The sequence below is a fragment of the Alligator mississippiensis genome, chromosome 5, assembly GCF_030867095.1.
Source record: "Alligator mississippiensis isolate rAllMis1 chromosome 5, rAllMis1, whole genome shotgun sequence".
Taxonomy (NCBI): Eukaryota; Metazoa; Chordata; order Crocodylia; family Alligatoridae; genus Alligator; species Alligator mississippiensis.
In genome coordinates this window covers 218005414-218142390 of record NC_081828.1, presented here as the reverse complement: position 1 = coordinate 218142390, position 136977 = coordinate 218005414, and the positions used below count along the sequence as shown (strand labels likewise).

The following is a 136977-nucleotide window of genomic DNA, read 5'->3' as shown; positions in this document are numbered from 1 at the left end:
TTATTTTGGTAACTGTGCTATATTTTATTAGACCAACTGAGCCCTTCTTGAGTTTGTCTTCTTCTTCTTCACGCTGGGCGGTGAATATCAAGGGCTCTAGGCTGCACAGGAGGGACAGGACAGGGAGGAGAGGTGAGGTGAGGTGTGGCGCTCTGCCTCACGTCCTCAGCTAGCAGCACGGGGTCAGAGGAGGGGCAGGCTGAAGTGCTCTGGGTTAGAGTCCAAGAAGGCCAAGGGGAAAGGGACTTAACGGTGGGGGTCTACTGCAGAGCACCCATCCAGGGGGAAGAGCTGGATGGGGATTTCTTAAGTCAGCTCGCGGAGGTAGTTAGGTCAAAGGATGTGGTCATCGTGGGTGACCTGAACTTTCCTGACATCTGCTGGGAGGAGCAGTCAGCCAGGTCTGACCGCTCACGCAGGTTCCTAGCCGAGATACAGGACCTCCATCTAACCCAGGAGGTGCACAGCCCCACCAGGGGAGATGCCTTGTTGGACCTGGTCCTGGCTGTGGGAGATGACCTGGTGAGGGGTCTGCGGGTGCTCGACCACCTAGGCGACAGGGATCATTGCCTGCTGGGATTTACCATCCAGCGCAGGGTGGCAAAGGCCTGCAGCAAGGCAGCAGGCCTGGATTTAAGGAGGGCGGACTTCAGTGAGGTAAGGAGACTAGTCGGGGAAGCACTGAGGTCCTGGAGGGGAGGGGAGTCGGGTGTCCAAGAAGAGTGGTCATTCCTGAAGGAGACGATCCTCCAAGCCCAAAGGGAGGTAATCCCAACACGGATGAAAGGGGGCAAGAGGGCGCCAAAGCCCCCATGGCTCACCAAAAGCATACAGGAATGTCTCCTAGCCAAAAGGGAGGCGTACACCCCACGGAAGGGAGGGGCCATGTGATGTCAGAGGTGTTATGGCTAGCGCCTCCCGTCGGTTAGGTAGCCCCTCCCCTCGTCCCGCCTGCCACGACTTTGCTGGTATATTCCTGCGAGAGGGTTCCAGTGGAGTTCTTATTAGAGGGGTTCCCCAACACGGGTGTACTCACAGCTGTTGCCCACGATGTTCCGCGGGGCTCCGCCACCCCTACACCCCATCCACTCGCCAACCAATCACGTGCTGGTGGGATGGTGACCTTCAGTCCTCTGCGGGCTTTCCCGCCTTCGGCTTCACCAATGCGGTGACTGGGACTTAGCTGTACAGCTCTGCCAGCCCAACCTCTTGTCTGTCTGACTCTTCTGATATCGCTTAGCGTCCTTCCTTCCTAACTTGCCTAGAAATAATCTTCCCCTTGGGTAGGGCTGCTCCCAGAGCTGCCTTCCCTTATGCAGTGGATTCCAGGGGATTCTGCACCTGTCCCCAGCTCTATTTCTCCTAGGGGCAGTGCTGGCAAACGCAGCATGCCCTGTCGTTTCCCTTGCTTTCCTCCTCTCAAGGGGAGTACTGGCCTCTCCCTGCTCGCTATCCATTGCAAGGCAGGAGGTTTCCCCTTGCTTTCTTCAGCTCATGGTTTAGAGGCTTCTCCTGCCTCTTGTGCTGGTGGGGCACAGCCAAGCTGGTGCCTTTCCCCAGCAGGAGCCTCAGCACGCCAGACGTGCTATCTGCGTGCTCTCTCTCTCTCTGTCTCTCTCTGGCTCCCCCTCCCCTCGGGTGCTGCTGGGGATTTTAAACTTTCCCACAGCAACCATATTGCCCGCCGCAATTGGCCCAGCTGTTTCCCTTACTTGGAACAGCTGCTTAAATAGCTGGCGTAATGCTGGCTCGCGCAGCTGTAGCTGCGGCTTCAGCTGCCGCCGTGGTCTCGGCTCCGGCACCACCGGGTCTCCCGGAGGTAAGTTACCCGCTCCGGGGTTCTGTTCCGGGGTGTTGTCTGCCCCTCAGCCTCTCCTCACCTCTCCTTGTGCCCATGATGGCAGCGCCCCGCCGTCACAGGCCATCCCCAGGGAGGACTATACCTCGGGTGCTCGGGGCTGCAGGGGAGGCTGTAGGTCAGGAAGGCCAAAGCGGAGATGGGACTGGGACTAGCGACCCGGATCAAGGACAACAAGAAGTCCTTTTGTAAATATGTAGGGGGTAAAAAGAAGGTACCGGGTAACGTGGGGCCTCTGTAGGACACGCTAGGAAATCTGGTCGTTGCACCAGACAACAAGGCTAACCTATTTAACAATTTCTGTGCCTCGATTTTCCTGAGCAGGGACCAGGTCACCCCCCGCCACCGGGACCCCCTCAGACCCCAGGGGAGGCACACCCAGGCCTAGGGTCAGCGAGGATCTAGTCAGGGAGCTTCTGGAGGGACTGGACAAATTTAAATCAGCTGGTCCTGACGATCTCCACCCCCGAGCGCTGAGGGAATTAGCAGAGGTCATTGCGGGATCCCTGGCACGGCTTTACGAGCGCTCATGGTGCTCTGGTGTGGTGCCGGAGGACTGGAAAAGGGCCAATGTGTTCCCCATCTTCAAAAAAGGGAGGAAGGAGGACCCAGGAAACTATAGGCGTTAGTCTTCCCTCGTCCTGGGTAAGGTTTTTGAGAGAGTTATTCTAGCGCATGTCCACGAGGGGCCGACAGGGCAGATCATGCTTAGGGGCAACCAACATGGGTTCATTCGAGGCAGGTGCTGTCAGACCAACCTGGTGGCCTTCTACGACCAGGTCTCAAAATCCTTAGATGCAGGGGTAGCAGTGGACGTAGTCTTTCTGGACTCTAGGAAGGCCTTCGACACTGTGTCTCGCCCCATTCTCGTTAAAAAACTAGGGGGCTGTGGCGTCGACACCTCCACAGTTAGATAGGTCACTAACTGGCTGGAGGGCCGCACCCAGAGAGCGGTGGTGGACGGGTCATTTTCGACCTGGAGGGATGTGGGCAGTGGGGTCCCCCAGGGCTCAGTCCTCGGGCCAACGTCTTCATCAGTGACTTGGATGAAGGCGTAAAAAGCACCTGTTCAAATTTGCAAACGATACTAAGATGTGGGGGGATGTGGGCACGCTAGAAGGGAGGAATAGTCTGCAATCGGACCTAGACAGGTTACAGGGGTGGGCGGGTGAGAACAGGATGGGATTCAACCCTGAAAAGCACAAGGTGCTGCACCTGGGGGGGAAGAACCAGCAGCAGACCTACAGTCTGGGGAACTCCCTTCTCGTCAGTGCAGAGGCAGAAAAGGATCTTGGAGTCATTATTGATGCCAAAATGAGCATGGGCCGGCAGTGTGGAGACGCGGTCAGGAAGGGCAACCACACCTTGTCGTGCATCCACAGATGCATCTCGAGCAGGTCCAAGAAGGTGATCCTCCCCCTCTACGCGGCACTGGTCAGGCCGCAGCTGGAGTACTGCGTCCAGTTCTGGGCATCGCACTTCAGGAGGGATGTGGACAGCATGGAGAGGGTTCAGAGGAGGCCACTCACATGGTCAGGGGGCAGCAGAGCAGGCCCTACGAGGAGAGGTGATGGGACCTGAACCTGTTCAGCCTCCACAAGAGAAGGCTGAGGGGGGATCTAGTGACCTGTTACAAACTAGTCAGGGGGGACCAGCAGGCATTGGGGGAGTCCCTGTTCCCCCGAGCACTACCAGGAGTGACTAGAAATAACGGCATGATCTGGCAGAGGGTAGATTCAGACTAGACATCAGGAGGCGCTACTTCACTGTCAGGGCGGCTAGGATCTGGAACCAACTTCCAAGAGAAGTGGTGCTGGCTCCTGCCCTGGGGGTCTTTATGAGAGGCTGGATGAACACCTTGCCGGGGTTGTTTGACCCCAGCGCTCTTTCCTGCCATGGCAGGGGGTCAGACGTGATGATCTGTTCAGGTCCCTTCCGACCTGACCAACTATGAAACTATGTCGTGAAGTTTCCACTTCAAATGAAAAAATTGAGTATCTTCCATGTTTCAGGGGTGTTGGTTGTAACCGTGTTGGCCCAAGGATATAGGCAGACCAGGGTAGTGGGGGAAATGTGATGTCTTTATTAGACCAGCTGAGGAGTCTTGATCTTAGCCCATGAATGAATCCCAAAGCACCGCTGCGTTCAGAAGTGATGCTTTGACCCTGGAAAAGTGGAGACCCCCTGAGCTGGACTCAGGATAAAGTCCTGTGAAACTACCTGCCGTCAAATTCATAGATTCATAGATTCATAGATGTTAGGGTCGGAAGGGACCTCAATAGATCATCGAGTCTGACCCCTGCATAGGCAGGAAAGAGTGCTGGGTCTAGATGACCCCAGCTAGATGCTCATCTAACCTCCTCTTGAAGACCCCCAGGGCAGGGGAGAGCACCACCTCCCTTGGGAGCCCGTTCCAGACCTTGGCCACTCGAACTGTGAAGAAGTTCTTCCTAATGTCCAATCTAAATCTGCTCTCTGCTAGCTTGTGGCCATTGTTTCTTGTAACCCCCGGGGGCACCTTGGTGAATAAATACTCACTAATTCCCTTCTGTGCCCCCGTGATGAACTTATAGGCAGCCACAAGGTCGCCTCTCAACCTTCTCTTGCGGAGGCTGAAAAGGTCCAGGTTCTCTAGTCTCTCCTCGTAGGGCTTGGTCTGCAGGCCCTTGACCATACGAGTGGCCCTTCTCTGGACCCTCTCCAGGTTATCCACATCCTTCTTGAAGTGTGGCGCCCAGAATTGCACGCAGTACTCCAACTGTGGTCTGACCAGCGCCCGACAGAGGGGAAGTATCACCTCCTTGGACCTATTCGTCATGCATCTGCTGATGCACGATAAAGTGCCATTGGCTTTTCTGATGGCTTCGTCACACTGCCGGCTCATGTTCATCTTGGAGTCCACTAGGACTCCAACATCCCTTTCCACTTCCGTGCCACCCAGCAGGTCATTCCCTAGGCTGTAGGTGTGCTGGACATTTTTCCTCCCTAGGTGCAGCACTTTGCATTTCTCCTTGTTGAACTGCATCCTGTTGTTTTCTGCCCACTTGTCCAACCTATCCAGGTCTGCCTGCAGCTGTTCCCTGCCCTCCGGCGTGTCCACTTCTCCCCACAGTTTTGTGTCATCCGCAAACTTGGACAGAGTACATTTCACTCCCTCGTCCAAGTCACTGATGAAGACATTAAAGAGTATCGGTCCAAGGACCGAACCCTGCGGGACCCCACTGCCCACACCCTTCCAGGTCGAGACCGACCCATCCACCACGACTCTCTGGGTGCGACCCTCTAGCCAATTCGCCACCCACCGGACTGTGCTGTCATCCACGTCACAGCCTCTTAACTTGTTCACCAGTATGGGGTGGGATACCGTATCGAAGGCCTTCCTGAAGTCTAAGTATACGACATCCACCCCTCCTCCTGTGTCCAGGCGTTTCGTAACCTGGTCATAGAAAGAGACTAGATTGGTCAGGCACGATCTGCCTGCTATGAACCCGTGCTGGTTTCCCCTCAGCATAATTTGTCCTGCCGGGCTCTCGCAAATGTGAGCCTTGATAATTTTTTCAAAGACTTTGCCAAGGATGGAGGTGAGACTGACTGGCCTATAGTTGCCCGGGTCCTCCTTCCTCCCCTTCTTGAAAATGGGGACCACATTGGCCCTTTTCCAGTCCTCCGGGACTTGGCCCGTGCGCCACGAGTGTTCGAATATTCCCACCAGTGGCTCTGCAATGATGTTGGCCAGTGCCTTCAGCACCCTCGGATGGAGCCCATCCGGGCCTGCCGACTTAAAGGCATCCAGTTCTTCCAAATGACTCTGCACCACCTCAGGGTCTACGCATGGCAGTCTGGCGCCTTGCTGCTGCCTCTCTACAACCCCCGTGAGAGACTTGTCGTGCCCCTCGCTTAGGGACACTGAGGCAAAGAACTCGTTGAGGAGTTCAGCCTTGTCCCCCCTATCTGTCACCAATTGTTTCTGCCCATTTAGCAGGGGTCCTATTCCTCCCTGGGCCTTCCTTTTACTCCCTATATATCTAAAAAACAATTTTTTGTTATCTTTAACTTGGGATGCCATCCTCAGCTCCACGGTAGCTTTGGCCCGTCTAACTGCCTCCCTACAAGCACGAGCAGAGCGGGTATACTCCTCTTTGGTGATCTCACCCTGTTTCCACTTTTTATGTTCCCTCCCTTTTGGCCCTTAGGCTGCCCTGGATTTCTCTGTCAGCCAAGGAAGCCTCCTGGCCCCTTTCCCTCTTTTGCCTCACATCAGGATCATCTCCCTCTGTTCCCGAAGGATCATTTTCTTAAGGCACAGCCACCCTTCCTGGGCTCCCAGCTCTTCAAAACTCCTACTCTGCAGTGCGTCCTTGACTAGTCGCCTGAGTTCACTGAGATCAGCTTTCCTAAAGTCCAGCACTTTCACCCCACTAGTTACCTTACCCACTCGACGTCTTATGAAGAATTCTGTTATTAGGTGATCGCTGTCCCCCAGGTGACCACCGATCTGGAGGTCCCCTACCATGTCATCCCCCATTGCCAATACCAGGTCCAGTATGGCATTCCCCCTAGTGGGACCGTGTACCTCCTGTGTCAGGTGGAGGTCCTGTACACAGGATAGGAACCTGCGTGAATGGTGAGACTTTGCTGTCTGTGTCCCTGAGCAGATGTCTGGGTAGTTTAGGTCCCCCATGACTACCACCTCCTTAGCTTTTATGGTCTCCGAGAGCTGCCTCAGGATCCCCGAATCTAGTTCTTCCCCTTGGTGTGGGGGTCTGTAGCAGGATGTCTGAGTCTGGTGGTGATGTGTCAGAGCGCTGCTCAGTTCAGAAAAGTGCTGGAGGGTGCGCGGGACATAACAAGGTGGAGACCCGCTGAACCGAACCGGTGGCTCACACGGAGCAGAGCCGCTCGCTGCTGAGAGACCAGGGCTGAGATCCTTGCAGCAGCCCCTTCCACTGCCGAGGCACAGAGATTCCCACCCGGGCTCAGGGCAGCATTGCTGCACGGGGCGCCTGGGCAGCCCGGCTCAGGGGCAGCATCTGGGATGCTTTGCTCCCCACCCCCACCTACCCAGGGAGTCTGCACCCGGGGCTGCTGCCCTGGCCCCCTGCTCTGCTGGGGCTGAACCCCCCCTCCCTGGGGGCAGTGCAGGACCAGGGCCCAGCAGGAACCGCCCCACAGCCCTGGCCTGGGGAGAGCGTGGGGGACACCCACGGCTGGACTTGGGTGGGCAGGGCGATGCTGATGACGAAGGCAGAGGGGGCGGTCGTATGCAGATCTGGAAGGGAAGGGGTGGGACAGGGAGGGCGCGCAGGGCCTTTTGGGAACAGGGCACTGAGCACCGTTGTGGGGGGCCTGGCACAGGGTGGGGGCATAGGGGAGGTGGAGGGAGGAGCCCTGCGCGGTGGGGAAGGAGCAGGCCTCGGTGTGGGCAGGGTTGCATGCAGTGGCCCAAACTTGTGTGTGGGTTGGCCGGGGGGCGGTGCTGGGGCCCGGCCTGGATCAAGCATACTTACCTGGCAGGGGAGACACCATGATCACTCAGGTGGTTTTCCCAGGGTGAGGCTCGCCCCTTGCACTCCGGGCGTGCTGACCCCTGCGATTTCCCCAAATGCGGGAAACTCGACTGCATAATTTGTGGTAGTGGGGGACTGCGTTCGCGCTCTCCCCTGGCAATGTGGTGCAAAGACAGACTGGAGAGAAGGACTGCAAGGTGTGGCCAGATCTGCACCCCTTACACTTGCCCTTCAGCAGTGGGTTGGAGTGGGGGGCTCACACTGGAGAGTCCAGTGAGCAGCTCAATAGGTCACTGCACTGTGGGGTTCTGCAAGACAGTGTAGATACCAGGCTGCTTGTTACTTCCTGCAAGGTGTGGATTTGAGGGGTTAACTGCAGTTTTCATCAGTGTAAGTGTTTAGTCCTAGTCCCAGCTCTGTGGGGGCAGGAAACTGCAAGACAACTCAGAGAAAAAACGAACAACAAATGAGCCTGAACTGCGTCCAGTGCCAACCACGCTGGTGGGTCAGGACACGGCACCACAAAAGCAACATGTGCCAGGCCCAAAACATGCCAGACCCAGACATAGAGCAAACAAATGTTCAGTGGAGCTCAGCAATATGGCTCTGCTGAGACACAGGAGCTGTAAAGTAGTAACGGGGGTGGGGGGGGGGCTGAGGCATGTCCTGCAGCCGGGTCTGAACATACAATAAAAAAGCGGCAGGCCTACTAGGCTGTGGCCTGGACACGGCATCTCAGCTGCACTACTAGACTGCTTTGAAACAACAAAAGAAGACCCAGGGTCTTTTTGCTAGGCCTGGATTGGGCAGCAAAAACTGGCCAGGCCTATCCTACACCAAGGGCTGGACAAACAACAAGTGCCCAGGCTTTACCCGGGCCCAAATGTGCCAGCTGACATGTGGCCGGGCTTCAGCCTCACACCGATGGGCTGAAATTCAACAGCTGTGAGAGAGCAAAAGGGTGCAGCATTATGGCCTCCAGATGAGACATCCTGTCTCAGCTACACCCCGCCCACTGAGACACGGCAATCCCCAGCGCAGGGGCGGTGGGTGCCAGAACCCTGCTCTGCTGGGGCTGAACCCCCCTCCCTGGGGGCAGTGCAGGATCAGGGCCCGGCAGGAACCTCCCCACAGCCCTGGCCTGGGGAGAGCGTGGGGGACACCCACGGCTGGAGTTGGGTGGGCAGGGCGATGCTGATGACGAAGGCAGAGGGGGCGGTCGTATGCAGATCTGGAAGGGAAGGGGTGGGACAGGGAGGGCGCGCAGGGCCTTTCGGGAACAGGGCACTGAGCACCGTTGTGGGGGGCCTGGCACAGGGTGGGGGCATAGGGGAGGTGGAGGGAGGAGCCCTGCGCGGTGGGGAAGGAGCAGTCCGCAGTGTGGGGAGGGTTGCATGCAGTGGCCCAAACTTGTGCGTGGGTTGGCCGGGGGGCGGTGCTGGGGCCCGGCCTGGATCAAGCATACTTACCTGGCAGGGGAGACACCATGATCACTCAGGTGGTTTTCCCAGGGTGAGGCTCGCCCCTTGCACTCCGGGCGTGCTGACCCCTGCGATTTCCCCAAATGCGGGAAACTCGACTGCATAATTTGTGGTAGTGGGGGACTGCGTTCGCGCTCTCCCCTGGCAATGTGGTGCAAAGACAGACTGGAGAGAGGGACTGGGAGCTGTGGCCAGACCTGCACCCCTTACACCTGCCCTTCTGGAGTGGGGGGCCCAGATTGGAGAGTCCAATGAGCGGCTCGGTAGGTCAGGATCTGCAAGACAGCGTAGGTCCAAGGCCGCTTGTTACTCCCTGCAAGGTGTGGATTTGAGGGGTCAACTGCAGTTTTCATCAGTGTAAGTGTTTAGTCCTAATCCCAGCTCTGTGGGGGCAGGAAACTGCAAGACAACTCAGAGAAAAAACAAACAGCAAATGAGCCTGAACTGCATGCAGTGCCAACCACGCTGCCGGGTCAGGACACGGCACCACAAAAGCAACATGTGCCAGGCCCAAAACATGCCAGACCCAGACATAGAGCAAACAAATGTTCAGTGGAGCTCAGCAATATGGCTCTGCTGAGACACAGGAGCTGTAAAGTAGTAACGGGGGGGGGGGCTGAGGCATGTCCTCTAGCCGGGTCTGAACATACAATAAAAAAGCGGCAGGCCTACGGGGCTGTGGCCTGGACACGGCATCTCAGCTGCACTACTAGACTGCTTTGAAACAACAAAAGAAGACCCAGGGTCTTTTTGCTAGGCCTGGATTGGGCAGCAAAAACTGGCCAGACCTATCCAACACCAAGGGCTGGACAAACAACAAGTGCCCGGGCTTCAACCAGGCCCAAATCTGCCAGCCGACATGTGGCCGGGCTTCAGCCTCACACCGATGGGCTGAAATTCAACAGCCGTGAAAGAGCAAAAGGGTGCAGCATTATGGCCTCCAGATGAGACATCCTGTCTCAGCTACACCCCGCCCACTGAGACACGGCAATCCCCAGCGCAGGGGCAGTGGGTGACAGGACCCCGCTCCTGGGCAGCCTGAACTAGGGAGGATACACTCGTGGCATCGCCCTGCTAGAGGCCTGTGTGGCCAAAACTGCCAGCAAGACACACAGCGGGGCTCAGCGACACAGCTGTGCTGAACCCAAAAGAAGATACAACAACAACTAAAACACGGCCGGCTCTCAGCCCTGCCCAGAGTGTCCCTGCAAGACTGCCAGGCTCCAACCTTGGCCAGTTTGCTGCAGGGGTTGATGCCCACCCCCCGCATCATCCATCCCACTCCAAACCCAGACAACAAAAGGGGGAAGAAGTGGGAGAGAGCAGAGGTCTCAAGCCCTGAGACAGTCTTTCACTCGCTGTATCTGAAGTTTTCCCTTCTCATCACTTCAGTTTGCTTCTCCAGTGACGAGGGGGGACCCCATGGGGAGCAGGCTTTTCTGGCTCCCAATTCAGGATTCAAGCAGCCCTGGGAGGAAAAACAGAGCCTGCTCAGATGGCCTGACCTTTAAATAAGTTTTCAGGGACATCACTACAGAGTCCTAATGAGAAGCAGCATCACTTGAACACTGCAATCGCACACTGTGCACCTTGTCCTGTGCGCCAAGAAATGAACCCGAATCACCCTCCAAGAGCTCCGTTAGTACCACTACCCTTGGTGGAAGTTCCCTTCGCGCGTGTGGCAGTGGATATTGTGGGGCCACTGCCAAGAAGCAATGCTGGACATCAATATCTTTTGGTCCTCCTGGACTATGCAACGAGGTATCTGGAGGCTGTGCCTATGCGGACAGTGTCCACCTCAAAGGTAGCAGAGGAGTTATTGAAGATATTCTTCCATGTGGGACTCCCTAAAGAAGTGCTGACCAATCAAGGAATGAACTGTACATCTCGCGTGTTTGAGGGAGTGAGTAAAACACTGGGAATTAAACACCTAAAGACCACAGTATACCATCTCCAAACTGATGGGCTAGTGGAACAGTTTAACCAGACTTTGAAACAGATGTTGAAGTTCATGGTAGAGAGCCCACAGAAGTGGGATCAAATGTTAGCACCCTTGCTTTTGCAGTAAGAGAGCCAGCCTTGTTGGTTACAAATGTCCAACTCGGGATCCTTAAAATTCAGGTTTATTAGGCAGATTGAAACACTGTAATGAAGTCAAATCATAAACCTTGGGGCTGGTCCCCACACACACGCGCACACATGCACGCACACAGTAGCGAGCTACAAGAGTCAGGTATACCTATCCCACAGGCGCTGGAGTCTGCTGTCGATGGCCAGTCAAGGCTTCTTCCAGCGTGGTGTTATCCTCCAGAAGGGGGTCGCTGGCTGGTCCTTCTGTCTGGACAGGTCGGGTGCTGGTCGAGTTGGAGATCAAGAGGGTGTCGCTGAGGGTCACTTTTTACTGCTTTTTATCTGTCCTTGGCAGACTTTGGTGACTTCCCAGTTTTCAGGTTTGCCCAATCCCGGGGTCATTGACCCTTGTGGGACTTCCCCCCCTCGGTGGCTACTGCATGGCATCTGTCAGCCCCAGGGGTCATGCGCATGTACGTGCAGTTTTGGGAGTCCGTTGATGAATTTTGAATAGGGCTCTGGGAGCAGTCGATCTGGAGATATTCAGCCCAAGAGTTGGTCCCCGGCGTTGATTAACTCAGACCAGGGCTTCTAGCCCTTGAACAGTGATGTTTAGAGAATTCCCAGTTGCTACATTGTCTCCCATTGATTTCTTCCTTGGTTGACCTGTGGTTTCCCTAGGTGTTAATAGCCACCTGCTACTGTGTTACACATTCAATCACTGATTCACTCACTCTTTCAGGGGCCTGCCCGAGTGGTTTGATTCCTGCCCTTGTTAACATTGTTACAATGTATAACTTACTTCTGAAACCAAACACATTTAGTTAAAAGGTGAGGAGTTTAAAATATAAGCTACAAGAGTAATGCCAGGCACACAAATAGATACAAATACCAAAATACAAGGGGAGATACAATATGCACACATACAAACTTAAAACACAATTCCTTATCTTATAGTGCAAGAAAGAGGAAGGAAGAAAAGGTAGAAGAGGAGAAACATATCCAAAGAGGGGAGAGCAAATGCAGGCAAGAGGAAAAGGGGCTTCCTGCTACATTACTCCCCTTCTTGACATCGGCCTTACACAAGGGTGATGTCACTATACTGTTTGAACACCATTGTTCAGCTATATAGACAGGAGGTGTGTCATCTTCAGCTGGTTTGAAGTTAAAACAAAACTTAGGCAGTTCAAAGATATTGAAAGAGAAAAGCCTTGTGGGGTAGAAGAGAGAAAATAACATACCGAGGTTGATTTGAACAGTTACAATGGTACAGTTGTCTCTTTGCTTATTAAAATGTGACTTTGAATGCAGTTTTTTACACACATCTTGTTATACAGATATTCTAAATAGCATTTAAATCCTTAAGAGAAGTACAGAGAAAACAAAAACAAAAAAACCCAAAAACAAACCCAAAAACAAAACATTTTGACATCTTATCAAGGGGGGCGCCCACTGAGACACGGCAATCCCCAGCGCAGGGGCAGTGGGTGGCGGGAAACACATTTAGAGAAGGGGGGCGGGAAACACAAAAACAAACAAACAAACAAACCCCCAAAGAACAAAGTACATGTGACCTTTAATAAATATCCTTTTGCTAACGAAGTGGAATCTAAAACCTTTTGAGAATTGCTGCCCCTGTTTCAAATATCAGATCAACTTTCCAGTCCAACAGGACAGAAGTGTTCTGGTCCGGGATCCACAGACCGGTTCAGTTTTTAGAGGAGTTATTACCAATTACTCTTATTATATCTTTATGATATCATACGTATTTAAACTGTGACAAACCAGACAAACAAACACAAAACATATAACAAGACACCACAAACAGACGAGACAATTTTTGCCATGGCTGTGATGAAGATGCTGCTGGTGGTAGTGAGGCCTCATGGTGTGTCGGTCACCTTTGACTACACTGTGGCTTCTGCAACAGAAAACAAACACACACAAACCTGCCAAGGAGAACTCCTTGCATGGCTGATTATTCATATTTACAAAGTGCAATGCTGACGTGCAGTGGCAGTGCACACAGCATTTTCCATTCTTGGGGGGCTTTTCTTTTATACTGAAAAACTTCCACGCTCCTGACCGAATCCCGTTTTCCCCCTCTCTTTCCTTTGATCCCCTCAGGTTAACCCAGTGTGGGCTGGGGTGATAATTTGGACCCCCAGCACCCCTATCAGTTTTGGGGTATGCACTTTCATTAGAATAGGTAACCATATAATTTGGTGTGTCATTAAGCTTTTCTCTGAACTGGGTGGCTGCAATCGCCCCCCCTTGACGTCCAATTAACCTCTCTGCATCCTGAGCCCGCGCTAGGACTTCTCCCAGCACATATCTCCTGGTCTCTCGGAGCGGCCCCATCAGTCCAATTATGGGCTGATGCATGCCTTCCTGTACCTCCTTCCAAAACCCAGGAGGGTAATGTATACTTCTTATGTCTAACGTCCGTTTGTTCTCCTTGTCTAGGGACAGAACTGTCCCTGACAGCAATCCCAGCATAACACACCGGATCACATAGTCCCTAACAGGTTCCCCAGGTGTCTGGTGGCTAGCCCCGAACTGTCCCTTAAATGTCTTTCTTCCCAAACTGATCCCCAAAACCACTATGCTCCGGGGAATATTGTCTCCCCCAAAGCTGTCCTCCTGATCCATCGCTGCCTGAATCTCTGGGGTGGCGCAAGCCCTTCCCTGATACAGGGAAGCGGCAGTTTGACTCCTGCCCTTGTTAACATTGTTACTAAACACATTTAGTTGAAAGGTGAGGAGTATAAAATATAAGCTACAAATGCCATGGCACACAAATAGATAAAACTACCAACATACACAGGGAGATACAAAAGGCACACATACAAATTTTACAACACAATTCCTTATCTTAAAGTGAAAGAAAGAGGAAAGAAGAAAAGGTAGAAGAGGAAAAACATATCGAAGGAGGGGAGAGCAACTGCAGGCAAGAGGAAAAGGGGGCTTTCTGCTACACCGACAGCGCCGCTCGGGCAGGGGGTGCAGCGCCAAAGCTGGCATCACGCCATCATGTCGCAGTCCCCTGAGTTTGTCTCCAAGCACAAAGTCTTAGCCCCCCCCAATTCCTTTTCTGAATCTCATCGCCGTTCACAGCGGGCACGCCCACGGGCCAAGTGTGGCGGCCTGCCAGCAGGCACACTTCCCTCGTGCGCCAGGGAGAAGGGAAGTGCTAGCAAGTCTGCACTGTGCTGACCCCGGTGCGGCAGTCACAGCTGCCCCAGCCCGGCGCGGAGGAGATGGGGAGCACAGACACTGGGTAACTGGGGGTGCTGTAGCCCGAGGTTTGACTCGCATCAAAGCAGCGCGGGATGGCCCGTACACACACCCAGCGAGCTGCACCGAGCTGGGCTCTGGGAACGGGCCGCTGTCGGGTCCTTAGTGCGGGTGACCAGTGCGTGTGTGCGCAGGGCGGGCTAGTGCAGGAGGTGGGGCGGGGCTTATCTGCATACCCAGGATGCAGTGCGCCTGGAGCTGCAGGGTTTGGGGTGTTTCTTTGCTGTTTTGGGAAAAGAAAGGTGTGATCCCTGCTGCAGGGGCCAGGGGCTGGGCATGCAGAGCCGGGCAGGGCAGCGGGGCCGGGCCTGTTGCACCCTGCGCTGTGGGCCCCCCCGCCCTGGGCCGTCTGCCGAGCCGTTGCTGGTTATCACTCCGGTTTCTCTTCAGCACGCATAAATCTTTTGCCTTTTACTAACGATTTCCATGGAGAGGAGCAGTGATGAGTTTACACCCAATTTTTTGAGGCCCCGTTTTGGCGGAAGTACCCTGAGCGTGCAAAAGTATACGAGTTAAATTGTGCTTTGCTGCTGGTGAAAGGGCTCGTATTGTGCGCTTGGTGCTGCACGGCCCGGCCCGGCCCGGGGGGTTCAGGACGCCGGGGCCCCGTGCCGGTGCGGGGTGAGTGCTGCGCACGTGCGGGGCTTGGCTTGCGTCCTCGTGTTTCTTCGGCATCTCTGCTGGTCGGAGAGGGCCCTGGGCCCTGGGCTGCCGCCTTTGCCACGGCTTGGGCAGCACTCAAACACTGCTTCTTCTTACAACTACTACCATTACTTCTTCTCCTGCCGTCAGTCCTGCTGGCCCCCCCGAACACGAGCTGGAGAACACAAGATCCGCAAACACCAGAGCACAAGATAGGGATTTCCACAGACACTTGACTTAAAACCCTGACTCTCTGCACCGGGATCCAGCCGGCCTTGCAGCATTCACCCTCCCCTCCGCTGGGCACCCAGGGAGAGCCCCCAGCCCAGGTGCTCCCACCCCCACAGGCCCTCACTCCACCTGCTCCCCCCAAGTCTCCCTGATCCCAGGCCCTGTCCCACCAGCCCCAAACCTTCCCGCAGCGCCTTCATCTCCTGGATGCAGCAGCTGCGGGCAGGGCCTGGGTCGGGGCCACCTGGTCCAGCCGCACGGCCCACAGCACTTTGCCCAGGTCATGCAGTCATGACTTGTGACTGATGTGGACGTGGATGACGGGGTGGTCCATGCCCACTGCCAACACCTCCAGGCCGCTCACCTGCACCAGCAGTGGGCATCGTGCTTCTGCAGGAAGGGGCAAGGGGACAGCACCCCTGCCTGCCGTGGCACCCCGTGGGCCTGGGGCTCGGCCAGGGCACAAGGCTCGGAGGTCCTGGGACCTAGCCACACCAGGGAAGACCGCTCTCCTGGCACGGGGCGAGCACCTGCCAAGGTAATGCATTGCAAGCCTCCCACTTAGCTGCTGGAGTGGGAAGGTCTGGGCTTTAAGCCCACTTTATGAAAATGGGAGCCTCCTCCCTGGCTTGCCGCTGGGGCCCTACAGCTGAGGGCAAGCAAAACTTGGGGGCATCCGAACCCCAAGCCTCTGTGCTTGTGCACATAAGACGCCTGCCAAATGTTTTGGAAACATCTGGAAGCCCCAGACGGGTGGAGGATGTTTGCCGGGTGTAGGGCCACTTCTGGCTCTGGATTGGCTCTTGGAGTTGGAATTTGTTTGGGGGAGTTTGGCTTGGAATATGGAAAATTGAATTAAAAAAAAATCTGCAGCCCCACCAGGTCCAGGGACGTCCTGGTCAACCTGCCCCTGGCCCTTGCCCAGCTGGTAACACCCCTGCCCAGAAAGGAGGCTCTGGCCGGAGACCCCGGGGGACGGCGGAAGGGTTGTGTTCAAGTAAGAATCAGTCTCACTCAGCCGAGCTGGCTCGAGGATGTCTCAGCGCAGAGGAGCAGGAGAGGCTGCAGCTTCTCCTCATCTATAGGCGAGGAACCGCTGCGTCTTTATCCGGTGTGTGGGCTGAGGCCTTTGAGCCAGGCTCTGTGCTGGCCGTGCAGCACCTGGCAGGCCAAGGGGCGGTCGATGCTGAGCTGTGTGTGGAGCCGCTTGGTGCTGGAGGCTCCGGGGAGCATGGATCTGGCCAGGGGGACACGTCCTCGTGGGCTCTTACGGCCTCTGTTTTCCAGCAGTGCTTGCCTGGACTCTGCACACACTGTGCCCCTTGCCTGGGGCAGCTGCTGCTCCGGGCGGTGGTGCAGGGAGGGTCGCAGCCGGCTGCCGGCCTGACGCGTGCCCCAGACACACTTCTTGTGCCAGGAGACCGAGTGTGACCACAGTGCGGGTGCGATCTCTCTCGCAGGCTTCGGGGAGCCATGCATCTTGAAGTGCAGCTGGATGGAGCTGCACCTCCCCGGCAGCAAGTGCAAAGCCTGGGATTTTAGCAACGCTTTACTGTCCCCTTTGACTCTGTTGTCAGACCAGGCCTCTCTTGGTCTGCGCGGTGGTACGGTGTAACCCGGCACACCCTCCTCCACAGTCCGGTTGTTGGCAACTAAACCAGCACCATAACCTGGGCGAGCCTGGGTGAGGAGGTGTGTGGGTGCCACAAGACGTGGGAGGAGGCAGATGATCTCCCGGCAGCCCAGGGCCCGCTCCTACCCGGAGAGAAGATGGGCACCGCACCTGATTGCCCGCACAAACACGCAGGATGCCAAGCGAGGCACCGCAGCCCACACGCAGCAACAGCAGTGTTTAACCACGGCGCACAGTCACCGCTGCTGTCACTCCAAGCACACGGCCGACGAGGGCAACAGCACACACGGGGCGCTGTCCCTCTCATCAGCACTTTGCCACAAAACAAACGGGATCTACTTTTGCACACGGAAGGACAGCCCCGCCGGAACGGGGCCTCGAAAAATTGGGTGTAAACTCGTTACTGCTTCTCTCCACGGAAATCTTTAGTAAAAGGCGAAAGATTTATGCGTGTTGAAGAGAAACCAGAGTAATGCCTTACAACGGCTCAGCAGCGGCCCGGGGCAGGGGGGGGGCCCCGCAGCACAGGGTGGTCCGGCCCGGCCCCGCCACCCCCCGCCCCGCACAGCTCTGCCCGCACAGCCCCCAACCCCCACCTCACGGGCCCCACCTTTCTTTTCCCAAAACAGCAAAGAAACACCCCAAATCCCGCAGCTCCGGGAGCATTGCATCCTGGGTATGCAGATAAGCATCAAGCCCCGCCCCCAGAGTCGGCTGCACTAGCCCGCCCCGCAGACGCACGCGCCGGTCGCCCGCACTAGGGACCCCGCATCGTCCCGTCCCCGGAGCCCGGCTCAGCGCAGCTGGCTGTCGTGTGTACGGGCTATCCCGCGCTGCTTTGATGCGAATCCCCCAATTAGCCAAGTTCAGACTAGCCAGCACTTCGGCCAGCCGGCTGCGTCCCTCTCCTGCTCCCTGGTGCACGAGGGAAGTGTGCACCCCGGCGGGCTGCCACACTTGGCCCGTGCACACGCCCGATTTCATTCAGAAAATATGGGGAGAGGCGGGGGGGACAACGGACGGGGGACATGACACTAAGGCTTTGTGCTTGGAGACAAATTCACTGGACTGCGACATGACGGCGTGATGCCAGCTTCGGCGCTGCATCCCCTGCCCGAGCGGCGCTGTCGGGAGGGGGGTCTATTTATTTTAATTTAAATTGTCCATAATCCAGGCCAGATTAGCCAAAACGAAGCCAAATCCAAGAGTCAGTCCAGAGCCAGAAGCGGCCCTACTACGGGCACACGTCTTCCACCCCTGGCTGGGGCTTCCAGATGTTTCCAAACCCTGTGGCGGGCATCCTAGGTGCAGGCCCAAGCCTGGGGGAAGCCCCTGCCCCGGGACATGAGAGGAGTGAGATGGGTTCAGGCAGCTGTCCTGGGAGCCGGACCAGCCGGGCCAGAAATCAGGGTTTGTTAAGCAAAATGGGATCGGTTGGGCAGGCGTGTGGCTGGAGAGGCAGGACAGCTTAATGGTTCCAAAGAGATTTTACTTACGCCCTTAGACGGTTCTGGCGTAGGTGAATGACGCTTGCTTGTTACAGAAAACGAGGCGAACGTAGAATACAAATAACTCAACAGGTAACAGGAACGGCAATCGAACGGAGGAATGGATGAGTTCGCAACACAACGAGCTAGTAATCGGGACAGGGTATGTCAGATATTTTCGGCAACGGGGAGACGCTGAAAGAGGATCAGTCTCTCAACGAACCTCTTAAGGTGATCTCTCAGATCTCCGGGCAGCGAGCTCGGAGGTCGTCGCAGAGGTCTCCGCCTTGGGCGGAAACTGGGTAACCTTATATATGGCTAGCGGGCCAATAGCTAACCATCTTTTACAGAACAATTTACATCCAGCCAATAATGTTGCACATATTTACATAACAAGGCGGAACTTTCCTTACTATTATAAAGACCTAGCATTAGGTGCTAACTTCTAGAACCTTCCACCGAAGTACTCGGAAATATGACATAGGGTACGCCCATATCAGGTGGCCCAAACAAAAAAGTGGGGGGGGGGGGTAAAACAGCTCGCTCAGCCCATTGTGGCAGGAGCATCTAACTCTGTTGGGGATTTATTTATGACAGAAGGGATCCCAGGGGATCGCATCCAGGCCAGCCCCCTGCTCCAAGCAGGACCAGCCCCAGCTACGTCATCCCAGACAAGGCGTTGTCCAGGCAGGTCTTCAAAACCTCCAAGGATGGAGAGTCCACAACCCGTTCCAGTGCTCCACCACCCTCCTCACGAGAGAGTTCTTCCGAATCTCCAACCTCCACTTGCCTTGCTGCAGCTTGAGCCCATTGCTCCTTGTCCTGTATCTGCCCCCACTGAGACCAGTCCAGCTCCATCCTCTTTGCAGCCCCCCTGCAGGGAGGTGAAGGCTGCTATTCAATCCCCCTCGGTCTTCCCTTCTGCAGACTACATCAGCCCATTTCCCTCAGCCTCACCTCACAAGTCACGTGCCCCAGCCCCACAGCAATTTGCATTGCCCTTCATGGGACTCGCTCTGATGCGTCCACGTCCTTTCTGTACTAGGGATCCAAAACTGGACACAGGACTCCAGATGTGGCCTCCCCGGTGCGAGTAGATGGCTTGGTCCCTCTGTCCTCTCCCTATCAGCCCCCCGCCGGCTGGTGCGGCCCTAGGGCTCCATCAGAGCTGCTCCCCCCACATCTCCCCTGCCCTGTCTGAGAGCAGGACATCTGTGGGGCCCGTGCTGCTGTGCCCCCGAGCTGGCCAGATGCTTGCCTATCCTCTCCTGTGCTGGGAAGTGGGCCTGACCCCTGCGGGGATGTAGTGGGGACTAGGGTTTTATTATATACAGATGTTGCTGGATGTCCAGGTTGTGGCCATAATCTTGCGCCCTTTTTTGCTCTTTCACAGCTGGTGCATTGCAGCCCGCCGGCGTGGGGCTGAACCCCACCACGTGTTGGCTGGCAGATTTGGGCCAGGGTGAAGCCCTGGCACTTGTTGTTTGTCCAGACCTCAGTGCTATATAGGCCTGGCTTTGCCAGGCTGCAGCCAAGTGGGCCTGGCGCTCCTTTGTTGTACATTCAAGCCCGGGTGCAGGTCAGGCCTGAGTCCCCATTTTATTGCTGTGTCTCAGCAGAGCCATATTGCTGAGCCCCGCTGTACATTTGTTTGCCGTCTGTCTGGGCCTGGCACGTTTTGGGCCAGGCACACGTTGCTTTTGTGGCGCCGTGTCCTGGCCCAGCTGTTTGTCTGGCCTTTGAGTTCTGTTGCAGGTTCCTGCCCCAGCAGCGCTGGGATTAGGACTGAAAACTTTGGTGAACCCCTCAAAGACATCACATGGACGTGAGGATCAGCACTACAGTTCCCAGTAATGCCAGCTGTCATGAAACCATCGCGAGACTCGGGATTTCGAAGTCAAAATAACTCCAAGTCTCGATTTCCCGATTCAACCCTCAGATCTCTGGATTTTACCAACTGGTAGGTGGAGGGAAAGGGGTGGTGTGGGGGGGGGGAGTTTGAGGCCCCCACGGTGAAGGAGGGAGTGGGGCAGGAGCAGGCCCTGGGGCTGGGGCAAATTGTCCAGAGGCGTTGGGGAGGGGGCAGGTCAGAGGCGGGCTGCCTGCTGTGGGCTGGGGCTCTGCGCCCTGCTACCTTTGCCCCAGGACCCCAGCAGTGCGACCCCAGTGTGCGTCCTGCCACCGAGAAGGCAGGGGATGTGCGGGGTGGCCAATGTGCCGCACGTCCCCTGCCTGCCAGGTGGGCAGCAACCGTGTCGCGTGGCTGAGCTCTGGGGAAGGCAGCAGGGCGCAAAGCTCCAGCCTGCAGCGGGCAGCCCACCTCTGCCCCATGGGGGGGCATGTGCCCCCATGCCTCCCTCAGGGGGTGTGCACTGCTGAGGGGAAGTCACCCCCCCCCCCCGTGCCTCTGGATGACCTGGCCCAGCCCAGGGCCCTGCTCCTGCCCCTCTCCCTGCAGGGGCCTAAATCTGCCCCCCAGCCCCTTTCCCTCCATTTATGAGCTGGGCACTGCCTGTGTGTCTGCTCCTCACTCCCAAGACACAGCCCCCCACCCTGCTGCTGCTTCTCCCCCTGACACACAGCACCCCCATCCTACCAGGGTGCGGGGACCCTTCTCCCTCGGCTCTCTCCACTCCAGCCCGTGGTTGAGTGGCGGGTATGAGGAGAAAAGGCCCGGGATCCAGCTCCCAGGATCTCTTTCCAGTCTGTCTTTGCACGGTGTTGCCAGGGGAGAGCGCGAATGCAGTCCCCCACTACCACAAATTATGCAGTCGAGTTTCCCGCATTTGGGGAAATCGCAGGGGTCAGCACGCCCGGAGTGCAAGGGGCGAGCCTCACCCTGGGAAAACCTTTTTTTTTTATATACCTTTTATTAGAAAACCAGACTATAACAAAAGACTCAAAAGGACCCCAAACAGAGGCCTCACAACGAGTAATACAACATTTCAAATAACATAATACAAAACATTGGGATTGATATCATATTGCACGTCATCTCACTTGTACACAGTATAGACAACATCCCTGAGTATTGGCTATCTAACACATATTACACATATCCTTATCCCTATCCCATGTGCAACCCTCGCCAGCCTTTCCTACTCACAATGCTGACTCTTAGTTTAGCCTACACCTGTGCGGGGCTGAAACAACCCCCTGAAGTCCAGCTCTTCCCACAATTTTTCCTCCCCTCCTTCTTTCGTATTTCCTTCTCTATCTCTATAGAAGTGCAGCTCGTGCATTGCTAGCTGCAGACACTCTGTTGTGGAAAAGCACGACCCCTTTAGAGCCAACAAGGAGCGTACTTTCCATAGTGCTACTTTGGTGCAGGTGATTAAGACCCGCACCCCCCATGTCCCATCCGTCCCCTCTGATAAACCATAGAGAACATTTCTGGAAGTCACCCCCGTTCCCCTTCCCGTATCCTTCAAATAGGTGGTCACCTTCCCCCACACCCGTTGTGCATACGAGCAGTCCCACAGTACATGTGTCACCGACTTGGGCTCATCGCAGAGCTCCCTTGGGCACTTGGGGGACCGGGAGAGTCCCCAGCGATAGAGCACCTGTCGCACTGGCAGAGCATTTCGCACCGCCCTCCACGCCAGCTCCTCATGCTCCCCTTTCCAGTCCTTCCCCACCAGTCCTTTCCACACCCTACGGACTTGCTCCGGTCTCAACTCCCCGACATCCGACATCCTCTGCTTCCCTCTCAGGAAATTGAAGACCTTTTTGGCATCTCCCAGCCCCTCGATCCCTAACCCCTCCAATCCTTCTTGTGCAACAAAGGCTCCAAGTCGGGCGTAGGGCCGCGACATCTGCCAAGCCCACGCTCCCTGCCACGCACTCCCGAACAGGCCCAGCCTTCTCAGGAGCTTCCCCCCCAGAACCTGCAGAAATCGGTCACGGTGCCCGCTGCTCCCCTCGCTTCCCTCACCACCAGCTTCAAAAAGTGCACGTAAGCGAAGGTCTCTATGTTGGGGAAGCCCCATCCCCCCAATCCCTCTTCCTTATATATCTCTGTCCTAGCCACCTTCTCGGTCTTCCCCCCCCAAAAGAAAAGGCACAAGGCCCGCTGGACCCGCCGGGCCTGTCGCCAGGACGGGGGGTACACCATCGCCGTGTACAGGATTAGCGGCAGCAAGCACTGTTTGATCGCTTGCACCTTCCCCCTCGATGATAGCCCCCGTGTGCTCCACAACCCCACCGTCTGCTTCACTCTCCCCTCCAACACTTCCCACGCCCGTTTCCCTTTCCCCTGGGTATCCATCCAGACGCCAAGCACCTTCAGTTCCTCCCTTTCCACCTGTAGCCCAAGGTTTCTCAAGTCCCCCCAATTCCCTACCGCAAGCACTACGCTCTTGTCCACGTTCAGCCTCGCTCCGGATGCCTCCCCAAACTCGTCTACGTGCTTCAAGGCTCTTCCCAGGGACACCTCGTCCCTCACTACACGTCGCATCATCCATGTATAGGAGGATTTTCAATTCCCCTCCCCTCGGCACTCTCACCTCGCTAATCACCCTATCCCCCCGATCCGTTGTGCCAGGGGCTCGATGGCGCAGACAAAGAGCCCCGGCGACAGCGGGCATCCCTGTCTCACCCCCGAGTCCACTGCAAAGGCTTCCCCCAGGAAACCCCTTGCCAGCACCCTGCTTGTAGCCTTTCCATAAAGTGCCCGCACCCACCCCACGAATTCTCCCGGCATCCCCATCCCTTCCAGGACCCGAAACAGAAACTCATGCCCAATGCTGTGGTACGCCTTTTGCAGGTCCAGACTCGCCACTAGCGTGTTCCACTTCCGTTCCGTGACATACGACAGCGTGTCCCGAAGCACCCAGAGTGCTTGTGTCGTCCGCCGCCCCCCCACTGCGCACATCTGTTCCTCACCCAGCACCTGCGGTAACACCGCCCCCAACCTCGCCGCTAGGATCTTGGTGAATAATTTATAATCGGCATTCAACAAGGTGATTGGCCTCCAGTTCTTAATGTGCTCCCGTTCCCCTTTCTTGTAAATCAGGACCACGACACCCTGGGCAAAGCCCTCCCCTGCCTGACCCCGCGCCATGAATTCCTTAAAAAGGGCCAAGAGATCCCCCTTCACTAAGTCCCAAAACTTCCCGTAGAGCTCCACCGGGATCCCGTCTCCTCCCGGTGTCTTCTTTAGTGGCATCGATCTCAGGACGCCCAGCATTTCGCTTTCCGTCAATTCCTTTCTCACACTCTCCCTCCCTTCCTCCCCCACCTTTCTTTCCAGACTCCCCACCAGTCCCTCCACTTGTTCCTGCCGCACCGCTTTCCTATGAAACAAGTCCTTGTAATATCTCGTCACCTCCCGCAAGACCCCTTCTACATCCTCCACCCTTCCTCCGTCGGCCGTGCGGACCACCTCCATCACCCGCTTCTTGCTTTTCACTCGTAAAGTGAAAAACCTGCCCCATTCCTCCCCCTCGTCCACCCACTGCGCCTTGGCCAGGAGCATCCGTTCTTTCATCCTGGTGCGGAACCACTTTTTCACCCCCTCTCTCGCCCGTTCCCATTCTCTCTTCACTGCTTCCCCCTTCTTCAACTCTTCCCACAATCTCTGAACTTCTCCTTGCAAGCGTGCCAGCTCCTTCTTTTTCTGGCGTGCCTTTCTCCTCCCCGCACCATCGAACCACTCTCGCACGCGCCCCTTAATTTCAATCCACCAGTCCCACCGGGTTGGGAAAAAGGGTTGCAAGGTTTGCCACTGGCGATACGCACTTTCGAAGGCAACGCATTCCTGGGGGTCATCCAATAACGAGACATTTAGTTTCCAGACTCCTTTCCCCTGTTTGAGCCCCTGCCCGATGCCCACCTCTACCCACAGCATGCGATGATCTGAGAAAACCACGTCAATCAGTTGTTTCCTGCGGATCTCCAACCCCTCTGGCACCAGCACAAAATCGATCCTCGATTGCCCCCGTCCTCCTGGATCCACTCTAGTAAACACCCCTGACCCTTCCCAAGTGTCCTGGAGCCCCTCATCTTTAATCCACTCCCGTAGCCACTTCCCCGTACTACCCATCCCGACTCCCTGCCCTATCCCAATCCGCCCACCCTCCTCGACAATGCAATTAAAATCCCCCAGCACAATCCGCGGTCCTCCACCCCCCACACACATCCCCAATTTATGCAAAAAGGGCATCCTCTCCGTATCCTCGGCTGGGGCATAGACATTGTACACAGTCACATCCACGCCCTCCACCTCCACCACTGCTTTCTGTAGTCTGCCCTCTTCCAAGACCTGCTGGCCTTTGATTTTCCAGCCGCCTTTCCTTGCCAGGATCCCCACTCCCGCTGATTTGTTCTCATTTGAACCCCCCCACCATGACGGTCCAACCCCCCATCGCTCCTCCAAATATTTATAATTCCTCCCCCATGGGATCCCGCACTCTTGCAAGCACAACACTTGTGTGTGCAGGTCCCATAAGGTTTTGGACATTGTTTCCCATCTCTGCTTCCTGTATAAACTTCGTACATTTAAAGATGCCACGGTCAATGCCATCAGGGCTGTTTTCCAGAAGAGGAAACCCTGCATCAGATGTCGTCCGTGTCACTACTTAGGTCTGAGGTGTCTCCCCCACCTTTCTGCATCCCCGTGGTCCTGACCAGAAGGTCGATTGCAGAGGAGCTCAGGTAGCTATCACTATCCTCCCCTTCCCCTTCCTCAACCTTTTGTTCCTCCACAGGCAGCTCCCCGCTCTTCCCCACTGCTGTTTCCAGCTTTCCCCCTTCTGTCTCCTGGACCTTTCCCCCTTTCACCTCTAGCCGCTTTTTCTTTGGCTTTGCACTCCGTTTCTTCTTTCTTTTCACCAAAGAAGCCTCTTTCCCCTGATCCCCAGCCAGTTCCAGGTCCATGGCTGCTGGCTCAGATATTTGTGTCCCTTCTCCCGCTCCCTCGCTCTGCTCCTCTTCCATCTCTTGCCCTTCTTCGGACACGGTGAGCTGGCTGGCTGCCTCGATCCCGTCGTTTCTCCGCTCCACCTCCGGGGTTTCCTCAACTATGCGGGTGTCCGTGTCCAAAATGCCGGTCTTCTCATCTCCTGGATCTTCTCTGCTCCTCTCCCCTGCTGCGTGCAACTCTCGTGCCTTGTTGGCGTAGGACAGGGGGCATTGGCGCTGCAGGTGCCCCTCACCTCCACACAAGGTGCACTCCACTTTTTCCTTACAGGCTTTGGCCCGGTGCCCCATGCCGCCACACCTGTAGCAAACCGTCAGACTACAGAAGGCAGCTATGTGGCCCTGCACGCCGCACCTGCTACACAGCTTCGGCTGGCCGTGGTACGTCACGTACCCACGGTGGGCCCCTACGGACACTAGGGAGGGCAGGTGCCTCACCCCGCCGGGGTGTCTCAGATCTTCTTCTAGGACCACTCTGGCTTTCCATGCCCCGGTCCAGATCTGCCAGTGGTCCAGGACACGCTGGATATGCAGGATCTTTTCGACCCGCCCCTCCAGCCACCTTCTCATATCTTCGTGCTCTAGCTCATCTGAATACATCTTGAAATACAAAGCTCTCTCCTGGGACCTTTGACCCATTTCAAACCGCAGCCCCTGCAATTCCTCCTTGTCTGCCACCTCAGCGTACCGATCCCAGAAGGCAGAGTACGCCTCTCTCCTCCAGAAAGTAATGTTCCAGTGGCGGAAATTATCAAAAGCCACCATGCAACTTAAGTCTTTTGGGTTCACATGCAAGTCCTCGAACAGAATCTTGTTCATAAAGTCTGCTCTCAGCATAGTGGTCTGCCCCTTCACCCCCTCGGGAGTCAGGGTGGCTTTAACACGTAGTTTCACTGTTCTTCACGGGTCTCCTTCTCCCTATAAACAATAGGAAGGGTCCCAAAACTTCCGCACAAAGTCACTGTTCTCTGCATCGGGACCACCCCCTCTCTCCAGAAACTTCTAGCACCGCAGCATCACTACTCTTGCTCCTCTCCAAAGGCACCACTTTGCCTCTTGGGCCAATCGTGGCCCAATCCCAATCCTGTGCCAGGCCCCCCAAAACGGTGCTGACTGCCCCGTTCCCACAAGGCCCTGTGCGCCCTCCCTATCCTGCCCCTTCCCTTCCAGATCTGCATTGGACCGCCCCCTCTACAATCGTCATCAGCATCGCTCTGCCCACCAGGCTGCAGGCATGGGTGCCCCTGCAAGGTCCTGGTCCTGCATCCCTGGCCCCTGGGTTAGGAGCAGGCATGGCAAGGAGAGCGCTGTAGTCCAGTGTGCGAGAGCCAGTGAGGTGCATGTGGCCACTCGTATGGTTAAGGGCTTGCAGGCCAAGCCTTACGAGGTTGGGGGTCTTCAAGAGGATAGACGGGCATCAGGCTGGGGCTATCTGAACCCAGCACTCTTTCCTGCCTATGCAGGGGGTCGGACTCGATGATCCATTGAGGCCCCTTCCGACCCTAACATCTACGAATCCCTCCCAGCCCCACGTGGCAACCCGCACAGCCCAGAAGCCTGGGGAATACCCACAGCAGAGGAGAGGCAGCGCTACTCCTAGACCGTCCCAAACCCATGCTTGTTCAACCTCTTCTTGCGATGGAGAGTCCACGGCACAGCCAACAAGAGACGCCCTGAATCCTGACACTCGCTCCTGCTTTAGCCACAAAGCCAGCCTTCTTCTCAATTAAAACACAGCCTGTTATTCACCAAATACCTCTGGGACAATTTTTGTCCAGAAGACTCCTCTTCCTCTCAGCTGCAACGGGGACGACAAGCTCCTGTCCGCGGCCAGAGAGACATTTAGAGTCGGGACGGCCGTTTTGGTGAGAAGCAGCCACTTCCCAAACTCCAGTTTCTTCTGCGTCACGCTTGAGATGTCGAAACAGTCGTCTGTGAAGTGCGTGGAGCAGACGAGGGGCCGGTCGTGAATATTTCATTACACGGCGAGATCAGAGCCCCACAGATGTTCCTCATCACGTTCTTGTAGAGCTCTTTCTGCCGCTCGTCCAAATGCCCCGCTCCTGTCCGCTGAAGTCAGCCAAGATCTCACTGTACAGCACCCAACCACAGAGCGTAGTGACAACATACTGCAGAGTTCTTAGCTGCAGTGTGGGGGAAAGAAGAATGCACGTGGGCACTTGCAAGACAGACAACAGGCCCAAATCGATCCATTCATTAACACAAGCAGCAAAGCAGACTCTGCCAGAACCCGATGAAGCCGAGTAGCAGAAAGAATACAGTTGTGGAGACCAACTTTAAACCTGCCCACAGGAAAGAGGGCCTGTTGTCCACCTTCTTAAAGCTGGAGAGAAGGGGGAAGTATGGTGAAAAAAATAACTGTCAGGTTTTCAGACAATGCAGGGCTTCCATAAACCCCAGGGCCCCAGTGCAAAGTTGCTAGGAGCTGAAGACTGTTCTGTAGCCTACAAGACACGAACTTTGTAAACTTTCCGGCGTCTAAGTATCAACTCCCCACATCAAAAAAGTCACCAACGTACAACCTTCTTGGCCGTCTCAGTGGATGGGCAAGGGATTCAATGGGCACGGGGAATGGACTGTCTTCTTTTCTCAAGAAATCAGACTTCCAGGTGAGGGTTAAGGCCTGTTAGTAGTGCTTTGTAAGAAAACCTGTATTGCAGCAGGTCACAGCGTGTTGCCTCTATAGATAAACAAAGACGACCAGCAGTCAGGGCTATAAGTGTGGTACCTTCATCAGTATTAAATTCTCCCACAAATTTAAAATCATGTCAGTAGGCAGAAAGGGAAAAAAAAAAAAAAGACTGGAAAAGCAGATGCTCCAATCCTATAAATCAAAACAACATGATGCCTACAACACCTGTTTAAATGTTTCATCTCCGATTCTACTTCAAATAAGCCCCTTGTATCATAAAACAGAAAATCAGCTCAAGGCCTGCTTAAGTCCTTCTTTAAAAAATGAACATTATCTACCCCTCTGAATATGGCGAAGGGTAGAATGAAGTCACTGCAGTGCCTCCAGTGCGACTAGCCAGCGTCCAGACTCAGAAGACAAGGAAGGAACGTATAAAGAACTACAAGTTGGACCGGAGCTATCTTTCCATCTAAGGTACCTATAGGGCCCTTGTTGCCACAGTATACAAAAACTTATAAGCTAATGCATATATCCTCAACATCCGTTTGTAGTAGGAAAGCACTGCCCCATTTTGTAGAGAGGCCACAGACTAAGCATGTGATTTGCAATGTTTTGGAGCAAAAACCCAACCTGGGTCTTCAGAATAGTACCTTAATCCCCTTTCTTCTCTCCAGCAGTAACAAAAAGGAAGGTGTAGAATAGGCTTACCTGGCAAGCAGCTGTCCTATGAAAACCTTAAGGTATCAGATACAAACATACAAGACACAGCCAGCCAGCGGAACTAGCTGTAAGAGAGGTTCCTGATCTGACTGCTTTACTAAAGGAGCTACTTCAAGAGTTAAGTAGAACGTGAAGGATGATCCCTCTTTCTGGAAAGTGCTGCTACGAGAGATCAGCTGGAGAAGTCCACTTTTATATTTATTTATATATCAGTAGCACCCACGATGTACAACGCACTGTTCAAACACAAAAAGATCATCTCTGCCTGTAGAAATCAGTCACAACAGATACATTTGTACATATTATCATATCCTTTAGACAGACATCGTCATTTGCCAACATTAATCGTGAAATCTCAGATAGGACCTTCATCACAAACCAAGGTGACCAGAGTGACAGGACGTGTTTATTTATGGCTGCAAAAGAATAAAGAATAAATATCTTTTTTTTGAATCTTTTATGTTATTTCCAGACCCTACTCTGCTTGCTTAGCAGAAAACATGGGCAATTAAATGCTACATTTTTTTAATTCTATAATGTGTTTGCTTCACTATTACTCCAGGCAAAATTAATTGAAGTATCAAGGCAAAGTTTTGATTTTCAGGCTAACCATGGCCAGTGGCTTGATTCTGAGAGTCTATTTTTTGAAAGAGTTAGCTGATAGAGTCAGAGGTTTGACGAATATCTGGGTGGCTCTTTCATACTTTGAGGTCAAACTGTTTTCCCCAATTATACAAACATAATGTGATGCTTCTGTTTACCCACAAGCTTTAAACAAGAACATTATCGTTCTCGTTACCTGTGAACATTTCTTGTACATGCCATCTGCAAGTATTAGAGTTTAATTTCTACCATAGTGGGTTCAATTCTGCCACTGAAGGAAGAACTCAAAAGAAACCCCCACAAGGAAAGTCGCAGAACGGTGTGATCCCTGAACTGGTACCCAGATACAGAATTAGAAAATATATGGCCAGATTATGAACCCACAATGTCCTTTCTCTCCTACCCTCAAATTGCCCCCTATTTGTGCACTTAAGTGATCATCTAACAAATACTGGACAAAGTTTACTAAATTTGGTATCTTTATATTTGATATCTTTGATCCACTGCTTAGACTGAGTTCAGTCCTACTCTAATGTATCCCTAAACATGCCTCCCTTGGATGAGGACAACTGCTCATGTTCTGTTCTGCTTATGCTGCGAGCTGACCTGTGATGGCAACTGCATTATTTTAAATGTTTTTATTGACCGAATCTTATCTCTGAACAGTAGACTATACTTTGAATATTTATTTACTTGATTTCGGAGCCCCTCTCCCCCAAAAAAGGCTCAAAGTGGCTTACAGCTACACGTGGCAGGTTGTTGCAACGTAACATAACAGGTTACCATAAAAGAATGAACTGAAAATACAAATGTGCTTACAGGAAGGTGACATACAGTATACAGGGTAGCAGGCATACCGATTCCACTTGAAGACAAGATTTGCTCTACAACAACACTGTCCTTGTCTACATTAAGGATTGACAAAATTCTTGTTCAAATCATCAGTAGGTACTAGCAACAATTTCTCGTATTTATTAGTATTCAACACAAATCCATCGTTTTCAGTATCCCAAGTTGAAAGAACAGGCTGGTTCTTAGAAAGGGCAAAAGAACAAAATGTGTAAGTGAGATGTTATCAGTAGTCAGAAAAAATATCTTCAGAAACACTGGCAGAAATAACCATGATTAGCCTCAGATCTGAAATACTGACTTACTTTACACCATACAACATCTACACCTTAAAAAAGGGTTAGCCACCGTATACAAATGATTGGTTAATTCACTATTGGCCCAATCCTGCTCACAACTTCAAAAGGAATTAGGATTAGGCCCCGAATCTAAAAACAAAACAAATTCACTTTGTTAGCTCTGAAAAGCCCAATGAAGTTCCCTATTTTCCTTTCTGTTTGGAGTCCAGTAAGGTCTTTACCCTTTCCAGATCAGAAATAAAGACTCTGGTTCACCATCACAGCAGACTGTTAATGTATCAGATAACCTATTAAAGAAACTATCAGGATAATGATGACAAATGACAAAACATTTAGCAGAAAGCTGTAATGATAGGGATGGTTATTTTTATACTCTCTCAAGCTGAAGAGAATACGTATTTTGTGTCTTGAAAGACCATATTCAACATCCTTTTATTTTTCAGTAAATTAAAACAATTCCTATGAAGTCCCATATTGAAAAAACTCAGCTTTCGATGTTTTTCTGGCAATCTGGCTTGCTTCCAGCTAAGGATAACAACAATCTACTTCCACCCCAAAGTACATCTTGTATTAGGCTTCCTCTCCGGATTATAAACTATTTTTGCTCAAAAATTAATACAAGTTGTTCCATTATAATAATACTTCTCCAAAAAATCATGATTCCTCTCCAGCTATTTACTCTCATTATATTCCCTAGCAGCTCACTGGAATTGTCTAGTACTTTGTCACTCTGCTGCCAGGCAGGAAAGGAGTCTAATTTAACTGACAAGCTTCTTCAGTGTTTTCTGCTTAATTGGTCTTCTTCAACTGATATTTGGTATAGCACCTTGAACATCTAAAGTGCTAAAAAATGCAAAGTACAATCATGCATAGCAATGTTCCACAAAGCCGTATATGTGTTCAATAAATTAATGAAGCTTTGTAGCTACAGCAGTTATCACTTTTCATGTTGCTGAATGTCCTGTGTGTGTATCTTCCACCTGCCGTCAATATTGATGTATCAAATCTCTGGATCTGGGCTGCTGTTATTACCTGGTTCTTTCCCAGAACTGGGAACTACTTTAGTGCCTCTTGCAGTGCTCTGCACAAAATCCTCGGATCATATTCTGCTCTCAATTCCTCCTGAGTGATCAGTCACAGGGAGTGTCACTGGAGTGCCAGATTTCAGCCTTCTATTCCCAGGGTTTCTTGACCCGTGTCCTGGTCCAAACGCATTTAGGGGATCTGTATGTCCACTCGTTCACGACTGCAAAATACCTGCATTCCTGAGCACGTGATCCTTGTGTCCACTACTGAATTTGCTTATGTGGGAAGGCCATGTCATAAACTTATCCACTCAACTTTAAAAGCAGTTAAAGCTTCTTGCTCCCACTCCTCCTACTGGAAGGCTGAGTAAATCTGTTCTATTCAATGTGCACAGGACAAACACAGTTCTTTTAATTGCTAAGGAATATTCCCTTTTTTCAACTGTTAAACCTTGGTATTAGGTTAGAGCCATTAAAATCAGAAGCATCTCACCAGACAGCTTTCCCATTCTGCTAGTTACCAGATATCATCCACTGAAAACGGATGGTTACACGCTCCTGCACTGTGTAAAAGCAGAGCAAACTTTCTTTTTCCATTTAGCTCCTGTAAATTGCTTGTATTCAGGCACTGTTAAAAATCAGCGCCCGAAAGAACTTGGGGGAAATGTTCTAATCTCCCAAAGCAATAAAATCTGTATCACAGACATAAAGACAGCAAAAACCAAGGGATTAAAAAAATAAAATAAAAATTACAGTCCATAGAATCATAGAAAATTAGGGTTAGAAGGGACCTCGGGAGGTCACATCTAGTCCAACCCCCTGCTCAAAGCAGGACCAGCCCCACCTACATCATCCCAACCAAAGCTTTGTCTACCTGGGTCTTAAAAACCTCCAACGATGGAGTCTAAGTACAGATGTTTAACAAAATGCACAGGCTCTGACCCACTGTTCTCCTCCTCCTCCCATCCATCTGCTGATTTTTCCTGCACTTGGAGCCATTGGCCATTTTTTGGTTTAGAGAAAATTACATCCCATATAAAATATTGTCTTCTGTCTTTCACTGATGCACAGAAGGGATCATAGGGAGCACACTACCCTTTCTGTTCTCTCTTCCAGAAACAAAGTCCACATCTCATGCTTTCTACACCATGGAGGTTTCGACCATTCCATAAACTCAGGTCAGATTTACATCTGATGTTCCTTTCAGTGCTGGCACCACGGACTGCACTGGATGGACTTTACCACTAATTTCCCATTTATATGTCATGAGGCCCAACTTAGAGCTCCCAAAGACTCCATTTCCCACCAGTAATCATCTGCGAATGATCCTGCTGTTCTGCACGTTCTTGGGTGATCTATCAAAAGTTTCTTATATCTAAAATACCTCCCACACATGCTGCACTAATCTGGTCTGTTGCCAGGTTAGATTAGTAATTATTTTAGAAGAGGCCTTTTTTGCAATTAAACTTTCATATAAAATTGAGTAAATTTATATGTTCCCTCCCCGTACTTGAATCACCTGACAGCTAACGGAGAATAGGTTGCTGCTCAAGGGTGAGCAGACTTACAACAACGGGGTCCATCTCATGCTGCAGTTCAATGCAATGCTGTAGAAATGGCCTCGCTCTAAAGCTTTTCCTGCATTTGAGAGACACCCGAGGGCCATCTACTCTGGGCAGGGCTGTTGGTGACTGAGTGGAAATCTGTTCCAATTGAGCTTTGGCTTCACTGGTTACATGTATATGTTGTGAGTTCGTAAGTGATTAGTAAGTCTGGGTTTCTCAGTGAAGCTTTTCTCACACTCTGTACATTTATAAGGTCTCTCTCCAGTGTGAGTTCTGTGATGTCTAATGAGATCTGCATGGCGACCAAAGCTTTTACCACAGTCTGTACAGATGTATGACGAGACCTGATTCCTTTTGGTGTGAATTCGCTTGTGTTTTAGAAGTCCTCTCTTCAGCTTAAAGGTTTTGTTACATTCTGTACATATATAAAGTCTTTCGCCTACATGGGTTTCCTCGCAGAAAAGGATGTCTTTGAATTCACTGGACTCCCCTTCACCAAGTGAGAAGTTACCCATTCTGCTTTCCACAGGACTCCTCTGCTCCGATTCTGAACTCCAGTAGCTCTCATAAGCGACCCCCTTGTCAGGACTTTGGCACGCCAGGTCTTGTGATCCTCCTGAAAGCGATGCGTGCAGCTCCATGTTTTCTGGACCTTCATCATGATCCTGTACTTCAGTTTTTATCACAATCCCATAATCCACTGGAATGAAAAGAATCCAAGCATTCATTTCATCTGCTTGAGTTAAAGGAAACCTCCTAAGCATAACGTATCCCTAACTGATTGCGACTCTCATGGACAATGGGTAATGTCTTGGACCAGTGGTTCTCAACCTTTTTAGACTCAAGACTCCCCACAGAAAATACCAGCTCTTAGTTTTCACTTGACTGGAGAAAAATGCTAGAGCAATTCTTTTGTTGCCAAGAACTGAGAAAGACCACAACAGATCAGAATGATTTCAACACTCTGGATGCCTATCTGATTCCAATCATTTTGACCCTCTGGATCCTATCTGACTGTCGATATTTTTACTACATGAACTAGAAGTATGACTTCTCCACAAGACAAATCCCATCTTGCCTCCAGAATATTCTCTTGTTTCCCCCTACTCTTTCTGTTTTTCAGGCTTCTCTTTTCTCAACTTGCTACTTCCTTCCCCACCTTTTGGAAGCTTCCCCTCTCCTTTTCATCAAGCACCCTCTCACCTTCTTCAAGTCTTTGTTTACAATGCCTTCAGTAAATCCTCCCTACCTCCTGCTCATCACTAATAATTCTCCAGTCCCTCTTTTTCCTAAATTATTTGACGCGTCACCTAGACGCTAGCATAATGATGGTAATATAAGCAGATGTTTCATTTCACAGCACATTCCTCAGAGTGGGGAATATGTCACACCATTTGTTTAAGAACTGCTCTGTAAATATACAGCACCACGTGATTTTGCATAGTGAAAAAGCCATTAGTTATAATACAATATCTGAACAGTCACTCAAAACAGAATGCATGAAAGGGAAGAAACTGTCTCAGGGTATTGCCTACACTACAGTGCAGTTTAGAGGTACCCCAGTTAGCATTAAATGAGCTAGCCTGGATACCCAAAGCAGAATGAATCCCTATATGGGCTAATTTATTTGCTGAGCAATCATCTGCAAAGACACTGCTAGCCTAATGATGACTGGTAATTTACAGCTACTATAAAAGTAGGACAAGTTTGGTAATAAAGCAGGAATATATGAGAAGAGATTAAATTGTAGGTTATTGTGATGGTTTACTAGACTGCCAGCTTTAATGCAATTTTGTAGTTGTCTTAACTCATTACTCACCTGTATTAGGAGTCATAGGAATTTCTCTTTCATCGGAGTCCTGCCGATCCCTCACATGCAGCTCTTCTCGTGCCTGCATGTAATTTTTGGAAACGGAATAGTCTGAACAAAGAATATATTATGGGGATTTAATCATAGTTATTATGAAAGCAGAAAAAAATGCTACATAATTAGGTGGCGGGTACTCTGAGCAAGTGTTTAAGTTGGCCTTCTGTCAGTCTGTTCACTTTTCTGGCTGATAAGACCTGCAGTTTATTTCTGCCTTATCTCATGTTTTCAGGAATTTCTATTAAAAACCAGGGGCTCTGACATCCACAGGAAAAAGCAAGCGAGACCAATTTAAGCTTTGCCTTGGCTGACATAACTGCCCTCTGCAGGCCAAGCAGACACAAGTTTTCCTGTACTGTAATCTCTACCACACCTCTTACTACAAGTGATATACTTAGCAACAGTTATGCTTAAAGCTGCCTCACACTTTCCATTATAAGATCCTATTTCCAGGTGCTTATAATTTTGCCAAAATGTAATGGTTTGTGCTGAAATTTCCATGCCAAGTGTTGGCCCCATGCTGAATTTTACTGTAAAGTTTCAGTGAAAATGGTCTAGCCATTTCTCAGAAAAAAACGAGGTAAATAGACACTGTTTTGTTATATTCAAAAAAAAAAAAAATTCCTTGAAGCATTTCATTGAGAAGCTCTAACAATTCCATGTTATGCAACAAGAGACTCAACATTTCTACTGGTAAGTGGATACACTACGCTGCCCTCTTTAATTATGCTACACTATTTTTTCCATGCCACCCGTCCCTTATTGCACAGGATGGAAAGAGCTCTGGTGGCAAATCATGGCTGTGTAGTCAAGGAGTTGGTGGGCACATCTCCACATGCGCTTTAATGTGTATTAGCCTATGTTAATGTTCATTAAAGCATCACAAAAACCTGTAGGCACTTACACACGTGCGGGGAGCCTGCTCCAATGCGCTGGAAATCCAGCGTGTCAGAGTAGACTCAATCAAGTCTGCTGGAGCCTTGTGCATCACGTGTGTCAGCAGCACGATGCATCTCCACGCTGAGACAACGGCAGCAGTGCACTTTGAAATAAAACATATTTGATGTGCTTTAGTTCAAAGCGCACCACTGCCATTTTCTCAGGGCGGAGCCACGCATGACGTGCAGGTGCTTTTAATTAGCATGGCTCGCTAATTAGAAGTGCCTGGCACTGCATTGGAAATGCATGTAAAAATGTCCCATGCTCTTCAGCTAATGTACGTTACCTAAAGCACATTAATGAATGCGCAGACGCACCCTGTTGCCTGTTAAACCCCTGCCTCGTCTGCTGGTGACATTGGCAGGTATAAGAAATACAGCAGTGGATTACAAGAAATGCAAGTACAGCAGGGAAAAAAAAAATTAAACTAGGAGCAGCTCAAATTACAGCTGCCAGATTAACAAGCCACAGGGTTTTGACGTTACTGTTTCTCTGGAAACCCTGTGAACTACTGCAGATGTACCCAAAAGACAAACTGCAACGAGAAACAAACATGGTTTAAATTCTTATAAGGACTGAAAAACCCATGAAAGGGTTCAGAAAGACTCAAAGAACATGCAGGTCATATTTAGTAAAGATCTTCCACATAAATGTATGAGGACCAAAAAGGAACCAGTAAATTTAAAAAATAAAAATAAAAAAAACACACCACAGGCAAAGATTTAAACCCTTTATCCTTACAACACCCTTTAACTAGGGAGTGTTCCACCGAAATCACATGTGGAAATAACATTTGTATACACAGGGGTGGACATACACAAAATAAAGGTAATACCCAGAGCAGGAATCAGCAGAAAGGGAAGTATTAGAGACACAACTGTGTGCCTTTCAACCTTCTTTGACCGGGGTTTGACCTTTTTTTCACAAGGTACCTGAAGCACAGAAGAACTGATTAAAATTGGAGGATTTAGGAATAATGGTTGGATAAGAACCAGTACAGAAACGACACTGATCGCTCAGCTTCCGGTAAGTGAAGGAAAACTGACCTTTACCAAGTGAAATGATGGATTCATAATTATCCTTTATCACTTTCTTGTAAAGCTCTTTCTGCCACGCTTCTAAGTTCTTCCCCTCGTGGGCTGCAACATCATCAAATGCTCCCGGGACCTGGAATAAAGAGTGTTAAATACTCAGAATCACTTGCATCAGTTACATCCTGACAAGTGCAAGCTCCCTGTTGCTGAGTTTTCTAAATATACATATCTGGCAGGTGTTTCAGAGAAATCTTGACTGCTTTTTCTGTGCCTGTTTCAAAATAGCACTCCTCGCCTCTAAAACAACATCCTCCCACATTGAAAACCATCAGGAAAAAAAGCAGAAAAGACTTTAAAATCTTATTTGGTCCAAGTCAATGCACTTGTTCTGTTCAAGGGTTGCTGGTTGTAGCCATGTTGGTCTAAGGACATACTCTCCCTATGCCTAAAGATGGGTGTTTGTGCCCGAAAGCTCGCAAAGAACAATTGTTCCAACTATTTCGTTAGTCTAATAAAAGATATCTCATGTACCCAAAGAACCTTGTCTGCCTTGGTCTCCTCAATATGTTATTCAATGCTTTCTTGTCTACTCAAGCTAGTACACAATGGCAGCCTAATAGATCTCACTGCCAGGATTTCTCTCTCTAATAATCTACGTTTTTCTTTGTTCTTTTACAGTTGTGTACCCCTAGTTATACCCCCATGAATAGCTTCCTAACTCCTTAATGTTTCTCTCTTTAAAAATCAATAGACAGCTATAGCTTCACCCTTTAAAAAGACATGTTTCAGTTCTTTTACACCTTCCAAATTTTTAGTCTATTTTGTTGCTCTTCTCTGCATTCCCTCCAACTCATCTAGATCCTGCTGTCTTTGAGACAGCTAAAGCTGCATGTAGTGTGGTAGATGACATGCTCGTCAGCTGCCTCTTTCACTTTCCAGAGATGAAATGTTTCTCTGGCCTTAAATCTTGCTCAATTCCAACACACGTCCAACAGTTTAAGCAATTTCTGATGACACTGTTGTCAATGTTTTTGCTCCTGAAGTCACAAACATGGGATTTAGTCAATTAAGATACACATGTTAATTCAAGACTAGTATATCAAGGACTGCATTATTTACATTAAGTCTGTAAACACTTTTTTAACAATTAATTTAAAAGTTAAGGACACAATTGACATGAAGTTGCATCAATATTTGCCCAGCAAGTATTACTGTTCTCATGGTAACATTATGAATGGACACTCTGCCTTTCACCCAAATGTATTTAGCAGCTTCACAAACTTTGTCAACTGTACAACCCAGAGACCCAATTCTATAAACCTGTGGTCACTTGAATATTTCCTTTTACTCCTGTGAACAGACTTAGCAATGTATGCACCATTCCAGTTAGGGTTTGTAAGATCTGGCCCTAAAACAGACCATGGGCCCAAACCAATACGCAGGAAACAGAGCTGGACAGAAACTGGTAACAGAGCCCCCAGACATGGTGCAAAAGCCATCTCACCAACCAGCCATCTGACTGAAATCAAATGAAGTTAGATACACACAAGGAAAGGAGTGCTTTCTCACATGACTACAAGTTTGCAGGGTCAGGATTTATCTTAGAGCATGAAGGGAAGAAGAATACAGTGTCCAACTAACTCCAGACAGAAACTGAGACGCAGACAGAACACAATTCTCCAAGGTGGTACATGGTAAAGAGAGTACCAAAGCCATTTTTAATGTTAGCCAGATGTTTGCTACCATATGCTCCGTGCCACACGTCCATTCAGTACCACTCAGAAGGAAAAACAACATCCACTGCATTGCCAACATCCTTTTTATTTCCTACAACATCTAGGGTTTCCCTAAGTAAATCCTATCAAAGCACTTATTGTGCTTTCCTAATCTACAAGAAGCGAAGTAAAGTAGCAAACATTTAAATTACCTTCAAACTTTCAGGATTCCGGATTCGTTTTCGAGTTTTATTGCTTACTGCACCACAGAAACTTCGAGGTGTTCCAACTAACCAGTTTCCATCTTCATCCAAAATGAATTTTTTGGGGACGGCCTCTTTCAATAAGCGCCTATTTTTCCTAATTTTTAGGGGATCGATTTCGAAAGAACTGTCCTCAAAGTGTTTCGAACACAGTCGTTGATGCTTAGAAGGAGTTCCCATATCCCGACCCATGTTGTGAATCCATTGCTTCAAGAGAGGTTTGTTTTGTAAAGGAAAACCATAGAAGGTAACAGAACTGTTCTTATACACCCCGCTCGTTGCATTCTGACAGTTCAAAGCTGAGCAATACACCATTGTCAAAAGGAGCCGTGGAGGCAAATTTTAAAATAATATATTAAGAGGTGTGTTTCGAGAGTTTCTGATCAACTACTGCTTTCTACTAAGAGCAGCAGATACATGCATCTCTGTAAAAAAGGAAGAGATTCAATTCATCAAAAAGAAAATGCTAATCTTGGAGGAGCCAGACCTCGACACGGGCACAAAGGGATCTTAAAATAGTCGACATCTGAAAAACACAGAGAAAAATTAAACGAAATACATCTCCCAAACATATTCTTTTTAAACCAACCTAGCCATTATTACTATGTCGATCTTCCATGTTTTAACATGCTCGCTGCCTAAGCATGCACACAGAATCACAGACCATACACGCAAGAACTAGAAAGAAAGTCAAGAAGTTACCCAAATCAACCCTTTGCTGCTCAAGGCAGGACCATCCCTGTCCAAATATTATCATTTACATGTGATGAATCAGGGCGCGTGTTAATAGGTCTGTCGTTCTCCGAACAGGAATGAATTCCACATTAGAGTTACAGCGACGGCGGGAACATGATGTGAAACTGTGGAGCAGAGCACTGGTCAGCAAACGAAGAGGGGCTCGCTCAGTGGAGCATCATACTGGTTGGAAAACGAAGAGGGTCTCAGGGGACATCTGGGATATCCAGTGGCCGGGAGGAGGGGACCTTTGGAGGGTCACAAGCCTGTCCTAGCGGAAAGGGAGCTGTGGTGAATGCATCACGTTGGTTCCCGTTACGCAGGGGAGGGGGGTGCTGCGGTAAAAGGAACTGGGAAGAAAGCGTCCTAAGGTCTATTTTGGAAACAGATACCCTGCGCAGGTGGAACCAGAAGCGTTGCCAGCCCTGGTTCTGAGTTATACGCCTTTCTGGGAAGGACTCGCTTGGCCAGTCTCGATACCACATGCATGACCAGTGTTTTTCTCTCCATCTCGGCCTGGCGGCACAGAAGAGGAGAGCACCATCCCAGCGTTTTCTGGCACGGGGAGCACGTGGGCAGCCACCGCAGGGCGCTTCCCATTCGGGTTTATCCGGCCGTAGGGGTACGGGACCCAGCTCCAGCAACCCAACACGTTACGGGGGAGAAGCAAGCAAGCCCCGGGGCGCTACAGGCCAGCGCAGCCAGCCAGCGGCACCGCGCAGGGGGCGCACGGGGATGCCTGTGCACCCCTGAGAGCGCTGGGGCACCCAACAGCCAGCCCCCCCCCCCCCCTTACGGCACTGACTGCGGGGGGGCAAGTGCCCCCCCAACTCAGCAAGCACCAGTCGCCCCTGCAGCCAGCTCTGCCCCAGTGCATTCTGGGGGAACACGCACCAGCCCCAGCAATCCACCCCAGTGCACTGTGGGGGAAATGTGGCCCCCCCATCACCAGCACACACAATATTCCTGCCCCAGTGCATTGTGGGGGAGCAAAGCCCCCACTCCCCACACACCGCCCTACCTCTGACCCCAGGGCATTATGAGGGAATGTAGCCCCCCAACACACACCTCCTACCCCTGGCCCCAGTGCATTATGGGGGAATATACCCCACACACTCTACCCCCAGTGCATTATGGGGGAATATACCCCACACACTCTACCCCCAGTGCATTATGGGGGAATATACCCCACACACTCTACCCCCAGTACATTACGGGGCGGGGGTTACAGCCCCCCTCCTACCCCTGGCCCTAGTGCATTATGGGGAACCCCCAGCCCGGCGCCCCGGTGCATTATGGGGTCCCCCCAGTCGACACCCCCAGTGCATTGTGGGAAGAGGAGCCTCCTCCCTGGCAGCCCCTCGCGGAGGCGCTGCACGAGGCCCTCTCACCTCCTCCGGCCAGCGGCCATCTTCCTCCGCCCCGCCCCCTCCCGCAGCACCACCCACCAATGGGAGGAGGCCGAACTGGGTGAACGCAGGAGAGCGCGCGAGGCCGGCGGCCAATCAGAAGCGGCGCGCGCCGGCACTCTCCCTCGTATTCTGAAGTGCTTCCGTCTCCCCTCTGATTGGCCAACCTCTTGGCCGCCTCCGCTTTCGGATTGGCTCCCTCGCCCTATCAATCACTCATCTAACGGCCTCCCCCCGGAAGAAAGAGCGTAGCTCTGAAACGTCCCCTCCCATTGGCCGGTAGCAGGCAGGGCCTGTCTCTGATTGGACAATCGCATGGAGTTGAGAGAAGCGCGGGAACCCGGGAGGCGCGGGGCATGCTGGGGAATGTAGTCCTGAAGCCCTGGTGAGGCTCAGCGGTGCCCCTTCCTCCAGCCCCCTGCCCAGCACCGGCTTTGCACTTGCTGCCATCCCTGCTCTCTCTTTAGCTGTCCCCAAAATCAACATCGCAGGGATGTGGGCATCGAGACCGGGGTGGGAGGTCGGTTTAAAACTTCACAAATACTTTAACTCGCGGAACTCATTGCTGCAGGAGCGGGTGGAGGCAGGTTTCCAGCCACGGGACTGGGTACATGAACAGATGATAGATCTAATCGTGGTAATTCAACACAAAGGTTGAGACGTTTCTTTCAACCCAATCAAGAGAGACCCTATTCTCCGGCATCCACCCTACGGTGTGCGGTTCGATGCTCCCCGCGTCGCATCCGCCCCTGCCGCTGTGGTCCGACTACGCAAGGGGAAGGAAAGCTTCAAGTGTTTTGTGCAAAGCTTGTATTCAAACGGATGCAGAGCACACGGAAATCAATTTGGGGTCGCGGTCGTGTTAAATATTTCATTTCAAGCGAGCTTGTTATTTTGCTGTTATCATTTATTATAATAATATTGTCACTAGAGCATCTCCAGTACAGACAACAATTTAAATGCACTCAACGGTCCCTGAGCTCCGTCCAGCAGACGTGCGAAAGGCCCAGAAGAATATGCGTGAGGAAGGCAACAACAGGCACCAAGAAATGACGTGCTCCTCGGATAATATATCCAGACGTCAGTTTAGTATAAACTAATACAGTATAGTACACAGTTTAGTACTATACAGTATAGTATGCAGTTTAGTATAAATTAATACAGTATAGTACGCAGTTTAGTACTATACAGTATAGTATGCAGTTTAGTATAAATTAATACAGTATAGTACACAGTTTAGTACTATACAGTATAGTACACAGTTTAGTATAAATTAGTACAGTATAGTATGTATACAGTATAGTACGCAGTTTAGTATTATACAGTATAGTACGCAGTTTAGTATAAATTAGTACAGTATAGTATGTATACAGTATAGTACGCAGTTTAGTATTATACAGTATAGTATGCAGTTTAGTATAAATTAGTACAGTATAGTATGCAGTTTAGTATAAATTAATACAGTATAGTATGCAGTTTAGTACACAATTTAGTACAATACAGTATAGTATGCAGTTTAGTATAAATTAATACAGTATAGTATGCAGTTTAGTACACAGTTTATTATACAGTATAGTACACAGTTTAGTATAAATACAGTATAGTACACAGTTTAGTACTATACAGTATAGTATGCAGTTTAGTATAAATTAATACAGTATAGTATGCAGTTTAGTACACAGTTTATTATACAGTATAGTACACAGTTTAGTATAAATTAATACAGTATAGTACACAGTTTAGTACTATACAGTATAGTATGCAGTTTAGTATAAATTAATACAGTATAGTATGCAGTTTAGTACACAGTTTATTATACAGTATAGTACACAGTTTAGTACACAGTTTATTATACAGTATAGTACACAGTTTAGTATAAATTAATACAGTATAGTACACAGTTTAGTACTATACAGTATAGTATGCAGTTTAGTATAAATTAGTACAGTATAGTATGCAGTTTAGTATAAATTAATACAGTATAGTACACAGTTTAGTACTATACAGTATAGTATGCAGTTTAGTATAAATTAATACAGTATAGTATGCAGTTTAGTACACAGTTTAGTACTATACAGTATAGTATGCAGTTTAGTATAAATTAGTACAGTATAGTATGCAGTTTAGTACAAATTAGTACAGTATAGTATGCAGTTTAGTACACAGTTTATTATACAGTATAGTACACAGTTTAGTATAAATTAATACAGTATAGTACACAGTTTAGTACTATACATATAGTATGCAGTTTAGTATAAATTAATACAGCCGAGTCATCGCTAATAAGGCTTTCGCTATCACACACATGCAGCCTTCGGAGACTCGGTGGAGCGCTACCAAGAAGGTGAATTTCTTCTAATACTTGCACAGCAGGGCAAGGCCAACATTTGTGCATGTCAGAGCTCTGTGTCCCTCCCTGTCTGGGGCCCAGAAGGATTTAACTTGACTCAAGATCCCCGAGGGAAAAAAACCCTGCTAAACTAACCCCAATGCAGCACCTCCCTTTCAGGTCTGGGATTCACACGTGCTCGCACAGAACGCGTCCGAGCCGTGTCCTCAGGTACGTCCAGCGATCGCAGGATTAAGCTCGGTCACCTGTGGGAATGCATGCGATATGCCAGCACGTACATACGAAACACAAACTTCTTAGTATGAAAACTGCCGTAGAAAACGCTGGTTTACCAGGAGAGGAAATACTCTGTGAAGCAAGAGAAAAAAGTCTTTCAACTTTCCCTAGACAAGATGCTCCCAGGTGTCCTCTCTCTGCAAGGAGGCATATGGTAAAAAGCAACCTCACATGTTTTTATGGAAAAGAACACAGAAACCCCCGGGTTCACACTGAAAAGTGCCAGAGCCATTAGTGGAGTCTCCGCTGAGCTTCAAAGGTATATCGGGGAACCTGCACCATCTGTGCAAACTTCCCATGAGATAAATCAGACTGGCATCAAACCAAACAGACTGCAAGAACCACTCAGAGGCATTCAGAGGTTCATTGTGCCCTTTGCCTTACCTCCAACAACCCTGTCTTTCCCCTCATTCTTCCTCTAAAGCGTAGGGCAGATTAGACAGCACCCATTGCAGACATCCCTGCTCTTTGTTGAAGAGAAGGAGATGCTTAATGAAGCCAACATTTATTTTGCTCTAATAAGTTCTCAGCCCTATTTTGGATGCTCGAGACAATCATCTTGTCATATATGCAGTGCACTTCTATATTAACTGCCCTCCACTCATGCAAAAATGAATTGGATGCCAAGCCTAAATCCCCAATATTGCAGCTGGAGTGACATGAAATTAAACTTCTTAAGGTGGAGGGGTTTTAATCCACAAAGTACCCATTTCCCTTTTCCTTAACCAAAATGACAAACGTATTTGTGCAGATATTCTCATTACTGTAGCACAGGCATGAGAGAACAAAACAGTAACAGTGAAAGCTTTACAAGGGGCCTGGACCAATTTACAAATGCATGGCATTGCTTGACCCACACCTGAAGTTCAGCCAGCCCTCGGGCAGGCACCGAGAGTCATTCAGCAGCACCCAACACCATTAAACAACAGCAGGTTGGTCATTCCCTATTCTGGTCCCTCCTCACAGGGCTCAAAAATGAGGCTGCTGATGTACAAGACGCTGGGTGTTTCGGCTCCTTCTGCTTTGTCAGACGAGGACGGCCAGCTGCACACTCATTTCTGGCACCTTGCCTCATTGCCCTCTCCGACACAATTTACAGTCCGGTCACAGCAGAGCCGCCTTTAGCTTTCCAGTGTCATGGCAAGCAGGCAGCCTCTACCCTTTGCCAAAGGCTCTGGGAAACTGTGGGTGACTGCACCATGCTGTGCTTTCCCTGAATAAGGGAGCAACTGGAGTAGCAGAAGCTCCTTCCACACTCCCCACACTGGAAGGGGTCGTGTCTTGGTGTGCATATACTGGTGATGGAGTAGATGTGTCTTTCAACAGCAGCAGCTGTCACACCCACTGGCATTTACAGCGTGTCTCCCCTCTGCTACTCATCTGATGCCTCACCAGGCCAAGCTTACCCTGCACAGCACCCAGCAGCCTTACTCTTGGCGTGACTCCTCTCCAGGAGCAGGAAGCCAAGCTCCAGGCTGCAGCTGCACCCTGGCTGGGGCCTGCCAGCTGGTGTGGCTGCAGTGGTGGGTGGCGAGCTTTGCTTGCTGGGTGAGGCTCTGTCCACACTGCCCACACACGTAGGGTCACTCCCTGGTGTGGGTGCGGTAGTGGCTGGTGAGCTCAGACTGCTGAATGAAGCACTTGCCGCACTGCGGGCAGACGTAGGGGCGCTTGCCGGTGCGGTGGCGCCAGTGCAGCACATAGTACAACTTGCAGCTGACGTGCTTTCCGCAGTCAGGGCATGCACAGGGACGCTCACCTGTGTGCATGCACTGGTGCACCGTCAGGTTGAAGAACTGCTTGAAACTCTTCTCGCACACCGGGCACTTGTACGGCTTCTCCTCCAAGTGGATTTGCTGGTGCTGCACAAAGTACTTCCTGCAGCTGAAGCGCTGGCCGCAGTCGCCGCACACGTAGGGTCGCTCGCCCGTGTGTGTCAGGCGGTGCGTCACCAGGCTGGACTTCTGCGGGAAGCTCTTCCCACACTCTCCGCACTGGAACAGTTTCTCCCCCGAGTGACTCGGCAGGGGAACCAAGCTGCTCTGGATGTCAGGGGTGCCCCTATTCTGCAGGGACAACTGCCCTGATGCAGTCCCCTCCTGGCTCCTCCGCTGGCCCCGACTGCCACAACCCGTCCCCAGAACGGGGCTCCAAGGAACGTCCTCCTCCTCCCTCCTTGCCAACATCTGGGGCAGTTCCAGGTTTCCAAAAACAGGGCATGGACACAGCTCTTCCATTTTAATCTCAATCCCATTATGTGCTAGAACAGAAAAAGAGTCCAAATGATGCTTTCATATGCCTGGGCTATACTAAAACCCTGCAACAGCAAGATATTCCTACACGACAGGAAGCTCGATTTTGAAAAAGCAGATTACCTGCATTACAGTCAAGCTTAGAAACTTCAAGCAGGGATCGGGGCCCCTTTTGACCAGGTGCTACATGAACTGCCCCAAAGAATACCAATACTGGCTGGAAAGCTGCATACCAACAAACAACCTGGGTTCAGCCCGTGATCGGAGTATTTCAACCTCAGATAAAGGTGACTTTAACCAATCTCAGTGACTGCAGAGCCAAGATCCTCAGCTGCCTCCTCCGGTCTCCAGCATCTGTGCATATCAGTAAAGAGCCACCCTCCTCATTTCTACATGATCAAAATCAGTCCCCAGTATTACCCAATTTACAAATACCTTTTGGAAAGGAAGTGCCGATGATGAAAGCACAGGCAGATATGCAGTCTTGGTTAAGTCTAGTTAGCAGGAGAAAACAAGTTTGCAAAGAAATGAATTGTAGATCTGCTGCTTGAAAATTTTTCTGAACAGCTGATCCCATTCTCCAGATTCAAGCATTGTGAGATGGAGACCGTATGCAGTATACTGTAGGTTCTTAAGACCAATAAATCCAAGTAATGCCACACTATGACACAGTGTCGGCCTGGGAATGAGGGAGAGCTATCACACCTCATCTAGAGAACGCAGTGAGAACAATAAGTTACCTTTAAGCTGATGATCTTGGGGTCCTGTCTCCTCCCCAGCATGTGAAAAACCTATACCCCCGGTGCTTTCACCGGAGGGAAGAGGAGGAAAACAATTCTGCTTCTGGGGTCCATCTGAAGTTCAGAAAAGGAAGGAGTGAGGTGAGGGATACACGGCCCATAGTCAAAGTGACTGACACCTGCCATGGAGACAAGACAAGGGCTGGTTAGAGACAAGGGGACAGAACTGGTGGAGCTCAGTGATTCAGTTAGACAACCACAGCACGTGTACATGTGTGTGCATGTGCGCACACGCACGCACACACACTTCACTCACCATTTCTGCTTGGTTCTGACATATTATTGACATTCACCTGAAGTGGGACATGCAGGGATCGCTCTCTCTTCCAACTCCTGCAGTTCCCCAATGCACGGCTCTTCCTCTTGTTCAAGCTGGGCTAACACAGTAGGAGCGGGAATGGGAAGATCTGTTCTTGGGAGAAGGGAGTTCTGTTATCTATCTATTGAACATTTTAGAGAAACCCCAGGAGGTCACACTTAGTCCAGGCCCCTGCTTAAAGCAGGACCAGCCCCAACTACATCATCCCAGCCAAGGCTTTGTCTACCCAGGTCTTAAACATCTCCAAGGATGGAGATCCCACCACCTCTCTGGGTAACCTACTCCAGTGCTTCACCACACTCCTCGTGAGACAGTTCTTCCTAATATCCACCCTCAACTTCCCTTGCTGCAACTTGAGCCCATTGCTCCTTGTTCTGTTGTCTGCCCCCACTGAGAGCAGCCCAGCCCCATCCTCTTTGCAACCCCTCTGCAGGGAGATGAAGGCTGCTATTCAATCCCCCCTCAGTTTTCTGTTCTCCATATTAAATAAGCCCAGTGTTGAAGTTTCATCCTTGCAGGTTTTGTCTACTAGGAACAGAGCCACGGAGTCCACCCTCCTTTGATTCATTCAACTACCTCTCTTAGCTCAACCACTACGAACATTACCAGAGTCTCTCCTGCAAGCTCATCTTTATCAGAGATGCTGTACAGTCAACAAAGGAGTTCAGGATAATCATCACCATCTCCCGCTCCCTTCCCTGCCTTCCTCTTGTGCAGTTATGCACTGTAGCCTAACATTGCATCCAAACTGAGACTACTAAGGGCTGGGAGAGTGCTTTTTTATGCTCCATAAAGTACCTAGGACACTTGAGTAGATGTGTAACTACACAATGGGAGTAAGTAAATATCCCCACCTAGCTTATCAGTAGCAGGAAACTGCTTCACTGATTGTATTACACATTCTTTTCAGATCAGGATCCTACTAGCTACAGATGCACTCACATCACAGGAGCAACAAAGTGTGGTTAAACAACATGACCTGAAGGCAAGACATCCAAGAGCAATATAGGACCGAGCAGGAGAAAATGCTACTACAACCCCAATTTCAAGAACCTTGCCATGGATTCAGAGTACTCAGGATAGTCTACTTTTAAACAGAACTAGAGCAGAGCAGCCCCCATTACATTGATAATCCAAAGCAAGACCCACTAAGACCATGACTGTTCAGAAAGCTGTACTGATTTACTCAAACTGGTTCAGAAACCAATTTAGTTGAATCCACACAACGTTCTCACATAAATAAGGACCATGATAGAGGAGCGAGACTCCAACATGGCTTGAAGATATAAGCAATTGGAGCAAAGACTCTGTGAATGTATGAATTAGCTTAGTCTAAAGACAAATCCCTTCATGCGCCTCGACATACTCACCAACACCAGGGAAGCTAGGGATTTCCCTTTCCTTCAGATCCTGCTGATCTCTGATGCACGGCTCTTCCCCTCGCTCCGTCCGAGACAAAATGTCAGGTTTGGACACCGAGTAGTCTGAGCATGGAAACAGATATCCAGGGTTTACCAACGTGTATCAGGTATTGTTACAAATAAATGTAAATACAAATATTTTGTCTTTCTATAGTACTCACCTGTGCAGGTTCTTAGGGTGCTGCACAAACACTGTATTAAATTACGATGGTTACTGCCAGAGGCAATAATGACACAAAGAGCTAAACAGACCGATAAGAACATTTCTAGTAGCAGAACTTAGGGTGGATAAGGAGCTGATGTTTCAGGACCTTTAACAGAGAAGGGACTCAATGCCCCCATTTAGACACAGGCTATGAATCTACTCCCCTGCTTGTAATCCTGCAGAAAGGCCAGAGTCCTTGTCAAGGACACACCTAGTCTGGAGCAAGAAGCGTGGAGAATGACAGTCTCCCTTTAGCTCCTCCGTCGCGGAGCTGATAAAGACTAGCAGCAAACCCCTAGCATGCCAAATTCATCTGCTCTTGTGGGCCGGGCATGTCATAAGGGGTCAATCCATGGGCCAGATTAATAGCACATGGCTGGCTCTACAAACCATATCAGGTCCATGAAGCTGCGCCCCTCTTCTCTCCTATGCCCCCTCCCCACCAGCCAGTCCTGGACCCATGCTGCACGCAGCACCCTCCAAGCTGGTCAGGGACCCGTGCTGCACACAGCGCACTCCTGGAGCAGCTGGGGAAAGGGGGGTTGCATGCGTCCCAGGCCCTGCATGTGGGGCTGGGCTGGCGGACACCACATGCTGCATATGGGTTGACTGTGGACCAAGGGGCAGCACCTGGAGGCTGGAAAATGGGCTCCGCAGCCCAGAGCCAGCCTATGGGTGGTATCTTTGATGCACCTACTCTGGACTTACTAGTTTTCTCCCTTTGATTAGACATAGGGACGACAACTCACACTACTAGAGGCAACCCAGTGAGAAGGATGCTTGGGGAAGGATTTCAGACAGCTGCATGTCAGTTCCCCATTTCAATCTAGCACATACAACATGTGCATGCTCACATATGTGTGTGCAATGGAGGGGTGCCTATTTCCTTGTGGCACTGCTATTGCACTCTTAGGATCTGATGCAAAGAACGGCAGCTTCTTTAGCCAACTTCAACAAAAGATACTGAAGCCGGAAGAACTCAGGCGGTATGTTTTCAAGTTCAGACTTCAGGGGCTAGCCGGGCTCCAGCCTCAGAAGGGAGTTCATTCCCCATAGCTCTAGGGAGCTTACAACCATTTCTTGAAATCTATTTAAAATGATTTCTTGAGACAACACTGCAATGAACAAGTGACCACGAAGCCTGCAAGTCGATGAACAGAACCAATACAGAAACCAAAAACACCTGTCACAGGTGTGAAAAGAAAATTAGTGAAGGGTAACTACCAGAAAACACCTGAATCAGTTGTATTTTACTCCATGCAAGACCAATAATAGGTGAAAGAGGGATGGACTCTAAGTGCATAAGCAAACAGAGCCCTTATCCAAAGCACAACGATGGAAAGACCAAAATGCCCATCTGTATCTCAATGTCTTTTTAGCTAAGAGGATGGGTGGATAGGATACATGACAAAGACTTGAAAACGTGTACAAACTGATTCACCAAAAGCTAAAGGGATTTGAAAATACACTTCAGATGCAGAAATTACAAGTATAATAATCAACTGAACAAATCATAATAAAAAAAGATCCTAACTTAGAGAGATCAGGGTCTCAAAATTCCCCTTCATCACGTTCTTGTACAGCTCTTTCTGCCATTCATCCAACCTCTCCCACTCTTGCTCATTGAAATACACAGAGACATCATCAAACGTCACAGGCACCTGCAATCACAAGCATCACACACTCAGCGTCTTCTGTTCAAACACTGACATACCTTGCTTTTGTGCTAGATTAAAAGCAGATAATCAGCCAGCAGAAGGAGGGACTTGCATTTACTGCTTAACTGCTATTGAAATGAGTCCTTGTCTTAGTCCGACCCCAGCAGAGTTCTCCAGCGTTTCTCCATCCTGTCCTTGCCTGCAGCCCACAGAAGAACTGAATGACACAAGGAAAGAGATACAGAAAAAAGACGATGCAGTGAGAGGAAAAGGAAATGGAAAGAAAAAAAAGGAGGTAGAAGAGAGGGCTAAGAAGTGTCAGTCCCAACACGTGGTCTGAAATGCAGTCGCAGAAACCGCGTGGGGACCAAACTGATAGACAGGAGACAGCCCAAGCCCTGCTGTCTCTTTGCCTATTGCACCCTTCCCTCCCCATCCTCTGAGAAGCCCCACAGCCTCTGACCAGCTCCTTCTCAGGGGTGGGATCTCCTTACCTTGGGGACTTGACCCCGGGGGAACCGCAGGATCCAGAGGTTCCTGTTCTCCAGCAGGCTCTCCATGCTCTCCAGCCTCCTCACAATAGATGATTCTCCTGGATCAGAGCTCCCAGCATAGCCAGCTGGTTACCAAACTCCATCTCCATTTTCTCACACGCCGATATCTTCTTCTCGGCCACTCCTGTTCTCCCTTCCAGACTCAGCAACTGTTTGGCATAAGAATCAACCTTCCTCTCCACGGCTTGAATCGCAGCCACGACGGTGCACAGAGACATTTCTGCCGCTTGCAGCTGGGTTTCTTTCAGGAAAGTTCTTTCGCGGACAGTAGCAGGCTTCAAAGACACGGGGTGCCGGGATCCCATATCCCATCCTAGAGTCTATTGGTAAGAAAAGACATGGAGCTAGTGGGGGTCCTGTCCTTGCAAATCACCTAGAAAAGACATGGAGCTAGTGGGGGTCCTGTCCTTGCAAATCCCCTGCACCCACAATTTTGACAAGAACCGCTAGCATTCTCCAGGCTGCTTCATATTTCCCAGTACTGACTTTTTAAAAGGATCACTAGCAAATCTGCTTGTTGAAGTCTCGCTGATATTTTCCTTACAATAGTTTTACACACAAGACAACATAAACTGCATCAGCATAGGACGAGCAAGAATGTAACAGAAAACAAGGAATCTACTTCAGGCTTGGTAAAGGTCCCGTTACCTCATCCCCTGAGCTCAGCTGGCCACACAGCTAGATGTGCCAGAAATAAATTAACAGGCAGTGAAGACAATTTTGGGAGCAGAAAGGGAGAAATGTTATACAAAGTATTTATCATGCCTTCAGGACACTTCGGAAAATATCATGTCTTTGGTATACTCCGTATAAAGGGGCTGGCTGAGGACTGAAAAAAGGCCATGCACTTTGCCCCCAACTCACTGCGAACAATACTGATTAACAGCACCCGCGGAGACCAACATTTTGGCACCCTCTCCGAGTGCCGCTCTAATCTCTTTTCTTTACCTGATCTGCTGCTCAGTTTTCTGCTCCTTGCCCTGTGCTCCCTGACCAAACTGCTGCTCCACTTTCTGCTTCCAGCATTATGCTCCCTGCCAGATCTGCTGCTCTGCTTGCTGTTCCCTGGCCTGTGCTCCTGCCCCATCTGATACTTACTGCTCCCTGCTGTATCTGCCATTGTGCTGCCTAGCCCATCCCCAATCTGCCATGTGTCACACACACAGGCTGCAAGCTACAGATCAGCCACCTCTGAGCTACAGGAACAGCCTGCACCGAACACTTCACACCATACTGGGTGCATCTATATGTGCATTAATGCAGCATAGTTACAGCGCATTAAGTTTAGCGCCTGTTATAACAGGCACTAACTTAATGTGCAGTAATTGGCACTACTGTGCAGTAGCACCAGAGTACATCTTTTAGGTAACACTAATGCGCAGTAGACTAATTCTACTAATTCTAAGATGAAAGCAAAAACAAATACAACTTTACTGGAACGCATATAGCATTAATGTGCTGTCTCACACATTTGGTACAAAAAACACAACAAACTAGGCAAAAACGAATGAAAAGATGCTGTTTCATTAGGCCTGTAGTAGACTCTTTCTCAGAGTCACCAACCACAACCTAGCCTTCTCAAGCATCTTGACAGCACGTCCTGTGCTTCACTGGCAGTTGTTTCCACACCGGAGCAAATGCTCACCTGAGGAAACATTTCCACACCCGAGTTAAGGTTTGATGCTAGGGTTAAAAACAGCCGGCAGGGCTGTGAAATAGGAGAAATGCCTCCTAGAAACACATCCCCAGGACTAGTAGACAGCAGGACAGCAGAAGAAATGATTGTGATCGATGCAATATCAAACCTTTAAAAAAGGAGAGGGAGTTGCTAACACGTGTGGGATGAAGAGTTTAGAAGGAATCAGACACCTGCTAATGAGCTCAATGGACACCATGACTGCTGCCTTTCCTGGGCAGTCGGTTTTTAATTTAGGGTAAAAACATCAGGACTGCTGTTCCCCATAGGTCCATCTGGCCTGTTTTGTGCATTGCGCAGTGGCAGAGAGCTGACGCTGACAGGGAGAGTGAGCTGGGTCGGACTAGGGCTTTTTCCCATTCCTCTCCCACGTGCAGCCTCCAGCCATGAAGGTCTAGGAAGAGCCGATTCAGAAGTGGTCCATGCCTCTCCTTGCTCACCACTTGGTCTCTGGGCTCCTTGACCCGATTGCCCTCCGACTCCATGCTCCCTGAGGCTACCTACCTCAGCATATACCTGCATCCTGTGCTCTGCTTGGTCTCCGGGCTTGGCCTCTGACTCTGTGCTCTGCCCGACCCTCCAGCTTCCTGGCTCAGCTCGGGCCAGCGGGCACTGCCCAGTGCCCCCCTTGTAGCACTTGTTTGAGCCCCGTCACCCTCACTCCCATCCCTGTTTTCTCTTCCCTTGTCCCCCAAGCTCAGGTTCCCCGTCACCTCCCTGGCTTCTGACCTGTCTTGTTCCCACACCCACTGCTTGGACCCACACCCCAGTGCCCCCCAGACTGGGACCAGGACACAACCCGTGTCCTCAAGACCTGGATTGGGACAGGACCCCAGTGCCCCCAAGACCTAGACCGCATGGCAGCCTCCTGGACACTGTGGGTGTAACACCAATTAGAAAAGCTAGACATTTATAAGCCAGCGGGACCAGATGGACTTCATTCAAGAGTGCCGATGGAGCTGGCTGAGGCCGTTGCAGGACCCCTGGCAAAGCTCTTTCAGAAATTGTGGTGCACAGGGGAAATCCCTGATGACTGGAAGAGGGCCAACATTGTTCCCATCTTCAAGAAGAGGGAGAGGGAGGACGCGGGCAACTATAGGCCAGTCAACCTAACCTCCATCCCAGGGAAAATCCTGGAAAAGCTCATTAAGGAATCTATGTGTGATATGCTGGCGGAAGGTAAGATCCTGAACAGCAGCCAGCACGGCTTTTGTCTTACCAACCTCATCTCCTTCTACGACCAGGTCTCTCGCCACCTGGACAAGGGAGACGAGGTAGATGTTATAAACCTCGACTTCCAAAAGGCTTTTGATCTAGTGTCCCATGATATCCTTGTGGGAAACCTGGAAGATTGTGGGCTCAGCTGCTCGATGGTTCAATGGGTGGGAAACTGGCTCCAGGGTAGGACCCAGAGAGTCCCCATGAACGGATCCGTGTTGTCCTGGTGCGAAGTGGGCAGTGGTGTCCCCCAGGGTCCGTGCTTGGACTCGTGCTTTTCAACATCTTTATCAATGATTTGGATGGGGGAGTGAAAAGCTCGCTGGCCAAGTTCGCAGATGACACCAAGTTATGGGGCAGTGTGGCCACACCAGAAGATTGGTTGCTGATACAGGTGGACCTGGACAGACTAGAGAGCTGGGAGGACTGAAACCAGATGAAGTTTAACACTTCCAAGTGCAAGGTAATCCATCTGGGGACAAACAGCCCTCAACATGCATACAGGCTTGGTGGTGACAGCTTGACTTGCACCATGGCCGAAAGGGACCTAGGGGTAATGACTGACCATTGCATGAACATGAGCCATCAGTGCGATGCAGTGGTCAGCAGGGCAAACACCACGCTGGCCTGCATCAACCCATGCATCTCCTGTAAACCTAAGGAAGTGATACTCCTGCTGTACTCAGCACTGGTGAGACCACAGCTGGACGACAGCATCCAGTTCTGGGTGCTGCACGTTAATAAGGACATGGAAAAACTTGAGAGAATCCAGAAAAAAGCCACCTGTATGATCAGGCACCTGCACGGCAAGCCTTAGAGGAGAGGCTGAGGGTCCTGGGCCTCAAAGTTTCATAGTTTCTAGGGCAAGAAGGGACCTGAACAGATCATCAAGTCTGACCCCCCACCCCAGGCAGGAACGGGTGCTGGGATCATAGCACCCAGCCAGATCTCTATCCAACCTCCTCTTGAAGACCCCCAAGGGAGGGGAGAGCACCACCTTCCTCGAGAGCCCAGTCCAGAGCCTGGCAGCCCTCACCGTAATGTCTCCTGATGTCCAGCCTGAACCTGCTCTCTAACAACTTGTGGCCATTATTCCTTGTTATCCTGGGTGGTGCCTGGGGGAACAGAGCCTCCCCCAATTTCTGCTGGTCTCCCCTGGTGAGTTTATAGGTGGCCACCAGGTCCCCCTCAGCCTTCTCTTGTGGAGGCTGACCAGGTTCAGGTCCTGTCGCCTCTCCTCGTAGGGCCTGTCCTGCTGCCCCGATCATGCGGGTGACCTCCTCTGGACCCTCTCCATGCTGTCCACATCCCTCCTGACGTGCGGCGCCCAGAACTGGACGCAGTACTCCAGCTGCGGCCTGACCAGTGCCGCGTAGAGGGGGAGGATCACCTCCTTGGCCCTGCTCGAGATGCACCTGTGGATGCACGACAAGGTGCGGCTGCCCTTCCTGACCCCTTCCTCGCATCGGCGGCTCGTGCCCATCCTGGAGTCAGCAACGACTCCAAGCCCCCTCTGCGCGGCGTTGACAAGCAGGGAGTCCCCAGCCCATAGGCGCGTTGCTGGTCCCTTCTCCCCACACGCAGCACCTTGCACGAGTCTGCGGTGAACTCCGTCCTCCTCTCCTCCGCCACCTCGGCCACCTGTCCGGTCCGGCGGGACCCTGCGGCCCGGTGCCGCCTGAAGGGCGGAGGTGCGAGGGCCCGGCCAGCGCCGGCGGCCTCAGGGCAGCGCGCGGCGGCGAGCACCTCGGGGCAGCGCAGGACGGTGGATACAAGCTGAGTTTGTATCCATGAACGGATACAACTCACTCCGGAACGGATACAAACTTTCGGCTTCCTTCCAGGAAAACCTCCTTCGCAGCCGAGGAATCACCTCCGCGCACGGGGGGTTTCCAGAGGACACGGGACAGCCCCCACCCGAGCCCGGCCGCCTTCCTGCCCGGGCGGCGGCTGCACGCCGAGGCCTGCGAGCTGCCTTCCAGCCCCGACACCGGCTGGTGTGCGAGCTGCCCTGCTCGGCCAGGCCGCCCCGCCCCGCCTGCCCTAGTGTAGACGCGGCCCCGGGGGGTGCGCGGGCGGCGGGGGCCGGCAGGTGGCGCTGCGGCCGGACACGGCGGAGGCGGCGGCGCGGTCCCGCCCGGTGCAGGCAGCCATGGCCGAGTGGACGCCCGCGCAGGTAAGGCCGGGCCGGGCCGGGCCTCGACCCGCCTCTGCCCCGCGAGGAGCAGCCCCGGGGCTGGGGCCGAGACCCGGCTCCCCGCTCGGGTAGGACCAGCCCCGGGCTGGGGGAGCCTCCGACTCCGGGGGCCTCCTCCCCGCCGCCCTGCCGGGACAGGACCAGCCCCCGGGCTGCGAGCCTCCTCCCAGCCTCGCCCCTCCAGCAGTGCCAGCCCCTGCCCGGCTCCGGGGCCCTCGTCCCGGCCGCCCCGCTCCGGTAGGGCCTCCCCCGGCCTCCCCACTCGGAGAATAGCAGCCCCCCAGCACCGACCGGGGTCTGGTCCCAGCTCCAGGAGCCTCATCCTCCCCTCCCTGCCCAAGTAGCATCAGCCCCGGCCAGCTCTGGGGGCCTCCTCGCTCGAGTAGTCTCAGCCCCCAAGTGTGGGGCTGTCCCTGCTCAAGTTGCGTCAGCCCCCGGGGCTGGGGCCTCCATCCAGCAGCCTCGGCCCGGGGCCCCGATCCCAGCTCCCTTTCCCTTTGCCGACAGGCCTCGGAGTGGGAGGCCGAGCTGCAAGCGCCCGGCATGCCCGAGGTGAGCTTCGTGAAGGATGCCCAGCTGCAGACGGCCGCCATCTCCCTGTGGACCGTGGTGGCGGCGGTGCAGGCGGTGGAGCGCAAGGTGGAGGCGCACGCCGCGCGGCTGCTGAACCTGGAGCGGCGCTCGGGCGTGACGGAGAAGAGGGTGGTGGATTGCGAGAAGACCATGGTGGAGTTCGGCAACCAGCTGGAGGGCAAGTGGGCCGTGCTGGGCACCCTGATCCAGGAGTACGGGCAGCTGCAGAGGAGGCTGGAGAGCATGGAGAGCCTGCTGCGGAGCAGGAACTTCTGGGTCGTGAGAGTCCCCTCGGCCGGCAAGGGAGAGGACCCAAAGGTGCCAGTATCTCAGCTCTGACCGAGTGTGAATGTGGCGGGCCCTGAATCGGAGGGGGTTGAGGTCCCACTGTGTCACCATTGTTTCACAGCTGGTCTGGAGTGAATTGATTGCCAGCTGTGCTGGCTCAGGTGTGGGCGCTCTGCACTTACCCACCTCTGGGCAAGTCTAGGAGCAGACGGGTCGTGGCTGTCTAGCCACCAGCGCTCGTAAGCAGAGGCCTTAAACCACAGATGCATAAAAGTCCTCTTGGACTCTTAAGGCCAAACCCCACGCGCTGCTGCTATCTCAAATCAAGGACTTTGCTCTAACGCACCTTGCTTTGAAATCCTCTTCGCAGCTTCTGCAAAATAAGGTTTTTGCATGGAGAAATGATTCATTCAGTCTCCAAACTCAGGTGACCAGTGTCCTGCATCCTGTACCTGGTCCCGAAATCCCTCCTTGAAGGAGGACCACGTAGTACATTTTCCAGACCAGTTTTATCCTTGTTCTCCTCACAGATTCGTGGTGAGAGGCTCAGGATGATAGGTGTTACTCTGGCGTGGAGGCAGGGGGCTGAGACCTGCCGTCTCGCTTAATAGGAGCCGACAGGCAGTCATCCAGAGCTCAGCTCTGCAAGTTCTGGCCCATTCGTTGTTGTAAGATGCGGGGTAAAGGTAGCGGGTGTCAGGAAGCAGTCGCAGCAGGAGTGTGTGACGCTTCTGGTTTCAGGTCCCGGTGGCGTTTGATGAAGCCTCGGTCCAGTTTCCCCGGGAGAAGTGGGAGAACTTAGAAGACTGGCAGAAAGAGCTGTACAAGAACGCGCTGAAGGGCAGCTATGAGCCCTCGATCTCAGTAGGTAAAGAACAGCTTTCACTTCTTAGACTGGGCTTTGTAGTGGCCAGTCCTGGCATTTCCTCTGGCTCGTGGGTGTTATCAACCCCCTCTGCTTTCTCTCCCAAAGGCTCGGCTAGAGCAGCTCTACCACAGGATACAAGTGGGTGCTCCCGAGCCCTCCGTCCCCTGGTTCCTAGTAGTGAGATGTTTGGATGGGGCCTGAGCTTACATCGATACAATCATCTCACTGTCCCATGGAGCGACGGGGTTGCAGCACCTTCTGTGTTAAAAGCTGTCTCAAGACTTCTGTTTGTGTTATAGTAGAAGCCCGTGTGTATTTGTAAATATATATATATATATATATACACACGTGTGTGTAAATATGTACATATATACACACACACACATACATATAAATGCATGTGTAAATATACATATTTACACACGCATATATATGGATATATATGCACATGTATACATGCATGTGCGTGTAAATATACACACACATGTATGTGTGGACGTGTGTGTGTTGCCCCCAGCTGACATTCTCGCAAGTGCGTTGGAGAAATGTGGCATTGAGAGAATTGCTGTTTGGCGTCTGTGTAACTGGCTGAACACACGCCACCAGAGAATCACTATAAATGGACAGTGTCACAATGTCGAGATCTCCAGCAGCTTCCAAAGGCACCTGGTGCCATTTAACACGTTTATTAATGACTCGGATGCAGAAATAGAAAGCCTCCAATGACGCAGAACCGGGACAGGGTTGCAGACGTTTTGGAGGAGAGGATCAGGGTTCAAAAGGATCTTGATATCTTAGAGAACTGTATTGCAGACAGCAGAGTGAACGCTAGCCAAGATAAGTGTAAAGTGCCATATTTGGGAAGAAAAACCAAATGCACACGTGCAGAAGGGAGAACAACTGGCTTGGCAGTCGCACTGCTGAGAAGGATCTGTGGGTTATGGTGGACTGGAGACTCAGTCTCAGTCCGAAATGTGATGTTCTTCCAAAAAGGAAAGTGGAGCTGTGGGCTGCGTTAACAGAAGTACAGCTTGTAAGACACGGGAGGTGATAGTGCCAGCCTACTCAGCACCGGCTAGGCCTCAGCTGGAGCAGTGTGTGCGGTTCTGGGCTCCGCTGTTCAAGATGGATGTGGAGGAACTGGAGAGGCGACTGACAAAGATGATGAAGGGGTTGGAATGCAGCCGTACAGGGAAAGGTGGAGGGAGCCGGGCATGTTTAGTCTGGAGAAAAGGAGTTTGAGGGAGACGTGACAGCACTTTTCAAATACTTGAAAGGCTGCCATAAAGAAAAGGGAAGACAACTGCTCTGCCTCACTGCAGAGGGCAGGACACAAAGCACTGGATCTAAATGGCAGCAAAGCAGATTTAGATTAAATCTCAGGGAAACGCTTCCCAACTGCAGGAGCCGTAAGACAGTGGCTCGAGCTGCCTGGGGAAGCCGTGGAGTCTCCCTCCATGGAGGCTTTTGAGCAGAGGCGGGGCAGGTGTCTGCCTGGGGTGCTCAGGGACTGCACAGCCTACTGGTGTGTGCGGGGTTGGACTAGGTGACCCTTCCAGCCTTGCAAGCTCTGCATCAAGAATATGCTAAGGTTAGCAACGTCCAATGCACCTGGCTGATCTAAAAGAGTCGACACAGACACTGACGGGCTCATCAGAGAAGCGGGGTCCCTCAAGGTCCCTTCAAGCCCCGCTAGTCTATGACTGTGAAGAAGGTTCTCCCAGAACCGCGGACCCGCTGATCTCAGGGGGAGAGGGAGATAGACGGTGGCACTGTTGACGAAAGCAAACCCGAGAGAGAGAAAGCAATTGTTAGGTCATTCCTCCAGAAACTTTCCAGTGACAGAGACCCTGTTTCCCGTTATTGCTTAAATTTCCCTTTATATGGTAAAGAGTATAGTAAGGTCATGGTGGCAGAGCCAAGGAAGCCTGAGCACAGCAGGTTTCGGGACTGGTTCTTTGATGAGCCTTTCCGTGTCTGTGTTGATTCATTAAGATCAGTCGGGCACCTTGAACGTTGCTAACCTTGGGGTATTCTTGACATACAGAGTGCTGCTTTTTTTTCCATCAAGGTGCCACTCTGGAGTGGAGAAGTGCCCTACACATTCAAGTAGAGACTTGTCACTTCTTTGAGACACATGGGCTTACTTTTTCTCCAGCAAGGCTCTGAGTTAGGTGTGGTATCAGCAGCAGGGTTAGTCAGGATTTTCTCAACGAAACCAAAATGCTTCATGGAAGCATCAGTTTCAATAACGACCAGTAGCATCCTTATGGAAACCAGGCTGCATTTCTTCCAGCCGGCTGGCAACTCCGGGGTTTGCAGCATCCCGAGATTGCCAACTCTGGGCTGTGCAACAAGGAACCTGAAGGTCCTGAGAGCCCTGACGCAAGCCCGGGGCTCACAGGGTCTGAGAGCCCAGAAGACTTGTGAGCCGTGGCTGGGATTTTCGGCCCCCAAGCACTATTTCATGTAGACATTTTGCAAACAGAGACATCCAGTGATTTGTGATTGAATTAGGAAATCCCACGTGCTGCAAATCCTGCCCTTTCTACTTTTTATCTCCACACAGCAGAGCTGCTTTAGTTGGGGGTTTTTTTTTTTAATTCCCAAATTTCCTGAGGAACAGAAATCCCAAGTTTTAATGAGCCCACAGCAGCAGAGGGCATGCTTGGGTGTGACAGGGGGACAGCTCAACCGTCTGCCACGTTGGGGTTAGGTGAAGAGAGCCCCCCACCTCCTGCCAGGACCATATGCTGCTCTGCCCCATCCTCATTTGCATCTATGCCAATGACCTGTCACTTGCCAAGGCTTTTGATTTGAAACGGGCACTGTAAATCACGGTACTTAGTTACTTCAGCTTCAATGCCTTTCTCCCCCAACAGACCACACAATCTCCAAGCCTGATATTTTATCACGGGTTGAACCAGGGGAAGAGCCCCACATCAGGGAGCAGCAGGACTTGGAGGTGAGAGAAGTCCCCACAGGACCTAGTGCAGGTGAGTAACAAGTGCAGAGAGCACAAAGTGCGGCGTTATGAGCAGGGAAGACAGACAGACCTTGGGAAATGAGACACGAGCCTGGCGTGTGCTAACTGATGGTGACGTTACCCTCCTTGCAGGTGTTGCTCATCATGACTTCCTACCTGTCCCACCGGATGCCAGCTGTACACAGCCCAGCACGGGTAATGTATACAATCTGTTAAACAATAAGTGCAGCCTGTGTTTGGAAACCTTCTTGCCTAGGTCCAGCTGGCATGTCTATGAGCAGTTTTATGATCAAGATCATACACCAGTCTTCCTTCCTCCTGACTCTTAGTAGTAGTGAGTCCTTCCCCTCATTTTTTTCATTTCCGCTGGATCCCTGTTAACATACCTGCATCCGATTAGAATATGCATGTCCTCAAGCAAAGAAATAGTCACACCCCACTGTTGTGTAAGGTGCTTCACTTACACCAGTGTAGCTGGGCCAGGTTGCTGCAGCCAGGTATGTGATCTGGTTCCATGTCTCCTCTCAGATACTCGGTAACACATTCAGGGGACTGGATAAGCTGATGCTGCCCTCTTTCCTCTCAACAGAATCTTCTGTTTCTACCACGGAGATTATCTCGTGGATTAAACGAGAGGAGGAGCTAAGTGTCCGGGCTCAAGGGCATTCAAAGGAACCAGACGTTCACAAAAGCACTTCCACCAGTGAGTACAGGAGAGCGATAGTGCAGGACTAGAGAGTGAACTGCCTGAGGGTTACTTTCCTGAGACAGGGGGTCTCTGTGCTTTCCAGGAGGCCTGGGCAGAGCAACACCTGCCAGTTCTCCGTATGTTTGGGGGTTGAAGTGTTATCCCGGAGGGAGGGTGCTCACCACTAAAAGCCGGAGGCTGGACTTCAACAGCAAGATAGTGGGGACTGAGCAGTCGCAGGACTTGTGTACTGGGAGAAGAAAGAGAGCCCCTTTGAAGAGTGTTTGAGGGCCAGCCTGGGACAGGGGGAGAACACCAAACCATATACCAGTATTTTTTTTTTCTGGAAAAAGAGTGCCCATCTCTTGTGACAGATTTGCCTAGAAGTGGAGTTGGTCTTTGGCTCCTTTGTTAGCTTGGAAAGCCCAGGAGGCACAGGACTGTGTGGAGAAGCAGCAGCTCTGCAGAAAAGGACCTGGGGGTTACAGAGGACAGTAAGGTGGAGATGGGCCAGCAGTGTGCCCTTGTTTCCAGGAAAGCTAACAGCATCCTGGGCTGCCTTGGTAGGAGCGTTGTTAGTAGGTCAAGGGCAGTGATTCTTCCCCTTTATTTGGCACTGGGGAGGCCGCATCTGGAGTCCTGTGTCCAGTTTTGGACCCCCCACTACAGAAAGGATGTGGACACAATGGAGAGAGACCAGCGGAGGGCAGTGAAAATGGTTCAAGGGCTGGGGGACTTGACTGGTGAGGAGAGGCTGAGAGAACTGGGCTGATTGAGTCTGCAGAAGGGAAGACTGATGGGGGATTGAATAGCAGCCTTCAGCTCCCTGCAGGGGGGCTGCAAAGAGGACGGAGCTGGACTGGTCTCAGTGGGGGCGGATGGCAGGACAAGGAGCAATGGGCTCAAGCTGCAGCAAGGCAAGTTGAGGTTGGAGATTAGGAAAAACTCTCTCACTAGGAGGGTGGTGAAGCACTGGAAGAGGTTATCCAGAGAGGTGCAGTCTCCATCCTTGGAGGTTTTGAAGACCCAGGTAGACAAAGCCTTGGCTGGGATGATGGAGTTGGGGCTGGTCCTGCTTGGAGCAGGGGGTGGACTAGATGTGCCCTCCTGAGATCCCTTCCATCCTCATTGTGTGTGATTCTGTGAATCACAAGGGGCTGGGCTGTGGTGTGATGGTTTTCCTCTCCTGTTGGGCTCAAGATCCTTGCAAAAGTCTAGTCTCAGTTAATTTTATTTTAAAGGTGCTTTGGTGAGAAAAGAACCAGCAGTGGCTCATTCATCTGTGTGTTACTGCTGTACCTTCTATTATTCAGCCAGATAGAAATGAGTATTTAAACGTTAAGGGGTTTTTGGATAGGGCTGGTATCAGAGACATGCTGTGACTAATGCCAAAATTCTCCTCTCCCCGCCACCCTTTTAGCCGACGATGGGATTTTGATCAAACATGAGAAGCCTCCTCAGGAGAAAGGTCCTATGCACCAGGAACCCACCCTGCCCTTACCAGGGAGACTGGAGGCACACGTGTTCCCAGAAGCCGGCCATGAGAATCAACCCAGCTCGAGCCCGCAGCCCCTTTCAAGCCAGACCCCGGCCGCCGGTCGCCTGGGGGAGTGCACACAAGGCGAAGCCGAGTTCGGGCAGTTCTCGAGCGCTGCCGCCCAGCCGGGGAGCCACGCAGACGAGACGCCGTATCTGTGCAGCGAGTGCGGAAGATCCTTCTCCCGCGAGGACGCCTTCCTGTCCCACCAGAGCGCCCACGCGGGCACTGCGCCTGCCCCCTGCCCGGAGGGTGAGAAGCCGTTCGCTCCATCGGCCGACATGGGCAGTCATGCCCGCATCATTAGCGGGGAGAGGCCATGCACGTGCCCGCAGTGTGGGAAGACCTTCCCCCACCCATCCCAGCTCGCGTCCCACACCCGGGCCCATGCAAGCGAGTCGCCCTACCCGTGTCCAGAGTGCGGGAAGAGCTTCAGCCTCAAGCTCAGCCTGCTGCTCCACCAGCGAAACCACACCAGGGACCGGCCCTACCAGTGCTCCGAGTGCGGCGTGCACTTCAACGGCCACTCGGGGCTGCTCCGCCACCAGATGATCCACACCGGGGAGAGGCCTTACAAGTGCCCGGACTGCGGGAAAGGCTTTCTGCGCAAGGAGCACCTCCTCAACCACCAGCGCCTGCACACGGGGGAGCGCCCCTTCCAGTGCGCCGCCTGCGGCAAGAGCTTCATCCGCAAGCACCACCTCCTCAAGCACCAGCGCATCCACACGGGGGAAAGGCCGTATCAGTGCGCCGAGTGCGAGAAGAGCTTCCGCTACAAGCAGTCGCTCAAGGACCATCTGAGGACTCATAGTGCGGAGCAGGGCCAGGCTGACACCTCCCACACCCTGCTGCAGGACATCGAGGCCGGGCTCCTGGACGTTAAACTGGAGAACGCCTGGTAGCTTGAGTGGAGAGAGGGGCGTGGGGGGCCATCAGTAGGCGCGTTGGCTCCAGCACAGCCGAACGGTTATCACGCCAGTACAGCATGGTAGTAAGTAGGTCAGACTTCCCTGCCACGCAAAAACAACCCTTGAGCTTTTGACTAGGGGGGACAGGACTCGTCCGGTGCAGAAAGAAGTAGAGCAGAGACGTGGTCTGCTCTCGGGGCCTCTCCCCACCCAGCGAGCTCACCTCGATGAAGAAGATGGCTTTTTATTTTGTGCGTATCTTGCTCCTCCTGGAAGACCTTCCCAGTCATCACTTATCTCACTGCTTCTGTTGGTCTGCAGTACACACCATCCACTCCACTTGTTAAAAAAAAACAACTTCCTGCATTTTTTTTTTAGTGTTTTGTTTGAGCAGTCAGAACTTTCCCCGAATCCCTGGACTTTTACTGAAAGCAAAAAAAAACAAAAAAAAGTCAGATGTGACCCAAGGGCCACAACTGAGCAAACCTGAGCACTGCACGCCCAGCTCTGAGAACTGAGTGGCTTTGGAAAAACAGACAACTAGAGGCAACCCAGAGCTGAGCTGATACTACTAACTGTGCTTTCTGTAAGCTTATCAAGTGCTGTAGGCATGCCTAACACTGCCAGGATGGATGGCAGCGTGAAGTGCCAGGCCACTTTATTTATAAACCAAACATTTATTAGAAAGTGGTTTTCAGGCAACAGAGGCATCGTTCTGTTTCGTCTCCCAGAAAAGAGGAGTTGGTTCCAGTTCATCAGTCTCATAAGCTCTAACGACTGGATACAGAAATGGGATTTTGGGATAGGGGAGGGGAAAACACCAGAATGATGTAAAAATAATGGCAATAGAGTTTGTTTTTAACATTTTCTCCAGCTAGCAATGCTGCTGCCGTGTGTCCCTATCGCTAACCCCCCTCCAAGGATGTGGAGACCTCCTGCTTGCCTGTGGGGCTGCATGTACATAGATTCCCTTCAGGGTCCCGTGCTTTCCCTTCACTGGTAAAAAGCATAAAACTGGTGCATTCTGTTTACCTCTGCTGAAGTCTTGGAGTAAGGGTGAAAAAAGCATGCGCGCGTGCTCACATACAGCACTTGTTTCCACCCCGCGTGGGCACTCGCCCAGCTGGCTGCGCTGCACTAAGTCCAGGCTCTAGTCGCAAGTGCGAGCCGACGGCTGTGGCTTTGTCAAGCCCTTTTGAAGCCAAAGGGCTCTGCAAAGGCCCTGCTGTCTGTCCCCAGGGGAGATGCAGCAGGGCCAGGGCTGGGGTTTCATTTGAGGCCGTGCACTAAGTGCAGACCTGGCTCCCGCTGAAGCCAGTGAGCTTTTGGTTGGCTTTGAATGAGTATGCTGGCATGCTGCAAGCCAGGAAGCTCAGCACACGCCCAAAACACTTGTATGAAGCGACTCTGACCTGCTCAGCCCAGTGCGGGTTTCCTCGGGGGCGCACGTCGGGTGGCACTTCTTTTGGTTTGGTTTCTTGCGTTGTCTGGCTTTCGACTCGGCACACAAGGAGCCAAAGTCCCGAAAGGAAGTCTCCGATGGGCTTTCCACGGGGTTGGGACCTCCTGCAGCTGACCAGTAGCTTGTGAGCAGACAAGCTGAAACCTGGGGGCACTTGCTAATACTTATCACAGCTGGCTGCCAGGAAGCACCAGGGGCTGGGAGGAGTGTGCTCTGTGCTTCTTGGGGCTTAAAGAAGCCATTGTCAAGTAATTCAGGGCAAAAAAAAATCTCTTTTTTTTTAAAAAGATGACACTGTATGCTGGGGGAGCAGGCCTTGTTTCAGGAGAAAATTGGCCTGAGTCCTGAGAGCTTTTGAGTACTTGAAATCCTCTCAGGATATGGCCAGTCATTGGCAGCTGGGCTAGAAAAATATCACTCCTAGTGATCGCTGTCAGTCATTGAGGCCACAGTTCTCCTTCAGTCTCAATCCAGTGACTGTACGTACGTTCCTGTTTACCGCCCTTCTCCTTCGGGCTGCTGTAGAAAGTAGGCGAGACAGCAGAGAAGACCTTTCAGGGTATAATCGTTGTATGATTTATTTTTTTTTACATAAAGGGGATGCTATATTAATAATGCAAATCACTGTCAACAGATCAAGGCGACCTTGTGTGAATTCTCTTTGCTTCTGCATAAGCTGCCGACAGTGGGGTGTACTTGGCATAAAAGCTTGTGTGTTATCTTGACTTTTATGGACCAATAAATGGTGCTATTGCATTTACTCTTTTGATTCTGTCGAACTGCCTCTAGCCGAGGGTCCGTCAGTTTGAGGTAATCCAGTAGGTCATCTGGGCCTGCACAGTTGCTCTAGGGTACATAAATTCTCCCCCCAGACCATCCCCTTCCCCCCCAGCGTTTGCTTTTTGCTTTTTTCCTCCTTTCCTCCCATCTAAATGAGCTGCAGCTAGTCCAAGAAGATCTCTCAAAGACAGGTAGCAAAATGGAAGAGAAAGGGCATGGTGAAGTCTCCATCCTTGGAGGTTTTGAAGACCCGGGTAGGCAAAGCCTCGGCTGGGATGATGTAGTTGGGGCTGGTCCTGCTTGGAGCAGGGGTTGCACTAGATGTGACCTCCTGACATGGATCATCAGCTCTTTGGCAGCGACCTGGTCTTTCAATCTGTGTTTGTAAAGCTCCTAGCACAGAAGGCCCCGAGTCCGGCCGCTGCCCTGCCGATTCATAATAATTCAGCCTTGCATACGGCCTGTAGCTTTAAACGGTTCTAATATGGCTTCGACCCAGCTTAAAACAGTTCTAGCAGAACAAAGCTCAATCTGTGTGCGCTGACCGATGTGGAAAGAGCTTTTTAACCTACATTTGGAAAGAATTTTCCAGCTGGACATTTTGCAGAGTTTTAGCAGAAGCCGGGTTTCAACTGGTTCAACAAGGAGAGCGTAAGGCAGTGCTTCTCAACCTTTTTTTTAGGATCAAGGCACCTCCTATTAGACTCGAGGCCCCCTCATAAAATGCCAGCTTCTAGTTTTCACTTGGTTTTTGACTATGGAAAAATACTAGAGCAATTCTTGTGTTGCTAAGCTCTCGGCCCGCAACAGGGCAAGGTGTTTTCAAAACAATGGAGTCCTATTGGAAATCTCGGAGTTTCTCTTGTGAATCGTTTGCACACCTAACAGTGCTGACGTTGTGCAGACCCTTGAAAGGATCTTAAGGTACCAAGGGGCCATGGCAGCCTAGTTGAGAAGCAGTGGGATAAGGTATAATTCAACCCTGATGAAAACAGAGCCGCCTTAGGCAGAGACCTGTGCACTCCGCGTCTGGGCTTGTTGCTCGAAGGGCAAAAATAAGTTGTTTCTGCTATTCAGGCCTGCAGAGACAGCCCTGCTTGGAGGAGGAGCTGGAGTCTGTTTCTTTGTACCCATCACGGAAAGGACAGCTTCATCCTGACCTGTTCTGTCTGTGAAACCTCGCTGGAGGCAACAGGGTTGTGTAAGCCTTTCTGATGGTGCCTGTCCTAGGGTCATCTGCAGGGCTGCTTGCCGGGAGGTGGAAACGCTCTCTAGCCCATAGCAGGAGCCTGCTGGAATATAGAAACCCCAGGCAAAGAGATGGGAACTGGGGGCCACCACCCTTCCAGGTGGAGGCGGCTTTCGGAGGAGAAACCCAGTGTATGCAGCGTCTGGGGTATATCAGCAGGGCCAGCTTACCCGGCAGCACAGGGTCACACCAGGCATTAAGCCTTTCTGTATAGCCCGGCCTTTCCAAAGCTCACGGATGTGGTCTCTTATCTGCTGCCTACAAACAGCAAGCAGAGCCGAGGTAGCTGAAAGGAGCTGTGAGCTTCGGAGCCTGCGGTTGGGTTGTTCCTCCTTGGCCTTGCAGGGGAGAAACCAGCTTCAGCGTGCACGTGTGGAGCGAGAGATACTGCAGGGCCTGGCCAGCTCCGAGCAGGCTGGGGCCATCCTTCCTGCCTCTTATCCCAGCAGCTCGCTGGCCCCGGTCCACCAGCGCCACGGCCGAGGGGGCAGCCGCACAGGTAAGCACTGCAGCCTGGCTCAGGTGGAAGCACCAAAAGGCACCGCCGAGTCTCCAGCCTGTCACCTGTCTTCATGCCGTCTCTTGACCCCATTCGCTCCCTTCCCCTGAGATGTGCCCCATTTGGGGACCACTCACCTCTGGGTAACTTCTGGGTGCCAACGCAGCTGAGACACCCAGGAGAGCCCCTGGCCCCCCGCGGGCTTATCCACCCCCCACCCCCCACGACTCTCTATGCTCGTTAGCCAGGAGATGTGTCTTCCTCCAGCAAGACCTCAAGGGGCAGGGACGGGGGGCAGAAGGGGACACTGCCCTTTCCATTTTGCAGGTGGGGAGGGGAGGTAGGGGAAGATGAAGGGACTGGCCATGGCAGGGGCAGAGGGCTTGGGGTGTCCATGCGCATCTTCAGAGGGCTGCTGGGTGGTGGCAGAAGAGATGCCCTGTCCTTGGGCCCAGGGTCCCAGCTGGCAGCTGGTCATCGTTCTGCTGAAGCCCGTGGAGTTGTGACCGTGGCTTTCACTGCAGGCAGCCGCACAGCCCGCACTGGGCACCGCTCTGCAAGGCAAGCCCCGGCTCTGCAGGGAGCCGGACCAAGCCCGCAACAGGGCACCATGTTTGTGACCCCCTGGGCTCCGGTTTGAAATCTCTGGCTTTGTCTCACGAGCCGTATGTAGGTGTTTGTGCACCTCACCGTGGTGCAGCACCCTTAAAAGGATCCCACAGCTCCTTGGTTAAGAATCACTGCTTTGTGCAACTGAATGCTAAAGGCCCCTGCTGTTCTCTGCGTCCGGACCAGGCATTCAATCCCCGACAGAGCAAGGGGAGGAGGACTTGGAGGAGAGAGAGGACCCGTTACAGAGGTCAATGGGGGGGGGGGAGAAGGGGGGGCAAGGTGCCAGCAGATGGAGGGCAGCGATTCTTCCCCTCTCTTCAGCATGGGGGAGGCCACATCTGGAGTCCTGTGTCCAGCTGTGGGCCCCCACTACAGAAAGGATGTGAACACATTGGAGAGAGACCAGTGGAGGGCAATGAAAATGGCTGGGAGCTGGGGGACTTGACTGGTGAGGAGAGGCTGAGGAAAATGGGCTGATTTAGTTTGCAGAAGAGCGGACTGAGGGGGATTTGATAGCCTTCATCTCCCTGCAGCGGGGTGCAAAGAGGCTGGAGCTGGACTGGTCTCAGTGGGGGCAGATGGCAGGACAAGGAGCAATGGGCTCAGGCTGCAACAAGGGGAGTTGAGGTTGGAGATTAGGAAAAACCTGTTTCACACATGGAGGGTGGTGAGGCACTGGCACAGGCTTCCCAGAGAGGTGGTGCACTCTCCATCCTTGGAGGTGTTTAAGGCCCAGGTAGACAAAGCCCTGGCTGGGATGATGTAGTTGGGGCTGGTCCTGCTTGGAGCAGGGGGACAGACTAGATGTGACCTCCTGAGCTCCCTTCAACCCTCATTTCTATGACTCTGTGATTAAAGAATGATGAAAGTTAAAACTCGAGCAGGGTGAGCTGGGAACACTTCGGAGCCCCGATGGCCTCTTACATCTTCCTGTCTGAGCCACAGTTTCTTTGTCCCTGTGACAGCTTAGACCTGACTTCTCCGGCAGCCCCCCTTTCTGACTCCTTTGCTCAGTGAGTCCCCCCATTACTACTGCCTGCTCATGGTCAGTGGAAATTTTTCCCCAGGAGGGCGTGGGATAGAGATGGCTGCTCACAGCTTTTGCAAGGCGTGGGGAGGAACACCCTGTCGTGGTCTTTCCCATGAGCAGCTCTGGTTTCTCAGCAAGGCTCCCAGGAGGGACAGATCCCTGCAGATCCTCACACAGGTGAGCACGGCTGCGAGAGAGCGGGGAATCCTAGCAGCTCTGCGAGGTCCCTTTGCTTTCCCGAATGTCCGCGCAGCAGGACAACCCGGCACTCTTCTCTTTCCCGCTAATGGGCCTTCTGGTTTCCACTCCAGAGATTTCACCTTGCACTGAACAAGAGAAGGAGCCGTGTGTTGGGGCCAGCAGGACCCAAAAGAAAGGGAGCTCCCTGCAAGCCTGGATGGGGTGAGCTGGGGGTAGGTCCCGGGATTTTGCAGACTGGTGGTACACCGATTGCATTTGCAAGCCTTGCCTGAATTTCTTCTAGGGTCACCAAGCGAGGAAGGAAGGAATGCATGCACTTCTCTTTTCCACTTCTCTTTCCCACCTTGCGCAGTGGTCCCTCCGGCATCTCTGCGTGTGGTGGCCTGGATTCAACAGGGAGAGGAGAAATCTCTGCACATGCTAGAGTGGGTGAGTGGGGGGCTCAAACCATATCACACCCAAGTCTCTCTCCCTTCCAGAAAGATTTGGGGGGCAGCTTTTCATTCTCTCAGCAAGGTCCAAGCAAAGAAACAGCCTCCCTATCCGGAAGGAAAGCTAGCGCTGAGCTCATCGAGTCAGTTCTGCTTCAGAGCCAGCCGTCCGCAGTCACTTCCACATCTGATTCGGAAGATGTGACCTCAGCTCAGCATAGGCGAGGTTGGGGGAGAGATCAGCCGGAGGTGCCTGGCCATGGGCTTAGGCAAAGGGAAGCATGGCTGTAACAGAAATCCTGTGCAGCGACACTGATCCAAAAGGCCATCTGTTTAGCAATAAAAAAAATACGCTTGGCTGAACAGCTGTTGGAAGTCGGCTGCATTTTCGCTGGTCGTGCAGCTAAAACGCCTGTGTGAAATGCAAAGACTAGTAACAGTTGTACGGCTACTCGGAGGGAACGCTCTCATGTCTGGTAGCAAAAGACAAGCAGTCTGTTAGACAGCGGCGTTACAATACTTGTTAACGACTGAGCCCACGCGGTAATTACAGTGGCAAGCGCTTGATCAGCGTAGTTCTAGCTGGGCTAGCGGGGAGACCTGAGCTGTCCCGGGCTGGCCGGTTCCAGCAGATAAGCTCACACTGGCAAAAACCTCTCTCTCTGTCTCTCCTGTCTTTCTCTCTAACATCATCTTCTGAGCCCTAGAAGTGGATCAGATCTGCCCCAAAACATCCATATTTACCTATCTTCTGGTTCCCAGCACACACAGCTTTCATCTTACTTTCCTGGTGGGCTTCCCCCTAGCCCTCCTGGAGCCAAAACTGGGCACAGCCGTCTCCTAGCTATTGTTCATCCACCTTTGTCCCTGCATTAGCACATCTGTGCTTTGGTGTGCTTCGTCCCTCGGACATTAGCATCTTGACGGCCTGTTTATCACTGCCTTTCTCTCAAACCTGGAAGATCATCTTGCTTGTATCTGATATAATAAAACATCATAATTCCTACATCAGTAGGGTGCGTATTAGGACATGTCATGGGAAATGATGGGACGTCAGAGCCTTGGAGCACACTGTGAAGGTAAATGCTATTCCCGGGAGATGCACAGGCAGTGCGGATGTAGGTGTTAGCCGGGTCAGCCTGCGGTCGAGCAGACGGCAGCACAGGGGAGCACTTCAGAGGCTAGTGAAATACGTGACTGCCGCAGCCTCTCTGCCGTGACCAGATGGGACATTTGGCATTGTTTTCTCCAGAAATCAGTCCGGCGCTGTTATCCTTGGAGCCCCTGGCTGCCCTTCCACAAACCCAGGAGTTTCTGAAAGCACGGGGCAGGGCGGTGAGGAAGATGGTGGGCAGGCTTCGCAGCTGTGATGAAGAGACCGTGACGTGGTGCATTTGGGGTGACATTTGATTCTCCTGGTTTTGGCCCTGTGCTCTCACCTCAGTTGGTTTCATTTGAATGCAGTGCGCGTGCGTGCATGCACATGCACGTGCGTGCACATGTGGTGTGGTCAGATGGACGTGTACGTGACCTTATGCAACATTTGATTTCTCTTGCCTCTGCGACGGTCTCACTTGCCCTCTGTCTGCTTAACACGTCTCGCCTAAGACCTGCTGTTATCCAGACCTGTCAGCCGCTTTGGAGCAACGTCGCATCTGCCACGGTTGGGCTGGGAGGTAACCTCCCCTGAGCTGGTGCGGGTTTGCTGCATTGCCACTCCTCAAGGCCAGAAATGGGAAAGGAATCCCGTTAGGGAGTGGGAGCAGCTGCTTTTTAACGAGACACTCGGCATTTGCTTCTGGTCCAGAAGAGCCAGAGAAGAGCGATGGAGACAGCTGTGTGTGGAGGGTCTGTTGACTCCACATCTGCCCTGGGGAGCGAGGGGAGAGCCTCCTGGACGCAGTGCGCGCAGCTGAGTCCTAGCACGGATGCTCGCGTAGGTCTCCTCTGGTGTAAACAACCTGTTTGCTGGGAACCGTCCTATGTCAGAGACCACCCAGGCCCACGCTGAATGATGGAGCCTCCCCGGCTGCACTGGGGATTGGACTGCTGCCGTGCTGACCCTCGGCTCCTGCGCGGCTCCATCTCGTCCCTGGCAGGAGGCCCGGTCCTGGCCGGTCTCCCATCCCGCAGCACGCGCTGGGCAGGCGGGAGGGAGCTGCCTCTCTCAGACCGACAGGGTTAGAGCAGAGTCTGCAGCGCGCGCAGCAGAGCATGGGCACAGAGGAAGCCCCGGACAGATCTCGTGCTCTCTCTGTGGCCTAACACAGAGCTTGGCAACCTATGGCCCGTGGGCTGGATCCAGCCTGTGAACAGACACCAGCCACAGCAGCAGAGGAGGTGCCCCAGAGCGCTGCTGCCTGCTGCGTTTAGTTTCTTCTCTCTCTGCTGCAGCGAGGGAGACGTCCCCACGTCCCAACACCTGCCTTTTCCATCTAGCCCCTTGGCAGCATCTGCTGATTGCCGAGGGGGTGGCCCGTGGCAGGAGCTGGGTCACCAGCAATGGCCCCTGGGCAGCCAACCCCTGGCCTAGTGAAAGGTGCCGTTGAGCTGCCCTTGCCTGTTTTATTCCCCGTGAAGCAGGGGAGAACATCACTTTCCTCCCTCTGCTTCCACCGCACTGCCAGCGGGTGTGTAAGGGGCCAGGCGTAGGCAGCCTGTCTTGCCTCTCTTGCCCAGTGGGGAGAAGGCAGCCCGGCGCTCCCTGCATGATGCCCTGCACCAGATGTGCTGACTCCCATGCATCTCCTCTCCCTCGTGCCAGCAGAGATGGAGCTCATGGTCTCAGCCAAAGAGCCCAAAAGCCTGAAGCCTCCTCCGCTGCTGGCTGGGGAGCCCTCAGCCTCTGCATCTCCCCAAGCAGGAGGCAGCCTGTGAGGGTCCTTGCCTCTCCAACCCTGCAGGAGACCACTCCGGGGGATCCACGCCGCAGCCAGGAGGTGCAGGGGATGATGCTGCCCCTGCCAGGCTGGCCCTGCACACCTGTGGGCACATGTTCACATGGAAAAACATCTTGCAGTCACACACATGGCAGCTGTATGCGTGTGCCCCATGCGGGCACAGCTTCTGGGTCCACACCAAGGAGCACCCCCTGGTCTTTACGCAGATACATACAGATGTGCAGAGAGGGTAGACAGCTGTCTGCATCTCCTTGCATCCAGATATGACCTGACTGCTGCCCTAGCACGTCTCTAAGGACTGTATGGAAAGGAAGTGGGCTTCAAAGACACTCGCATCTGTTCCTTCCAAAGTCAGGACACCCCAGGCTCTTGGGCTGGAGCTGGCTGGATCCACCTAACAAATGCCAACTGGGACTGAGAGCAGGGAGCAGCAGGGCCGACATTCGGATGGATTTGCTACACGGCCTTTTCTTGTGTCTCTATCTGCAAAACGGACATGACCCAGGACTACCTCATTAGGATGCTGGGAGCAAGGACCAGTGCTGGGGCTGGGTGATGAGTCTTTATATGTAAGCAAAGTGCCCTCTAGCAGGTGCTGCTACTCACTACTGCCTCTTGCCTCAGGTACGCGGGACCCCTCAGGCTGGTCTGGGACTAGCAAAAGGAGAAGGCCTAGAGGGGCTTGTGCTTGAAAGGCAGGCACAAATGGGACTGAGGACAAGGGACCGATGCCAGACCAAGGGACCAGTATTAGATATGGGGGACTGCCTGAGAGAGCCCACCCTGGGCCCATACAGAGTCCCGTGGGGGTCAAGGACCCAGCGGGCAGCTAGGGACTAAAGCCCAAGTGAGAGGGGCCGAAGCCTGAAGGCAGCACCTTCCAAATCTATTGACATCAAGGCATGGCAGGCGACAGAGGAAGCCTGAAAGAGGGCACTGGAGTAGGAGAACGGGCATAAGATGGCCATCCTGTGAGGGGCAGCCTGTTACAGTGCCTGCAAATCCTGAAATAAGTGACTTGCCAAAGTTCACCTGGCAAGTCAGTGGCAGAGCTGGGACTAGACCCTGCATTACAGCATGTCCTCTCTCCTACTCGAGCCATTTTTTCTCTTGGGTCTTTATCAAGCCCGGGGAGAAAGGAAGGCCCAGAGCACCGAGGAAACAGATCCAGGGAGCTGTGGGAAAAGAGAGGACCTGGATCCTGCCCTCTGCCGAGGTCTGCTCAGATCAAACCCAGACGTGTGTATGGGCTGACCCCAATGTCCTCATCCATCATAAGCACCAACCAGGGCAGTTTCATGTAACCTCTTTATTGTCCACGTACAGCTAAGCCAAGACGTGCAAGAGATCCAAGATCAGCTGGAGGGGATGCAGCTGGGCTCGTTGCTGTTCAGTCCTCCCCCTCTCGTGCTGTCCACGGTGTCCAGCATCCGACTTTCATCCTTTCCAGCTGCACCTACCTGCTCTGAAGAGCGAGGAGCCTGCAGGATGTGGGGGCAAAGCTCATGCAGCAGCCTCCGTCCACCCCTGCGACTGCCCAGCTGGGCATGCTGTGCTACACAGACCTCTACTCCCATGCATGTGGCGTCTCCTGCAAGAGGGCTATTTGCCGTAATGCATTACACCTCTGAGACCCACAACCAACAGACAGGGTAAAACTAACCACCCACGGACATGCAGCCGTCTCTGGGGTGGAACGTGGCCACTGCTCAGTCACCACACAGCAACGCTAGGCGCCAAAGCAGAGGCCTGCTCATCCAACTGATGCTGCAGATAGAAGGGGGCCAGGACAGCACCCTCGAAACGTGCCAATAAATGGTGAATGAGGCCATCTTGTCCAGATCCAGGAGCACCAGGCTGGATGACTGGTTCAGCTCCAACTCACGCAGGTCCATCGTCTCACATCCCTGGTCCCCCATCCAAGCTGTGATGGTGAACGACTGCTTAGTTTAGGAGACCTCCTCGTCTTCCAGCACCCAGTGACAGAAAGCTCTCAACTGTGTGTCATGTCTATTCATCCTGGTGGGTCTCCCCTGCCCTTCCTGGCACGGTGGAGGGTGATGATGAGCCCGTTGCTGCTTTGGATCAAGGGAGGCTCAGGTGAGATCCCTACTCCAAAAGGTCCCAGGTTTGATCTCAGGGGCTGCCAAAACACCCCTGCACCAGGAATGATCCATTATAGATTTAAAGAAAATGAAGGTGGGAAGGGACCTCAGGTGGTCGCATCCAGTCCAATCAATCCCCTGCTCAGAGCAGGACCAGCCCCAACTACATCATCCCAGCCAAGGCTTTGTCCAGCCAGGTCTTCACCACCTCCAAGGATGGAGACGCCACCATCTCTCTGGGTAACCTGTCCCAGTGCTTCACCACCCTCCTTGTGAGAACCATCTCACGTACACGACTCTCTCTCTCGGACCCTCTGCCTGGCACCTCTTGAGCACATATTTACATTTTATAGAAGCAGGATGTTGGCTGGCATGCCCCCTACTTTATCTGTGGCAGGTTCAGGCGTTAGGGCTGTGTGGTAGCAGGATTGAGGGTCGTCTTAGATTAGGGGATGGTTTGGATAGGGATGTCCTGCCTCAGGCAGGGGGTGGACTAGATGTAACCTCTGGAGGTCCTGTCGAGCCTGACTTCTCTAGCCAGTCCCAGCCAGGTCTAGCTTTGGCAAATGATTTGAGCAAAGCATCCCACATGAACCATCTCAGTGCGAGCCTGAGCCCGGGGCCACCTGGAAACAAGGATGCTCCCTCCCCTTTGGCGATCAAGGCAACTGCCCTTCCTCCAGGCATGCCACTGAGCACTGCCCAGCGAGAGGATGCTCATTCGGGTGCACCATTCCCAGGACCGTGTCACACGCTGGGCACGGGTGCCTGCTGCATGGCAGACTCCACAGAAAAAGCCTGGGGAGCAGGGACACGGCGGGCATGGAGTTGCTGATGCTTGGTGAGGGTGGAGCGGCGCCCGAAGCGCTTGCCGCAGCGGAGGCAAGGGTACGGCTTCTCGCCGGTGTGGATGCGGAGGTGCTCGGTGAGGTGGGACTGCTTGCGGAAGCTGCGGGCGCAGCAGGGGCAGGGGTAGGGCCTCTCGCCCGTGTGGAAGCCGTAGTGCTTGATGAAGTCGCCCTTGAAGACGAAGAGCTTGTCGCACAGGGCGCAGGGGTACGGCCCGTCCTCCAGGTGCACGCGCCGGTGCACGGCCAGGTAGGAGCGCCGCCGGAACTGCTTCCCGCACAGCCCGCACGCGTACGGCTTCTCCTCCCCGGCGCTTACCCGCTGCCGCCACCACGGCACCCGCGGGCTCCGCAAGCCCTGGGGGCACCGGGGAAGCCTCCTCGCCGCCTCTGCACGCTCGTGCTTGCTCAGGGCCGACCGGAGCCGGAAGCGCTTCTCGCACAGGCTGCAGTGATACGGCCTGTCCCCGCCGGGCACTGCCAGCTCCTCCTTGGTCCCACGGGCCAGAGAACCGTGGCCGTTTCCTTGCATTAGAGGGCACGGCAACTTCCCACCTCCTGGACTGGCCTCGCACTGGACGCCAGGTGTCTGGGTGACAACACTACGGTCACCTGTGCTGGGTGGTGCTGGCCGCCCCTCCCTGCGTGCCCGCTCGTGCCGCAGGGCATATGCCCGCATGCTGAAGCTCCTGTGGCATCGGGCGCGTGGGTAGGGCTCGGCCACGTGGCAAACCCCCCGAGGCTCCTCGCCCGGGGGCTCTGGCGCCGGCTCGGGCACCACCTTGGCATGGGTCTCCTGGTGCTTGTTGAGGGTGGAGCGGCGGCTGAAGCTGCGGGCACACAGGCTGCAAGGGAAGGGCTTCTCGCCCGTGTGCGTGCGCAGGTGGTCGCTGAGATGCGAGCGGCGCCGGAACCAGCTCCCGCACAGGCCGCAGGGGAAGGGTTTGTCCGCGGCGTGAGGCTGGCCCAGCTCCCCGCCGAAGCGCTCGGGGCACAACGGGTGGGCAAGGGGCTTCTCCTCCAGGTGGGCGCGCTCGTGCCGGGCTGCGTACGCCCGCGTGCTGAAGCTCTTGTGGCACCGCCGGCACGGGTAGGCCTTGTCTGCCGAGCGGGTCTGGGGGCAGCGTGGCCGGGGGTCGCCTGGGCCCGTGGGCTGGCCCGCCGTGGCCTCGCGGGGCTGCTCCTTGGCGTGGGTCTCTTGGTGCTTGTTGAGGGTGGAGCGGCGGCCGAAGCGCTTGGCGCACAGGCTGCAGCTGTAGGGCTTCTCACCCGTGTGGGTGCGCAGGTGCTCGGTGAGGTGCGAGCGCCGCCGGAAGGCATTGCCGCAGCGGCCGCAGTGGAAGGGACGCTCCCCGCCGGGCTCCCACCAGGCCTGAGCCGGCTCGGGGCAGCGCTGGTCTGTGGAGCGTGCTCTCCACCCGGCCCCCCGGGACTCGCTGTCCTCGCCGGGCAGAGCCTCCTCCACCACGTGGACTTCAAGGTCCCCGATGGTCTCGGTCTTGTAGACGAAAACACTCGGGTCCTTGTCAGCCCGGCACGGCCCCGCTCCTGCACGGCTCCTCGGGCTGTCAGCAGTGCCCAGCCACGGGCAGGAGCCTTCAGAGCCCAGCGGAGACTCAGGCTCTTCCTTGGAGTCTCTGGGACCCACGCCATAGCCACCGTCCTCAGTTTCCTCCTTCACAGGGCAGCAGGGATCCTGGGGGGAGCTGGTGTTCACCTGTACCTGCCGCCAGAAGCTGCCATCCTGCGGAGGAGAAGAGTCGACAGGCACCTCCATTTCTCCGCGGGGCTTGGTCTGGCACTTGCCGGAAAAAGCAGGCTCATCACCATGAGCTTCTCCAAGGGCAGGACGAGAGGCTGAGTGCACCTGAGCCTCTACACACACAGCACGGCGCTCCAAGCCCTGCAAATTAGGCCGATCCTTTGCCGAGAGATACCGATTCTCATGGACTCGGATTTCAACTTCATGGTCCTCTAGCTTCACCTTTCCGCTCCTGTGAAGGCATTCAGACACTGCAAAAAAGAACGAGCTGTGTCAATACCGAGAAAGAAGAGGAGACATGTCCCCTGCATTTCTTCAGCACGTTTAGTCACATGTACGGCCAAGAAATGCAAGAAACGCTGGGGGCCGACGTGCTTTTGCAATGGGTGAGAAGTTGCTCCGTTATTCCAAAAAGATGCAAGCTACTGTCAAGGTTGTGTTAGGGTTGATGGCAATTTTACAAAGAGTTTCAATTATGGATTTGTTTGGGATGGGGTGGACAGGACTGAGCCTGCCTCAAGCAGGGGCTTGGCCTAGATGTGACCGCTCGGGGTCCCTTCCAGCCCCACTTCTCTAGGGTTTTGTGAGGTTACTACCAGACCGTACAGAAAACCATCCAAAGGCCCATCGCAGCTGTTGAATGGGCAGGACCACTCTACCTTGCCTAGGGCTCAGCTGGTTTCCCTATCTTGCCAAAATTGGGACTCCCAAATTTCTCCTGTTTCACACTGAAAGGGCTCGGAGTCACCCCAGAGCTTTTGCAAAAAAGTGAACCAGGCCCCAGCCCAGAAAAGCCAACAGGGTGGTCAAGGCATCGCCAGGGACACTGAAAACCAGGTGAAAGTCCCGGCGCTTCTGATTCAGACCAGCGTCCCCCACTCCAGGACAGTGCTCTGACCTCCCAGGGACGAGCTATTCAGGCCTCTCATCCCCGTCTCCAGGATTTCAGTTCAGGCCTGAGAAAGTTTCCCTACAAATCTGTAAGCGTGTTCCCGTAACAAGTTCTGGGTTTGGACAAGTTGGCGTTGCCCAACAAAAACCTTTTATTGGAAAGTTCCCCTGAATTGTCATTATTTGGGACGCGTCCTTGCTGGAAAGCTACTAACAGAGCACAAGGAGACCCAGAGGAAGGAGGAAATCCCTAAGGAGGGACTGAGCACGAGGATAACTTGAGAGGGGTAAAGAGCTCCGAGCTTGAGGAATGACAGCTGTTTGCACCGTCGCCGAAGAGGAGATGCAGGGCTCGGGATGGCTCCGCGGTCACAGACACGATAGGAAGTGGGAGGACACTGGCCGTAGCGGGAACATACACGTCTGTGCTCTCAACCACAGATGCTTTGGACTGCAAAGTATGTCCCATGGGACATAGCCTCACCATAAGGCCACATTCATTTTTTTCCTCCTAAAATGAAGCCAGCGCAGTTTGCACAGAAGGTCACTGCCACGCACGTCGAGGGAAACAAGGACAAAAGTGTCTGTGTTTGAGCAAAGTTACAGCTGTAGAGCAGGGCACGAGCGCAACGGCCGCTGTCTTTTCTGGGTTGCAGCAACCAAACACGATGTTTTTATGCAAGCTTGCTGCTTAAAAATTTAAACATTTTTTCTCTCCAAGGGATTTTCAAATTGTTTCCATTCCCTTAGGTTCAAAATGGGCTCATGTTCGGGGCTAGTAGAAAATTTTGCCAAGCCTGTGCCAAGGAATTTCCTTCCTTTGCCAAGGAATTTCCATTTTCATTACCGAAAACTTGGAGCACAATGGAATAAAGACACAAGTTTCCCAGAAACAGCCACATTTCAACAAGCTCATCTTTTCTTCTGAAATATGTTGACCCCTTCTACTTAAATCCTGTGGCATTTCTTCTCAGAGAAGCACAGAAGAACAAGGCTGGAAGTCGTCAGTGCAACCCCCTGCTCAGGCAGGATCACCCCTCTCTGAACTATCCTAGCCACGTGGTTGTGTAACCTGCTCCTACAAACCTCCAAGAAGGGAGGTTTCACTACCTCTCTAGGTACCCGTCGCAGTGCTGGACCACCCTCAGGGTTAGAAAGGTCTCCCTAATATCCAACCTGAATCTCCCTTTTGCAATTTAAAGCCCATTGCTTCTTGTCCTGTCCCGAGTGACATAGAAAATAGTTTATCACCAACTTTATAACCAGCCTTCAGTACCCCCCACCAACAAGTCTTCTTTCTCCAGACTGAACCAGCCCAGTCCTTCCAGCCTCTCCCCCTCTCCACCTGCAGTGATGTCAGGCCCTCACCTGCAGATGCACAATCAAGATCTCTGCCAGCTCGCTCAGCAGCGTCCTCTGCGTAAGGCTTTCCTTTTTCTTCCATCAGCAGCAGGATCTTGGGTTTCGGAGCGTCACAACCTGCACGTTACAAACCAGCAGAGACAATCAGAGCCTGCCACTGCCCATTGTGTCATCCAGCAAAAGGCTGTACAGAAAGTCTCCCGCTCCCTTAGGAGAGATGCTGGTTTTCCACTGCACCATGGGGACCGACTGGATGAGCAGCAGCTCTGCAGGAAAGGACCTGGTGGGGACAGGGGACAAGAAGCTGAATATGAGTTGGCAATGTGCCCTTGTTGCAGCGACTGGCATCCTGGGCTGCATTGGGAGCTGTGTTGCCAGTAAGTCCAGGGAAGTGATTCTTCCCCTCTATTCAGCACTGGGGAGGGCACATCTGGAGTCCTGTGTCCAGCTGTGGGCCCCCCACTATAGAAAGGATGTGGACACGTTGGAGAGAGTCCTGTGGAGGGGAATGAAAATGGTTGGTGGGGCTGGGGGACAGGACTGGTGAGGAAAGACTGAGGGAAATGGGCTGGTTTAGTCTGCAGAAGAGAAGACTGAGGGGGATTGAACAGCAGCCTTCACCTCCCTGCGGGGAGGCAGCGGGGGCAGATGAGCTCAAACTGCTCTCAGAGGGGACAGATGACAGGACAAGGAGCAATGGGCTCAGGCTGCAGCAAGGCAAGCTGAGGTTGGATATTAGGAAAAACTCTGGTGAAGCACTCTGCCCAGAGAGGTGGTGCAGTCTCCATCCCTGGAGGTGTTTAAGACCCAGGTAGACAAAGCCTTGGCTGGGATGATGTAGTTGGGGATGATCCTGCTTGGAGCAGGGGTTGGACTAGGTGTGACTCCTGAGGTCCCTTCCACCCTCCTTGTCTGTGATGTGGTCTGAACATAGGACTGGGGCTCAGGCCCCGCTCTGCACTATTGCCCAGCTCTGACACAGATTCCCCTTTGGCTCCGGGAGTATCACCTAGCCCATTCCCAGCTCTCATAAATACACCACCACAGCACTGACTGTGCTTCCCACTTCCATACTGGCTTTGCTTTAACCGGAACGCAGCAATTGCTGGACTGAATCCAACACTATTTTCAACAGCAACCACTAACAGGCAGCGAGAGGAGCCCAACCTTTATTCTACGTGTGGAAGACCAAGCCTCAAGAAGAGGCCGGAGAAGCACGGGGCACAGATGGTTTCGGGGCAGCCTCCTGCATTCATGATCCCCAAGGTCCCTCCCAGCTCTAGGAGTCTAAGCCTGCAGGGCAAATTTCTTCCTCACTGCCAAAAATTAAAGGGTGGCTTTTGCCCCAGAGCATGAGGGCTTTGATCCGATCCAAACAATTCCTAAACCCTCATTACGGCAAGTCCCAGTGCTCCCATTACCCGCATCCATGACAGGACACGTTTTACTGCTGCTGGCACCGGGGGTCAAACAGCTGCATGACAAGGCAAGCAAAGCTGCACCTTTGTCCACTTTGTGGAGTTCCCAGGTAACATCCCCATCCTGGTGGCAAAAGAGACCAAAAAACCCTGCACCCTGAGCCTGCAGGGACCGCAGCGGGGTACTGCCAACGTTGCAGAGAGCCACGGGGCATTGTGAAGGCATCTGTTTTAGACTGGGATTTTCCTTTTTTTAAAATATGTGCATCACAAAGGATAATGACCGAGGGATACTCACGGCGGTGACCTGGCCCCTTGTCCAAAGACACAAGCGTGCAAGGAGCAGGGGACTGAGGTGCCCAGCATGCTGAGCCCCAAGAGCTCTTACTACCCGTGATAAAAAGCAGGGCTAGAAGGCGCTCTCAGCACAGAGGGGGAACCCCCACCTCCACTTCTACGATTCCCCCAAGGTCCCCCACTGCCAGAGGTGAGAACAGAGCCGGGGTCTCATGAGTCTCGACCCAGTGCCTCGACCCCTATTTAAAAGCCTGGTTTCCAGGGCTGCCGAGCCGAGAGCTGCCGCCAGCAATTCAAGGGGTGGAAACCTCAAGCCACGTCCATCGCGCTCCATCACTTACCCAGCGACACCAGTGTCTCGTAGCTCTCCACCATCACATCCCAGTACAGCTCCCTCTGCCATTCCGCCAGCATCTCCCACTCCCCCCGAGCGAAGGAGACGGAGATGTCCTCGAAGGAGACGGAGATGTCCTCGAACGACACTGGGACCTGAAAGGGCAAGTGTTACGCGCTCACCTTTGCCTCGATGCCTCAAGCCAGCCCAGGCCACAATGGGGCTACCTGCTCTCCACGCCTGCCACCCTGCTGCACCGCCAAAGCGGTCGGTGGTCCGCGGGAGCCTCGCAGCCCATTGGACTGGCGTGGCTGCGACGCACCAGGTTTTGCCTCCGGCGGCAGGCTAGAAAGCACCGTGGACAGCATCGCGTCCAGCCACCTTGGACTCTGCAGCCCCAATGAGCAGGTGCCTGTTTGCAGCTGGGTGGACTGCAGGCAGCTTTTGGCACGAGCCCAGAAAAGAGCTCAAACTCACCCCTCTCGAGCCGTGGCAGTCTGCTACCGCTCGCCTGCCACGCAGCCAGCCAGGGCAAATCTCCTTTGAGAACTGCCTTTAGGAAATGCTTCGTCTTGTAGTCTGGTCAATCCTGTGAGTGCTTTTAGGAGTGGCTGACAGTCCTCACCATCCGGCCCTGGTCTGTCTCGCTGTCCAACACTACCTCCCTCTCTCTAGTACGTCCCTGGCTGACTCCATCCGTTGTCTCTTGCCTTGGACTGTACAGCAGGGGCCATCGTTTTGTTCTGTGTCTGTACAGCGCCTTGTACACCGGGATCTGGATCCATGGCTGGGGCTTCTGGGCGCTGCAGTAATGCAAACAAATACCCATCGTTCCTCCTGTTCAGACAGTAACTTAATATCTGCCAAGCTTTATAACCCTCAGAGCTGTCAGTGCATTTCTTTTTCAAAAGGAAATAACCCCAGGAACGACTTCCATCGCTCACCCAGCTTTGACGGGAGGTATTAAGGAGGGGGAAACCCCCCCTGCAGAAATTGTTAGGAGCTATTAAATTGAATTTCCCTGGAAAAAAGCTGAAAAAGTGTTGTATAGCACTGAAAGTAGTGCTGCTATTGGCAGCGGGAGTGCTGTGCCCTGCTGCAGTGCTTTGCGAGGTGCGGGCTGGTTCAGTGGGTGACAAAGGGCAACAGAGAAATGCTCTCTCAAACTTCACATGGCATGCTGGGTATCGGGACAGGTATTTGATCAGGATGACCCCTATCAACTAACCCGTTATCCAATTCATCACCAAAAGGCAAGCGAGCATGCGTGTCCTCCCGTGACAGCCTGCGCAGAAACTGCACGGGTTTCTAGATAGGAGAGTAATGGATTGCTGCAGGATGCAGTTTGCAAACCTCTGCCGGCGTGCGTCGGCTAGGCTGCACACATTTCACATGCAGTAGGACGGAGTACGGCTCTCCCTGAAACACGCCTGCTGCCCTCCACGATCCCGGTCCTCACCAGCGCGGGGGGAAAGCTGTGGAGCCTGTCTCCTGTTCCTCAGCCAGGTGATTGTCAGCAGTTGTAAAATCAGAGAGCGCAAAGCATTGCTTTTCTGCCAGGCCAGTCAAGGCCTATCGACGTGCCCTGCGGCACTTTGGTACGCCCATACCCTGGTTGCTAAACCTTCCCACCCTGCATCTTGAGCGGGGTAATTACAAGGTCCAGCTTTCTACTTCTGCCTTTTGGAAAATGGCTGTTCCCAGGTGGACTCTGAGCACTGGGCAGGGGAGGTTAGAGCATGGAGGGATCCCTCCCTCCAGCTCCCAGGGCTTTAACTGGTCAGGTTGATCCCGTACTCTGCATGCAGGGAAAACCCACTGAGGTCAATGGGGGTTTTGCCTGAGGGAAGACTCCAGAGTCGGGTGCACGCAGCATGTCGGAAACATGCTTTGCATGCACAAAAGCAGGGCTGCCCACGCGTCTCAGAGCTTTGCTGGTCCCACATTGCCATTTCTAAAATATTCTTCCCTCCTATTAAAAAGCTTCTGCTCCGTCTCTGCATTGCACAGAGGCTGGCAGCGATTGTGCAGTTTCTTCGCAGGCGTTTAGCAAGGATGTTGTGCCTGGAACGCATCCAGCTCTGCAGCACTGACGCCGCCGGCCACAGCCGAGAGGAGTCCCGCTGCCCCCTCCGTTATTTCCGTGCTGAAATATCATCACCCAAGAGTAAGGGCGGATGGTAAAGAGCTGGCACTCTGCAAAGCCCAGACTTCAGTCTCTTACCTGCAAGGCAGAATCCTTCGCAGGCATCTTGCTCCCTCCCTTCCCAGCAGCCACGGGCTCACGGAGCCACCCTGCAGCAGCTTCAGGGCCCCTGCTTCATCAAAGGTAAAGATGCATCATCTGGGGTCTTCTGCACCTGAGAGCATCAGCAAGGTCTCAGACTCAGGGGGAAGGTTTGCAGGAGGAAATCTTCTCTCCGACAGGAAACGGGCCACACTGCAGCTCCCATTGGCTAACGGGGAGGCAGGCGGAGCAGCTGAGAGCTGCCTGATGCTAGCGGCAGCTGCTGAGTGCTTCGCTTAGGCTCCCTGGGCGAGGGCAGCCAGCCCCTCCGCAGACTTGGGGGTGAAGTTGCAAAGCACAGTACGTGTCCCCTGAAGGCCCATCCAACCCCACAACGCTGTGCTTTTTATTGCTTGCACTCGATTCGCCTTTAGTCATAATCTGCACTGCACCGGCGCAGGTCAGGCTCTTTGAGAAGTTGGCCCCTCCAGAGGTCACGTCCAGTCCAACCCCTGCTGAAGGCAGGATCAGCCCTGTCCAAACCATGGATGACAGGAAAGGAACAGCAGACCTCATCTGGTGGAGAGGGGTCTGGCATAGACTTTTTCAGGAGTAGAGGAGGGCAGGGAGTGGGGGTATGGGTATAGGGGTGCTTGCGCGGTGCGAACTGTGTAATGGGTTTTCAGCGTGCTTTGAGCTGCCAAGTGACCCGCAAGGGTCACTTGGCAGAGTGTTGGAGGTGGAGTTGTATATATATATATATATATATATATATATATATATAAAAATATTTTTGCAAAAGAAAATAAACCCATCAGCTACTGCTAAGCGCTCTGTCTGTATTCCACAGGTAATAAGACGCCTCTTCCCTCTTAAATGACCTCATGTTGTTGCATAGCTAGTGTCTGTCTTTCAGCTGCCCTTTACTTGGCTTGTAGCTGCTTCTGCTCGCTTATCTTTGCTGCACAGGGTTACTGCCCCCTTCCATGTGTTTAGGTGTCTCTTTTCATTTAAAAAATCATCACTTTATCTGCTTTAGCTCGGACTGCTTCTGCCCCAGACCTTGTCTGCCATCTCTCCTAGCCATACGGTGGGTGTAATCAAAGATATTAATACCACCTCACCCCACCCTGTGATGCTCGTGCCATGCCTGGGACCGGGAGAGAAGCACCACCATTACTGCCCTGCCTTTTATGTGGGGGAAACTGAGGCACAGGGACATGAAAGAACCCATTTCTGTCTCTGTAGCTTCCCACAGGGCCCCGTCACCACGCCATCCCACACCGCTGTCCCTGGTTGTGACGAGGGAGAGCTGTGAAACTCTGCTCGCCCTGCTGCATTACATATACTACACAATGAACTGGTTGATCGTGCAATAAAGTTCGACCGGCCACGCTTGCCGAGTAATTATCACAGGATAAAAATGGCTCTCCAGCTATAAAAAGAACCAACCAGCTATAAAGTGCTCGAAAAGGTGTAATAACTCTACAGCTTGTTTCTATCCAGCATTCACCAGACGGTGTAGCAGGGCTGTGAGGTATCCAGACGGCTTTTCCCGTAGGGCCGCTGTCAGAGTGGGTGGAAGCATCTGTCCAGCTTGAAGCCTCCAGCAAAGACCAGCAGCTGGTGTGAAACCGTGGGCGGCTTCTCTCAGCTGAAGCCAATGAACACTAGAGCCCCAGGGCCTCCAAGGCTGTCTAGCCCTTGTCCGGAGGAGCAGGAAGCCAAGCTGGTTTATCCCAGTTTACCCCGCATGGAGCTCTGGGCCCGGGGCGCAGGAACTGCAGGCCTACCTGGGTGAGTAACGGCAGCAGGCACGTCTGAGCCCTTTGGAAGTGGAAAGGGGTGCACCCTGGGGCACACCTGTCCCAGGAGCTCGTGGGTCTGTGCTGGTCCAGGTGGGACGGAGCTCGGTAGTCCAACAGGATGCAGGACCCTCCTTACCATCCCCTCATGGACGTAGCTACCGCTCCTGGCTCTCCCAAGCCCTGGGGTAGTGAGCTGGGGAGAGCCCCTCCATCCCACGAGATGCTCACACCTGTAAGGCATGTGCAGCCCCGACCCCCACCCCAGTGCATGCCTGTACAAAGCTGGACCCCTGAGAGGGGTCACCCCCCACTCTGCTCCCTCCACTCACTTTAGTTATAGGCAGTAGTTTCATTTGCAGACCTGGACCCCAAGCCTTGCTGAAGGCAGGGGCAGAGGGATACAGCCCCCCCTTGTCTCCCCAGGGCCTTCAAGGGCAGGCAGAGTATAAATCCTCAGCTGTCCTCTTCGTTCAAGGACGGAGGGCTGCTGCAAGGACTCTTGACCTTGTCCTTCCCGTCTCCCCCTCCACTTAGCCTCCCTCCTACAGCATCCCAGGGACATGTGCAAGCAGCAGGCGAGGGACGCCTTGCTCCTGGAGGGGTGGGGGAAGAAGCCAGCTGCTGGACACGGTAGCAAAGAAGATGAAAGCTCCTCCCTTGCTGCCCTCTGCACCTGCTTTCCTTGGCCCTTCCTCACTGCCCAGGGGGCAGAGGGTGCCCGTGCCCAGGTCCGAACACTGCTCAGAAGGGGAAGATGTGGATTCAAACCCCCTCTGGCTATTGGGGGGGCTTGAACCTGTGTCTCCCACTCCCTGCACAGGTGCCCTAACCACGAGGCAGTTGTCTGGGGAGGTGAGGCACCTGCTTGTGTTGAACAGGCATTAGCGGTGTTTTTCCTGCAGCTCAAGCCTGGGGGGGACTTGGGCAGAACTGAGAGACTTCCCAGGGGTGGGTCATGCTGCCGACAGGGTATAAGCGGAGGCAGACGGCTAGGCGGAGCTCTTATGAGTTTGCTCATGTGGCCACACGAGAGAAGCACGAGGAACACAACCATCCTGGCAGCCCCTGGTGAACTTTTAGTATTGGGCCTCCCTTCGCCAGAGATAATGATGACGATAATAATATAATAAAAATTACCATTTTCAGGCCCCATTTCAGTCCAGGTCTCAGGCAGCCTCCTGGTTCACCCATGCCTGTGTCCGGCCCTGCATCCCAGGGTGGCTGGTTGTTGCTCAGGGCGCATTAGGACGGCATGTAGTGATGCAGACCCCAAAGGCTGCCAAGGGGCCTTTTAGCGGTGGATTAGGATGCGGCCCTTTGGGCGAGGGTGCACGATCCGTTCAAGTGAGTGAACAGGGGCAGGGATGTACCAGGGAGCAGCTTGGGTGTTCGTGCACCAGCCACACGCGCAACAGCAAGGGAAAACTGAACCAGTGTCATTGAGCCCTGTTGCATCCAGGGGTAGCTGTCCCCCGTTTGTTTTCACCTGCCGCAGTGTAATTATGGACGCGGGAACGACTACCTGGCAGCAGCTGCTCTGCACTAAATCCCTGTCCCCACTAACTCGCTTCAGTTTGCTTGTCTGTACCCCTGGGCTCTCTGCCTCTCAGTCTGGGAGAGCAGGGGAGCTTTGCTCTGGCATGCAGGGGTGTTTGGGGAACAAAATCTCCGACAGCGCTCCAGTGTTGTGGGACTGGGCTTGCTAGGCAGTCAGGAAAGGGCTGGCTGCCCCCTTCTTTGCGCTGTTTGGTTGGGAATTAAAACTATTTTAATTGTAGATAGTGTTTGCTAGAGCCTGAAACCCACTGGAGCAGGTGGTTTCGGTGGAGAAGCTCTTGGTTCAGGCCGTGCTGGTGCTATCATCTTCTGAGCAGAGCCAAGAGGTCTCAAGTGCGCTGAGAGCTTGATTCCCCTGCGTGCTCCGCGCACACATGGCAAGGGCAGTCCAGGCAGCAGCGGAGGCAACCGAAGGCTGGTATTTTGCAGGCAGCACCTGGGGCACAGAGGGGTGCCAGCATCCATCCCAAGGGGTGTCAGCAGCTCTGGGGCACGTACCAGACTGGCTGTAGACTAGCCATGGCAGCACCGATCTCACCAAAGGGGTGAGCACCTGGGCTTCACCTGCACTGAACTGAGCGAGCTCCAGATGCAGCCACAGGGATGACTGCAGTGACCGCAGGACTGATGTGATTTGCCCAGCAACCATAACTGGGTCTCTCTGGGCCCGTTTCACCCTGCCCCAGCGCACTGCTGGAACAGAGGCCTCCGACTCCTCCGTCCCGTCCCTCCGGTTCCTGCTCCAGCACTTGCGACCATGCTCAGTGCTGTAGCCTGGCTTCCTCTCTGCTCCACTAACCAGTTCTCATCCCCAACAGCTATCGCTAGACCCTGTCCCAGTGCTCCCGTCTCTTCACATGGGGTGGACTGGACATGGGGAGAGAGTTTTTTGTGACCAAAACTGTCCATTTGTGAGACATAAATGTGCTAGATTTTGATAGTTTTGACCCATTTGACATTTTCAGGGGATTCAGCTGGTCAGCCCAGCCCAGAGCACCTCACAGGGGGAGCAACCTGGGTGGGTGGCTACAGTTAACTTGGTTGTGGAGTGCTCAGTATGGAGAAGACGCATCTACATATGCAGTAAATGCTGTTTGGCTTTACCACACAATACATTTACTACTTGCATCTGCAGGTAGTAAATTTACTGCACACTAGACTAATTTAATGTGCAGCAAGTGCCTGCATGTGTAGACAGTGAAGCTTTACTGCATAGTAGATTAGTCTACTCCACAGTAAAGCATCTTGTCTAGACGCAGCCAAAAAGTCTGTAACTGCAGCAGCAGAAGCTTCCTTCTAGCAATCGGTGCCCACTCCTGGTCCCTCCTGAGCTGTGTGTGGGAAGAGCAGCTCATAACGCAGGCGCGGTGGGAATGCATGTAGCCTGGAGAAGTTGATGATAAGCTTCATAGTCTCCCTGCTCCCCCAGAATATAGATAAGGAAAGGTGCCACATAAATGAATGCAAAAGCATAACAGTATCGGGCTTTGTACACCACACCTGTTGTGGCCTCGACTTCCTGAGGCCATAGCTCTGATGGGAAGAGACAAAGCAGGGATTCAGAGGCAGCATCCCCCACCCTGCCTACAAGAGGCACGGGCTGTGCGCCAACCAGAGCTAAAAGCCAGCCTGCTTTAATGACAGACGGAAAAGGCAAAGAGCCAGGACGCAGGCTGTTGCAAGGGCCAAGGCTGAGAGCCTGTAGCCAAGAGGCAAGCTACAGGAGTCTGGAGATGGGCCAGCAAATCCAAGATGCTGGGCTGGAGCAGAGCAGGGGCTGTAACAGGGACCGGGGCTGAGACAAGGTTTGTAAGCCGGCAGCATGTCCTGCACATCTGGGCTCAAAGCAGGTCTGACTGCGGCGCTCCCTGGCACAGGTCTGAAGGTGTAAGCATGTCCCTACACCCCTATAGGCAACAGATAAAGGCATTTAGGCACCTGGGATGGGTGAGGGGCCTGAATATCTTTGAGGATCAGGAGCTGAGTGCCTAAATCACACTTAAAACTAGGACTAAGGCACCTAATCCACTTGGACTCTTCTGCAGATTGTACGGCAGGCCCTTTGTGGGTTTACCAGCGGCTGACGGGCTGGTGTTTCCTGCCCAAAGCACCAGCGCTGAAGGTGGGGAATGACTCACTGTGTCAGCAGTGCATTGTGCAGGAGGAGGGCGTTGCAGGCTGCTGGCAATCCCCTGCCTGAGCACTCGAAAGTGAAACTCTCTGTTTCCCTTTCCCAGAAGATCAGCCATGGCTCAGGTTGTTCTGAGCCTGAGCGAGAGTCTCCAGGATGAAGCCACCTGCCCCATTTGCCTGGAGTTTTTCAGGGACCCCGTGATCACAGACTGTAGCCACAACTTCTGCCGGGAGTGCTTTACTCAGCACTGCAGGGAGTCGGCGGGGAACATCTCCTGTCCGCAGTGCAGGAAGAAAATCCAGCAGAAAAACTTGCGGCCTAACAGGCAGCTGGCCAACATGGTAGAAATCGCCATGAAGCTCAGCCTGGAAGCGGCCAGGAGAGCAAGAGAGATCGTGTGCGAGAAGCACAAGGAGCCTTTGAAGCTCTTCTGTGAATCTGACCAGAGTCCCATCTGCTTGGTGTGCAGGGAGTCCGAGGAGCACAGGGCTCACGCCGCCGTCCCCATAGAGGAGGCTGCCCAACACTACAAGGTAGGAAACCCCCAGGCGCCCTTGAATCCTAGGGGAGCAGGATCAGACCCTGGAGCTGGAAAGCTTGGCTGTGGGGCCAGTGCTGTCCCTCCACCCCATCAGCCTGCAAGCAGGTGCAGACAGTCTGCCGCTGAGGAACCAGAGGAGGGGCCGGGAATGCAGCCCCTTGAAGGAGGGAAGGGGATGGGTCTTGTCCGTAAGCCCCTGGCCGGGGGGAGGACGGTGGCATGGAGTGTGGGGCCATGGAGCATGCAGTGAGGGGAGGCTTGCAGGGTGCAGGGAGGGTGTAAAGAGTAAGGGGTGGGGGGGTCCTACAATCCTTACCCAGGGGAATGGGGACTGGAGGGCCCGGGGTAGACAGTGCACACAGCGCCAACAGCATGGGGCAGAGAATGGGGTCCCTGGCATGGGAAGAGGGGGAGCTCATGGAGCCACCGACAGGAGAAACTATGGACTGTGGGATGGTGGGAAAGGAGAAATGGGTGAGCTGAGGATGTGCTGGGGCCCTGGCATGGGAGGGGATACAAAACCGGGGGGGAATGGGGGGTGCACATGAAACCACTGGTGTATGGAAACCTGGCAGAGGAGGAAGGGGGCACGCAGAGCCCCTGGCACACGGGGGATTGCAAAGGGTCCTTTCTGATGGGAAGAAGGCCAACAGCAATGTGGCACAGGGGTGGTGGGGGATGCATGCAGCCTCGGCATGGGGAAGAGCTGGGGACCCTGGCAGGGGGGAAAGAGTGTGGGCATGGGGGAAGGAGGGGGAGAGAGCATCTTGGGCAGAGGGGCGACTGGGGGTCCCTCGAAGGAAGTCGTCTTCCCAGGATGAGGTGCAGCACATGGCATCATCTGTCTTGCTGGGGTGGAACTGGGCTGGGAGCTGGAAGCCTGGAGCACACTCAAGAGGCTATAACAGAAAGGCGGGAGGAATGCAACCATCCCGGGTGTGCTGGCTGCTGCTCAGCGTGTATTAGGGTGGCGTGTAGGATGGCCACTTCTGTCCCTGCACCCCATCACCCTGCAAGCAGGTGCAGACAGAAGAGGACACCCAGATCTAAGCCCCACGTTCCTTTGCAGGAGAAGCTTCAGAACAGCTTGCGTTTCTTGCAGCAGGAGAGGAAAGAGTTCAACCCCAAAGGAGATGAGAAAAGCAATGAAATGCTGGTAACGGTCTCCCCGTCTGTCCATGTGTGTGTCTTCTGATACAGGGCTGATCACCACAGTTCCTGAGGGCCTGCTGGTTGTTCACATCCCACTGGGCTGATCCCCGGTGCTGGCGGCCCGTGCGTAGCCTCAGCTGCATTGCTATGAGAGGGGCAAGCTCTGCACTTAGCTGCGGCGTGAGCAGACGACGCAGACTGTGCCCACGTATGAGAAATGTGCACCTCTGTCTGGGCCGGCAGGGCTGGCGGGACTATCCATCACGAGTTTTGTTACCTACCCGTTCTAGCTTTAGGAGCAGGCTGTTCCCCAGTGGGTCCCCAGCTTCTCTGAAGAAGCCGGTTATTCCCCTTTTTCCCCTCTTCTCCCACTGCCTCGGGCTCCCTTTCCAATCCCCCTCTATAGCTGCCATCAGTGCTAGATCAGGCCCCTCGTTTCCCACTCCCCGGCCCCTCTCGCCCACACAAACCCACTTTCCATCCCTGCTGCTGCTTCTTGCCTCTCAGAATTTCAATCCAACCTCAAGCCTGCTCATCCTCAGGGCCTTCGGCCTCCGCATTAATACCAAGCTCAGCCTTTAGCCTCCACCACCCCTCACCTCTCACTTGATTTTTCACCCCTGTATCGAGTGCCTTTGCACCAGAATGGCTGCTCACTCGACATTGCCTTCTCAGACAGATCAGATGAAAGTTTTGTAAGTCCTGTGTGTGATCATTGTGCTCAGCGAGCGGTCGTCAACCGCTCCATGTCTGCTTGGGAGGAGGTACCAACTGAGGTCCCCCAAGCACCTATCCAGGGTCTGGCATTGCTTAGCATCTTCATGAATGATTTGGAAGATGAGATTGAGTGCATCCTTAGGAAATTTGCAGGTGACGCCACGATGGGTGGAGTTGCAGACACGGAGGACAGGGCTAGGATACAGATTGACCTGGAAAAAACGGAGAAATAGTCCACAACCAATCAAGTGAAATTCAGCAAGGACGAGTGCAAAGTCCTGCACTTGGGATGACTTTTTAAAAATTTAATTCAAGTGCCAATTCAGTCCCCAATTCAAAGGAGCAAAGCTCATTAACAGTGTCTACAAAAATCCAGGGTTCATATAACTTCAAATAGACCAGTATCTTGCATCCTAGGAGCTCAGATGCTCCCCATATCCAGACAGGAACTACATGCAAGTCCCAGGCCCAGAGTCCTGGGAGTCTGGATGCCCCCAGTCACACTTGATCTTGGCCAAAAAAAATTGCATGCACAAATAGAGGCCGGGGAATATTCTCATGTGCAAAAATCCACGAGAAGCAAAGCAGCTCCTCCAGTATTTTACTAACCCCTAGCCCTGTTCCCGGCAGAGACAGGTGGAGTCCGAGAGGCAGGACGTTTTGTCCGAATTTGAGCAGTTGCACCAGTTTCTGAGCGAGCAGCAGTGCCTCCTCCTGTCGCAGCTGGAAGTGATAGAAAACGAGGTTTTAAAGAGGCAGAATGAGTACGTCACCAGGGTTTCGGAGAAGAAGTCCCTCCTTGCCATGCTGGTCACCGAGGTGGAGAAGAAGTGTGGCCAGCCTGCGACGGAGTTCCTCCAGGTGAGGCTGTGTTATATGTTCCCGCTCCCCGCGCAGGATGGAAAGGGCGTGCCGTACCTTTCCTTCCTACCCGGTACCACAGAATTACTGATTGCTACACTGAAATGTGGATGCCAGTCTGTGGCATGTATGTCAGCTGAGGCAGTAGTTCTTCCTCTGCGGTGGAGAGCAGTGGCCCACGGGGATACGTTCTGGAGCTCCAGAAACTACCTCCTGCCCAGTGCATGAATTCCCGTGTCTGTCTGCTGGGAGCCGGTCCGCTGACCTTGCAGCAAGGCCCACGGAGGCAGACCCTCTCCCAGCCCAGAATCGGGGCCTGAGTCCCCCTGGGTAATGCCCCCAGAGCAGAGCTGTGTGAACGCAGAGTGACCCGGAGCAGGGAAGGCTCTGGGCTGCGATCCCCAGGTGCACCCAAGGGACTTGCAGGCCAGTCCCCTTCTTGTGACACACGCTGAGCTCTGCTTTCCTTCCCTTGCAGGATGTTGGCAGCACCCTGAGCAGGTACGTCCTTGGTCCAGCCTCCCATCTCATTCCCGCTCGGAAGCAGTGTTGAAGCCCCAGTCTCCCAGCGTGCATCAGTGAAGCGGGGGAAGTGGGTTTGCACTGCGGGTGTTTATTTGACTTGCTTGTTCTCTGGAGGTGGGGACTAGGCTCAGAGCATCCTAGCCAGTGGGCCTGCTTCGTGGGCAGGCGGGGAGTTTGGGGTTAGACGGCTGTGCACCTGGGTGCGCTCAGCATGTCTCCGTGTGTCTCCCTAGGTGCGAGGGTGCGAAGGCTCCCACCCCAGAGCCCGTTCCCCCTGAGCTGGAGAAGAAAGTCGTCGGCTTCTCTGAAAATCGCATCCTGGTCACGGGCCTGCTGGCTACCTTCAAAGGTCAGACAAAGCGATGCTCGGTGTGCCACCTCCATCCCTGAGAGCCTGTGTGTCTCCCTCCCTCCCCAGTCTCTGGCTTCTGGTGCTCCACGTGCTCTTGTTCATCTCACCCCCTGATCACTAAAGCCCCCATGGCTGTCACTGGTCCCCAGGTTTCCAGCTCTGCCATCACAACCGTTCTTCAGGTCCCAAGTCTCTTCCCAGTACTTCCCCCACCGGAGCGCTCTGCTTCCACTCCGTCATGCTTTTGGCACCTTTGAGCCACCAGCCCCATAAAGGACCCTGGCAAAGGTTGTGTCGGCTGTCGATGGACGAGCAGAAGGAGGGATGCTCAGTCTGGGGTGAGGCTGTGACTGCACAGAGCAGGCTGCTGGGAGGGTGGAGCAGTGCGGGATAGGCACAAAAGATTGTCCCAGATGTTGTCTTCTCTCCACCCTGGCTAAAAACTCACTGTCACACTGAACAGAAGCAATATTATCCTGGGGACGGGCAGACGGGAGGTCTCATCCCTGTCTTTCTTTTCTTCCCATAGAGAATCTGCGAGCCGCGATGGATAAAGAAAGAGGTAAATGTCTGTAGCTGAAGGACACAAGTAAGAGGCAGGCGCTTTCCTAAGAGGAAGGTGGAAATGTCTTCTGTCTTTGTGGCAGAGAGGGGGCTGTGCCACAGCCTCTGCCCCCAGGCTTAGATACAGGAGCACTCAGATCATGGGATTTGTTTGGATTTGTTATAATACTGCAGGCCTGGCACTGCCCTGTGTCAGTGCAAAAGGGCTCTCTCTTCCCATCTAACACGCAGCATCTGAGAAGAAACCCAGCAGTATTTGCCCCAAAGCTGCCCTGCCCCCCTGCAGAACTTCTCTCCCATGGCTTTGGGAGCCAAGTGCTTGAACACATGTGCAGGCCTTACGGCATTTCTTGCAGGTGTAATGGCATTGAACTGGGGCCCCAAAGCAGGGTGAATATCCTCACATGGGCAATGCTTAGGTTGGGATGATCAAAATCTGAACTGGATGCAAAGAGCCCAGGGAGGGAGAGAGACACTGCCAGGGTGTTTGGCCCTCCCTCTGCTCTGGGGGAAGAAGCACCTGAACCCAAACAGAGGTTTTCCCCCTTTGGCCTCCACCAGCTGTATGAATCCCTTTAGGGGTGTCGCAGGATGTGGGTTCAGTTTTGTGACCAAGTTAGTGGTTGCTGGATTGAAGGGCTGGGGCTGAGGACAACCGAGTGTCATGAAGCATGTGAAATGAGGGCAAGTGAAATAAAGGGAAAAGGGGCTTTACGTGGTGGCAGTCATGACCGGACAGGACCACTTTGGGGCTAGCTGTGAGCTTTGTTGAGACTAACTCTAAGGGCCAAATCCTATTCTCTACCTCGGTGATTCTCAACCGGGGATGCACAAGATCCTTTGGAGGGTGATGTGCAATATTAGCACCGTTAGGTGTGTAAACACCTGCACAATTCACACAATAAACCCAGAGATTTCCAATGGGAATCCAGAGCGTCACGAGCACTCTGCCCTGCTGCGGGCTTGCTGGGCTCTTTGCAGCAGAATCGCTCTAGCATTTTTCCATTGTCAAGAAATGAGTGAAAGCAAAGAGCTGGCATTTTTTCAAGGCTGGGGTTGGGGGGTCTTGAGTCTGACAAGGTTGGGGACCATTGCTCTACCTAGGAGTGCCTCAATAGACTTAGGCACCTTTATATGATCCTCACCCACCTACTCAAATCCCTCAAAAAACATGAACTTCCCTACTGTGCTGACACACCACCAGAGCCCTAAAACTTAGTCGTTCCAAGCAAGCTCACCTGCTTTGTGTGTGCACTGTTTTTCAGAGACTTGGGCAGGGTGGATACTCCACATCAGCCCTTCATGGGCACACCAGGATCTGGCCCTCATTATTTTACCACCTGTGACTCCTCAGCATTTACTTTGGCCTCAGAAAACTTCTGCAAACAACAATCCTATTTACACACAGAGTTTCTCTTTTAAGGAAAAAAACCCCACTGCCTAGATTAGCTATTTATCCTTTCTGAGAGCTGCGGTGAGGGTCCACCTACCCTGTACAGCCCAGGTAGAAAGGAGTCTTAGCACAGTTACAACTTGATGGTGGTCTTGCAGCGCCCTCAGATTCAAGTGTTTGGAGCCAGAGGTTTGGTTAAGTCCCTTTACTGTGACAGCAAACAGCCCCGAAATTCAGATCTAGGCTGGGATTTTGCACAGCTTCTTCCACAATCCACCCAAGAGAGCCAAGTATGTCTCTAATTACAGAAACCTCTGTCCTCAGTGGTCTCGAGCGTAGTACCATTTGCCGAGCTCTCACTAGCACAGCTTTTGTCATTCTGGGAATTGGTCCGTGATTCTGTATGGAGAAGCACGTTGCTACGGCCAATTCCCATCATGACAAAAGCTGAGCTAACTAAGGAACTCGCTGCATCCTGCATCCCATTCAGCAACACGTCAGTGTTGCAGAGGAAATCGAAGATCAGGCCAGCATACATCTGGGCCCCCTCGCTTAGCTGTTACAGGGTAATCAGAAGAATAACAAGGGATCTGGAAATGTTCTGGCATGCTCTCCTGCAAGGCTACGGGTATTTGCATTAGTGGGGGGAAATCCCACGTCTGTGGAAATCGACTGTAAAACTGCTGTTGATCTTAGTGAGGCTAGGATTTCAGCCAAATCTTATTCCCGACTCAGCTCCAGGGAGAGTCTCTCCTGATCTTTGCTGAGATGATGAATATACCTTCTTCCTTACCCCTACCCCCCCGAAATCTGGAGGAAGATGAATTGGCGGTGTGCTTCTTGGAGACCTTAACATTGTGTTTTCTCTCCTTCCCTCTCTGTGCGTCCATCCTTAGCCAACGTCACTCTAGACCCAGACACAGCATATCCCTTCCTTGCGCTGTCGGAGGATGGGAAAAGCATGAGGCTCGGACAGAAGCAGTCGGACATCCCTGACAACCCCAAGAGGTTCACTTCCAGCCCCAGCGTCCTGGGCACCGAGGGATTCGCAGCAGGGAGGCACTATTGGGAGGTGGAGGTAGGCGACGGGAACTCCTGGGCTGTGGGGGTTGCCACCGAGTCCGTGAAGAGGAAAGGGCAGCAAGATCTTATAACAGGAGGGGTCTGGGCCCTGCGGCGTGGCTGGAACGATCAGTACACAGCTCTCACTTTCCCCCCAACCTTGGTCTTGCTGGAGGAGAAGCCCAGGATGATCAGAGTCCACTTGGACTACGAAGAGGGGCAGGTGACCTTCTACAACGCAGAGAACATGGTGCAAATCTACCAATTCACTGCCACTTTCCACGAGAAAATCTTCCCTTACTTTTGGCTCTGGTCGCCCAACTCCCAGCTCCGGCTGCGTCCCTAAAGGGTATCACTGTTCTCAGAGCATCTTGCAGAAGTAGTCCTGGACGCTTCATCGGAGCCAGAGAGACGGGGTCTATAGGATTGCACACTCGGGGATGCTCTGCATCTGTTTCACAACAAACCACACAAACTCCCTGCCTACCCCTGGATCATCCCCACCCAGTGCTGCGAAGCCCCTCGAGAGCGCTCCATACTCCACGTTTGAATGGGTAAGGGGAGGGCATCATAGCACTCTGCAGGGGCACAGGAAGGAGGAAAAGCCACCTGAGACACAGGTGGCTTCAGTAAAAGAAGCATGGGAGGAAGTTTGGGGCATAAATACTGAATAGGAACGCCATTCTGAGAGGAGCCTGGTGGCTCGAAGACCTGGGGTTTGGTTGCTGGCTTGAATCGTGACTTGAATTAAGATTGTTCATCTCTGGGGCAGCCGATGCGGCATCTTTCCTAGACCCCAAATTCGTAGCAATTTTGACCGCCCTCTCCTTCCTTGTTTGTGCTTTCCTACTGGCTTGAAGCAGTAACCAATAGTAAACGGTGTTCATAGGCTGGTTTCTTCCTCAAAAGCTTTTGAGCAAATCAAGCTAAGTGTTCCTGTGTCCTTGCAATGACATGGGTCTGCGACATCCGCCAAGGGGTTGGGCGCCAGTCGGTGCAGCTGTGATGCATCGAGATTTCCGTATGGGTATTTCATGTTAAAGTACCATCTAGCGGCAGGTATGGGGAAGGTCCCCGGGAACCTTGCAGGCTCTGGCTTCCTGCTCCAGAAATTTGGATTTTACCATCGGAAATTCTGCTGCCGTCCTCCTCCGTTTCGGTGCTAAGACAAGCTTTTAATTTCAGCTGGAAAGCAAACGCCTGTTTCTCTAGCCTCTCATCCCTCTGCTCCTGGGATCTAGGGGCTGTCACCAGGGAGCATTTTGGTGGAAAGCCCTTGGCAGAGCGATGGCAGCATATCAATGCCCCTGGGAGACTGAGTCAGACCTGCAGGGAACGGCCACCAACCCAACATTAGCAGCTCTGGCAAATCCTGGTCACTTGGGAGAAGTCTCTTATTCCAGATGCATTCACAGACCACTTCCACGCCTCTTCCTGCAGCCATGTGAAACCGGTCCCAGGCAAGCTGCCATCGCAGGAGGAAACGGCCCATCCTAAAGCTTTGGCTTGGGGGATGCTGTCCCTGTGTAGCACCTTCCTTTTCACCTTTTAAAGACACGCATGCGTGTTCATGTGATAACGGTACTGGAAGGGGGGGAAAGGAATTATCAAGAAGGGAGGGAATTGAACCCAGATGTTGTGACAGTTCAGGGAGGAGGCTGAGAAATGCACAAATGCATTTTCCTCTCTTGGAGGCCTGCACATGTCTCGCATGAGCAGGGAGGCTACAGAGCCGCACACAGCACCTCTGCCAGGGACCGCGCTTCCTTTCCGCTCGGCAGCTCTTCTCGCAGGCAGGTGAAAGCGTGCCGCAGCACGCCGCTGTGCAAGGATGCTCGGTGGACTGCTCGTTCTGATGGCTAACGAGAGAGAACAAGTAAACCAGACCTGGGGGTGCGGGGGGAACTACAAAAAATAAACCAGAGCGGTGAGCTGCAGGCGCCTGGTGACTCTCGCCAACTGGAAGATGCTAAAGAGCCAATGAGTTAAATATGATCTGCAAAGGGGGGGAAATGAGCTTTTGGCTTTTTTTCCCCTTTGGATGCATAAGAAAGCCATGGAACATTATTTTCACAATAGAGGACTGCATTACTAGTAGGGTTACTATGAGACAAAAGCCTGAAAACTGAGCAGCTGAGAGGGGAAGAAAGGCTTAATCAGACTATTTGGATTCTTTTGGGGTTTCTCTGTTAGCCCCAAGCTTTGCTTTTTGCATGTTGCTGCTTTTCTTTTAGCTGTTCATTGCTGATAGATAAGTGGTGTCACATGAAAGCAATAGCCGGGCTCCCCTTGTCCACGCGTACACAATGCATGGATTAGGGATCATGAGCTGCTCTCTGGCTCAGCCAGAACGGCCTCAAATCATACTCTAAGTCAGTGTCTGTGGTGCGGGTACCACCAGTGGTACACGTTGGCAGATTTATTAGAATTATATGACAAAAAATTAATGGTTGTACTTCAGGCCAAGCTGAAAAAATTGCTGGTGGTACTTAATGCTGTATCATTTTAAACTGCAGTTTGGGAACCACTTCTCCAAGGAGGTTTCTGCCCGGGGTTGGGATAGTGTCCCAAGGGACATTTGGAGCGTGGTCAAGATTGCTGAGCCTCCCTTGGCACAGGGGCCATCTATCCATTACCCTCCAACCTTGTATATTGGGATCGCAGCTCTGCATGATAAAGAAGTGTTACTTAGCGCCTGTTTAAGTCAAACACCTGGAAAACAATAGGGAGAAAAAGGTTTAGGGATGAATGATTCACCCACCTCAATCATAACCTTTCAAATGCAAACTGAAGAAACCCCTGCCAGGTGCTTATTCTAGTTCTCTAGGAATACAAGGCTAACTAACCCCAGCATTTCTTCGGTTAAAAAAAACATCTAGAAAAACAAAATAAGAGATAAATTTAAGGTCTAATCCTACACTAAGGTGACTTTTTGGCTGAATGGAGCCCCATTGAACCCCAGTGCGGAAGAGTCCCAAGAGTGCCGCCCCATTGCTTTCCATTCATGTTCGCACTGATCCTTTCATCTACAGCAACGGTTCCCAAACTCTGACGGGTTGCGCACCACCAGTTTAAAATGATACAACCTTACGTGCCACTAGCACATTTTTCAGTTCAACCTTAAGTACCGCCAGGAAAGTTTTGTCATATAAAGTAGTTGTAATAAATCAGTGAATGCGTACACTGACAGGTTGTGGTGGTACGCGTACCGCTGATCTACAGCATTACTGGAGCCGAGGGGTCGGAGCAGCATTTCCCAATCCCACGGTCCTAACCAGTGGAATACACAAGGGGCCGTGTCATTGAGGGTGTGATTGGTGTCTTTGTGTAATTGCTGTCAGTTGTGTGATTGCTGTCTTCTAACACTCAAGACCTATCTGCAGCATTGACCTAAACATCCCGCTCAGTGACACAAGGATGTGCAGTGGTCTTTCTCTACACTGTGCACACACACGTACACACACAACATTGGTAATGAAACCCGTGACGCTCCCCGCCGCGGCCGCCTGGAACTGACATTTTGTGCAACGCCTTTTTATTTTGAGCTATCAGCCACCTTTTACCAAAGCCTTCACACAAAAGCGGTGCCGCATCCAAAGCAGACGACCCTCGTTGATCTTGCAAAGCTCTCACTTGGATCAGAAATGACAGGAAGGATGTGGAAGGGAGGGAAGGGTGGGGATCATGGGTTGGGGGGTGGTTGGCTTTGTCATCAGTATGTGTGATTTGTGAAATAAAGTACATCTTTTCCATCCCCAAATCGGGGTATAAACTTTTCTTCTGTCGTGTATAGTGATAATGTAATGGTTTGGGGCTTGTGTTGGGCACCAATAGGGCCAGGAAGGAATTCTTCTCCCTATTACAGGATTCTGGTTTTCTTTTGTTTCGTCTTCCTCTGATGCGCTGGGTGCGGGTCACAGCTACGGCTGGCGATGCTGACTGGCCCCTATATAGGAAGCCCAGATGCTCCTAGATGGAAGGTCCTGAATGCTCATCCTCTCGGGGGCCGCGCCAATCTCCAAATCTGGGGTCAGGAAATAAGTTTTCCTCGAGTCAAACTGTCAAAGGCTGCAAGGGGGTTTTGCTTTCCCACGGAGCATGGCTGGCTGGCCTTTTCTCTGATCGTGAGCAAACACTAGCCCAGTCCTTCCCTGGCATTGCAGCGACAGGGCGCCGTGTTTCCCACGACACGTTGTAGGGTGTCGCTCATCCCCACCACCCCGCGGGGCAGCAAGGTGCCTGGCAGCAGAGATGCGAGGCAGCTAGGGTGGTTTGCTGTCTTCATCCCATGCCTCCAGGAGCTGGGGCTTGACAGGAAAGCACGGAGCACCGAGAGGCTCGTCCTAAGCTAGCGAGGCCGGCCTGGACACTGCGGGAATGGCTGCCATGTGTGCACCTCATGGCTGTGTGAGGCTGGACCAGGACCTGGGGGCCAAGCTGGGTCTCTAGAGCAGCCTCATGCCCCACAATGAAGCTGGGTGAAGGGACTTGCGGACTACAAGTCCCAGCATGCAATGCGCCCGGCGGCCCAGCTTCCCCTTTGGGCCAAGAGGAGCATTGCATGCTGGGACTTCCAGTCTTGTTGGCGCTTGCGCCAGCATGGGGTTGCATGCTGTTGGCTTGCTCACGAGAAAAGCCGCCGACGAGCCCATCGAGCAAGCTTAGTGGTCGGGTCTGCTGTCAAACAACCCTGGGCGAGGGAGGAGACAGGGCTAGGCTCGTTTCCATTGGCCGCACACGAGCCTCCTTGTCTGTTCTATTGGTCAGCACTGAGGAGGCCTGTTAACCTCTCAGGGACAGGCTTGGGGGGATTGGCTGCCGGCAAGGCGAAGCGCCGCGTGCTATTGGTCACTCTTTCCGTCGCTCAGCGCGACAGCTGGGCCGGGCGAGAAAGGGAAACGAGACTGGCGCCAGGTGGGCGGGCTGAAATTGGGTGCCGCCGCTGCTGATTGGTCGGCGCGCTTTGGCGCCAGCTTCGGAGCGGGGGGGCGGCGGAGCGGGAGAGCGCGCGCGCGCCGGCTGCGCTCAGGGACGGGGGCCGCGGGGGGTCAAAGCTCCCCTGCGCTGACAGCTGCGCTCAGCGCGCCCGCCGCCATGGAGCCCCCCGCCGCCGCCGTCAAGGCCCTGTTCCCCGCAGAGCTCTCCCCGGTCACCGGCCTCGGCTTCGCCCTGGGCCGCCTCGGACGAAGGTGAGACCCCTCAGAACCCCCCTTACACAAGCCTGCCCTTCCCCCACCCCTCAAACCCCCCTTTACACAGGCCTGCCCTTCCCCCACCCCTCAAACCCCCCTTTACACAGGCCTGCCCTTCCCCCCCACCCCTGAGGTGACCCCCACATCCCCTGGTCTCCCCTAAACCGAGGCGAGTGGCTGGGTTTGGCCGCCGGCCACCATCCGACTTTCTCACGGGTCTCGTCCCAAAATCGATTCCAGCGATCGCACCCGTTGCAGGGAGCGTCGTCGTCTTCCAGGATTTCGAACCGTGCCGATTTTGACTTAATCTGCACCGTTCTGGTAGGGCCGAGACGGGCGGAAGGAAAACTGAGATTCTCTTTAGAAAGTGTCTGATTCTCGCTTGGGAAGGCGCAGGTGGGGACCCGAGACGCTCCAAAGCCGGAAAGCAAAGAGCGCGCTTTCAGTCGCGGCGGTTGTGAGCCCCCGTTCGTGGTTGTAGAGCTTGGTGGGTTTTCGCACGAGCAGTGCCTCTGTGGAAATACACGTGAGAACACGCGGGGGTTTATTTCCTGAGCGGCACGGGGTCCAGGCCAGTGGCGGGGAGTGTGATGGAGCCACTAAGTACGCTGTCCTTACAGCGACTATTCAAGACTGCTGGGTCCTGGAGCCGTGACCACGTCGTTCATTAAACCAGCGGTTCTCAATGCTTTTTAGACTTGAGGTCCTCCAAATCTAATGGGTGTCCCCGCATTAGACTCGAGGCCCTCCTCAAAAAACACCGGCTCCCTGCTCTCCCTCACGTCGCTCGTGAAATGATACCAGAGCAATTTTTCTGTTGCAAAGAACTCGAAAAGCTCGCAACGGGTCGACATGTTTTCTGATCCCTACTTGAAGCTTGGGTTTATCTTGTAAATTGCACGCGGTTTATTTGTCGTCTCTCCTTTTTCTTAATGAAAACCATTCAATAAAATAACTCACTTATTTTGGGATCTTTGTAGCCAATTTGAAAACTCTGAGCAGATGCTGGAAATGAAGAACGGTAACAACCTACAAAGAATGGCCTCGTCAGAATCTACGGACTCAGGTTAGATTGCTTTAATCGCAAATAAAAGCTTGGGAATGAACAAGTGGCATCCTCTTGTTTGCTTGATGTCTGTAATGGGCAAACTTAAAGTTTTAAAAGTCCAGGCTAATGCTGCACGCTCTCGGATAGCTAATCACGTTAGTCTGAAGTCAGGCAGAAGATGGTGCGGAGTAGCACGAAACCAACTGATTCAGAGGCACGACCCGTTATAGGCACCAACGTACTGTGTCAGGTGCTATGAATGCAGTGCCAGAAAGCAAGGGTTTTATATAGAAGGGAGCAAGGAGAGGAGCTGCTGCTAAGAGAGGTAAGAAGTAGATTGACTGGGTGAATTAAAATGCAGTTAACTGCCTTGTTCATCTTAAATTGATCTAATCGAACCACTTATTACTAAGTCTCTTGGCAGCTGTTTCTTCCCTCTGTTCCCTTCTGTATAAAAGCTCTTCTTTCTGTCAGCTGAACAGCTTGCTGTCAGAGATGCCTCAAGCCTTCAGAACTTAGTTAAGCATCAGCTGAGGCTTTAAATCACGGTTTTGTGGTCAGTGTCTGTGCAGGTGCTAATAAGGGAGGATCATTTGTGTCCAAAGCCAACTTCTCCTATACCTCCTGGTGGCGCCACATGCTGGTTGTCCCCCTAACTGCTGAGCTTGCCCTCTGGGGTTAGTTGTGTGTTAGTGATGCCATCTTTGTCTAGACTAGCAGGGATGTGGCTGGTGTGCTACATACAAAGCTCCATGCCCTCCCTCCCCAAGTGCAGTTCTGATCTCCTTCTCCTGCCTGACCTGCTGCTCTGCTTTCTGTTCCCTCCCTGATCTATCATATGCCATGCACATGGGCTGCCTGTGCCACTAGTGTCCACCCCTGGTCTAGCCCTTGGAAAGTCCTGAGTGGGGGAAAGGTGCTACCTTTGTTGCTTACAATTGCTTAATGCTTTCCTAATCCTAAAGACCTGAGCATCAGGGATTAAAGACCACCTTTTTCCTTAGATGTGTTCCCCCTTTCATGTGCAGCCTGATAAAACTTGCATAAAGACAGCAAAGCGGAGTGAGATAACAGGAGGGTGCAACATGGAGACGTGAAGAGGCAGCTTGCTTCTGTCCACTTGTTTAAAACAATTCTTCCAGAGTCCCTTGAGGATATCCTGTAAGCTCCAGCAAAGCTGCTTCATTGTTCTCCTTTAAATACTTCCTTAAGACTCCTTTCGTTATCATGCCTCCAAAGAGCAGTGATTAGGCAATGGCCCGAACATGCCAGAAGCCTACATTGCTGACCAATTTTTCTTTGTATTTGCTCATCAAGGTGAGGTGGATGGGTGTGGAGTGCCATTGTGCATAACGATGGGTAGACATCACATCACACCCATACAGACATCTGAAGCTGTTTGGGGCAGGGAACCTTTTTGCTATGTACTAGATGTTTTACAGGCACAACTTTCTGGCTCATGACCTACAATAATAAAATATAGGCTCCTGGAAAGCAGGCTTATAATTGTTGATGGTCTTAAGCATACCAGAAGGAAACTGCATCTGTAATGTTGCAACTTGAATGCACACACGGAACATTTGAGGTGGAGATTAGGAAGAACTTTCTGACTCTAAGGGTGGTTAAGTATCTGTATAGCCTGTTCTGGGCTGGGATGGTTTTAGAAGTGCTTCTCCTCTGAGCAGAGGGTTGGACTACATGAGGGCCCTTCCAGCTTTATTCTTCTGTGATCTAACTCTGAGGTGCTAGCTCGCTTTCTTGATACTGATTCTTCTTACAAAGAGCTCGGTAGATAATGAGATGCATACTCTTAATTTAGTTGGGATGAAGTGGAAGTAAAACTTTATATTTAAGACAGAATTCCTTAGCAAAGTTGCTTCCTGTTAGTTTGTGTGCATATATATGTAAAAATAAGCAAAAATATAATTAATAACACAGTTTTAAGGCAAGAAGCTTCTTCATACAGGGCAGTACCACAGGATGCTTCTTGTAACCAATATTTATGGCCAGAAGCATTAATGGAAGGGAGGACATGTGTCGGGGACTTTCCTCACCCTGCAGCCCTTTCAGTACAGGATCAGTCACAAACCAAGCCTCTGATTTTTCTCTGTAACAAGGAGTTTCTGAGCAGGCTGAGTCTGTAATCTTTTGAGGAGATGACAAGTTCCAAGACTTGTGGATAGGCATGCCCGGCTCTTCATCTCTTTCAAAGTATCATGATCCTTCTCATTGGTAAAAACCTGTTTGTCTTCTGCAGGTTTCTGTCTGGATTCACCTGGTCCCCTTAACTCAAGTGACATCGAGGAAACGTATGTTAAATTAAACATGCTCATGGGGACCTTGAAGGGAAGCTTTCATAGCAAGTGCATGTACAGTGGTGTGCCCTTGCACATTGCAGCTTGAGATTTTAGATTCTGTGCTGTTTGTGGCACAGACTTCATACTTTGCTGGGTAATGTCTCCCACTCGCTCAAATTTTGTTTGAGCAGCTGCTTGATTTAAGTTCACCCTCTACAGTCAGCTTGGCCCTTGCCTCATAGGAATGGGCAATGCGGGTGGGCCTCTGTCCTGTTAAGCCAAGCTCCTTCCTTAGTCAGAGCATTCAAAATTAGGAAGCATTAATGAGCCCCTTTGGGGAAACTAAGGGGGAGCTAAATTAATTTAGGCACTGATGTATCTTTTAAGAATCTTGTCCCAAGCCGCTACAACACAGAGCATGGTGTCTGGTGTGTTTAAGGTGCAGAGGATTATAATTTGGGGAAGGGTAGTAGCCTGACCTGGCTTGAAGTACTTGAATTGCTTTAAACAGCCTGGGTTGGTTTATGAATTGGTAGTCAACTAGCATAATGTCTTTTGACTGCCTCGCAGCTAATGCCATCTGATTTTCTCTTCCACTCTTTTTTTTTCCTCCCCCAGCTTTGAGAAAACACTTCTAGAATCTGGCAGATTTAAGTGAGTTTAACTTTTACCTTTCTGTCTTAATTCACAATTTTTAGTTTAGTTTTCTGTTTTTTAACTTGTGCCATTTTAGTTAAGTTTTGCTGTGGAAAATCTGAGGTTTATTGCCATTCGTTAATCTTTCTTCAGATTAAAGCTGAAATTTGACTTTCTATTCTTATTGCAGCCTTCGAATGCCTGTCAGAAGAATACGTTCCCTCCCGGTAAGTTGGCATGGCAAAGGGTTTTCAGTGTTGAGAATTTCTGTTCCTTCCTGCTTATCTTTAATCTGTAGGTATCAAGCCAGTCTTGAGGGCCTGAGAATGATGCTACTTCCTTAAAATTAAGCCTCTGTAAATAGAAACGACATGTTAGGCTATAAGCTTGAAATGCTGTTTGAGTTATGCAATGCAATCTGTCGCTGGCTTCATATAGATGCAGTTACCAAGTTGAAGCAGTGGGTGTGGGAAACTTGTAGTCCTCGTGGGCTGTACTTCCAAGCAGACTGGCCAAGAACAACAGCTGTGTCCACAAATGGGTGCCAGTTGGACAGTTTTGTTAGTCCCTCGGATGCATGAAATCTGCATGATGCTGAACTGGATTTACTCTTTCAACTCCAGCAGAGGCTTTTGGGTTCCAGTCCTGCTCTGAAGAGGAGCCATTCTGATTCCTTGGATTGTGATGTCTTCGAGCTGCTGGAACCAGATGAAAATAAAGAGAATGTAAGTTTTGCTTGTTGAATGTAAGGTTGTGTGGGGTCTGTCACCAGAAACTGCTTACTTGAGGTGGCCTGGGAATAACTTCTTGTGCAGGGACAAGGGCTTGTCATGAGCAGAATGTGAAACCTGTCATATTCAAGTGAACTTCTAGAAATCTCGAACATTATGCTGTTGACTACTAGAAAGACAAAGACCTAAGCTTCCACTTATTTAATATAATTTTTAATTAACTGCAAAGGTATTTAAGTGCCTAACATGCGTCAGAGCTGCAGGCATTTAGTCCAGCATAATGACTGAGTTTGTATGGCATGTTTCAAGTTTACTGAGTAAAGTTTTGTTTTTGTTTTTTCACTCCTGCTAGGCCTGGCACAATCCTCTATTTTAATACATTAAAATAGAGTGCCTCTTTTTAAAGGCATTTAAATCCAACCCATGGGAGCTAAGCTATTCTGGGGTTTCTTTTCTGTTAACTTCACTAAGGATACGAATTCAAGTTAATTGTCTTCATACTGAGTGGATCTTAAAAACCTCCAAGCTGTTTTGGTTTGTTTTTTTCTAATGCTAACTAACACTGTTACATCCCTACTTTCATTAAATTGGATAAATTAAATCTCTAAGCAACTTGTCCTTTGGGCTAATGAGTCCAACTCAATATAGGACTGCTGGCTGGAAAGTCTGGCAATGCAAGTCTAGGGGCCCAGCCCCCTGCAAAAGCATCAGTCTTTACCCTCTCCCCCATGTACCAGGGGTTTGTCCCATCTTCCCACCCCAGGGACAGGCTTATCCTAGCAATTAGTGCACAGTTCTGGCTTCCTTTTAAGTGATCAGGAGAGATTCTTGCTGGGAAGTTTGCACAGGAGAATATGAGAATTCTCAGGGCTGTAGAAGTTAATCCAATTCCACTGAATTAAAAAATGGTTAGACTATGTTTTGGGCAGCAGAGCCCAGAAGGGGAAGGGTGGATGTTTTATAGAACAGTTTCCATGCAGGGTTTCCCTCAGCTGTACTTCCTTGGTTTGAAATGTCTATCTCCCCCTTTCGTTAAGGAGTCATTTGAGTTTAAGAAGCCGACCCGGCCAGCTTCCCGTAGCTGTCTGCGTGTTCGTTCCTATGATGACGGAAAAGATGTCCTTGGGCAAAGGCACAACTCGGATCCTGCTCGGATGGTATGCAGCCTTCTAGCTGAAATAATTGCCCACCCCTGGGTTAGTTCTGCTAGTAATATAACTCAATTTTCTTACTCCAGTTTCCTGCTGATGAAGTCCATGTGGGTGACCTACAAATCTGTAGACCTGCTTTTCTGCACCAGTCATCTCTAACATCTTCAACTGAAGACCTTGATGATGGATTCCTAGATATGTTGGATGGGCAAGACATAAAGGTATGTGAGTGTTTGAATTTCCTCATTGTGGTGACTCTATAGGTACTTGATAATGCACTGAGGAAAGACTGTTCTAATTCAGCTTCCTAAAGAAAATGGCAGTGTAAATTCTAGTTGAGCCCTCTCAGGACATTGGCCTGTTATGCACTCAGTTCGTGGATATATTTACTCGTAGTGGACTAGTGTAATTGGATCTGCTTTAGCTTCTGATGAAAGATTTGCAGAGCTGTACAAAGCTGGGCATTGGAGACCATCCTGAGAGAAGACCTAGTGACATAATGTTTTCCCATCTCCTGCCTTCCGTAGAATTATAGAAAGCTTATGCTGCTGCTTTTAAGCATAGACTGTTGATGTCTTTCACTTCTGCTCCTCTCCAGCAGACAAGAGCAGTTAAATTAAGCAGATATGGTTCCTGCTCCTTTCCTGATACCTAAAGTGTCTTCAGTTACGAGGGGAAAGAAAGCAGCTGATGCAAGTGGGATATTTAATTTAGAAGCCAGACTTTAGAAGGATGGAGTCATGGCTGGTAAGCCCAGAACTGTCAGGACTTCTGTTCCTCAGCAACGAGTTTAGATTAGGGATGTCAAACTCACCTTTTCCCTGTCCTGGATCCAAACTGCCGTGCTCCTTGCAGGCCTAGAGCTGCCAGTGCCAGATCTGATCAGGCGTCGGGCACATATCAGCAGTTCAGGCTCCTGTGACATGCCTCGTACTAGAGCCATCACCACATGTCCTATGTTGTGGCAGCAGCTCTGGCACTGGGCACACGCTGACAACAGCTCCAGTTCCTCCAGTGTGAAGCAATTGGAGGGCAACCTGGACTGTAACGGCCCTCGGTCACCCTCTTGCTATCAATTGCCACGTGCACGGGGGCCCTAGAGCCCTGGATTCTGTAGCAGGCCACTCCACTCCCCCTGACCATGCCCCACAGTTCTCAGGGGCCTGGCATGCTTGATCCAGCCTGCAGGCTGTATGCATGTTTTGACACCCCCTGCTTAGTGAGAAGCTGTTGCTTCTTGAATCCACTAGACTATTAAAGGCACAGAGTAACCTCTGAATCATAAATACATTTTTATTGAACAAATCGAATAACTGATGCAATAGCTTTTAAGCTCCTGTGTTTAGCAGCCTGGTCTCCATTAGACCAGACTTCCTGCTAGGCAAGGAATTCAGTTAAATGGTATTTCCCTTCTGCAGTGGGAGGGCAGGGAGGAGTCCCAAAGCTGCCCTCCAATTGAATTCAATTAGAATGACTGCATGAGCTGTGTAGAAACCCTTGATGTGTTGCATGGCCGCTGACTCTGATAAAGTAGATCTGAAATAGCGTCTCTTTCCTCAGAACAATGAGGAGGTGCCCTCTGATGTAGCAAGCCTTTGGACTGCTCCACTGGTCATGAAGAAAGCAGATAACCAGGTAAGCATTCCATCCCTCCCATGATGGCTGTCGGACCTTTCAAGGGCCATTAAGCTTCCGTAATTGAAGTAACAGCGCCTTAACAGCTATAATAGGCCTTGTAGGCAAATTTACCCATTGTGCACATCTGGCTTCCAAACAGAGTTTTTGCTCCTTTCTTTGGGACAGTTAGCTTTTGAGATCATAGTATAATTGCCTTTTTAAAAATTGGCAAACTTTTTAATAATTAGACGATCCTGTCTATGTAGCCTGTCAAATAGTAGGGCAGTGTCTTGGGGGTTTAACCATATATCCATAAGAGAAATGCCTAAAGCTTGGCTCCTCTATCAACTGACTTGCCATGAATTGTGTATAGGCATCCGCTCCACCCAGTCTGCATACAGATACCTGTAATGCACTCAGCCAGTCTTTGCATTAAAAAATCTGGATTTCCCCTTAAACCCTCAACTGAACCCCTCAGACTTCCAGTGGATTTGCTTTTAAGCAGCATGCAGTGTCCCAAATTCAGCAGACTGAGGCTTTTGGACCCAGGTTTCATGCAGTGCATGGCTAGGAAGTGTACTGCTTTCTGTACTGGATTTAGTTATCTGGCTGGCACTAAATGCTGCAGCACGTGTTTCCCTGGGACTATCCAGTATCCATTCATGTTCTTGCTGACTCTTAGTTAATGCAGAAGTCTTCAGGTTCTTCAGGCTCACTTAGTTCCTGATCTCAACCTTCCTGGCTAGGGGTCTTATAGTCTCTGTTCTCTGCCTGTGTTCCAGAGGAAGCGGTGCAGGCTGTTTGGATCTCCATCTCTGTCCAACGGTGTGGCTAGGACTGCTGTGAAAAGAATGGAAAGATGCCAAGAAGACACTTCCCTAGGAAAGAGCAAAAAGAGAAGAAACATTCCCGCAATACCTTCTGAAGAAGCAATGGTTGGTGGCTTAACATCTAGCATTAACAATCCTTGTCTAATCGTTTTATTCTGCAAGTGTAGACATCCCATTCTTAAGGATGTTCAACAGAACAGTGGTCTTCTAGGTAGGTAACTGGCCATTTAACAGACTGCAGTATTTCAGTGCATGACTTAAGGGGCTGCTCTGGTTGGGTTAGTTGGTTTTTTTGGGTTTTTTTAGGGATATAAGTAAGTTTTGTCTTGACATCCCATTTGAAATAGGTGAGGGGCAACAGGTCAGGACACTGGGGTGCCAATACATCACTAGGGTTTGGGTTTTTTGTTTGTTTTACTCTGGGTCAAGTGTAGCAGTTCTCTGGGTAAAAAGGTTACAGGAGATTGCCTCTGTTTTGGTAGTAATAGTGTTCTTGTGCCTCCAGAGTCTGGCACTAGTCCGGAGGCAGTCATCTTCCTCGGCGGAGATTGAGAGCATTCTGGACAGTGACCAGAGAGACCTCATTGGCGATTTCTCCAAGGTGATTCAAGTGACTTCGTCTTTTCTTGTGCATGAGTGTTTCTGACCCATCCAAGTTATGTTCTCCCCTGCTCCAACAGTGCAGGTCTGAATGCTCTGTAAATGCTTTAATAATCAAGTTCTCCTGAGAGGTAACTTTGAGAGAGTATTTAAGTTCTTTACTCCTCTTCTCTGTTAACTAAGTTGCGTCCATTTTTTTTTTTCCTTCTCTCTTGAGACAGTGAAGTTGTCAGGGCATGTCCTTTTCCTGACCTGCAAAATGTCTAATTAAGCTTTTTGTGCGCTATAAACTAATAACTGGCTACTGTAAGCCTTATATCTCTGGCATAAATCTCCGGTTCCAAAGAGGATGAAGCTGGGCTGTTCTCAGTGGGGGCAGATGACAGAACAAGGAGCAATGGGCTCAAGCTGCAGCAAGAGAGGTTAAGGGTGGGATATTAGGAAAAACTTTCTCCTGAGGAGGGTGGTAAAACACTGGAACAGGTTACCCAGAGAGGTGGTGGAGTCTCCATCCTTTGAGGTTTTTAAGGTCTGGTTTGACAAAGCCCTGGCTGGGATGATCTAGTTGGGGATGGTTCTGCTTTGAGCAGAGGGGTTGGACTAGATGACTTTGAGGTCCCTTCCAACCCTAATTTTCTGATTCTATAAGGAATTCCATTTCTCATATCTAAGCCAGGTTTTTTTGTGTGTTTCAGAGTTACCTCTTCCATACTGTAGATGGAAAGCATCAGGACTTAAAATATATTGACTCAGAAATGGTACGTATCCTAGGGGCAATAAGGACTTGCTGCGTACTATCAAGCGTACTAATATAGCTTCTAACACTCCCTGAAATCTTGTTTCTCTGTAGATTGTGTCTGTGCTGACAGGGACATTTGCAAGCTTCATTAAGGAATGTGTGATAATTGACTGCCGATACCCATATGAATATGAAGGAGGCCATATCAAGGTACAGTGAGCCTGCAAGCAGAATGTACAGTTGTCTGAAGCACAGCTGCCATTTTGGCTGAATTGGCAAGCACTGGAAAGCGTCCAAGATGCTTGCTTATTCACTGCTTAAGAGCAAATCCAAAGCCTGGTTGGCTCTTGCTCCCTCTTGTGAATCAGGATTTGGTATCCGACTAACTGCATGGTGGTCAGGCCAGAGCCACCAGACAGGATTGGAACTGCATTGTTCATGTGCTGAACAGACTCACCAAGACACGTGAGCAAGGCCTCGTGACTTACGGGGTTGGCTTACCCCCAAAGGACAAACATCCAACCCTTCTTGGTAGGGAGAGTTGGCATAATAGTGGGTGTGAACAGGACTGGCCATGACTCCATTCTCTAGAGAAGCATCAGGAGGTTAGGATAGCTAATGTGCCTAGGGTCATTTAAATGTTTAGACTCCAAACGATCTCCGCACAATAATAATTCTATCTGGGAGAAATGGCCTTACACTTAGGTTGGTTCTGTATCGTGAGCACTTGTGCTGAACAGTGCTGCTCGAGTAAACTTGCTAGATCTAAAAGCAGCAGTTGACCAAACCTTGGGTGCTGAGAGGGAAGGCTAAAGCCTGTTACCACTTCATGCGGCCTCTCAAGCGACTGCTGAAGAATGCACCTGCTGACCCAGGGTTGCGGGTGCTGTGCAGCTGGTTTGCATGGCATGGAAGAACCGCTGTGCTCAGTTTGGAAATAAGGGCATGAGGGAGTTGATGCAGCCCCACCCAACTGGCCCTACCTGTTCAGCTGTGGCTCTGTTCCCAGGGTGCTGTAAACCTCCACATGGAAGAGGACGTGGAGGAATTCCTGCTGAAGAAGCCCATCCCGCCTTCAGACAACAAACGAGTCATAATCGTCTTTCACTGCGAGTTCTCCTCAGAACGGGGTCCTCGAATGTGAGTGTATGCTGGGATTGCAACCCACTTAGTAACTGTGTGATGATCACTTCTGGTTGCCTTTGGAAACAAAACTCCATGTGAGATAGTGACCTGTCTGCCACCTGGGCAACTTAGAGCAGTGCCAGTTGTCTGTCACTTGACACGGAGCTAGTTACCAAAATCTCATTGTGCTGTATGTATGCCTAGCTGCAGGTGGCTGACCCCTGTGCTGGCTGCATTTCTCTGAAGAATGGGAAGTACAGGTTAAGAACAGTTTGCACAAAAATAACCTTAAGGTTGACAGGGTGCATAACTTTTTCTCCGAATTCACTGTTTCAGGTGCCGGTTTGTGAGAGAGAGAGACAGACTAGGTAACGAGTACCCCCACCTGCATTACCCAGAGCTGTATGTCCTCAAAGGCGGCTACAAGGACTTCTTCTTAAGATACCAGGTAAGGAGTGTTTAACGTCCCTTCTGTTTTCATTCGTACTGTCAGGATAACACTGAACAAATTCCTCCCGCTCCAAACTCAGTTCAACTACTGGTTTTGCTCTTCTCCAGAACAGAAGAGAACCTTGTACTGTGCATAGTGGTTTCACTGGGCATGTCTACACGTGCACTTCAATGGGCAGTGGCCTATTCTACTGTGCACTAACACATCACATCAAAAACAGTGCTAATACACATTAGAAATGGGCTACTGTGCATTAGCATCACTAAAAAGGCATGCACACTTGCTACTGCGCATTAGGGCAGCCTAATGCACATTTTATGTTGTACCTCATATTAGAGGTACTAAGCTTAATGTGCAGTAGCAAAAATGCATTAATGCACAAGTAGTCCACTGTCATGGTAATGTGGATTAAGAGCTACAGGTGACTTACAGATGAGGCACTGGAAGCGGCGCAAGTCTCAGCTGCAGTACTGTTGGCATTCTGTTGCTTGCTCGCTTCTCTCGGGAGATATAGAATTGGGCTTCTGCCCTTTTGTAGTCCCTGGACTCTCAGAGCACTGTTGAGACCAGAGTTTTTCATCTTCTGTATGATGAAAGAAAACCAAAGTCTTTCATAGGTTTTCTCCCCTTGGGGGACACCCAGACATTTCTAAAACAATCTGTACTGGAAATTCTTTGTCCTTAATTGAAGTGACAGCCCTTCTTTGCTAAAGTATGAATGAAAATTACCGCTTGTATTCAGCATGTTCCGTTTCCTTAGTACTCTTGCTGTACTTCATTTCTTCAGCTAGCTCTCTAGCTCCTTCCAGCATAGGCAAGACTGAAGCATTGAGTTTTACATAAATTTAGCACCTTTCAGTCTGCTGTGCTTCAGAGAGAACCAGGCTTTTTTTCTTACGTTAACTTCAAGAGTGGTGCCCTACCTACTTTCAGCTGTAGTAACTGAAATTGCATCTCTTTGTGTGTGTTCCTTTCCTAAAAAGCTGTGCAGCATAACTGTGTGTGGCTTCATTTGTGGCTCTGAAGTCTTTGGGGGGCCTTGGGATGAAAGCCATGTAAATGAAAGGTTCTCATCACTGCTTTGAGAGAGCTCTGCTTGAGAACTCCCCCAAAAGAAGCTGAGTGAAGTGTTAATTGTGAAGGTTGTATTTAAACCAACCTAAGCAGCAATGAAATGGCAGTTCAGGACCAATCTCTTCTTATCTTGGTGACGGAAGCAGTGGGTAATGAGTGCTAGTGGGTTCTTCTGCTTGAAACAAAGGGTCTGACAGCATGAGGAAGGGAATGTCCCTTGTACACTTGAAACTGGGTTGTTAAAAGTGAAACCTACTTGTCATCTTTTCCCAGAGCTACTGTGAGCCCCAGAGCTACCGCCCCATGCACCACGAAGACTTCAAGGAAGACTTGAAAAGGTTCCGCATAAAAAGCAGAACGTGGGCTGGTGAGAAGAGCAAAAGGGAACTGTACAGCCGCCTGAAGAAACTGTGAGGGCTGTTGGGCATGCAGATACTGTCCGTTACATGGGGACTTGGAGGGAAGAAAGGTGTATCCGTTCCTTGGTCGTGATTCCATGTACCAGCTCACTTTGTGCACATCTTCCCGTCCTTGTCTCAGTTGCTGCAAGTGAGAAGAGAAACAATGTGCAACTCCTGCATTCACCAGGCTGCAGGTCTGAACCCTGTCGGCTGTATGCTGACTGCAAAGCTGACTCTCCTGAATGTCTCTCTCTCTCTTTCATAGACACAGCTTCTCTTATGACTACCATGAAAAGGAAGATCTGCCCAGTAGCCTGCTCCTTTGGGTGGCTTGAGCTGACCCATGCAGTATAAGTGTTAATGAGAGCATTTTAATCCCTATTTTTAAAATTATGCCGTGTTTTTATTTAAGTACAGTCAAATGAAGCTATACCACTGCTGTCGAGTCATCTGGACTGTATTGAGGCCTCTGTTTTCTGATAAGTGGTGACTTACTGGCAGGGCTTTTCAGGCTTTCCTCTCGGCTACAGTTCTGACTCTTTTAGTGGCAGTGTAACCATGCAGTGGTAAAGCAGAATGAGGAACAGTGCTTCCCACTAGCCTTTTTCACAAAACTAAAAGGCAACACTATGAGAAGCCTGTCAAGGACAATCTGAAAGGAAGCTGCTTTATTGTGGTCCCTAACTTTATTCTGTGATCCTGGTTGCTTTATTTTATATTAGCTTTGAGAACTTCTCCATAGCTGCGTGATCAAAGCCCTCTTTCAGAGGGGACAGAATCGCTGGAAGTTCAAGTATATTAAGGCCAGGTGGAAAGCTGGATGAATGCTGCCAATTCTAGCAGCAGCATGGGCACAGCATGCTGTTGCCTTCTTTAGGTCTGGACATTACCGCTGTGTACTTCAAGGTGGGAACCTGGCTATGAGCTATGACACTCATTCCATCCTTAGCAAGCTGATTTGGCTTATTTCTGCCAAACGTGAGCTGCTTTCAACTGTGAAACTGTTTTAAAACAGCTCTTACAGCTGGGGATTTCACTTCAGGTGTTTGTCCTTCTGGCTTGTCTGTTGCACAGCTGCAGCCAACAAGCTGTCGGCATCAGGAGGCCCAGCTAACACTTGTAAAAGAGAGGCCTTTCTGAGGCCGGCTTTGCTGTCCTGTGAAATAAGCAGTCCTAGGACCTGGCAATCATTTGGCTTGACTAGCTAGAGCAGCGGCCAGAACAGATTCAGCCCTGGCCCTTTGTGCAAAAGTTATGCCTAGCGAATGCCAAAGCAGTTTAGCAACTAAACAGATTTGCTTTTCTTTTTGAATATAGAGAGAGATCAAAATATGCCTGGCTTGGCAGTGGCTTTACTTCTTCACATGCTAGCATCTTGCCAATGAAGCTGGCTCTGTTTTTGGGAAGGCTGTCTCAGAGCAGACTTAGTTTCCGTAAGTTCTTAAAGCCCCCCGGTATCACTTTAACAGAAGGCTCCAAGTGTTCAGATGGCATGATTTGTACAACCCAGGTCAGTGTGGTATCAGTGTTGGGATGGGGAGGTTTTATGTTGTCTTGTTTTATCTTGGTTTTAAACGCTGCTGTTCAGATTTTATTCCTTCAGGTTTCAAAAACAGGAATTTTTTAACCTGATTCTCTTAACTTTTTTTTAAATTAAATCTCTTCTGGGTAGATTAAGAAATGTTAAATCAATGTTGTCAATTACCAGCCTTATAATCAAACAGTTGGGAGATGATTTGCATCCTGTGTTCTTGCCTGGAGGTGGTTCTTGGGAATTTCCAGTAGAAGCCTGCTGGCAAAATGACTTGAAGTCTAAACTGTTTGAATGATCATGTGTCAATGTTAAATGTGGGAAGGAGAGAGCTGTTCTGAAATGCAGCCAGCAGTCCAACTGATGGACATTGCCTCCGATAGAAGATCGGTTATACTGAACATGGGTCACTGGTACGTGTACAAGGCCAGCCACGTAATGTGGGCCTGTAGCATGTCTGACCCACACACTCCTATGGTGTGACCCAGTGACTACAGAGCGTTTGTGCATAATGGTTCATTTGTAAGCCACGTGCAAAAAAAAAAAAAAGAAAGAGGCAGAATGGGAAGACTTCGCTGAATATGTTAGTGACGGATGTTACCTGTGTGAAAGAGGTCCTTCTGCAGTGTCGTACAAAACCACCGTAGGAAGCTGTACTAAGAATATCTTCTCTCCGGTACCCCAGACTTCCTGGTATTCAGGAAACTGTGTGTTTGGTGTCAGCGTCTAACGCTGCTGCACCGCGTTAGCCACAGTGCTTGCTTTAAAAGGTGAGACTTGTATGTGATCTTGTTGTGGATGGGAGTGCAAAGCTTTGTTCAATACCTGACCTTGTTCTTTTGCCTGTATTGTGTGTTTGAGAGTTTCCTGTGGGGATGAGAGGGGAGGCTGTAAGATGTGTGTGTTCCTAAACAGGGTCTGTATTAATACAGTCTGCATCTACTAGACTACTGCAGGCTTGGGGAATAAAGTACCTAAAACACAAGCTTGCCTGTGTCTGGCTTAGTTTCTGTCCTTACTTCAGTGGAGTGGGCAATGATTACATGGTATGAAAGGACCAGGTGTGGGGTACCACACTGGCCAGGTCTTGGTCTTATTGATTTGTTTCTCTAAATTTTATTTTGACTCTTCTTCGATTGAATGCTTCCTGGTAGAAATGGGATTCTTTTAAAAGTGTACTACTGATGGCCCAGTGTTTCTTCCTAGGCTCAAAACAGAAATAAGGTGCAATTCTTCTGATCATTAGAAAGAAGCATCATCAACCCTCCTCTCCAAATCCGGTACAGCTGTGGAAATATGTTGCTTGCAAAGGAGGCTGTACCTGCACCACTGAGGGCATAAACTGGCCTCGAGCTGGTATTACTGGTAGTGATGTACAAGACCAAGGACTTGATTTCACCCCAGTTCGAGGCTGAACCTAGCTAGCTCTCAGACCAGAGCTGCTCCAGTTGCATGGTAGGAGCAATCTCGGCACAAGCAAATGACTATCCGGAGGATAATTGTTCAGTCGCTGTGATCTGAACTTCAATGCTTTTTCCCTTTGTGGCTGAAAGGAGGTAAAATGCTGGCTGTTTTCTACTGCATTGAAAACAAGTGGTTGCAAAAGGCTGGAGTTTTAAAAAGCCAACTGGAAGGCCTGTATGAAGGGAGGCACCCTTCAAAGAGCCTTAACTGAATTCAAAAGGAGGAAGAAACTTGATGTAAACCTGCAGAATGGCGCCTCCACCCCTGACTTTTCTCTGCTGGCTTTACTGTACCTAATGGGATGCTTGCCAGGTGCATGGTGCTAAGTTTCATGCTCTGCATCTCTCTCAGACCTCTAGTTTCATGACTAGGAAAATGAAGGGGCAAGGACGCAACCCTGCCTTGACCAATTGCCCTGACCAAAAGCCTTTGAAGCACTACTCCCCCTCTTCCAAACTCTGGGTTATTAGCACCTGATCCCAAGAAGCTTCAGCCTCTGGCAGAGAGGAAGATGGGGGCAAACTAGATGACCTTGTGAGGTCCTTTCCAGTCTCCCTTTCCTATGATCATATGAAAGTCTGCTACTATTTTATTCCCTGTGAGGATGGCACTCATAGTTTTAAAGGCAGTTTTAGAGATTTAGCCAAATGAGATGCAGGTAGTTATGTGAGCACCTTCTCAAAACAATTCACCTGAGGCTGATTCAGGATCTGGCTATTTGAGATCTTGATGAAAGGTCTCCAAGCAAGAGAGGCTCGAGGAGCATGGATGATGAGACCTATCATTTTGCCAGGATAGCTTGTGAGGATCTGCTTTGTATTGGGTAGGGACTGAGCCAGAGGGCCCAGAAATGTAGGCTCTTGAGAGAGCGAAGCCTCTACCTTCTTGCCCTAGTGACAGTGATTCAGACGGATGTGAAGGGTCTGTGCTAGCTTCATCCATACGCTGACGGGTAAGTGCTTCTGTTGGGGAGGTTTTTTCATTGCTCTAATCTTGCCTGAATTGGTTTAATCTGCTCAGCAGCTTGAGAAACCCACTACAGCGTTTTGCTCTGTAGGTGGCACTGCCCACTTGCACTTTGAAGAGAGGTAAAGGTGCAATTAAGCTTAACTGCTAGGGTGAGGTCTGAAGAGTTGCAATGCTCTCTCTCTCTTTCTTCCTCCTCTCTTTTTGCTCTTTCTGTGGCCTAGGGATTGTGGGGTTTTTTACACTCCTAGGAACACGCTAAAATGGAGGCCCTGGATATGCTTCCCTGCACCTCCCATCACAGCAATTGGCCTAATAATTGAAGTCGGCTGTGGTTGGGTGTTGTGTAACAGTCCTGGTTTTCTCAAGTGAACTGCAGAGGTTTCAGCTGGAGCTTAAAGAGCAAAATGCACTATGAAAAGGAAGCATGTGGCTGGCTGAAGCCTGCAACGCTGTGCACCAAGCCGCGCTCTGCATTTCTGCAGACATCTGCACGCAGAAAATAGGATGAACCGTTCCCCAGATGCGAGAACCTGGCCTGCTTGCAAGTATTTAGCATCTAACCAGATGAAGACTTGAAGCAATTGGAAGCCTCCTCTGGCATGAATTGCTTTAGTGAGTGGCTGAAATGAGTGTGAAAAGTTTCTGGTGACTTTTGGAGCGGGGGGAGCGGCACAGAGGGATGCGACAGATTGACGTACGGGTGTGTCGGGGGTGTCCAGGAAACCTAGGGCAGGAGAGGGCTCTGTAAGACACAAAAGGGACAGTTGCCTCTTCTTTTTTTTTTCCTAGGGAGCCTCATGCTTGCTTGCTGCTTGCCTGCCAGGCGCTGTGGATAGAACGAGTTAGCTCATCGGCGGAGGCCATCTGTCTTCCTGGGGCCTGAGGCTGCCTGCCTCCCGCCATGTGGCGTTCTGCTTCTCATCTCCCCGGGGCTGCTTTCAAGCCATGTCCGGACTGAATGGGATTGCGTCTGTACCTGTTCCCCTGGTAACCATTTTCACACTTGTTAGTGCCAGCGTGTCGAGCATCTTCTTTGTCTTCCAGGACTGAGGGCTAGCTTCCGTCAAGGGGCCCTGAAAGTTGTTCTCCGGCAGCAGAAATTGCAGACTGTTGTGGCATGGGGGGGGGTGAAAGTAGGTCTCCATTCCTGTCTCCTCCTGTGTGCATCTCGCTCCAGTTTTTCCAGCAAACAAAAGCTGCCTTCTCCAAATCGCCACTTCCGTGGGCATAGGCTCCTGGAAATGAAATCATTTTAGTGGTATGGGTGGTCCTTCCCAAACAAGGCTCGGACCTACTGACAAAGAAGAGTCAAGCGGGGCGGGGGAACGCCTGTCAGAGGCCTTGACTAGTTTCCAGCGCTGGCAGTGGAGCACGTCCCCAGTGTTTTTTTCGCACTCTAGATCTGCATTCAAGTGAAACCAACACCTAAATTAATCAACCGGGCTCCTACTGGGAGATAGTGATCCCCAACATGCTCTCAAGTTCCATATCCTTCCTATTTAATAGGTAGCTAAACACGATAGTGAGTCACCGCCACTTCCTCCAAGCCAGTGAATAGAGCTGACTCCTTGGTGGTGCTTTGCTACAGCACTGCTTAGCTAGAAGACTCCAGGGGCTCTCTCTAGCAAAGGGCAACGCTACTTGCCTACTCTGAAAGGGGAATTGGGGTCCCACAGGCTTCTTGCCCAAGGACGTGGGATGAGCTAGGGACAGCCCACCCTTGTCTTCACCTCGCCAGCCCTGTGCATTAGAGAGATTTCCCCCCATCCTCTGGAGAAGCAAGCTCCTGGTCACTTTAATTGGGGAGGAATAAGCTCTTGTGAGTATTCATCCTGCAGAGGGTGGGCAGGGTGGATGGGATCAGTGGAAACATGATCTGGTTCAGTGCCAGTCCGTGACTGGGAGAGCTGGTTTCTGTTCCTTATTGTGCTCTTTCTGCACCATAAAATGGGCCTGCTTCTTTCACGAAGCATTGAGGCCCACTTCACTGCAACCAGGCAGTACCTTTACATCCTGGGATGGAGGGAGCTGGGAGAGGACCTGATTTGCCACCTGGCCTTTTCGCAATCGCCTGGAAGAATTTTGTCCTCGAACTCGGTTGCCCGGCTGTCAGCAAGCAGCGTGTACCCAGCAAAGCTCGCCAGATGGTGCTGTTACTTCAGAGCAATTTGGAAACTCCAAGCGGGGCGAAGCAAAGCCGTCTGGCGCTGCTTGACAGACAGTCGGTCAGGGTGGGTGGCAGCGAAGGGGTGGTCTCGTAGCAAATCCCAGTGCTGGGGTTGCATAGAGACACCCTCTTCTGGGTGTCTCGGTGCTGCTGGTGCACTCGAGCATTGATCTGCTTCCACTTCTTCCCTCTCTGCAATGTTAACGTGCAGCCCTTTCCTGCACACCCGTGTCTTTGTGCATGGCTGGAAGGGGCATGGGAAGCTGCCAACAGTCCCTACTGCCGGGTTGATAGTGCCCGTTTGTGCAGACAGGCTCCAGGGCGGGAGCGAGCACTCTCATCTTGCCTCTTCTCTCTAAACATGAAGCCTCTGGGTTTCCTGTGCCTGAGCAGCCTCCTGCAATGGCTCGCCCAGGTTTCAGGCTCGCTGCCACCTTGCAGCCTCAACCTGTGCATTGCACACAGTTACCTTGGCACTGCTGTGTCCGTGGGCCGCAGGCTCCCTGGCTGCTCCCGTGGGAGGCTGTCTGGTCGTGAGAGCCGCAGGAGCATTGTGGGGGCTGCGTGCACGAACCTATCTCGTGAGGGCTGTTCGATGGGACTGCCGAGGCAGTGGCTGAGTCACCAGCCGTGGCTGCCTCTCCCAAACGTGTTTCCCCAAGGTCAGGACTTGCTTCATGCTCTGGCTTGCGCCGGGGCCTCTGCTCTCTTGTGTGCAAGCTCCACGTTGCTCGTGGAGAAACTTGGGTCCTGGACATGTGTGCATCATTCCTGTGTCTCCTGGCTCTTCTGAAAATTCCCCTCCAATGGTTCTGGCTGCGGTGGCCTTTCCCTGACGCAGCTAGTTCTTGGACTCTGTATTCCCATCTCCTCCCCCTTGCTCCGTTGTCCATGTGAGGCCTTAATTCCTGTCTATGCAGAACCTTTGCGAAGGCTTTTATGCTGCTAAAAATACCTCTGCCACTGGAATTTCCCCGGGGAACTTGGGCTGACTGCGGGCGGCTGAGCTCTGCGTGCTAGATTAAGAGATTAGAGCAGGTCCACGGCGTGTAGGAGCTCGGAGACCTGCTGCGTTTGGTGCCGGAGCTCGGGGACCTGCCACCTGCATGGTGTGTACACTCCAGCTGGCGCTTACGCCACCTCCTTGCCCCCCTGCCGCTGACCACAGGCCTCTGCAGGGACCTGGAGGTGTGGAGAGAGCATTCAGCAGCGTGACCATCCCCAGCATGAATTGCATCCACTTAATGGGGCCACAAGCCGCTGTGCCTGCCTCAGGGGCCGAGAAGAGGGAGCTCAGCTGGGTTTCAAGCTCTGTCTGTCAACCTGGTAGTGCTGGCAACCCCAAACTAGGCCTGGTCCTGGTGGTGAAGCCCCATTGGCAGGCAGAGCGGTGTCTACACCAGGGCCCCTGGCAGCATCGTGGGGCAGGGAGGCCTGCATTAGGTAAGAGCAGGTGTGGGCAAAGCCTTGCAGCTGGCTCCCAGGCCTGGCAAGGGCAGGGGGTCCAACTAACAGCCTGCCTCCCTCTGCTCTCCTTGGAGTGGGGTCTGGGAGATAAACTGGCTTGCGTGGGAGCCTGAACTAAGTCAATAGAGGGGTGGGAGGCAGACAGTCCAGCCTGAGCCTGGCCGGGGAGCTCGGAGCAGGGGGAGCAGGTAGGATCTTGGATCCATGCTTGCTCCAGCTGAGAGGGGCAGCCTCTCATTGCAAGGAGGCGAGGCTGGTCGCTGGCAGCAGGGCACAGGTCTCTGAGCAGAGCAGGACACAAAGGAGACAGGCCAGGAAAGCCCTTGGTGCAGGGCTGAGTCCGTGCTGGCATGTGCAGGGCAGTTGTGGACCCTCCCTTGCAGGTGATGCTTCTCTGTGCTGCTCTCCGCATCCAGAGCAGAGCATCGCTCGGCCTGTCCTAGCTGTGTCGCCTGCCCCATCCCCCTGGCCTGTGCTGGGCCGGGGTTCGGGGGGTGTCTTCCTTTCCCTCCAAACTTGCAGCCAGCACATAAGCAGGACCTGCCAGTGACAGCAGATGTGGGAGCAGAGGCCCGTTGTGGGCGGTTTGCTGACAGGCTTGTGAGCGCCGGGTTTCAGCAGCATTAAACCTTTTCTGTTTTCAGCCAGCTGTCTTCCAGCTCTTGCATGCAGGGAGAAAGCATGCCTGGCATGAGCCAATGAAGGCTGGCCAGCTCGGAGGCGACCCAGGATGGTTTCCCTGTGCCGGTGCAGACCTGCTGTGTTCCTCTCGCGAGTGTTTACTCTGGAGCCTAGTGGTGACAGTTTATGAATCGGCGTTCTCAGCAGCCGGCTCTGGCAGCAGGCATGTCCAGCTGGCATGCTGACCCAGTGGTATCAAGGAAGCGAAGCAGTAACGGCCAGTCCAGATCATACCAACCACCCCCTGGACCCCACCCCAGCCTTAGCTGGAAGGGAGGCTTGCTGGGGGCAGAAATGGAGACTTTTGCTTGCATGGGCAACTTCTCCACTTCCCCACTGATGCTGCAGCAATGCCGGTGAGTGTGATGCCTGCTGCCCCGACCCCGAGAGATGGGGAAGCTTCGAGATGAGCAGCTCAGAGGCAGGTGCAAGGCCACAAACCCCCGCCGCTCTCAATTGAATGTGAAAGAGCAGAGGGCTGGTGGCGATCTAGTCCAGCCTTTCAGAGCAGACCAGGTGACTTTCCCCTGAGATCTGTGCTGCATCTCACCCCGGAGGTGCTTCCCACGAAGGACTGCAGGGGAGATCCCTGCAACGGGGTCCACATCTGACTGGTGAGGAGATGCTGGAAGAGCCAGGGTTATTTAGTCTGGAGAAGAGGAGGCTGAGGCAGGATTTGATCACAGTCTGCAAACCCCTAAATGGTATTTACAGAGAAGATGGAGACAGGCTTTTTTTCTGTGGCTGCAGGAGACTGGAGTAGGAGCAACGGGCCTCCAGCTGCAGCAGAAGAGATCGAGGTGGGAGATGAGGAGTTTTGTGGCTACGAGGGTCAAGCACTGGAACAGCCTGCCTAGATCTCCATCCTTGGAAGTGTCCAGGGCCAGGTTGAACAGGCGCACGGCTGGGATGGGTTAGTTAGGGATGCTCCTGCCTTGAACAGGAGCTGGACTAGACGACGTTGCAAGGTCCCTTCCAGCCCGACTCCGCTGTGATCTTGTGATGGGGACGAGCACTATGCTCAGCTGCAGCGTCTGCCCCCAACTTGCAGCTGAGAGTCGTGGAGCTGGATGTGGGTGGTTTCCCCTTGCGTTTCAGATGGGGCGGGGGGGCTACCTCCGAAACAACTGGATGCCAAGGGATAGCACGAGCTGCTCCCTTGCTGCCTCAGGGGCTCATCTCCTCCCTGCCGTGCTCAAGGAGGGTGTCTCACAGGAAGGCAGGGTTGCTGGTGAATCCTCTGGGGCCAGCACCAAGACTCCTGTCCAGGGCACACATGGCCCATCCAGGTGCCCCAGCTTCCAGGATTACAGGGCAGGATGCATTCCCACCCCTGGTGCAGGCTGGTTTTGCTCCCGCCACCACATCTGTTCCTGCAGCGGAGGCAGCAGCTGGAGCCTCGCTGCTGCTGCCAGCCTGGGAGCAGCCTGCCCTGGGCAAGGGGTCATCTTGTCGCTGTGCATGGGGCTGCTGTGTCCGGTTGCTGCTGCGTTACATGAGTGCAATGAATCGCTCCAGGCCTCTCGTGCTTGCTCCAGCACACCAGGCACTGTCGGCACCCTGCTGCCGGGTGTCGGAGCCCCTGCTCTGAGTTGGGGATGCTGCTGCTAATGCTAAGGCCTCTCGTCATTGCCACCTCGTCCCAGCAAGAGGCTGTGATGAATTAGCAGCAGGGTTTCCAGCAGTGCGCTCCGGGCTGGCTCCAACATTTACTTCGTCTGAACTGAGAGAAGGTGATGGCACCAGCTGCGGAGACTGTGACACCCCCAGGGTGGGCAATGGGGACATGCTTCACGAGCAGTGGAGGACAGCAATACAGCTTCGTATCTTGCTCTTTCCTGGCCCTGTGTCTGGCTCCAGATCAACCCCCTCCTGTCCTGTGCGATGGGTGGCAGAGCCACCTCCACCGCCACACCTGCTTTGGAGCTCCCCGGGTGCAGGCATCTCCGTGGGGCCATCGCTGGCCCTTTCCAAACCATTGTGGGTCCCTTTATCTAGGGCTGGAAGCCCTTCCTAGGCCACTGCATCCAGGCCAAGAGAAGAGGAGCTGCGTGCTCAAACCCACACTGGGAATCAAAGGACGGCTGGGGTCCTCCAGTCATATCATCAGGTTCATCCTAAAACAAAGCAAGCGCTTTGCCCTGCTCCTGCTGCTGACGGGCTGTCCCAGAGCAGCACTCCTCTGGCAGTAGGAAACGAGGAACTGTCTCATTTCCAGCTGGATTTGGTCCGTGGCCACTTCATATTCAGGTGTCCTGATCCTGTCACTCCTTTTCCAAGCCAGGACCAGCCTAGGAGTGAAGCAGCGCAAGCCACAGGGTCCCAGCGGGGCGACGGATCCAGAAGTGTTCAGTGGCTCGGTAGACTGACCTGCAACGCCGGGGGACTCTCGCCCCGTCTCCTTCTGGCCAGGACTGAAAAGTGGACTCTGATTTTGGCCACTGGTGTGAGAGAGGGATCTGGTCTTTTGTCCTGTTGTGGTGGCAGGGGCAACCTGTAACACGTGGGCATGCGTGTCCATGCGTCTGTGCTGGGAGATGCCAAGGTTTGACCCTAAATCCAATGCTTTGACTCTGGCAGATACGGCTGCCTTTCAGCAGAGGTGGCAGAAGTGAGAAGTGTTTGCAAACCCCAGACAGGAATCCAAGGTGTGGGAGCTTTATGATTGAGTGTGCTCGCCTTTTCCTGGGAGGAGGGTGGGAACTTCTCCATTTTTTCCCTCCCCCTGAAAAATAGACCTTTGAGGTCAATCGTGCAAAAAACTGGATGGGGCATCCCATGAGAAACAGGTCTGTGACTAGTAAGCAACTGTGGATCCTTCTGGATCACGGTGTATGCATGAGAGATCACCAGGGCCTTCGATGCGTGCACCTAGGCAGGGGTATGGAGGAGCGGAGGCTGCCCAGACCTTGCATCCTCCCTTGAGGCCATTGAGACAGACTCCAAAGGCCAGGCCGAGTCCAGACATTCGGTGCCTCAATGGCTGGTCTGTGACTAAGTGCACTGAAAACTTGCAGACAGTTTCCCACTGCCGCAGGGTTTGTAGGCTTGGAGCCCAGTTTTGGAGGAGGGCACGGTCCAGCCTGTCTCCAATGCAGCCGTGGCACGTCGTGTACAGGGGGCTGCTGGGGTAAGCAGGGCAAAGACCACCTTAGGGCTCCTAAGAGCATCGGTGAATTCAGGCTCGAAGGGTCCTGCAGCAGCGGGCAGGGAAGGGGGGTGTCTTCAGTCCTTGCTGATCCTGTCATTGAAAGCACTGGCAGTGCCCTGCATGGAGGAGTAGACGGGGCGGGGATATAGGAAGAGAGGCGGGGGGCAGCGAGAGGCGTGTGGGATGTGGATGGCACGGGGGGAACCAAGGTGTATTTGCAGAAGAGCTGTAAGGCACGGGAGCGGGGAGCCGATCAGATGGAGCCGGGTTCCCGTTCTCGGCTGTGGCTTTGTCTTGCAGCCGGGAGGTGCGGTGTTGGCCGGCCACATCGCGTGCTGCGTCTGGCTGGGTGGGATCCCTGCCTTGGATCGCTGCTCGCCGTCTCTCCGTGCCACTGGGGAAGCCACGCACAAGCTGATGAAATGGGCTGAGGCGAGTCTGCGCACCGCAGCTGGGCCGCGAAGGCGGCTTTAGGTTCAGCGTTCGCCTGGGCGGGGAGCGCTAGCCATGCTGCAGATGTAGGGACCTCCTGGGGCTGCAGGGCATGGGGATGTCGCCCCGTGGAGCTCCCGACACGGATCCGTCTCTGTCTGAGACAGTCTGCGGGAACAGACGGAAACAAGCAGCTCTCCTGTCTCGCCTCCCCCGTTGCATCGCCTCTCCTGCCAAGATGCCCCGGTCTCTCACTTCCACCCCCAATGCAGCCTGTGACCGGCTTTGCCTGATCCACGGGGGACCCTACGCATGCCGCCTCTGTGCCGCCTTGACGCAGCCTCCGCCGTTCGTGCCTGTCCCTGCTAGCACGGCTCTTGGATGCTCTTCTCCAGGAATGGCTTTGTACCTCCTGAAAACTCAGCCCGAGACACCACACACACACCAGCATGCTGTGTACACCCGTGCACGCCGAGGCTGGACGTCTCTGCTGTACGTGCCGGGGGTGTCTGTCTTTTAGGCTGTTGGAGGGGCCATCGCAATGCGGCCAGGTTCACCTGTGCTGGCTTCTCTCTGCAAAGCACCTGTGGCCACAGCAGGGCAGACGGGGCTTCTCCTGGCCAGTGACCTGGGCACGTGCCAGGCCCCTCGGTGGGATTCTCGCTGCAACCTTTGTCGTTGCATCCATGCTGCTCTGATGACCGGAGCGAGCTACCACGGGCTGCCTGTGCTGCACACGCCTCTCCCCTTTCCATGCAGCACACGGAGCCAGAGAGCTCGACGCCGGGACCTTCCTGTTCCTCTTTCGGAGGGTAGAGGCTTTTTCTCTGTGGTAGCTGTGACTGGGGGTGACAACACGCCATAGACTGGATACGAGCCAACAGCGTGCTCTTGCAAGTCGAGGGAAGTGATTCTTCCACCAGGTTCAGCACCGATGAGGCCTCCCCTGGAGTCTGGTTTGGGCCCAGGGGTGTTGGTTGTAGCCACTAAGGACACAGGCAGACAAGGTTCTTTGGGTAAATATGATATCTTTTATTAGACCAACTGAAATAGTTGGAAAAATTGTTTGCAAGCTTTGGGGCGCAAAAGGAAAGAAGGGCGTTTGTACCCGAAAGCTTGCAAAGAACCATTTTTCCAATTACTTAGTTGATCTAATAAAAGATATTGCATTTACCCAAAGAACCTGGTCTGGTTTTGGGCCCTGCACTTCAAGGAGGATGTGGACAGACTGGAGATAGTCCTGCTCAGAGCACCAGCAATCAGGGCCTGGGAGGCCAGAGTGATGAGGACAGGCTGGGAGAGCTCGAGTTATTTAGCCTGGGGGGGAGAAGACTGAGGGGGATTTGATGAGTGTGCACCGAAGGGCGAGGACAGAGATGGGCTTTTCTCTGTGGCTGTAGGGGATAGGATGAGGAGCAACGGCTTCAAGCTGCAGCAGGGGAAACTGAGGCTGGAGATGAGAGGGAACTGTGAGACTGAGGGTCCATGCTCGGGCCTCTGACAGTGGAAAGCAACTCAAGGCGCCAGCCTGGGATGGCCAGGACACATTGCCACACATCCAAGCCAAGTTGGGCCCAGACAGATGTGGGAGGAGAGCTGGCCCCTTGCCGAGACAACCGTTCCCAGAGCCGCCCCAGGCAGCTGAAGAGCGAGGGCTCGAGTGTGCAAACTCAAGGCAGCGCCGGCGGTGAATCAACCAGGAACTCGCTGGCTGCCGCCCTCGGGGGGTTTTGGCCGCGGCCCGTGTCTCTGCCTCGCCGGGAGGCCGTGCGCAGCGCGGCGGAGGACTTCGTGCTCTAAACGCCCATGACCTTCTGGGTCCTGACGAGCAGAGGCAGCTGCAGCATGGAAACCGGCCGCGGGAGCAGGGAGCAGCAAGAAGGGGGCTGGTCTGCTCCATGTCCCTGGATCGCAGAGGAGCTCCCGAGGTCATAGCTAGTCCAACCGGGCTGCAGGAAGGGTCAGCCCTGTCCAAATCATCCCAGGCAAACCCATCATCTCACCTGCTGGCAATGCTACACAGTCGGCACCAGACATCACACCTGGACCTACCACAGGCAAAGCAGGAGGACCACCGCAGCCAACATCCTGCTGCTGTAAAGGGTGTTAATATGGGCTCAAGAGCCCCCAGACAGAGGCTGTGCCCCTGCTGCAGGGAGAGGCATGCCCCCCAGTCTGTACCAGTCTGACTCAGGGGTCCTGACCCCAAATGCAGCATCGGTCTGACCTGAGTGGAGGCGCAAGGCCCTCTAGCCCAGACCCTCCGGGGTTGCGTCCCACCAGGAGCGTTGGCATAACCCGGTCACAATCCTGAGACCCGGTGCCTCTGAGGGAGGTGAAAAAACCAGCCTCAGCGAGTCCGAGAAAGCAGAGCACGAGTCCAAGCAGCCCCCAGGCTGCTGTAATATATGCCAGGAGCTGGCCATGGACGACAGGCAGTAGAGGAGCTGGTCCGTGTCCTCTACAGCACAGAGCAGCAAGGATGCCGCCCGTGGTCCCTGCTTGCGTGCATCTTGCAGAGGCACAAACCCGTGGCCCCTGCAGTGCATGCACGCATCTCCCAGAGTGCAGCACGGGGCTCGTGGTGCTATGAGAGGCTGCACACTGTTCCCTGCCTGCTGTGGGCTGGAGAAGGTGCGTTACTGGGAGCTGGAGCCTGTCTTTGATGGAGAGCGGAGGCAGGCCTAAGAGATACCCGGACCTCTGAGCAAAGGGCCAGGTGCCCAGGCTCCTTCCCTGAGCTGAGGTGGGTGACGTGGAGAGCGTGAGCTGTCAGAAGGAACCCAAAACCATGGTGGGCTAAGCAGGAAACCACCTCGCCGCCAGCCAGGGTGCTGAGCTAGTGACAGGAAATGCTGGGGCAGTTGCACCTGCTCCCCTCCAGCAGCACTACCTGCCTGGCTGCGGGCTGCAGGCAGGCTCAGGCCCCACCTGGCATGCACAGCCCCCTGCATCCTTTCCTCCCATGGATGCACAGCAGGGTGTCGCGGCATCCCCCAGGCTGGGGGACCTCCAGTTCCCATCCCTGGCTGAGGGGCTTCCAAGCCTGTGCGGTGCTCAGGCCGTGGGGCAGGAGCACCCTCCCTCCCTCCTGTGGGCTTTGCTGCACAGCGGTAGCGCTTCCTGTGGGGTCTGGGAGAGGGTCCTCGCCCTATTGCCCACGACTTGGGGCATTTGCAGATGGGGTCAGGGGGAACTGATGTCAGCCCGTGCTCCCAGCACGGTTCATATCTCACCCAAAGACGCTGTGCTGCAAACCGTGAGATCAGTCCTGGGAGCCGGGGATACGTTGCAACGCGGCTGCAACCACCGCCTCGCCGAACCATTGCTGATCCTTGGTAGGACTTGGCCTACACTTTGGTGCCCGAAGCCGGATCTGCTGAGGTTGGGACCAGCACGTGGAGAATTTGGCCCCCGCAAGCGCCCTCCCTCAAGCATGTCCAGAGCCAGGCAGGTGCTGCCCGAAGGAAACCCGCTGCACAAGGCAGGGGGCTGGGGACATGCAGCTCCCATCCCTTTAAATGCAGCCCAAGGCTTGAGGCCTCAATGTTGCACAGCAGCTGTCTGCAGCAATGGGCATGTGCCACTCCTTATCCCTTCCTGCAGACTTTGCAGAGAGCCCAACCTCTGCCTCTGGCCTTGCTCCTCACACTCCCTGCCTCAGTTTCCTCCACTGTGCAGCAGGGATGGCGAGGCTCTGGGTGTTGGGCTGTGGACCTCATTCCTGTCTGCAACGGTCAGAGAGCGGGTGCAAGGGCTCTGCCAGTGTCAGTGACTATGCTAGAGGAAAAGAAAGACCACCCCAGCCCTATTCAGCCAGCGACAAGGAAGTCGACCAGCCTTGGGTACCCAGAAGAGAGAGTCCAGGGGGATCAGCTGGGATCAGCTCCGCAGCTTAGGGTGCATCTGGAGCCAAAGCAACACAGGTTGGCTGAGCCTGCAGGCAGCCTGGGGCATGCTCTCTGAGGGCTGCAGTGGCAGGGATAGAGTCATGGGCTGCAGGTGGCTAAGTCCAGCCCTGTCCTAGCACCCTGGGGCTGGAGCCAGGTCAGCCCTGGAGCAAGAAGATGGGGAGCTAGGCCTCACCTAGGCCGTGCTGTGCCACGCTGCCCTATCGGGGCGTTCTGCTGGAGCCTGCCCACCTGGAAGAGGCAGCATCACGCTTCTGCTGGCACTCCATGCGGTCCCTGCGTGCATGGGACAGCAGGCTGGTGGCACCCAGCTCTCCCCCTCTTTCCCAACACCCTGCCCCCTTCTTGGCAGGGTGCAGGGAGTCACCCCCATGACATGGGCTGTGCTGGCTATCCTCCTCGCTCAACCCATGCTAGCTGCTGCTCCTAAGCCGCGCTCCAGCCTCTGGGCTGCCAGAGGCAGGATCTGCCCATTTACACATCCCCGCATGGCTGCTTTGCTCCTCTGTCCTTCCCCAAGCACAAGAGCCTGCTTGTTCTCCAGCCCCTGCCTGTCATTTCTTGGCCTCTCAAACAAACACCACCTTGTCTGCACCGATGGGCTCTGCCCAGGGGGGATTTCCAGCCCCAGGACCCCATTATCAAAGCAGAGCGACTCGAATTCGCTGCGGACCTGGGACCGAGGACGCCGGGAAGTGGATCCCTCCCATTGCTGCTGCAGCTATAACCATGCACCGTGCAACTTGGGGGCTTAGACCAAGGTGCAAATAGCCAATAAAATGGGGAGCTTGATAGTATCGGATAGAAAGGAGCACCTGGAGCAGTGCTTTGCAACCTCCGTACACTGGAGACGCCCCTCCATAGACTCGGCCAGCTTTCACTCCTGTTTGGACTACAGAAAAGTAGCAGAGCAAGTCACCTGTTGCAAAGCACACTTTCTGCCCTTTCCTGGGTTTTGGTAGGATGGGTTTCTATCTGCAATCACAGGGTTTGTCTGATGAATGGTGTGTAGGGGTTATAAACACTGTTGAGTGTGCAATTGCATTGTATGGCACCCTGGAGCACCCTTAAAAGGATCTTGCAGTACCGTGCAGTGCTGTGGCACCTGGCTGAGAATCATTGGCCTAAAATATTCATAGAGTCATAGAAAATGAGGGTTGAAGGGACCTCGGGAGGTCACATCTAGTCCGACCCCCTGCTCCAAGCAGGACCAGCCCCAACTACATCATCCCAGACATGGCTTTGTCTACCCGGGTCTTAAACACCTCCAAGGATGGAGATGCCACCACCTCTCTGGGTAACCTGTTCCAGCACTTCACCACCCTCCTCGTGAGAAAGATTGTCCTAATATCCAACCTCAACTTGCCTTGCTGCAGCTTGAGCCCATTGCTCCTTGTCCTGTCATCTGCCCCCCTGAGGACAGCCCAGCTCCATCCTCTTTGCAGCCCCCCTGCAGGGAGGTGAAGGCTGCTATTCAATCCCCCTCGGTCTTCCCTTCTGCAGACTAAATCAGCCCATTTCCCTCTGTCTCTCCTCACCACTCCTGTCCCCCAGCCCCATAACCATTTTTGTTGCCTTCCACTGGACTCTCTCCAACGTGTCCACATCCTTGCTGTAGCGGGGGGCCCACAGCTGGACACAGCACTCCAGATGTGGCCTCCCCAGTGCTGAATAGAGGGGAAGAATCACTGCCCTCCATCTGCAGACAACGCTCCTGCCAATGCAGCCCAGGATGCCGGTAGCCTTCTTGGCACAAGGGCACACAGCTGGCTCATCTCCATCTTCTTGTCCCCTGTCCCCCCAGGTCCTTTTCTGCAGAGCTGCTGCCCGGCCTGTCAGCCCCCGCCTGCCCCGGTGCAGGGGATTGTTCCCTCCTCTGTGCAGGACTTTGCCCTTGTCCTTGTCGAAGCTCGTTATTACTCTGATGCTTCTGGTCGCAGCTACCGCCTTGTGCGCACGGGGAGCTGATCTTTGCTCTTGTGAAGCAGACTCCCACAGCCTTCCTGGAAACCACGCGTTTACTCTGGCCTGTTGGTCCCACTAATCCTCCCTGTGCAGCAAGTGTGCCTGAAGCACAGCTGGCTGCTTCACCATCCTGGCAGGGAGAAATAGGCACGGCCTGGCTCCTTCGTGGCTGACCCTGGGAAGAAGGGGAGAAGGCAGCAGAGAGGGAAGGGGGCTAGGACTGGGGCAGGGAGGCTACTGGGTGGCAGATGAAGAGGTGTGGTCCAAATTGCAGCTCCTGAAACAAGCTGCCCCTTAAGACAGCTCCTGCCTCTCTGAGCCAGTTAGTATCTAAGGTACCATTTTGGGGGCAGCAGCAGAGCAGGTGGCTCCTCTCTGGCCCAGCCTCTGGGGAGGGGCATTGCTGGGCAAGGATCTCATTAAAGGGAATTAAGGGGGTTGGGCTTACTTTGCCCCAGGTTTTTCTTGCCACAGAGTAATTGCAGGCAGGTGAACACTTACCGCAGAGCAGCTGAGGCCTGGGGAGACCTCCCACCCCCACTTAACTCAGTGTAATTTGCTAATTAGCTATTAAATCAGCCTTGGCTTGCTCTTGCAGCTCTGTCTGTGCTTTGCCCAGGTGTAAGCCAACTGCACGAGGCAAGAGGAGATGGAGAGTTTGGGACGTGAGGTTTGCGCTGCGGCAGGTGAATGGGGGCACGAGACGGAGCAGACCCCATCTGTGGAGCCGATCAAGGAGTAGCACCAGGCAAAGCTGCATCGAGCTGGTATCTGCTTCAGTCTTGTCATCCTTGAGCATCTCGTTAGGAGAGTCCCGGCTCAAGTAACTTCCACGGTTAACGGTCTGGTTGAAACAGGAGGGAAGTTTCTGATCAGGGTGTGAATGGTGGGTACAGCACAGAGAGAGGGTCCCCATCCAGCCTCCCCCGAGGCTTGCCCAGGCTGAGTGTGCGCACAGGGATGACACGCAGTGGAGGGTGTCACGCCACGTGGGAGCAGCTGGTTGGGGCAGTGCACACATCTGCATCTCTGCTGAACCCCGTTCACTTGGGTGCATCCCCCCGCCCCGCTCAATTTGAGATACCCTTGGGCCCCAGTCAGGATAGGAGCTTGGAAAAATGTGGATTTGGGGTTACTTTTTTAATTTGAAAATTACATTTTTTTTAAATCAGAGAAAACCAAGATCATGGCGGAGTATCCCGCCAGCAGTTAAACCCCAGAGAAGAAAGCTGGGAGCAGGATGTGACCAGGGGGTGAACCGGGCTTCAGGTAAGCTTGCTCCCAGGAAGGGGCCGTGTGCTAAGGGTCCTGCCGCCCAGGTCCTTAGCCCTTAGCACCGAGAGCTTTGTGTGCTGGGTTGTTTGCTTCGTGCAAGGCTCGTGCTTGTCCGCAGAGGACTGACTGAGGAGCTCCCAAAGGAGCAAGGCAGCCGGCACTCCAGCGTGCTTACGGACCGTCTGCATGAGTGCATGGGCCTGTGCATGGGCGTGCGTGACTTCAGCACTGGGACCTCTGGCTGTCTAGTGAAAGCTTGTGGGGTGCTGCCCCTTGCACGTGGGGACGCTGGGTTTTGTGCAAGGGATTGGCTAAAAATCCTGCCCTTCGCTACCTGGCACTTTATTGTCACCGGAGTTCCCGTATTTACCTGTATACATTTAAGATGACCCTCCAATAATTAGGTTTTACACACAGGAAATCTGTAAACTTGTCATTTTCCATGTTTAGACCCCAAGTACTGGAGGGTCATCTTAAATTGTATAGACTCAGAAAATGAGGGTGGGAAGGGACCTCAGGAGGTCACATCTAGTCCAACCCCCTGCTCCAAGCAGGACCAGCCCCAACTACATCATCCCAGCCAAGGCTTTGTCTACCTGGGTCTTAAACACCTCTAAGGATGGAGAGTTCACCACCTCCCTGGGAAACCTGTTCCAGTGTTTTACTATCCCCTTAGTGAGAGTTTTTCCTAATATCCAACCTCAACTTGCCTTGCTGCAGCTTGAGCCCATTCCCCTGCAGTGCTGCAATGGGGAAAGGCAGTGGCAGGGGGGCAGGCAGTGGTGGAGTCAAGCAGCCCCCACCTTTCCCTCTGCTGTTTACCCCCAGTTGCATCTCTGGCCCCAGCCCTGCTCTAGCCCAGGGCACAGAGCACGTGCTGGCTCCAGCCCTCGCCCTGTGCCCGGCCATACAGCAGCAGTTGCACTGGCAGTAGCCCCGGCCCTGGCTTTGCAGGCAGGTCGGGGCCAGAGCTGATGCCACCGCCGCAGCTTCTCGGGCAAACAGCAGCAGTGAGGGTGGAGGGGAGGCAGGGGTAGCGGGTCATGGAGCTAGGGGTGGATCCAGGTGCACTTGCACCCCTGTGATTCCTGCTTCACCCAAAGTTTAAACCAGCTACCTGGCCACGGTAGCAACATTTCTATTCAGGCAGGAGCGAGGGAGTCAATGAATTTCATGGCTCATCAGCATTGGCTTGATTCCTCCTGGACTCTTCATCCCGCAGGTGTTAACGACTCACTTCTTTGTAATCTAAACTCAGTCCAGGGAAGTTATATTTGTTTTTGTTTCAATTTTAAACTGAATCGCACAGCCCCAGGCCCCCGGCATGTTAATAAAGCTGCTAGTTTCTGTTTAACGGGAGAAAAATATGTGATGGCGTGCCTTGCCATCCGCACCCCCCTCTTCAACATCCTAGATCCACCCACGCATAGGACAGAGGCGGTCGTGGGGCAGGGCAGCATCTGCAGCTCCAACTCCATGCTCAGGTTGGGGCCGAAGCTGGACCTGGAGTGGCAACAGCTGCCCCCCCCGCCCCGTGCCCCACAAACATGCACTCAAATCCCAAATGAGGGTCTTCCCCACGTTAAATGGGGGGAAATCATCTTGGATTTAAGTAATTACAGTACATTGTATGCAGCACACATCACGTCCTGTGCAACTCTGCTGGGTGTCCCTATGTCATCAGCCTGGGTTTGTAAGTAGTGAAGCACTTCTGAACCATTGGGGTTGGGGGGCATGCTAATGTCCTCGTGTGAGGAACAAGCACGAGTCTGGAGGGCTGGTTTTGTGCCTCTGGGCTTGGCTTAACTCCGGCATCTCCAGCACCGGTCCGTGGCCCCTGTGGCAGGGTGATCACTGGTCCTGGTTTTCACTGGGATGTTCCTGCTTTAAATATTTATCCTCAGTGTCTTGCTGGACTGCTTTTGTCCTGGTGACAACACTAGTTAGGGATAGGGGCTATGGTTGCCCTATCCCTAAGCCGCAGCTTCAACTCGAGTGGGATGTGGCTGGTGCCTGGGGCTGGTGCTGAGCGAACGGCGCCTGAAGTGATTGAGTTCCTAGTGAGCCTCGAGTCTGTGATTCCCCCTCCTTTTGGTCCGAGAATAGCCAAGAGGCTGGCTGCGCCCTGGCAGCGTGGCACAGACGGGTCCAAGAACCAGTCCCCTGCCAGCGTCCGCGTTCAAGCCCGAACCCCGCGTGGAAGAGCCCGCAGCTTTCCAGATCAATTCCTGCCGGTTTCCAAAGAACACGCTGGATGCCGGCGAGGGAGGAGACAGCTGACAAGGACCTGGCAGGCCTCAGACGCCTGCAGAATAAACACGGCGTTCTTTCCCCGTGGGATCTAGCTGGGCTGCGGCTTACATGCAAACAGAGAGGTAATGGCCCCAGGCAGCTCTAATCCCCAGAGGATTACCCCAGGGACTTGGCAGCGGAGTCATTCAGCAGGGAGCACGCATCTCCCCGGCTTGACTCCTGCAGAGCGCCGAGGCTGCGGGAGGAGCGGGCAGGACCGTCTCGGACAGACCTGGACAACGTGTCAGGGATGCTGCTGGTTGTCGGCCCCCGGACCGAACACCGCTGAGCCTCCATCGCTGAGCACGGCCGGTGCCACCGGGTCTCCAGTGACGGTGTGATGGAGGGGGAAGTCCAGGTGAGATGCTCTTTCCCTTGCTTGCCTGGGTCTGGGACAGAAGTGGAGTTTGCTTTTCCCCGCACCCCCCAGGGCCAGGGGCGGATCCAGGGTGTGCACTGGCGCACTTGCACTTTTCTTTCATCCTTGCTGCACCCAGCGTTTAAACCCTGGCAGTGACAGCAGCATTTCTAGTGGGGCAGCACTGAAAGAGGCAATTAACTTCAAGGCTCCTTGTGATCTACCTGATCCCTTCTCCGCTCTTCCTTCCGCAGGTGTTAACGAGGCTCTCTTCTTTGCACTGATCCGGATGTTCCTCCAAGCAAGCTGCCCTTTGTTCTGCTGTCTGGGAAAGCTCTTATTTCACAGCCCTGCAGATTGTTTTTAACTCCTTCCAATGAAATTATATTTGTTTTTCTTCAGTCTTAAACTGAATAACACAGCCCCAGGGCCCTGGCCTATTAATAAAGCTTCCAGTTTCTTCTTCACTGGAGAACAATGGGTGGTGTTTGACATGTGATGATGCACCTCACCATGTGCACCCCGCTTCTTCAGACTTGTGCTCGGGGCCACCCAAATCCACCCCTTCTTCGGGCTCTGTGGCCCACGGAAGAAGAAGAAACCTCTAGCAGGGAACCAGAGACCAGCCTCGCAGGCGCTGGCAGGAGCTGCCTCGCCTCTGTGTTGAGTTAGTAAGGGGAGTATTACGGGGGCGGGCAAAGGCCCCAGCGGAGATTGTGGTTTCTTTGTGCTGTGCACACACCTACGCACAGTC

At 52.6% G+C, this 136977-nt stretch overlaps 7 protein-coding genes, 1 long non-coding RNA gene, 4 other non-coding genes and 1 pseudogene across 16 annotated transcripts; 7 read left to right on the top strand and 6 right to left on the bottom strand.

Annotated features, from left to right (window-relative positions):
- Positions 1-7357: 7357 nt before the first annotated feature.
- LOC132251071 (U1 spliceosomal RNA) lies at positions 7358-7521 on the top strand. The gene has a single exon (XR_009462875.1). It is a non-coding gene; the product is annotated as a U1 spliceosomal RNA (small nuclear RNA).
- A 1305-nt stretch (positions 7522-8826) lies between these two features.
- Positions 8827-8990, top strand: LOC132251070 (U1 spliceosomal RNA). The gene has a single exon (XR_009462874.1). It is a non-coding gene; the product is annotated as a U1 spliceosomal RNA (small nuclear RNA).
- Positions 8991-14583: 5593 nt separating this feature from the next.
- Positions 14584-14699, top strand: LOC132251013 (U5 spliceosomal RNA). Its single transcript, XR_009462823.1, has one exon. It is a non-coding gene; the product is annotated as a U5 spliceosomal RNA (small nuclear RNA).
- Positions 14700-17076: 2377 nt separating this feature from the next.
- On the bottom strand, positions 17077-17192 carry LOC132251008 (U5 spliceosomal RNA). The gene has a single exon (XR_009462818.1). It is a non-coding gene; the product is annotated as a U5 spliceosomal RNA (small nuclear RNA).
- A 3739-nt stretch (positions 17193-20931) lies between these two features.
- Positions 20932-21082, bottom strand: LOC132251082 (U1 spliceosomal RNA; annotated as a pseudogene).
- A 7600-nt stretch (positions 21083-28682) lies between these two features.
- LOC106737434 (zinc finger protein 777) lies at positions 28683-40844 on the bottom strand. Of its 3 annotated transcripts, none has more exons than XM_014604453.3 (5): positions 40783-40844; positions 38606-39182; positions 36691-36811; positions 34658-34759; positions 28683-33538 (listed from the first exon to the last, which is right to left on the bottom strand). In XM_014604453.3, the coding sequence occupies exons 2-5, from the start codon at positions 38969-38971 to the stop codon at positions 33006-33008; spliced, it is 1122 nt and encodes a 373-aa protein (XP_014459939.1). In that variant the 5' UTR covers positions 38972-39182; positions 40783-40844; the 3' UTR covers positions 28683-33005. The 3 variants fall into 3 exon arrangements, with proteins under 3 accessions (XP_014459939.1, XP_019347970.1, XP_019347969.1); XM_019492425.2 differs by lacking the exon at positions 40783-40844 and adding an exon at positions 39359-40140; XM_019492424.2 differs by lacking the exon at positions 40783-40844 and having other exon boundaries at positions 38606-40140.
- A 1786-nt stretch (positions 40845-42630) lies between these two features.
- Positions 42631-46529, bottom strand: LOC109284329 (transcriptional repressor RHIT-like). The gene is made up of 2 exons (XM_019492409.2): positions 46419-46529; positions 42631-45686 (listed from the first exon to the last, which is right to left on the bottom strand). Exon 2 carries the CDS (start codon positions 45661-45663, stop codon positions 45010-45012), a length of 654 nt encoding a protein of 217 aa, XP_019347954.1. The 5' UTR covers positions 45664-45686; positions 46419-46529; the 3' UTR covers positions 42631-45009.
- Positions 46470-55628, bottom strand: LOC106737779 (zinc finger protein 783). Its single transcript, XM_019492407.2, has 5 exons — positions 50576-55628; positions 49958-50084; positions 48168-48281; positions 46772-46885; positions 46470-46597 (listed from the first exon to the last, which is right to left on the bottom strand). The coding sequence occupies exons 1-5, from the start codon at positions 50639-50641 to the stop codon at positions 46470-46472; spliced, it is 549 nt and encodes a 182-aa protein (XP_019347952.2). The 5' UTR covers positions 50642-55628.
- LOC102568747 (zinc finger protein 398) lies at positions 55604-65816 on the top strand. Of its 3 annotated transcripts, none has more exons than XM_019492418.2 (7): positions 55604-55725; positions 56254-56637; positions 57349-57475; positions 60358-60471; positions 60594-60656; positions 61051-61164; positions 62570-65816. In XM_019492418.2, exons 1-7 carry the CDS (start codon positions 55702-55704, stop codon positions 63586-63588), a joined length of 1845 nt encoding a protein of 614 aa, XP_019347963.2. In that variant the 5' UTR covers positions 55604-55701; the 3' UTR covers positions 63589-65816. The 3 variants fall into 3 exon arrangements, with proteins under 3 accessions (XP_019347963.2, XP_014459953.3, XP_014459952.1); XM_014604466.3 differs by lacking the exon at positions 55604-55725 and adding an exon at positions 55879-55983; XM_014604467.3 differs by lacking the exon at positions 61051-61164 and having other exon boundaries at positions 55628-55725.
- Positions 65817-74048: 8232 nt separating this feature from the next.
- On the bottom strand, positions 74049-84339 carry LOC102568983 (zinc finger protein 135). The gene is made up of 5 exons (XM_019492421.2): positions 84000-84339; positions 82253-82578; positions 81783-81930; positions 79733-79843; positions 74049-77724 (listed from the first exon to the last, which is right to left on the bottom strand). The coding sequence occupies exons 3-5, from the start codon at positions 81853-81855 to the stop codon at positions 75611-75613; spliced, it is 2298 nt and encodes a 765-aa protein (XP_019347966.2). The 5' UTR covers positions 81856-81930; positions 82253-82578; positions 84000-84339; the 3' UTR covers positions 74049-75610.
- A 1192-nt stretch (positions 84340-85531) lies between these two features.
- LOC102567208 (E3 ubiquitin-protein ligase TRIM39) lies at positions 85532-97593 on the top strand. The gene is made up of 8 exons (XM_006260506.4): positions 85532-85799; positions 89605-90034; positions 91112-91198; positions 92542-92772; positions 93251-93273; positions 93531-93646; positions 94179-94211; positions 96503-97593. Exons 1-8 carry the CDS (start codon positions 85666-85668, stop codon positions 97012-97014), a joined length of 1566 nt encoding a protein of 521 aa, XP_006260568.3. The 5' UTR covers positions 85532-85665; the 3' UTR covers positions 97015-97593.
- Positions 97594-101267: 3674 nt separating this feature from the next.
- Positions 101268-117076, top strand: CDC25A (cell division cycle 25A). The gene is made up of 17 exons (XM_019492411.2): positions 101268-101323; positions 101537-101857; positions 102841-102926; positions 105166-105217; positions 105824-105859; positions 106032-106068; positions 106465-106566; positions 107610-107729; positions 107810-107944; positions 109284-109358; positions 110123-110275; positions 110676-110771; positions 111466-111528; positions 111621-111719; positions 112519-112649; positions 112971-113082; positions 114433-117076. The coding sequence occupies exons 1-17, from the start codon at positions 101268-101270 to the stop codon at positions 114571-114573; spliced, it is 1815 nt and encodes a 604-aa protein (XP_019347956.2). The 3' UTR covers positions 114574-117076.
- A 1180-nt stretch (positions 117077-118256) lies between these two features.
- LOC109284330 (uncharacterized) lies at positions 118257-136690 on the top strand. Its single transcript, XR_002091741.2, has 6 exons — positions 118257-119136; positions 119314-119511; positions 132918-133065; positions 133471-133567; positions 135680-136223; positions 136478-136690. It is a non-coding gene; the product is annotated as an uncharacterized LOC109284330 (long non-coding RNA).
- The last annotated feature ends 287 nt before the right edge of the window (positions 136691-136977 follow it).

What these genes read in the sequence shown, in the direction of transcription:
- LOC106737779 (XM_019492407.2), bottom strand. Translation starts at nt 50,641, where the DNA reads ATGGAGAGCCTGCTGGAGAACAGGAACCTCTGGATCCTGCGGTTCCCC. An exon ending in CCCGGGGTCAAGTCCCCAAG is followed by an intron (nt 50,085 to 50,575) that starts GTAAGGAGATCC and finishes TTGTGATTGCAG; the next exon opens with GTGCCTGTGACGTTTGATGA. An exon ending in CCCTGCATGTCCCACTTCAG is followed by an intron (nt 46,598 to 46,771) that starts GTGAATGTCAAT and finishes TCTCCATGGCAG; the next exon opens with GTGTCAGTCACTTTGACTAT.
- LOC109284329 (XM_019492409.2), bottom strand. Translation starts at nt 45,663, where the DNA reads ATGGAAGAGCTGTGTCCATGCCCTGTTTTTGGAAACCTGGAACTGCCC.
- LOC102568747 (XM_019492418.2), top strand. Translation starts at nt 55,702, where the DNA reads ATGGCCGAGTGGACGCCCGCGCAG. An exon ending in CCGAGTGGACGCCCGCGCAG is followed by an intron (nt 55,726 to 56,253) that starts GTAAGGCCGGGC and finishes CTTTGCCGACAG; the next exon opens with GCCTCGGAGTGGGAGGCCGA. An exon ending in TGAGCCCTCGATCTCAGTAG is followed by an intron (nt 57,476 to 60,357) that starts GTAAAGAACAGC and finishes CTCCCCCAACAG; the next exon opens with ACCACACAATCTCCAAGCCT.
- LOC106737434 (XM_014604453.3), bottom strand. Translation starts at nt 38,971, where the DNA reads ATGGTGTATTGCTCAGCTTTGAACTGTCAGAATGCAACGAGCGGGGTG. An exon ending in GGAATCCTGAAAGTTTGAAG is followed by an intron (nt 36,812 to 38,605) that starts GTAATTTAAATG and finishes TCTTTATTCCAG; the next exon opens with GTCCCGGGAGCATTTGATGA. An exon ending in TCCTATGACTCCTAATACAG is followed by an intron (nt 33,539 to 34,657) that starts GTGAGTAATGAG and finishes TTTTCATTCCAG; the next exon opens with TGGATTATGGGATTGTGATA.
- CDC25A (XM_019492411.2), top strand. Translation starts at nt 101,268, where the DNA reads ATGGGGTTGCATGCTGTTGGCTTGCTCACGAGAAAAGCCGCCGACGAG. An exon ending in GTCAGAATCTACGGACTCAG is followed by an intron (nt 102,927 to 105,165) that starts GTTAGATTGCTT and finishes TGTCTTCTGCAG; the next exon opens with GTTTCTGTCTGGATTCACCT. An exon ending in ATGAAGGAGGCCATATCAAG is followed by an intron (nt 111,720 to 112,518) that starts GTACAGTGAGCC and finishes CTCTGTTCCCAG; the next exon opens with GGTGCTGTAAACCTCCACAT.
- LOC102568983 (XM_019492421.2), bottom strand. Translation starts at nt 81,855, where the DNA reads ATGCTGGCGGAATGGCAGAGGGAGCTGTACTGGGATGTGATGGTGGAG. An exon ending in CGAGACACTGGTGTCGCTGG is followed by an intron (nt 79,844 to 81,782) that starts GTAAGTGATGGA and finishes TGTAACGTGCAG; the next exon opens with GTTGTGACGCTCCGAAACCC. An exon ending in TCTTGATTGTGCATCTGCAG is followed by an intron (nt 77,725 to 79,732) that starts GTGAGGGCCTGA and finishes TCTTTTTTGCAG; the next exon opens with TGTCTGAATGCCTTCACAGG.
- LOC102567208 (XM_006260506.4), top strand. Translation starts at nt 85,666, where the DNA reads ATGAACACTAGAGCCCCAGGGCCTCCAAGGCTGTCTAGCCCTTGTCCG. An exon ending in CTGCGACGGAGTTCCTCCAG is followed by an intron (nt 92,773 to 93,250) that starts GTGAGGCTGTGT and finishes CTTCCCTTGCAG; the next exon opens with GATGTTGGCAGCACCCTGAG. An exon ending in GTTGGCAGCACCCTGAGCAG is followed by an intron (nt 93,274 to 93,530) that starts GTACGTCCTTGG and finishes GTGTCTCCCTAG; the next exon opens with GTGCGAGGGTGCGAAGGCTC.